This window comes from Argiope bruennichi, chromosome 11 (assembly GCF_947563725.1).
Source record: "Argiope bruennichi chromosome 11, qqArgBrue1.1, whole genome shotgun sequence".
NCBI classification, from domain to species: domain Eukaryota; kingdom Metazoa; phylum Arthropoda; class Arachnida; order Araneae; family Araneidae; genus Argiope; species Argiope bruennichi.
Genome location: NC_079161.1, coordinates 52,234,186 through 52,378,364, shown reverse-complemented (window position 1 = coordinate 52,378,364; position 144,179 = coordinate 52,234,186).

Sequence of the window (144,179 nt, the reverse complement as noted above, 5' to 3'; positions counted from 1 at the left end):
ATGTTCTCTCAGATTTCGTTTTATTCGGTTGAGAAATATGTGTCTAAAAGACAATTCGATTTTCGGATACTATTAAAGCGTTCCTGGGATTCATTTCCAAATAACTCTCCAAGGATGACAGATTTTTTAAAAATAGTAAATTCACGCCAAAGTTAATATTTTGTAAATATTATACACCAATGTTATATAAAATGTTCTCTAGAATGATCAGTTTATTAGAGAGTATGCGAGAAAGTTTTGGGAAGACAACTCCCGCTGGTTCTTGCCCCAAATTCAACATAGTAATCAACATTTGATTAAAAATTTCTAATGCCATTAACAAAGAACAAAAACAATTTATGGTCACCGTAAGACTTTTAGATAATAATAGGAAATTCTGGCCCAATGAAAACCTCATTCCTAGAAGACAATCACAAATGATTGAAAGAGGAAAGACCATAAAGAAATGAGAGCTAAAAAGAACAAGCTATGTTCGATTATTTTTAATCAGTAAAGAAAATATTAAGCATTTTATATTAAATTGGTTTTCCTATGAATTAGTTATGATTAAAGTTTGATGGAACTTTTCACATTTTTAGCAAGGTTTCACGACATTTTTGATTAGTTTCCCTGTCTGAAAGGAAAATGCTATGTGTAGGGCTGAGAAGTGACATTTTGATTTAAGATAAGATTATTTCGGTGGTATTCATGCTGCTGAGCTGGCACGCAACACTGACATATTCTGTGATTTATATGAAGTCTTTTTTTTCTAGTACTGAGAAATTTTGTACCAGATAAAATTCAGGAAATATAATCTCAGAATTAAAGAGCAATCTTTTTAATTATTTTTCATACTTTGATAGCTTATGACAGTTAATCAAAAATCCGCAAAATACTTGAAAGGTACTTTTTGGCTTGCTGGGCGCATAGAGCTGATATATAAATGGAGAGAGCTAGGCGTATGTTTCTTACCGAAACAAGTGTACCCAAAATGAGTCACATGACTTAGGGAGAATCTGAGAGTAAGAATACCTTTTTTGGCGATATATTGCAAATCTTGGCACACTCAAAATCTGTCTCGCAATCTTTTGCTTCCCGGCGTTGAATCTGGTAGATTTTCATTTCCTGAAAAGTTTTTTTTTCTTTTCTTGTTTTGAGATTATCTTTCTAATAAGCAAAAACTAAGCAAACTGGTTTCAAAAATAATTTTTCTTTTCCATAACATCAATAGCTGATTGAAAGTGTCAAGGCGGTTATTGAGGCTTTATATTTTCCTGAATCAACATTTTAAATGTATACTATCATTATACAAATTTTCATCCCGAATTCAATTTTAAACCTCGGGCCTTCCTCTTGTTAATATGTTTTAAATATTTCGCTTCTGATTTATAATTTTGCCAATAACTTTTTTATATACTGTAGTTAAAAGCAAAGTTAATCATTTTTGGAATCTTAAATGTGTTAACTTTAATCCAAAAAAAATAAAGAAATTCAAAATTTTTCTGAAAACGGTGATTTTAGGGTAAATAAATACAGTAAGTTATTAATATATGTTGACATTCAGACAAAATAAGAGAGCATTTCTTTCTTTAATAACATAAAGAGAGCATTTCTTTCTTTAATAGTTTCTTATCTTTAGAATATTCACTAGTTACTTTTTTAGATTTAATTAAAATTTATAAAAACATGCAATTATTACTACCACATTTATGAAATTTTTCTATATAACATTTTCAATAAAACATACGTTTTAGTTTTACGATTTCATTCACAATGATGATTTAATATCGTCAATACGATTCGCATATATATGGTAAAAAAACAAACAACATATTGGAAATAATAAAGAACTTTATTTGCATTAAAATAAATACACAATTATTAATTGATCAATAATGTTTATATATACACTTGTATTGGCGAGAAAAAAATCATGCCAAGCTTGCAACCAAGCGCGTACAGCACATTCGAGATTAAAATAAAGCGAGTTGCAAAATATAATACAGTTATATCAGTTTAAATGAAGCTTAATAACAAGTTAACTATATTAAATACAATAACTAAACCAAACTATGAAATATTATTCAGTTGTCACATCAAAATCACTGAGTGGCCCAAGTTACGAAATTTTAAACTGACTTAAAAGGGATATAAATAGAATATGTTTATTATACATAGCTGTGAAATGATACATGACAATTCTTAGAAGTTTTTTCTTTGCATCCCATTCCACAGCAAGAATTTATCATGGCTTAAATAAGCTTTAAAATTTAATAGTTAAAAGCAAAAAATAATCTGCCATTGAAATATAATGAAGAATGCGGTTACAGCGAATACAAATTATGTCCCGAAGTCACGTGATTTTATCGTGTCCTACACCAAAGTAGGGTTGCCCACCCTCTATCAGTATATCAGCTCTATGGCTGTTCGCAAGTGAAAGATCGCCAAATAATTTACCAAAGAAAATGTCGCCAAGACCTGCGCCAACTTGATTGAAAATCTAATGCTTGTTGGATATTCAAATAGTGCGGTCATAGAGAAGTAACTTTATTGGTTCGATTCTTTTGTAACCGGTAGTAAGGTATACTTCCAAATCAACTGCAATTGGTTGTTGCTTGTTTAACTTGTATATTTATGATATTTATGCTTTTAAATGTGAAGAACTTACACCGACTTGGTGTGTGCTGTATATGCTTCAAGATGCAGAAATTTTAGTTAATTGAAGAATTTATTTTTTAAATCTTCTGCCGGGTGTTTGCACTCTGATGATAAATATATATCTTGTTGTCTTGAAGTACGTCAGTACTGATACTTCTGCTATGGCGTGATTTTATGGTGCAAGTATAAATTATTTGGCGATTATTCGCTTGTGGCTGGCTAATCGAAAATCATCCAATGAAATTTATGGAATATTAAATCAAGGAAATCAAATATAGCTATTTTCATACTTTTTTATTTAAATTTTTTAATTATATGAGAATCGAATTTTGTAATCAATCTTTCATTCACCCATAAATTAATAGAGGTTTTTTAAAAAAAATTACAAATATGTTTTTGATTATACTTTACCTATTTAACATTTGGTTATTAACTTATCTATGAATTAATAAATTGTTAATATTGAATCAATATGAGCAGCGTTTTTTCACAGAGAATTTCAGGGAAACAAGTTGATAAAAAGGTTTCATAATAATCAAACTAATGAATTATAAAATACATTAAAGTACAAAAAGTAGGATTTGATTATTTAAAAAAAAACAATTCTGATTAACGTGTTTTAGCAGCATAAAGAAAATTAGACAATAAGTTTTCTTATACAAATTCTGGACGAGGAAAACTTCATAAAAATACTCAGAAACCAAATGATACGAATTCTTTTTTTTTTCAATAAAAATACTAGCTCTGAAAACAAAACAGTAGGATAACGTACTCTATATCATACGACAACTGTCATTAGGAATTCAGCAATTGTATTAAAATGGTTGTAATTTGCAATCTTTCGGTTTTCGCTTCAAAGAATTCATTTTATTCTTTTTATTTTCTCCTATGCGTAATATGGGGAAAATATAGTAATCGTCAAAAAATTCGAACTCGAGGTTTTAACTAATCCCCACGTTTTAAACCTATCCATGTTTGAAACACACATATTTGGAAAATGTTCGTCTGTCTGTGACAAAGATAACTCAAAAACCTTTTGAGCTAAGGGGCTGAAATTTGGTATACGGTCTTTAGACCACATTTGCAGATTTCTATCAAGTTTTGAGTAAAATATGTTCAGAGGATGTTCACCTGTTAGAAAATAAGCTCACAGGATAATTACAAAACGAAAAGTGTTAGATAGAAAAAATTCGGCACACAAATTTGTATGTGACTACATGTACATTGTACATGTAGTCACCGATCAGATTTAGAGCCAAACCCAACTGCAGGTGGTCTGTCTGTACTAAGAGAAACAAGTAAACTCAATAGCTCAAAGTTACAATGAGTTAAATATATCAAATTTCATATGAAATTTTGTGTTTATAAGTGCAATTTTATGTCAACATTTTTATTTCAATCATTTGGGAACAATGTATCTGAAGCATAAATTCGAATTTCGTTTATTGTTAATGGCATACCAGGGATTAATCGCTAAATAACTGGCCATGGATAACACGACATATTCAGTAAAAATGCTCAAGCCATGCCAAAAGTTAATATTTCGTATCTATTGTGCCCCAATGCCATGTGAGGCGTTCTCTGGTATGACAATTTATTATAGAGTATGCGAGAAAGTATTGGAGAGACCACTCCCACTGGTTACTATTATATTTTCCTCTTTATATTTCAGATTAGTCAAAATAAGAAAAGTCTGCTTCTGAACATAGCATTAGAAACGTCTTTTTAATCTTATATTTGGTTGTACATTTTTTTTGATAAAAATTGATAAGGATAAATTGAATATATTAGTGATACATATCAAGTCTACTGAGACGATTTTGAAATTCAAACTATATTAAAAGAACAAGACAAAATAATGAAATACAAAATAGCATGTTGATAAATAGCATTACAGAGGATCTCAATTATTTGTGATCTCGCGTAGGTCAGTTTGGGGTAAACTTATTATACAATTCAAATATATAATACTCTAAGGACTGTTTTAAAATCAATTAACCAATATATTTTGTAACTTTTCCATAAGAAATATATTAGATTGTAATAATAGTATTTGTCAGTATCAATGAATTATGAAATTTTAAGCTTCAAACTTTCTTTTCGAAACACTTAATATTTTTATCATAAAAAAAATCTAGGTTCCAAAATAATATTTCTCTTTTAATCATCCATTTTCCAAAAGTTGGTAAAAACAGATTAAAGATTAAAACCATAATAAAACAGATAACAATTTAGTTCATTTATATTCAATTGATAAGTATCTTAATAGCATTTTATATCTAAGAAACTAAAATTATTTTAAAAATTCATCTGAAAAATACGGAGAAGTTTTTATGGGTATAGTCACTGAAAAAAAACTTAATTAATCACCATTACGAAATAAAAATAATTGAATTAATGAAGAAATGTTTTAATCATCCCATCTGAGATATTTTTAGTAAAAGAAATTGACGAATATTTTGTGAAATCTATTAGTAAAAATAATTTTGTAACAAACAAACAAAAAATAATCTTAACTTATTTCTGGTAGCGTAGAATAACCCGTTTAAAATTTAGATTTGTCCGCTCATGTCAGCCTAGACGACAACAGGCTTCGTATGTCATATATTAATGAAATATTTTTTTTCCTTTAATTAATTTTTAATATATATACCAATAATTTCAAACATTAATTGCAACTGTCTTCTCAGTATTTTCATTCCTCTTTTAAAAAATCAATATTTACCAAAAAATATTAGATAAATGAAATATTGAAATTTTTTTGGGCAATTATATGTGGCATCGTTCAAAAAAATGGGGAAGTGATATGACATAAAAGTTCCATGATCTTTAGAAAAACTTTAAAAACTAAACAGTTTATCAAAGGTCAAATGTGTGGGTCGCATTTAAATACTCATCATTTAGGTAGGGTGAAACCTGGATGTTACTGCAATTGAATCTGAATTAGAATTCTAGATCAAAAGCATAGGAATGAATTATACTGAATAAATTAATACAATATTCTTTTTTGTTTTCCATCTGATGCAATTTAAAACTAACAAACATTTCGAAAAAAGTAAACATAACTCATTGGCAAAAAAATATTTGGAAAATGAATTGTGGAACATATTTAAATGCGTTTCAATATTTCTATATCAATTTCATTCTAAATTTCTAACAGGTGAGTAAAATGTTTGATTTCAACAGGCAAATTTACACACATCACGAAAAAGAAATGAATGTAACTTTTCCTTTCAGATCTTTTCCTGAGTGGAACTGAAAAATGAGTCGAAACTTGTCCTTTCAAACATACCCTGTTTGTGACTGTAAGCCTTAAGGGAAAAAAATTAATTTTCCGTTCTTTGAAAATCTGTCAGAAGCGGATAAAAGTGAAGGCTCAGATATTATAAAGGTTTTGGAGCTGAAGAAAAGACTTCGTCTTGATATTTTTTAATGCATTTTTTTCTTTTCATTTTTTTTCCTGTAGAATGTTACATGTTTTTGTGATTTTTATACTGAAATTTAATGCCATCTTATTTCTTAAACTTCTAGCCAGAAGAGAGTAGACATTTCAGAAGATAATGATTGAACTGAGCCAATAAATTAAAAATTATGATTAGCTCTCCCAGAAAAAAAAATTATTAATATTGAATTGCCATCATTCATTGAAGTTCATATACCAGCGCATTGGAAGTTCATGTTAACCTTTGGATTAGAAGTTTTTAAAATTTTCATAATACTGCTGATAGCTCAAGAAACAAATTACTCCGGTTCTGAAAAAAAAACATAAGCTGTATTTCTGTCCAATGTTTAAACATTGGGATTCCACTGATAAGTAAACGATAATTGTTCAATATTTTTCTCATTGTGAAAGATTTAAATGACTATAAAAAATTTCTAAATAAACAAATTTCTATTGTCTGATTCAGGAACCTCAGTTGAAGAAATCTTAGAGATTACAAATTCGGATGTATTTTATGAGGAATAAAAAATTCAAAAGCTATCGATTATATTGAGAAATCATTTAAAATTCGAAGCAAGCATTATATTTTAATTTATTAATGCATACTCAGCGTTAAAACGTTGAGAGCAAATAAAACCAGTGGGGGTGGTCTCCTAAGAACTTATTCGCATACTCTGATAATATCTAATTGCAGGAATAAAGTTTATTGAAAAATTTGTTAATAAGTATTGTTACAAATCTGTAATTTTGCTCCCCAGCACAAATATCCTGGAAAAACCGTTAAAACCTTTGTAAGATCTGTCCTGTGCGTGCAGAGCTTGGCAACCATTTGGCGACTTGGTGGCGAATTTGGCGAGTTTGGCGACTAAATGTATCATACTGGAAAGTTCGAGAAGTTTCACGATCCATCCAGTAGGAACCAAGATACACTCAGATATGCCCTGATTGGTCTGGAAGATTCTAGCCCCGCCTCCCGGAACTATAAAAGACGGGCACTCTGAAGCTGCAGTAAAGTCGTATGTATCGTCATAAGTCGTGTATGAGAGCAGTCGGAATCGCCGACAAAATAAGATTTTGGAGAGGATTAGACAGCAAGCAAGCAAGCTGCTGAACTAGCGATTGATTAGCGGTATTTGTAAAAGAAAAATTTTGTAACAGTATTATATCTATTTTTGTTTTGCGAATGTTTAGCATTATGATTTGTTTGGTATTAAAGAGCTTCGAATATCCTATCTTTTCTTGTAATGAAGAGTTCAATCAGGAATCAAAAATAATATCAGTTATCTGAGTTATTCATGACTTTCATCCATAAATATTAATCGAACAACATTTCACTGATTCAGTGATAACATTGGTACAATTATTTTTACATGGTCAGCAAAATTTTAACTATCCGATTATCATCTGTTCCTTAACCTCTTCAATCCTGACTTTTTTTAAACTGGTTTAAAAATTTGATTTCTAGATCTTTTTCCTTTATTACATCTCAATAGTTTGTGGCAAAAAAATATTTGCTGATCAAAAAATTTTAAGTCCCATAATTTTAAGGTACACATATGTGTACCTCGGGTCTTAATTAAGCCAAAGCATCCTCGACAAAAAAAAAAAAAAATATATTTAATTTTTCTGGTTTCTTAATAGCTATACTTTTCTTAATTCTAGGGCCTTATAAATGAAAAAATACAAAATTTATTATATTAATAATCTATTAAACCTTATTTTGAAGGAAATTTCATTTTTTTAAAAATATTACGTAAGCAGATATTGCATTTTGAGCACTTGACACTTCTCCTAGAGTTACATCCTGGATACCTGCATTTTGATACATACTTATCATCCATGTAATGTTGTAGATGGCTTGACATATCTAGCCTTATTTCTTTTTAAATGGGGAGGGACAGTTTTTCTTGCTCTTTTAGAGGTATTTTCACCAGATGGTGGTAATGAAATTTCCAATGGTCTTGTAGTTGCATTTCCATCATTTGATGACCCTTTGAAAGCTTATAAGCCAGTTAACAGCTACGCTACATGGGCAATTGCTTTTGTATTGTGGTCATGTTACTCGGCTGCGAACCACAAGGTCCCAGGTTCTATCCTCGCCAATACCAATTGCATACTGGTAATATGCAGAATACTGACAAGGCACATTTGACTATCGTCTGTGAACCATTTGCCAGGTTTCATTATTTTTGATACATGAGATATTCTATTGCTTCCCCTAAAATCACTTTTTCCTAAAAGTTCAATGACCTCCTTTTGAGTAAAAGCCACTTGAATTGGAAAAAAATATTATTAGCTTATAAAATTCTGTATATTCTATACATGATGTCGGTTTGAAATATCAATTACTGACTACAAGACAGCTATAAAATTAAATTTTTTACTAAAGTTAAAAAATAAATATTTTTAAATTTATATTTTATTACATTACATAACATAAGAATTCTTCATAATATAAAAGATATACAATATAGTCCAGGACAAAAATGACAATTTGAAAACAAGCGCTCAAAAGATAAGCAGCGCAATGGATCGCAAGCAGTCAGGAAACGGGTACGAAAACGCCCGAGGTACACATATGTGTACCTTAGTTAAATTTGTATTTTCACCGAATCTATTATAGATAACAAGATATAATTTGGTAATGACTTTAACCAGATACTTGGTATTTTATAAAAAAATATACAAGCTTTTATTTTAATAATAAATATTAAAAAATGCACTTATATTTGCTGTATTTTCTGTTCATCGCCATTTTCGTTATGTTTCTAATTAATAGCGATGGAAATGAAAAAAAATATCGAACTGTAGCGCTATTTATTGATGCAAAATGGAAGCTACATTCATAAATGTTGAAATGCATGCATTATTTCGTCAAAATTTAGCTTTACCGGATAAGAAAAATGAAAAAAGTTGAAGGTACACATATGTGTACCTCGGGACTGAAGAGGTTCAAAGCTATTACGTTCTCGTGCAATTTGTATAATTTTTAACCGGAAAATTTCGTTATTTTTAATGAAATCTTTTACTCAGTTGAACTCAAATTTATACACAAAGAAATTACATTTATTCTCTAAAAAAAGAATCTCATACTTTTCTATAAATTTATTTTCAAAATTTATCATTTATTCCAATGCCACCCATATCGTCTTTTACTGAGCATAAAGTTCCAATTCCTGAATTCTTATCTGAATAGCTCGCGACTTCATTTCCCATAAGGCCATTGGCCTAATCTCTCATGCTTAGTAACAGAAAATCTCTCTTCTCGGAAGAGATTTTCTTGTCCATAAACCCGACTTATAGTACATTGGAGCATTTGGCATTATGGTTTCCGATTTGATATCCACATCTGTTCTTAACATTTCCCTCGTCCACCTGTTGACTGAGATTCGTAATCGGATTCGCCATTTTCGGAACATTCGATCGTTTAGGTTCTAAATTCTTTTCTTTGAAGAAGGGCTTAAGATTTTTATTTCGAGTATCTTCCACAATTCCTTTTCTGTACTCGATGGAAATTCTGATAGATTTTAAACTTTTCTTACATGGAGAATACAATACTACGCTCTATAATTCTTTTTTTTTCAATCAGATTCTGATCGAACATTGCAACACAAGAAGTAATGTATAAAAAAACGATCATACTGATTCTCATTCTGGTCGAGCATTGCAATTCGTAAAGTAATGTATAATAAACAATCTTACTTGCCACCGTAAGTTCAATTATTTGTGAAATGTGTGCGAATGCTTTTTTTCTGCAACTTTTAATAGTCTATCTTTACCAAGTTTGGAACATGGTCTTGGATTATGTCTTACAGTATGATCATTCTTTCAATCATTTTCATGAGGTCTTCTTTTACACGGAAATTTGACTTAATCTGTTTTTCCTCATTTCATATCATGCATTTGGAAAAATGTGAGAAATATTATTCCCACTAAAGCACTATAATATCCTCTGATGTATGACACTATTCCATAACAGTGACATTTGTAATACAAACAAGTGCCAAATAAGATATTCAGCCCATCTTGATTGTATTATGAAGACACAGTAGATCAACAAAGTAGCCTGACACTTGCGTTTATTTGAAATGTAAAAAATATAAATTCAAAGTAAGAATATTATTAGATTTAGAAGAGTGTTTTTTTAAAAAAATACATGAATTGCATTCGCATAAAGGGCCCATCTATGTATATATCTTTGCATAATCCAATTTTCCAGTTTGAAGCCATAATCATTTGTCTTTTAACTGATTCTGCAAAATAAGAAATTCCGAAATATAAAATGTTAAACAAATTGGCTCAAAATAATCAAAGATGTGTAAGAAAAAATACTTCGGAATTCTTTTAGCACTTGGAAAAAGTAGAAAACAAGTCACTCAATCAATACTTTCCTTTATTCAAGTTTTCACTTCAATCTTCAATACGGTAACTATGCTCTAACAAAAATAAAAATCTTTATGAAAAAAAATGAATAAAAAAGAATTTGAAATCCATGCTTTTATTTGAAGGCTAGTTGCAAATGATTATTACATAAACCATATTTTTGAGGCACATTATTTAAAGAATCAACCTTTGAATAAATTGAATAAGAAACATTCACAAGAAGATCCTATCGGGATAAATGAAATACGGGCGTTTTCCAAACTTCTTCTTTTTGTGAACAGCCGACCAATCCTCCACCATTGAACGTAACAGTATCGACAGGATTTGTTGTGGCCGACTGCTATCTTTAGCATAGTCCGTCCTTAACACTGACCGATTCACCAAATTCACATTCTCTTTGAGGCAGTTGGCCCCTAGCCACAAAGTGATCAATCACTGTCCTTTCACCTCATCTTTCCGTTCATCTATCATCTTATTAAACAAGGAACATACAATCAATGAAAATAAATCTACTCGAAATTCTCGTTTTACAACGCGAGTTCGCAAATTGTACAGACTAAGTCTATGGCAAAGGATACCGACGTGCTCTGATTGGTTTAAGCCTTGGCATCTTTTTGGCAATGTTTTGCCCTCATAATAGTGTAGTTTGCGCTTATTTGGCTCAAACCTTGTTCCTTTCATTAGTTTTATGGAAGATACGAGTGAATATCAACACGATCTAATTTTTATTAATATAATTGTTTTCTCTAAATCTTACTGGTAATACTACTAATACTAATTAATAATAATAAATATTTTTAATAATACTAGTAATACAAGTAACTAATGTTGTTTATGCACAGAAGTATAAAAACTATATGAAAGTAATTACTCAACATATGATGATAAATAATTCTTATTTTTCTATGATTTTCGTGCATTTATTAAATAATTTATGCAGTCATTGAAACTTGTTGCTGAACGTTCGTTACTTTCCCATCAACTACATATGGGGAGATGATTATTTAATGCCCAAAACGTATAAATATGTAAGCATTAACGGAATATGTGATTTCGTAGTTAATTTTTTTAGTTATATCATAATAATATTAAGAAGAAACACACAGAAAAAATATTTTTAATAAATTGTAATTTTTATATTTCCTGAATTTAGGTTTCAGGATTTGATCTTTTCTGCTATATATGTGTTCCAGATTAATATTCCATGGAAACCGTAAAAATTAGGGGGGAGGGGGTTAAATTTACATATTTTATTTATTTTTATACAAATATATTTCGGTATGGCATCTTTTTGGTAAAACATTGCCAAGAGGATGCCAAGGCTTAAACCAATCAGAGCACGTCGGTATCCTTTGTCATAGACTTAGTCTGTACAATTTGCGAACTCGCTTTTACAACAACAGAAATCCAAACATTTTCAAACAGTTAGCAAAAAAATTGGCAATTTTTAAGCTCATGTTCTTCAAAGTTTTAAGATTATCTGGTATCATCAGTACTGTATTTAAGCCCTCATTTTCACCTTTCAGATTCTTTCTGAGTTCCAAGATTTCTATGCATTCTTTTAAATAATGGTAAACAGTACTGATTCCTCCAGAGATGTATTTATTTTCCAGAATTTTTCCAAATCTATGGAAATATCTCATATACTGATATAATTTGGATTGTGTTTTCTGACTTACAGTATCGGCGTATGACTCTGCGTTTTAATGTGCAGATTGTAAACGCTCGATACATAAAATAAACATTTCTTATTTTAGGATATTACGACCAACGATTTAAAGTATTTTAAAGAAATTAAAATAAAAACACAAACTACGTCAAATCCAAGCAACGGCGAGCATCTCACTCGTTCTATTTATTTTTACAATATCAATCTCGTTGCCAGATGCAACAGCAGAAAAATAGTTTCATTTAACACAAAAATAATATATAAAATATTTTTGATGCAATTACTTCAAAAACAAACATGAACAATTATAACAATTAAACAAATACAAAACATTAATAATTATTTATAATATTTAGTTACGTGTGAACCACAATAACTTGCGATGATGAGTTGCGTTACTCACAACCTGTTCCTACAACAGTGACATCGCCAATTTTTCTCACCAATTATTCGCGCCATTTTCAAATATACATATACATTCAGAATGCTCTGTTATTATTGCTAAAATATAATATGAAGTAATATGGTAAAAATAATATGGTACTTTTGTGAAAAGATGTATTCATTAAATTTGTTGTTATGACTAAATCAGTCTTGTTATTATGCGTCGTTGGCGATTATTTTAATGTTATTTACATTATATTGAATAATTTGGATGAAATACCTTTTATTAAAACAGAGGTTGTAGCTATCGGCGATAGGTGTGGACCGAATTCGCAATGTTTGGGTTCGTAGCTGAGTAACAAGACCACAAGACAAAAGTAATTACTCATGTCTTGTAGCTGTTATATGGCTTATAAAGCGTCACCACAAAGTAAAAAGTAAACGCTAGAATGAAAATTAATGCACAATCAACAAAGTGGAATTATTTTTGGAAAATCCTTTGCCAAATGTAATCATGACATTTTTTTGTTTTGCAAACCTAAAAAAACTTTTTTATCTGTTTATAATATCTATCCAAGATGGCGGAAATTTAGCAAGTTTTTGAACGAATGACATGATTTTGTAAAGCTAGTTAGAAATCATATATTAATTTAAATACTACAATCTAATTTTAGAAATAGATTATATAATCTCTAACAATTCATGTAAAATTAATCTTAATTGTTCGTGCACTTCCAAATACTTTAACTTTAATTTGATAATTGAATGTATTAATAATTTCATATTACTATCTTTAAGTCATAATTATATGGCGAGCGAATGAAGCTAGCTGGAATTATACAGCGATACCAAGAAAATCACGTGATTTTTTGGGGGTGGAGATTGGTAAGCAATATGTGCAGGAGTTATAAAGTAATAGGTACTAAGAGGTTACATCTTTCAAGTGATTTCCGTACTTTTTTCTCAAATTAACATGTTCAATATTTAGGCGCCAACTGCAATTGACAGAATTTTTCTCTAATAAGCAAACTCCGATGAAATTTGAATAATATGATATTTATTTCAATCCCTTTAACTTATCTTTGATGAATTATCCAGGTATAAGATATTTCATAGTTTGTTTTTCATTGTTTTAAAACTGAACAAGTTAAAACGGGCTGATAAAAAGGTACTTGTCAGTTGTAACAGTGATCAAAAACGCCAATAGAAAAGAAAATTCACCACTTTGGCGATTTCAATCGTCAAACTATATGACATGTGGTTCGCGACTTGAATATACATTTATAATTTGGAGACATTTTTTCCTTGGCGCTTTTTGGTCGCCGTTACAACCGAATTGCACCGTTAAAATAAAAATTCTGCAAAAATAAATTTGACTTGAAAAATGTTTTCTTTGTCTTAACTTCTATTTCATTTTTCAGAATTAGTAAAAAAAAGGTAAAAGTTTACAATCGGGTGCCCCTTGATTTTTTGGCGATTTTTTTGACACCAAGATCGGTGCCAAGGGGATTTTAGTCTGTAACCCAACAGTAATGTCATTGAAAACAAAACATTATGGAAACCAGAAGTAATGCTTCATCGCTGAAATGTATCGCCAATCGAAGGGGCACCCAACTCTACACTAGAACTAAAAAAGATAACCCATCAGATAATTTTATTGCCATTAAATCAATAATTCATTCTTTGTTCAAAAATAAGAAAAGAATAGAAATATTTCCCAAACAATTTTTGCATCAACAAATTATTTCAAACTATTTCATAAAATTTAAAAATATAAATTTCTGGTGTTTTATATACTTCCGACAGACGTTAGAATGATTACCCTGCGCTGAGATTGGAAAAATCATTAACCTTCCATTCTGAATCCAACGAGACCTAGAAGTTTTAAATCATGAATAGATTTTCTGCCTTCAAAGTCATTTCTAAAACTCTTGCTTAGAGTTATCAGCCACAAACAATCTAACCAGCACTGCCATAACAGATTTACAAATTCTAAGCATAATAATAAAAATAACGCACAAACTAATTTACCCAGCATATTGCCATTGTATTCAGATATCCTGTTTTGTCATAGTTATCAAACATTCACAACAATAGAGAGAAAAAAAAACGGCTGCCTTATTTCGTAGTCAAGATTTGTTTCACTAATTCCGCACCAAATACCGAACAGAGAGAGCTCCATGGAATATTGATGAGAAGATCCTCCTTGATAAAAGTCCCATTTTGTATTGCTGTAAGCGCTATCATTTATTTACAGAGCGACACATTGCCTGGTTAGGAAATGGCGTTGAATAAAACAGTTTGTTTCTGCTTTCTCAGTTTTAACACTCGGAATTCTTCTCCTTCGGGAAATTGTATTTTCAATTTGTTTGAAGATTAGAAAGCATTTGTGTTAGATAAAATTTTATCTTTATTTTTTTTTTTTGAAACTTAAGTTAAGAAACTGTATTTTAACTAGTACAAACTAGTTAAGTATTTAATATTAAACAGTAGTATTTTAACTAGTACTGTATTTTAACTAGTTAACTTGGACAAGCTGTGTTTTCTAAGTGTCTTTTTTTGTGAAATCGAACTTAGCTGTTATTATTATTTCAAAGAAGCACTCATGTGGGTTTAAAACGAAACAACAAACATTGCTAATCTGAAATTGAGTGTCCGATAGATAATTTGTGGTAAGGAATTTTAAATTCTACTCGCAAATTATCTAGTATACCCACGTTTTTTAGATTGCAATATGAGTTTTTTTTTTAATTAATTATATCTTGATGGTTTTTGAACGTCAAGTACGTCAGTTGATGGTTTCAAAACGTTACTTTAATCGTATGACTAGGCCTTAATAATAGCCCTTTTCCGAAGATTACCATATGGATACATCCAGTATGATTATGACAGAAAGCAGTGATTGGTAACTGAAAGTAGGAATTAATTTCTTTTCATTATAACCTACTATAATTATTTATTATAAATCTTTTACTTATTATCGTATTTATTATTTTGATTTTTCATAACTCTTAATTATTTTTTTATCATTTATATATTGAATTGTAAATTTAATTCAGATTCTTTTTTTTTTTTTTTCATTTTGTTATTCTGGTTCGAAGGTTAACAAAAAATGTAATTTTTATAATAATGTAAAAAAAAAAAATTATTTCTAAAATGTACTGATAAATTATTTCAGGATATAATGTTCTATGAAAATTATTTATTTTCCATTAATTTTTAACAATAATTTATTTTAATTATTAATTATTTATTGCTTTACTTATTTGTTATTATAGTCATTTTAATTATTTATCTGCTATTATTTTAATTTTAAAATTTTAATTTTATATTTAAATCAGATCTCCTCTTTTTAAAAAGTTAATTTCCGTAAAAAAATTTCTAAAAAAATCAAAAATGTAATGCGAAATTTATTGATTATTTATTTCAAATTATAATTTCTAATAAAAACATATAAATCGGATATTTAAAAGTTTCTATTTTTACAACTCAATGTATAAGACATTAGTTTATTCCGTTATAAAGTAAAAGGCAATTAAATTTAAACGCATTTCATAACATTATGAATTATTAAAAAATATTTATAAATATATGTAAATAATATTTATAAATATAAAAAAAATATTTATATTATAATAATAAATATATTATAAAAATATATTTATATTATAAAAAAATTATAAATATCAGTAACAGTCTGCAATAAAATCCTTCTATTAAAAATTGATCAATATCGAAAATTGTATTCCAAAACCATAATTCTGCCAATAACTTGAAGGTGCTTTTGGCTTCCTGTTTCTGGGGACCGAAGGCCGCAGGTTCGATACTTTTCTTCACTTAAAATCCACCATATACAGAATACTCCCATGTATCCGGCCTAATATGGCAAGGATTGGCAGAATAACAGAAAAACCTAATAGGCCGGAATTCTATAAATTCATTTCACCAGAATACAAAGTATCTATATAGAAACTCACTGCTATAATAAGTGTTTTCTAACTTCTTATTTAGTAGTAGGCCTTCTATTTATTTGAAGCCACGTTGAATGTGAATACAGCCCTGCGAAACATAGAAGCAGTTGCTGATCACGTGTACGAGTTAACCCTTTCTAGGACCGTGGGAAGTGTCCTTACCACCAAATTTATCAATCTTTGTATGAAATTTTGCAGGTTGGCATAAGTTCTGACAAATTTGTTTAGTAAGTCAGAAATTTAGATGCTTCAGTTTTTTATCTCAGACAAAATGATGTGCCTTGATTTGTTACTTCATTATTAATTAACAAATTAATTAATTAATCAAATTAAATTTATCTAATAAGCTAAATGGATCCCTTTTCTTATTCTAATTTCAAACCTAAAAATATTTTAACATAATATGACTAGAAAAAAAATGGCCCTTTAGAGGGTTAAGATAGAAGGCTCTGTATTGGTAGTTTATATATGTTTATACAGTGCACTGCACGTTTCAAGAATTTATTAGAGAAAAGGTAAGTTAAAAGATATAAACTGTTCGCATTATAACATAAATTCTGTAATTCCGAACTTAAATGCAGGAAACATAAACAAAACATTAACGTAAATCGTAGGCCTAGTTCCTAAGAGAATTGACTCAAACTGATGTTATTTTTCACTAATAAATGGATATCCAGAAATGAAAAGCTAACCCTAAGATAACAGTCAAAACTTAAGTTTTTTAGGCTTTGAAAAAGTCCTTAATAGATGACTTAATAGATGCCTTGCCTTCTTCGTTAAGTTACGATAAAAGAAAACTAGGCCACATAGTACGAAAGCCGGATAGTCACTGTACCGGATATTCAGGAGTGTAGTGTAAATAAGTCTAATACAACTAAAACTCTTCTATTAAAAAATGGTTAGTAACGGAAATTGTGTTCGAAAGCCAAAACTGCACCAATAGCTTAAAAGGGCATTTGGCTTCCTGTTTTCGGGATCGTAGGCCACAAATTCGGCACCCGACTCCAGTAAAAATTCGCCATATATATGGGGCTAATACAACTAAAATTTTTCCAAGTTCACCTTCCGTTTATTTAATGTACCAATCTTCTAAGCGCAATGATTAGTTAAAAATGAAAGGACCAGTCAAAAGTATTTAGTTTATTTATATTAATGTTTTAAAGCAACATTAGGGCTATTTTGTGACGTCGTAATTTTGAATCGCGGTCAAATGAAGAGGACGAAACCTGATCTGGCACCCCCTCTCCACACAACACTACATCAGGTGGAGGACGTTTTGTCCATATGGATTTAATGTACACCAGACCCGCTTAAAAGACGATCCTGCGATGGAATAGGGTCACGAAGCTGAAATTCTTCGGTTCCGTAGTCGAGACCTTACCACCAGGCCACAGCGGGCGAATCAGTCAAAAATAGCCCTATCATAGCTTGGAAAAAAGCTTTAATCTAACTTAACTACACAAAAATGAATAATAATTTTCTTTTAGATAATTAGAATTCTTCCAAACTATTCTTTAAAGTCATTTGATACCATAATCCAGATATACTTTCAACAAAGAACATGACAATGTGACTGAACATATTTTACTACATGCATAACACATATTTGGAGATTACAATCGCTTGAATAATTCTCTCGGCAATAGTTCCAACATTCATTACAATGTATTTATTCATTTGAATGCAGTAATTGATATATTTATTCACTGAAGTAGTCACTTCCTCACGCAAAGCTGGATTACGGCTTTGTGGACATTCTAGAGTTATTCCAAATTCCATTCTGATTGTAACAAATGAGAAATGCAGGAATATAATTGTTCTAGAATTATCTATAAATATGCTGACATGCGATTTCGATAGTGTCGTGAGTTTAAATTGTTGGAATACAACTTCATGTAGTTTAATACATTGAACAGATGGGTCATAGAACAAATATGATGTTATATATGCTTCTAGATTTACTATTTTTTAATAATTAAACGAATTTTGAACGTATTCGACCGTTTTATTTAAATGGCTAAGGTTTTGGATGATATAGTGACAGTTGGATTTCTTAAAAACAGAAACATTTGCATTTAATGAGTTACAATATCAAATACGCTTGCCTCTTATACTTAAAATTTAACTAAAAAACTTTAGATGCCATATTAAGATACCACATAATTTTTTTCCTGCATATATTTAAAAAAAGATTTAAAATTAACCCTTTGCGCTCGGATGGTGCCTTTCACCTACCATTCAAGACTATCAGCATTAATGCCGTTTTGTTTATTTATTTTCAATTTTGGTTGTTAAAAACGCCTACAAAATGGTAAAAAAATGTAGATTAATTTTTCAAAGAAATTTAACTTAAAACAATTACATATATTTATTTTTCAGAGCAATAAAAAAGTCTTTGTATTAGTTGAATAATTATACATTGAATAATTTTTCCGTGTGCAAAGGGTTAATTTAACTAAGCACGTGAAGCGTATCATATGACTTTGGATATCACCTCCTGTTTTCATTTCGTAAAGCTATTACATCAATATCATTTAATTAAAAATAATTACCTTCAATAATATAAGCAGAAACCAATAAAGCACAAACTGTCAAACAGATATGGTTCAAAATCTGATATTAATACCAAATTTTATCTATGTAGCTCTTTAAGCTTTTTTATTATTATGTTCTTTTTTATTTGGATAAATAAGTATCAAAGCTTTCTATGTATAAATCGAGTTAAAAATTTAATAAACTTTCAAATTTGATGTAAAGATAACATACCTCATTACATATGCCCAGCTTTAACCATTTCAGAGGTATCATGTTGAAGAGTAAACCAGTACAGTTCCAAATATATATTTTTTGAACCGGGAGAATTTTGAAATGTAGGGTTTAGTTTAATTCTATTAACGTCCCGTTATAAAGCAGCATTAGAGCTACTTTGAGACAGACCTCGTAATTTTGATCCGCGGACAAATGACGAGGACGACACCAGAGCTGCTCTCCTTTCTCCAAACTTCCGCTCCATACCAACGAGATGGGTCCCAACAGGTTTAATGGGCACCAGACCCTTTTTACATGATGTTTCTTCGTTGAAATCAGATCTCGAACCTGAAGCAATCCGGTTCCGAAGGCGAGACCTTACCAACAGGCATCGCGGCCATATTGAAATGTAGAGATTCTTTAATATTTAGATGTCGAATTTTCTGAAAATTACTATAGATTCCCTTTGTTTATAAAGATTAAATATATATATGAATATAATAAATATGAAGACAATTTTCCCGATAAAACATTGTAAGAATTATTTAATTTTTTAACTGATTGCGCAATTTTTAAATAAAAATCACAATACTTAAAAAAAAAATATTTTGAAACTTGTTCGTTTATATTCGATTTACATAGTATAGATATAATAGAATGATATTTATTCTTTGTTCTTTATTGAATAATATTCGTAGAACTTATTCACAAAAGATGGAATTTAGTAAAAAAATACTGATGTTTATCTTTTGAGGTATACGTTAAATCATCCTATCCAAAATGGAATAAAAGATGAAACCACAATTTCGTAGAAATTCCTTTTTCGAAATATGATATGATCTTAGATGGTATTACGTATTGCGACGTTATTTTGTGGGACATATTTACAATGTCGTCATATTCCTGAAAACAAAAAACTCATTTTTTTCCCAAAAAGAAGTTTTGTTTTATAGTAAAACCAACTAAAAAAAAGTAAGAGAATAAACATTTCGTTTAAAAATGAAATATGTTTTTTTTTTATTTACAATTTCAATAATTATAATTTTTAAATAATTTGTTATTTAGATGAAATATTCTTTTTGAAATGGAAAAAAAAACTTTATAGAAGGATTTTTAAGAAACAAATGAATTTATCGATAAAATATTTTTCAAAAATATAATATTTGTCAAAACTGTGATAAAACTGAAACATTATAATTTCATACCCTAATACATTCTTTGGAATGTTAATACATATTAACGATTAAATTAGATACCCCTTTAAAGTCAAAGGCATTTTTAAAATATGATTTAAATATGAAAATTGTAAAAATATAAAAATGCATACATGCAATAAAAAAAAAAATCGTTTTCACCTTAGTCATGCCATTTTTGATAATAAATGCTTAAATAAAAAAACTTATAAATAATAAAATATAAACCAAAAATGTAATTAAAATTGAATGAAAAAAGAATGTAAAATAAATTAATTTTACATTCTTTCAATAAGTTATGTCGTTTTAATTTACAGAAATGTATTTATTTCCCTATTGTAAATATATATGATATCCACAATAGTAAAATATATCTATGTCTACATTTAGATTTAATTAAAAATATAGACTAAATAACTACATTTTGAAAGTATCAAATTATTCTATTTACAGCAAAACCTAGATTATTTTAATACTCTTTTACAGTAAGAGAAAAAAATATTCACTAATTTACATCTTTAAAGCCAAGTAACATATCAAGTCAAATGAATTTTTTTAAAAAATATAAAAATGTCATTCTTAAGATAAATTATGAGCTTCAAATTTCAGTTGCATGTGTTTCCATGGTTACGGGAGAAAATATATTTCGCAAATATTTGACCGAATGTAACTTCATTATACTTATTAATTTTCAAAATTCTTGGATTTACTTCAAAAAGACTTTATATAAGACTTAGAAAAATTAATTAATTGCCTTAAACTTAATGGCTTATTGAATGAAAACATAATATTTAGATTCATATGAGGACAATGTTGGTTAATGTTAACAACTAAAAAAATGTTATAGCGTAAAGTAAAATTTCATTTCAACAAATATTTACATTAGAACTAATTTGTATATTTTATCGAAACATTTGTTTACAGTTTCTAAAACTTAGCAAATAATAGTGTTTAATTGAAAGATAATAACAGTGAACGATCTGCAAATTAATAGATTCATAGAAATATTTGTTTTGAAAACTAGAGAAACCGCAAACGAAAATATTTCTTGAGAAAACTAAATAATACTGTCATTGAATTCCCTACAAATTAATTAGTTTATTTATTTATTGAAGTCTTCCTTTGTAGTTACTACAGCTTTGAAAATAATCGCATTTAATGGAAGTATTAGATACTGTTAATGTCAAATAACTTGCTAATTAAACGAAGTCAAATGATCAAAGAACATTTAATAATGCTATATTAATTGGAACCTTGACATTTTATAATCTATATTTAATATGGAAACACATAAAAATGAATTTAATGTAAGAGTTATTTGTAAATCCATCATTAGTTTTTGAAGTAAATATAGAAGATACAGCTTTTATTAAGAATAAAATTCGTTTTAAAAACATACGTTTCATTTTATTTGATTACAATTTGCCATTTTTGGGAAGTGAAATTATTCCACAATTCTAGAATATATCTGCTAATGTAGCTGTAACATTCTACAAGAGAACTGAGATTTTATTTTCATTTAGCGAGTTTTATAAAGACGAATATTGTAATTCGAAGGTGTCACATCACTAAACTGTCACTCGCATTATTAAGTGAATAAGAAAGGATATCCTAACCAAGCTTCGATAATTTACACCATGCGACTGAAGAAGCATCTAGTCTCTATGAGTCTGGTGAGATATCACCCTTTTACAATTAGCTCATTCTAAGTGATTCTGGTCAATGTCTTTCCTGAAATTGTGCAATTATCTTCTATATTTAGCCGAACGGATTACTTGATTATGCAGCTGCAGCTGTAATATCAGTGCACATAATCGTCCAACGCCGTCTGCAACGCTGGGAAATCCCTACTGCTGCTTCGCGTCAAATAAGACGATATGCTTTTTTAATGTGAATGAATAAATGTAAGGATGAATAAAAAATTGATTATGGGATCGCCAACTTCACGTTTTATTTAGCTGGATTGTAGTAAAGATCAATTAGCTGAGGTGTGCAGATTTTATCATTTATATTATGATAATTTATCATGTTTGCGCTTCATGAAAAGGTTGTAAATTATTTATATTTTCTTTTCTTTCAGCAATTTAATTTATTTTTTATTTAGTAATGCGTTCTTTTCTGTTGTTAAATCACTGTTTGGCCGATCTGTTTTTGATTATTAGTTTTGATATAATTTTCGTAGGAAATTTTTTGTTCAGGAAATTCCGAGCTTTTATTGTCTACTCTTAATCTTATTATATACTTACAATAAAAGGCGTTACAAACTCCATTCATTTATTTTTCAAGCAATCTGGATTTTGCATGCTTTCTAGAAAACTACCCGTTTTCTTAAGCTTCAAACTATAGCTTACAGACCATATTAAATCCTTAAAACTAAAATAATACTACAAGCGTTTTAGAATTGCATCGGCTTGTTGATTCTTTCAACTTAACAGCGCATCTTAAAACATTGCCAGATTCCAGAAGGTTGACAATTGATCATCAGCTATTATACAAAAAATAAACGAAATAATATTAACAAAATATGTTTATCAAAGAAAATAATCGTTTGCTTTTACCTTTTAATAATATTTTAACAAAATAAAAATAGTAGCAGTTATAAAATATCTGAAAAGGAATCGTCTGCTAAATGTCTGTTAACAGATTTAGATTATATTTACCAAACACTGGGTGTTCTTAGATATTATTAACAGATAACAGCTCCTCCACGCTCAACTGTAATTAAAAAATTAATCTCATTTGCAAAAGCGGTCCAATTCAAAGCTTCTCTTCGTTTGGGGATTATCCAATCATTCAATCTCAAACAAAGAAAAGCGACATCAAATTTTCAGAAATGAGGGCACTTTGTATCTTTTCCGTGAACTATAATATTAACATTAATTGTTGTCAATGCCATTATTTGGTTCATATCAATTTTATATGGACTACAGTAACGTTGCCAATTATCAAGGTAATATACATCCAGTCTGAATTTCATAAATGTTTTGTTCAATTAGAGCTCTAACTCTGCAAACAGGGCATAAAATTTTTGAATCTTGAATAGAATTACAGGATTTCAGGTATTAAAAAAAGCGCCCATTGTTGAAAATGCGCTTTATCCTTCATAAGAAAATTTGAGTTCAGATACTCAGAATATTGAAACATAAAAAATTTATCTTTCAAAGATAAGAAAATTACCCTAACAGCCCCTTCCCCCTTCTCAAAAACCATAATGACAGCAGTATTCTTAAGGGGTTGATAGACATAAGAGGATTCCTCGTAATTCCTACTCAGCAAAAGCATTCTCGAACATTATTTAGGTTTTCACAGAAAACCTGCCTATCTCATAAATTGATCTGGGAGGGATTCTTTTACAAATAAAATGCGCGTCTTCACTGAATTATACTTAAGGAAATGAAAAAGAAATTGTATGATTATTTCCAGGTGTCTCGGGCTCCCTCCGTAGTTTCGTCTAATATATGTTTGGGACTTTCCTGTGTTGCTGAAGTTAACGTTTCTCATTATTATGTTGACAACAAACATAGTCAACAAATATTTCGCTAATGAATAGGCATAGGTATTGGCAAAAACATCTATCAAAATTATATTTAATTTCATAGGCGCGTAACAGCAATTCGACGTCTCTGCAGTTATCTGCAACGTATTGAAATAATTAAAAAAAATTAATTGTAAGAAACGGTTATTATGTGATTATCTGATAATAACAGGATATATTTTAAATCTTAATACTAAAAGATATATAAATTCACCCTCGAAAATCGGGGACGCAGGGGACAATGTAAAACTTGGAAACTGCTGATATAGCTGAAAAGGCACTTGAGAAGTGAATGAATTATAATGACAACTGAGATAGTCAATGAAATACAAGTGTTATGTAAAAAAGAAAGGCATGTATGGTTTAATATTAGCTTCCATAATTGAATTAAATTCCTTGCCCATTACCCATCTAGCAATACCATAGAAGACTTCCGCTTGGTCGCCATTTACACTAGTGCCAGTCTTTCCCATTTTCTTCTAGCACCTCCATTTCGTATTACTGCTCTATCATGCCTACTAGACATTTATATGTAAAACCTAACTATTGAATGATAAAAAATTAGCCGTTACTGTCATGCCTGATATTTTTCTTTCGCAATAGAAATTGATGTTGATCTATTCTACCTAGTTTAGTTTAGTTATATTAACGTCCCATTGTAAAGCAACACTAGGGCTATTTTGGGACGGACCTCGTCATTTTGAACCGCGGTCAGATGGCGAGGACGACACCTGAGCTGGCACCCTCCTCTCCACATCAGCGGGAGGACGTTTGGCATGAAGGATTTAACGTGCAACAGACCCCCTTACACGACGGTTCTTCGGTGGAATCGGGCCTCGAACCAGAAACCCACACACGTCGAGACCTTACCACTAGGCCACCGCGGCCCTGTATTCTACCTAACTGCGCTTGTTAAAGGGTTTCACCTTTGATTCAAAATATTAGAGATAGTCCTTTAAGTAAACTATATTTGACAATTTGTGAGATTTGCTGCTATATATCTTTACTTACAAAGATATATTCCGTTGTTGTTTATAGAGGTATATGAGTTAGCAAAGAAAACAACGGCAGAAAAATAAATTTTTCATTTGCTAACAATACGATGCATAAACAATATAATTGGAGTGATCTCTCCAAAGCGTTATCACATATTTCTTTAATAAAAGTGCTATCCCAGAGAACGCCTTGCATGGTATTGGCGTACAACAGGCACGAAACATTAACCTTTGGCGTGAAGTTCGCATTTTTACTGAATATATCGTGTCAAACTTGGCGGTATTTTTGGCGATTACTCCCTGGCATTCAATTAATAGATCCGAAAATAGAATTTCTGTTTTAAATCAGTGTTTTCCAACAGATTGAAATAAGAATTTCACACAAAACTAGACTTTTAATCACAAAATGCCGTACAACATTTGTTTTTGTTAAGATTTTGCGATTTTGAGCTATTGTGTTTACCTGATTCTGAAAGTACAGACCGACAGACGGTTAACAATTTATTAGATGTGGTTATAGATCCGAGTACCAAATTTTATCCATCTAACTCTCTTCATTCTGTAGTTATCATGTGAGTTTATATTCGAATGACCGCACAGATAGATTTCTTTTGTACAGATTTTGCTTAAAATTTGATAGAAATCAACAAATTTGGTATAATGATCATATACCAGATTTAACCCATCTAGCTCAAAGCGCTTTTGAGTTATCTTTGCCGAGTATAAGACAGACGGATATTTTCCCAAAACGCGTTTTTTGAACACAGGGTGGTCTAAAACGTGGAGACTCATTAGAATCTCGAGTTCGAAATTTCTGACAATTATTAAATTTTCTCTATATTACGTATATGGAATAATATGGGAAAGTAAAAAGGTTTGATAAGGCGTCAACACCACAATTTTCTATTATGGTACTGCCCAATTCCTCATTATGTTCTATGATAAGTATCATAATATAAGGAAAAAAAATGAAACCAAAATGAACGCAAACAACGTCATTTCCTGTAAATAAGTAATAGAAGTATTGTTTTTGAAAAAAAAAATCCCTGAGACTGCCCCAATATCATTTACTCTATATATGATAAATCTTAAAAAAAATTTTTTCCAATGTACAGAGATTTATTTATTTTCAGCAAAAGTGTGGATTCTGAAAAAGTGGGGCTTTAGATACAAAGAAAGCAACAAAGACGAAAATTAGATCTTAGAGAAAAATCTACATCTTAAAAGAAGAATTTTTAGAAGGAAAAAAAGCGAATTTTCTCAACTTATTCTAATTGTTATAGCAGAGAACGATTTTGTGGAAGTTACCGTTTTTTTATGAAACTACAAGATATTCAAGATTTGAATACAAAAAAAAAAAAAAAAAAAAAAAATCTTTCAATGGATTTACTATCGGATGATGGTTGAAGTTTGTGATGAAAGCTATGCCTGAATTATGCAAATCTGTGATCAAAAGATGGCTACTTTGTAACACCTTTAAATTCCAGAATTATAATGCCAAAATGTTTTTAAAATGAAATTAGATTATAATTTTGTTCAAACCAGTAAACTTAAAAAAAAAAAGCTTTTTAAGTGAAATTATAAATATTTTCATAAAATGTTTCATTGTCTAAAAAACTTCATTTATATAATATATTTGTGTTATATTTAAATCATAAAAATAGTAGGATATTAAAATAAATCTGAACAGATTACTTTCTGAAAATTAACGAAAAATATCAATCAATTAAATTTGAGCAATCACAAAATATTCTCAGAAAAATATTTGTTTCCTAATATTGTAGTTGCTTTTGCAAAATTTTTGTATTATATTATTAAAATAATATGGGAGCAAAACCAATAAAAATCGCTATGAAACTAAGAAATTATCTATTTTTGGAATTTTTCAATGTTTTCCTCGATCAGGAGATAATATATTCTTATAGATAGACGATATATCTTCTTAATTATATACTAATGGCAACTTTTTGTAATTGTGAATTTCAAATACAAATTTGAACTTTTTTCATTACTTTATTCAATATTAGAAATAATTCACAACAAAGCAGCATATCTAGTCGAAAAGTAAACAATTATAATATAAATTTATAATTTTTTAATATTAAAATACTTATTGAGACAAATAATCAATAATTCAGACTCCTTTAAAGCTTTTAAAGAAAGCAGACGATAAATTATTTTTAATGGAATAGATAAATATTAATAATTCAGATTTATAAATTATAATTATTTTAGATTAAAAATGTGAAAAAAATGATTTATTTAAAATTTCTTAACGAAATTAGTTACATTACAGTTATATTTCGAGTTATTTTTTTACAGTAACCGAATATCTCTTTTAAAAACCTCTTTGTAAATATTATAATATTTCTTTTTATTTTAAAACATATAATATTTCATATTCGTGAAATATTTACATTACTTACATTTATAAAAAAAATTGAGATTAACTTTTATTATCGTCTGCTACGTTTAAGTTATTTCAGACAGACACCCATTAGAAAGCTAACACCTAAATGTTAAAACATTCTTTAGCTGTAAATTTCTTTTCTAAACTAACTAAATAATCTGTGTCTTTCATAAAATCTTGTCTCATTGTCTTTTAGTAAAGACATTTCAACATTTAAAATGAGAGATTAACGATCAAAACCAGAAACGCTAATTTCTTTTTGATTAAATTTTCTGAAGGAATATAACATCCCATAATAAAAAATGACATAGAAAAAAATATTTCAAAGAAAATTTCTAGTTTTTAATAAAATATGCATTATTTTTCTGATTCAAGCATTCTTTCTTTTATGTAAAATTTCCTAAATATTTCGTAAATCAAAACAAAAGATTAATTAACTTTACACGCATTTCAGACTTAATCAATTATGCTTTTTGTGTCTTAGGTGAGTAGGAGAGATAAAGCATTTTTTGCTATGTTAAGATGTAAGTAGGTGGTAACGAAGAAAAAAATACCAGTAGGAAGTATGTAAATTAAATAACTAGTTCGATTCAGTGGGAAAAAAAATTGAATTATTCAGTGAAGTCTTCATTTAAATTTCAAAAAAGCTTCATTAAAAAATCAGATTTGAATATGATGGAGATATTATTGAATAACATGTGTAGGTGTTATTGAGAAAAATTGAAGAAATTTATGAGGTATTTTCCAAAGGTGCATGTAGTTCTTTTTATTATAATTTTTAATTCTCATCTCATCTGTGTGAAACAAATATAAGAAAAATAATCTATTTAATAAAAAGAAATATTTGATTTTTTGGTATATATATATAGGTGAGACATACTAATAATTATATAGTTAAGTAATCTAATTATTAACACATTCATAGAGAGTTGTGTGGGTATACCAGCAACGGTATTTTTATCTTATGAGCTAAAACGATTTTTCTGCCGCAATATATACAGTGGCTCAAAGAATTGAGAGTACACCTTACGTTTACTTGATAAATGCGAATTTCAATATAAATAACACATTACCGGGAAGTGCAAACTTGTTTTTATTTTTACACATAATAAATGGTTTAATTTAGAGTGAAAATAAAGAAAAATCAACGAAAAATTTCTAAATTGAAAATTTTTAGAAGCATTTTAAATAAACATACGCAGATTTTTGCCTCAAAAAATTGAGAATACACCAAAGAAATTTTTGCAATATCACGCATAGAAACAAAGTATCACTATTAAATTGCATGTCTTTTGGCTCTTATAATGGTCTCTAAACGTCATGGTACCAATTCGACCCATTTTTGGTGGTATCTGAAGATATTTTACCCCATTCTTCTTGCACCACTTGTTTTAAATGGGTTTTGTTTCTAATTTTGTATTTTTGAACCACTTTTTCGAGTATGGCCCACGTATATTCAATGGCATTGATGTCAGGGTACTGTGGTGGTGTGTATAACTGTTGTTTACAGTGAAAAAGACATCATATTTTCACGTTGCGTGCATTCTGTTTGGGGTCGTTGTCTTGCTGGAAAATGGAATTTCCAACTAAACCCAAATTTTTACCACTTTCCTTTAGATTGCTGCTACCATATGGTTCATCCAACTTGTTGCAGAAACTTTTAAAATCATAGGCAGAAGTGTAAGTGCTGAAACTGTGCTAAATGCCATTAGACAAGCTGGATATAAAAGTAGTATTGTTAGAGAGAAACCGTTCATCAGCTTGCAAATTCAGAAAAAGCATTTGAAGTTTGCCAAAACTCATCAATTGAAGACCAACAACCTTTGGTAGAAATCTATATTTAGAAATAAAAGAAACCTCAACATTTTTGGCAGTGACAACCATCTTACTGTGTGGAGAAAACCTAATACTGCTTTGTATCCAAAAAATTTACATCCTACAGTTAAACATGATGGTGACTCCGTGATGATTTGAGGTTACGTAGCTTCAGCCGGGGTAGGAAATTTAATTTTTATAGATGGCATTATAAATGATACGGTTTACTTGGATATACTTCGCAGCAATCTAAAGAAAAGTGCTAAAAATTTGGGTTTAGATGGAAATTTCATTTTCCAGTAAGACAACGACCCCAAACAGAATCCACGTAACTTCAAAATATGGTGTCTTTTTCTTTGTAAACAGCAGTTACACCCACCACCACAGTACCCCGACATCAATGCCATTGAATATTCGTGGGCCATACCCGAAAATGTGGTTCAAAAACACAAAATTAGAAACAAAACCCATTTAAAACTAGTGGTGCAAGAAGAATGGTGTAAAATATCTTCAAATACCACCAAAAATGGGTCAAATCGGTACCATGACGTTTAGAGGCCTTTATAAGAGCCAAACAACATGCAAATTAATAATGATACTTTATTTCTATGCGTGATATTGCAAAAATTTCATTGGTGTATTCTCAATTTTTTGAGGCAAAATTCTGGGTATGTTTATTTAAAATGCTTCTGAAAATTTTCAATTTAGAAATTTTTCGTTGATTTTTCTTTATTTTTACTCTAAATTAAACCATTTGTTATGTGTAAAAATAAAATCATGTTTGCACTTCCCGGTAATGTGTTATTTATATTGAAAGTCGGATTTATGAAGTAAAAGTAAGGTGTACTCTCAATTTTTTGAGCCACTGTATATATTGAACAATATTGTACTCTTCATTTCTGGATTCTAAAACACTCTGAAATTTCGCGCATGCGTCAGGAGAAGTTTATTTCATCAAACTAGCTGAAAGTGGTCCCCCAAAAACTTTTTCTCATACTTTGTAATAAATGTGTCATGCCATTGAACGCCTCCCATGGCATTGGTGCACAATAGTTTCGAAATATAAATTTTTGGAGTGGATTTAGCATTTTTACTGAATTTATTATGTCATCCTTGGCGAATTATTTGGCGATAAATCCTTGGCATGCTATAACTAGTATTCGAAAAAAATATTTCTGCTTTAAACACGTTTTCTTAATAGACTAAAGCAAAGATTTGACACAAAACTACACTTGTAGATCATAAAATCCCATATCAAATTCGACATATTTAAGTCCCGGCGTTTTTGAGTTTATTGCATTTACATGATTCTGAAAATACAGACAGTCAGCTCCTTTCTAGATTTCGCTCAAAATGTGGAAGGATCTATACTAAAGGTATTCACTCTGTGTACTGAATTTTTACTATCTAGCTCTCTTCATTTTGTAGTTATCCTGCTAAATTATATTCGAACAGTCGGACAGACAGACTTACACTGAACGGATTTTGCTCAAATTTGAAAGAAATCTATAAATTTTGGTTTTAAATTGGAATACTAAATTTCATTGGTCTTACTCAATGCGTTTTTGAGTTATCTTTGTCACAGACAGACGGACACTTCCCAAAAATGTATTTTTAGAACTCGGAAAGGTCTGAAACCTGAGGATTAGTCATTTTTTTGCGATTGCATTACTTTCACTACACATTATATATGATAAAGTAAAAATGGGTAAAAGAAGAAAATGAAAGTATAATATGTTTACACTTAGCAATAAGATGTGTTCATAATAGTCATTGAATTCAGATGCGTACCACCCTTAGATAAGTGAAAAAGTCGAAATTGCTTGTCTCGGAAACCTGAAGCGAATAGTATAATGCAAATAAAGAAACTAAAGAAGCAATTGTGGTATGTTTTTTTTTGTTGTTGTTGTTGTTGTTGATGATGATGATGATGATGATGATGTGTATAACAGGTCATTTGTATTTATGGAGCAATTAATTCACATATATGCAAATGCATATATATATTCCAATTATTTCTCAATTCAATGAAATTCTCAGAAGTTTTTGATAAAAAAAGTAGAAAAACTCGTAATGAAAAAATCGTTTTCCATTTATCATACCAATAATGTCATTATTTATTATGGTCATGTTTCTATTCAAAACGTTTTTTTTTTTTCAGGTAAACTAATAGCACATAAATCGTAAACAAGTCGTTTTCTTAATTTAGAAAAAAAAATTACCTCAAAATTCCTTTTATATTTATCTGTTAGGCTCTTTAATATTGAGAATCAAAAGCATTTCATGGGGAAAAAATCTGCGACATTTTAGTAAAGCAAATTTTCCAAGATTAAAAATTGGAAATTAAAATTCTTCTTTTCATAACGTTGTTTTACCAGTTCAATAGAATATTGAGATGCTTCCGATTCAATGTTTTTTTTTTTTTTGTTTGCACGTGTGCACACTAAGAATTCTTTAACATCAAACAAAAAAACTTAATTATTTATAAGTCGTTCAAGGTTAATTAAAGTTGTCCTTTTGTTGTGTTACATAAGGAAATAAAAATTAATGAACGTTTTTTACGACGACCAAAAATAGTAAATTAAAAGACAAAAAATTGATTAAGTGGAAAAAAAATTGAATAATTTGGTCAATCCTTTAAATAAACTTAACCTATTAAAAATCAATATTTTTAATTTTTTTTTTACTGCAAAAGTTACGTAATGCACAAAACGCCGTGTAACAGTATAATTATATCCAAATTATGTTTTATTTTCAAAATATTTGATATATTTTAAAACCAAATGTTATCTTTATAAAAGAATCAATAATACCATTTCAGTACAAATCGAAATACTAAATAAATAGCAAATCGTACTCTAATTTTTGAACTACATATTTATTTTTGATTTATTTCATTATAATATAAAAACCAAAACCAAAAATATAATGTTTGAAATACGACAATTCTGTTCTCTTCAAACTTACAGACAAATTTGAAATTTGTTCTGCTGTTGTAATGAAACAAAATGCAGAATATACACTTTCTGCAACACATAATATGGACTGTTATATATAAAACGAAACAAAACTGTCAGGTGTACCAAAATATTTTTGGCCCCGAGTGGTGAACTTAAAAATTCCACAATCTTGAAATGGGGATAGCCGGAGTTAATGGGTTAATATACAGTAAAAATCGCAATGATTTTTTAAACCAGGATATTCTTGAAAATTCTTATGGCTTGACAAAGTGAGTCGCGTTTATCCAAAATTAATGATTTGAAATGCATGACTTTTTAGAGATCTTCTATTATTTCATTTTTATTTTTGTAAAGAAGATTTTCAATAACTATTAGACTAATTGATTGACTAATTGATCATAACTCTATCAATTGATTTTCGTTATTATCTCAAAGATGATACAATGTAGATATAAATCGTTCATCATTTGGCGGATTTATGATTTAAAAAGTTTATATAATCCTTTCTAGAGCCATGAGAAGTATGCTTTCCACCAAATTCATTAAACTCTTTAGCCATGTAGGTTGGCATGAATACTGACAATTTTTGCGAAAAAACAAATTTAGATGCTTCAGTTCTTTATTTCACATAAATAGTGTATCTTGATGTGTTACTTAATTACTAATTAACCAAATTAACTAATTTAATTAGCTAAATGAATCGCTTTTCTAATGCCACTCTCTATTCTAAAAATATTTTAATGTGTCATGGCCAAAAAAAAGGGTTATAGATCATTACTATTCATTATTTCGTAAGGGGTATTCAATTGATTATTAGAATGTCATAAATAGAAGATTTATTCAATTCTTTTTAAACTACAGAATAAAACTCATTGATATTAATTCATTTTTTTTAAATATGTCATTAAAATCTGTAATCGTTAATTGATTTCATTTTTTTTTTTTAAATCTCATGTGCAAAAATTCTTTTTAAAAATTTAATCTCAACTGGAAATGTCATCAAATGAAGTTATTAATCATTACTAAAAGCGATAAATATAAAGTCTGAGGCATTTTAGTTGCTTCCTTCCACTTCTGAATAACTTATAATAGATTTTAATAAAAGGAAGACATTATAAAACTTTATCATTCAATCCCTTATTTTTAATAGAATATTGCAGCAAATGTATAATTTCTACTTCCTGCTTAGTTAATTTCATCGTAAAGAAGAGAAATTTAGATATATTCCTAATGGATAATGAATGGCTACTAGGTCAATGAACCCTTTCCTTGGCGACTTACTGAAACATTTGGTGACAAAAACGAAGATTCCAGAAAATGCAGCATTTCTTGCAGTAAAACACTAGAGCCGATGTCCAGGAATTATTTAGAAAATTATATACCTTATCTCAAAATTTATATCGGGTGATTATATAAAAATAGTAACCTGATATATAAGATTGTAACATCATAGCATTCAAAATAATGGAATAAAATTTTGGTTTAAAGTATTTTGAGGTATGAGCTCAAGAATAATATAAAAAACAATAGTTAAACTCAATCAGCTACGATAACAGTAAAAAAATTTCAAAATTTTCAAATATCAACACCAACATTTTTTAAAATTTGAATGCGGTCTCTACGGGAAAAGACAATAACTGTTTAACTGTTTTTCGTATGATTCTTGAGCGCATACCTCAAAATACCTGGTGGAACCAAAATTTCATCCTGCTGTTGTGAACGCTATGATATTACGATATCGTTTATCGTGGTAGGGTTTTTTTATAAATTTATAAGCACAAATTTTAGCTAATCTTGGTCTTTGGAGTGCTTATAATAAATTTCTCTAACTGTCTCTGCTTTATTGTTCTGTGTTTAACGATCCACTGCTTGTATATTTGTTATTTATTTCTGTAAATTCTGATGCTGCCAACTGTTATTTGGTTTCTATATTTTCTGGACTTCTTTGTAATAAAGATCATTATTTGCTATCACGCTTGTTCGAATTTCTCACTTATGACCATTTCAGAAGTAATTTGGCACGGAAATTCCGAGGTGACCCTTACATCTCAAGACATGTTTCGAGGTGGTCGTTACGTCTAACGCATAGGTTTCGAGGTGGTCGTTACGTTTAACGTGTAGGTTTCGAGGTGGTCGTTACGTTTAACATGTAGGTTTCGAGATAGTTGTTAGGTTCTAACGGATACATTTCGAGATAGTTGTTAGGTTCTAACGGTTTCGAGATGGTCGTTACCTCTAACGTGTAGGTTTCGAGGTGGTCCTTACGTCAAACGTACCAGTTGCGATATGATCGTTACCTCTAACGTGTAGGTTTCGAGGTGGTCCTTACGTCAAACGTACCAGTTGCGATATGATCGTTATATCTAACGTACCAGTTGCGATATGATCGTTATATCTAACGTACCAGTTGCGATATGATCGTTATATCTAACGTACCAGTTGCGATATGATCGTTATATCTAACGTACCAGTTGCGATAGGATCGTTACTTCTAACGTACCAGTTGCGATATGATCGTTACTTCTGACGTACCAGTTGCGATATGATCGTTATATCTAACGTACCAGTTGCGATATGATCGTTATATCTAACGTACCAGTTGCGATATGATCGTTATATCTAACGTACCAGTTGCGATATGATCGTTATATCTAACGTACCAGTTGCGATATGATCGTTATATCTAACGTACCAGTTGCGATATGATCGTTATTTCTAACGTACCAATTGCGATATGATCGTTATTTCTAACCTACCAGATGCGATATGATCGTTATATCTAACATACTGTCCTCGTTATATGACGATGCAAAATAAAAAAGACCGACTCGAAATACCTTTCATGCATCTACAAAATAATAAAACGATTTAGATTAAAACTCGTTTTGTTACCTTCCATTTCATTTATGTGTTAATGTTATTGTCAGAATGAGATTCATCATTATAAAAAATTATAGCATGTTTTAAATCGGCTTTTTTGTTGTTCTTAATTTTTTTTATCAGTAAATAAGCTTTTTTACTTTTCAGTATACGTATTAAAAAGAAAGCATATTAATCGTCAAAAAGTTTGAACTCAAGATTTAGATGAGTCGCCATGTTTTAGATATATCCGAGCTCGAAAAACACATGTTTGGAAAATGTCTGTCTGTCTGTAACAAGAATAAATAAAAAACGCCTTGATCTAGACATATCGAATTTGGTATGCTGTCTCTACAACAAGTGTGCAATTTTCTATCAAATTTTGAGCAAAATCCTCTCAGAGGAAGTCTGTCAGCCCGACTATTCGAATATAAATTAACTACAAAGTCAAGAGTGTTAGATCATTAAAATTCAGCATACACATTTACCATCAATAATTTAGACACTTATTATATTTTGAGAAAACTCCAATTAGTGATTGACCGTCTGTCTGTCGCTACTTTAAAAACCGTGATAACTCAAAAACGCACTGAGTTAAGTATATTAAATTTGGTATGCACTTTTGTGACTACAAGTGCAGTTTTATATCAAAGTTTTATTTCAATCGCCTGAAAAACAATGTGTCTAAAACACAAATTCCATTTTTGGATAATATTATCGCATGCCAGGGATTAATCGCCAAAAGACTCGCCAAGGATGGCACGATGTTTTCAATAAAATGCTGAATTAAAAATGCTAATTCACACCAAAACTAAAAATTTCGAAATAATTGTACGTCAATGCCATGTACGGCGTTCTCTGGTATAACACTTTTTATATCGAGTGTGTTAGAAAGTTTTCGAAAAACTACTCTTACTGATTTTAAATCCGTAGCTAAACTTTTTTACGAAACAAATTAGTTTTTATATCTATTTCTAAATTAGAATTAATTATGAAAAATGTCAAATTAATTTATCACGTGATTTCATATGAAGTCAGAATTGCATTATTTTTCAAAAAAATAATCGTCTTAGTTAATTATTTAAAATAATCAAAATATTTCACTTTTATGAATTATTAATAGTATTAAAAATCATAAAACTAAAGTTAATATTCAATTTAAATCAATTGTTATTATTCAAATAATTATTAAGAACTGCAGCTGAAGTTCAAAATTATTAATTGTAGGAAACTTGAATGGAACACTAAGTGAAATTCTTTTAAGAATTTATTTTCCTACACATTAAGCAGATATATTCTGATATTTATAAATGTATATTATCAAAAATTTTCTATATCTATTAATTGATATATATTGTTATACTTTTTATATATATTTTTATATATAAAACCACTTTGAGTTATATGAATAAAAGACTTTAAAATAGGTCTCCCGAAGAGTAAGAAATTCAGCATAAAATTCCATGCTGACAGAAATTTGAAATTCCAGAAGCAATCAAATACTTCAAAACTTCTGACGCACGCACACAACCTTTACGTTTCTAAAGTGTTGAAAATGGTAAAGTTCATAAAATTGCTGTCAAGGTACAATCTGAGAATAGCAGTTTGTTTATATTATATATATATATATATATATATATATATATATATATATACCCGTATTTTAAAATCACAACTTCTTTTCAATCAGTAGAAATGTTTGTCTGAAGAATTTTCCAAAGAAATATGAAAACATATTATTACTTTTTTTTTTCATCCAATTTATGAGTATTTTGAGGAATTCAAACTTTTTGCATTCAAATGTATAACATAAATATTAAAGAAATTTGCGTATTCGCATAAATCTTTAAAACAGCAACAAATTATTTTATTTACTACGGATTAATTAGCCTTGTATATTAAACAAAATAAACCTTAAAACCATGAAAGGAAATATTTTATTTTGCAATTTATAACGGAAATTTATGATTTCCTTTGAACTATGCAAGGCACTTCACTATACAAAGCCCGACTGAAAAATGTATACACTCTTGGCAATCCTGTATGAAGATACTGGCAATGACAATTGTTCCAAAATTTAAATATTCTGTAGTGCTGTTTCTGGATCAACGGATGTACTGTCAGCATGGTTAGTGAGATAAGAAAATGGCAGAAGCACGTTTGAATGTTTGAACTGCATAAGTACGTTTTGAAGTGTTATCAAATTTGTGAATGCCTTCGGTGTACACCTTCAGTCGAAACGAGAGTTTGATATTCACTAGCAACCCACCTAACAATCAAACGCATTATTGACAAATTTGAGGCGCAAGGAACGATTCGCGATATACACAAAGGAAGGTTATTTCGTGTTGAAAAAGTATGAAACCTCACCACCATCGGTCTCCATTGATACATTGGCCGCTGTAGCTGCAGTGACCGCTCGTCTTTCTGTTAGATATTTGGCCGCCAACGGCCAACATTTTGAACATATAATGTAAAAATGTGCTTACTTGAAGATTTGTAATGCAGGTTTGAACAATAATTAAATGTAATGAAGAAATATAATATATATAGGGAGATTTTTTTCTTAAACAGTGTAAGCATTTTTTCCGGACTCTGTAGCAGTTGCAAACAACAAGAGAGATTATATCGCTTAAAGATTATTTCAGATAATATACATACGCAGCGTATTTAACATCCTCTTTTGCATTCATCGGAAGAACCCAAAACTGCACAAATACTTAGATAAATGTTTTATGTCACATTGCCGAGGACCTGTTAAAATATTTTTACTTCTTATCTGAATACCTGAGGCAGGAATTTACAAGACTGTACTGCTACAAATCAGTTAACCGCCAACAATTTCCTCAGACTTGACAATCTCTTTGATGAAGTCGGACCCTTCCCTAGACACCAGGGACTCGATGAACTGAAATATTACCATATCTATCATCATCCTTCGTATTCTTCCTTTTCCGAGATGGCTGACACCATTAGAGCTATGATGTCCCGGACTTCTCTCCAGCAGTCACTTCGGCTTCATGAACTCCAACAAGCTGTTTTTTTTTCCCCAATTTTTTCAACTACCATTTCAGTAGACTAATGGGAAATCGATAAAATCTTTACAGTTCTGGAAAATGTCCTTCTTATTTTACCAATGTCGCCAATCAAAAAAACTCTGGGCTATTTCAAAACTAGAAATGATGTCCTATAAATGGGATAGAATACCCATCTATATCTATAAGAATATATTATCTATAATCATCTTTTAAAAGTTCTTATTGTATGTTTCTTTTATTTGATAATTTGTAGAATCGTGTTTTGAATTTTTATATTTTATTATCCCCGTAGTTTTCGAATGTCCGCAAAACGAGCTCGCAGTTCAATAAAAAGAATATCAAGAATTAGATTTTCTTATTTCTGGTGTGTGTGTGTGTGTGTGTGTGTGTGTGTGTGTGTGTGTGTGTGTGTGTGTGTGTGTGTGTGTGTGTGTGTGTGTGTGTGTGTGTGTGTGTGTGTGTGTGTGTGTGTGTGTGTGCGTGCGTGCGTGCGTGCGTGCGTGCGTGCGGATTGAAATAATATCCACGACTTTATCCAAAAGATTGTCAAGTCTGAGAAGATGATTAGTGATCGACTAGTTGGTGCCAAGATAGTCTTTTGCACTCCTACCACCACTGAAGAGGTTTCTACTGAAATGAGTTTGTGAATATTCTCAAATTCACTTTTAGGTTGTATAGATTTTCTTGATGATCTTTCTTTTTGTTCATTTTTTTCTCTAATACAAAATATAAAAAGGCATAGTATTGTAATATTCAAACATTTCGAAGTCCTGATTTTGATGAATCGCCTTATTTTTGGTTTTAAAAAATCATGCCTGTATTTTAGCGAATACGTTAGCTCAAACCTATATGGCGCTTTAATACAATGATGACATAAAGTGACTTATTAAAAATAATGCATATGGTGCTTTAATACAATGATGACATAAAGCGACTTATTAAAATAATACATATGGTGCTTTAATACAATGATGACATAAAGCGACTTATTAAAATTAATACATATGGTGCTTTAATAAAATGATGACATAAAGCGACTTATTAAAAATAACACATATGGTGCTTTAAGCTAGATGAATGAAACTTAGTTATCCTTATACAATATACTATAAGCTAGCTTTCATATTAATGATATTGGCATATAATGCCAATTAATCTTTTAAACACAAAATATACACTTTTATAAATGTGCATTTTATAAAAATCTTGACTTAGCCATTTTTTGTTGGTTTTTTTTTTTTTTTTTCGTTTGTGGATTAGAATCATAATTGTATATTTCATATCTTTTTAATTAAAATATTAGAAGTAATACAAAATTTCAATATTTTTATATTTATTCATTTAATTAATATTTAAATAGATTCCAATGCAGCAGTCGCTATTTCCCTTACACGAATAATAATTTAATCAATTAATTATTTCTCAAAATCATAATGATTACCTGTGGCAGAAGGTTTACATCTTAATTTTGCAGCCTGGATGAAACGTACTGCTTCATCCTGGTTGTAATTACTACTTGTTATTCGAAATATAATATCTATATCTACAGGTGATGCCTTCAGATTCATAACTCGGTCAGTTTTAGTCATTGAGGATTCAGACTGTCTTTTAGTAAACTTTTAGTGTAGCAATTTTTAGTGTTTAATGTGTTATATTATCAACTAAATATGGCTGATTGAACTGGGAAACTCCACAAAAATTAAAACATAACATTTTTTTTTTTATTTAACTCATTGACTTGACAAATACAAAATGCAATTTGTTACACCATATGAAATATTTTGTCAATGGGAAATGCATGTTTACCTGCTGTTCATTTTCAATTTGAACTGAATCCACTTTAGCAATGACTTTCAAGCACCTTTTCGTAATTAAGACAGCATAAATTAGAAACAGTAATTAGACTGATTCGACATTGAATACGAATGCATACTTTATGCAAAGCACTTGGCTGAGAACCTAAGTACCCTTTCTAAGACTTAAGTATTGCCTTTGAAATCAGTAAGTGCACATAAGACTTCCAGCAAGTAAAGAAATATAATAATCAAGAATATATCCAATACAAGACACTGAACGTTCAAAAATACATTATCTCCAATGATTGAGGAATTATTTATTTTGTTACAAATTGAGATGAGTTGAGTGACATTAGAAATTTGTTTTCTAAATAAATAATTGAATGAATCAATGCAAATAAAATAAAAATAAAAAAAAGAACTATAATAGAATTGAAATCTTCTACGGCAAATTTCAAATTATCTGCGAAAATATTTTTTAAATCATTGTTTGTCTTAATTAATTTAAGTCATTAACCAGTTTAAAAGGTTTAAAGAATCACGTGATTACGTTACCATTTTTTTTGTGTGTGTGTGTGAAAATCCGGTTTAAACTGGTTTGGAAGGATAACGTGACTATTGTATTGCGCAATCCTTAATTTTTTTAGAAAAGTGTTTTTCTTTTCATCTCAAAATCTTCGAGCTCCAACATTTACTTTCCTAGTTAGAAAAATAGATAATTTTAAAAAAATTATAAATAACTTTCGATACCTCCCCTCGCTGTTTCGCGCTGATTCCCGTTTTCTTCTTTTTGTTTCTTCGGGCAATAACTTCTTACGACTCGGACTTTTATTGGCTAGACAGGAGAATCGAGTATATGGTCTACATTTACGCCAAATTATATATATATTTGTTCTTGATAAGTCTCCAAAGTATCAATTTTCTTTGCCATGTTCTAATAACCCTAAAAGCGAAAAACTGATGTCTCAAAAAAACGATAAATCACCAATTTTCTGCCCGTACATCTTGTGGTTTCAAAAATATCACACAAAAAAACATGTTCTCACATGATGATATTATTTCTCTTATGAGCAAATCGTATTGAAAAATTCACACTTTTCTTCCTGCTCTAAGAGAGAAAATTTAAACAAAAATTCTCATAGCAGTGTTAATCTTGGAAAAAAATTTAAAACAAGAAAGCGAAAATCAAAGTTAAAATAAAAAGTTAAAATCTGTCACACGGTTTAAAATATGTGACTATATTCCTAATTACCTTTTTGAAAAAATGCTGCAAAATATTATATTTTTATTATCCTTAAATAAAATAAATTGAAATCAATATCTGTGAAAAGTAATATATAAGTTATCGAAGTATTAAAAAAAATTAATAAAATGATGTTTTTTTATTAAAAGAATATATGAAACGAAAGCATTTTTTGTCAGAAGTTTATCAATTGAATCGTTCTTAATCTTGCTGATAATTCAAAAAATATATTGTCTAGTTCCTGACATAAACTGCATTTCTATCCAATTTTTAAATCTTGAAATTTTACTGACAAATAACAAATTTTTAATTTCTTTTTCTCATTTTGAAGAAGTAAAATGACTATAGAATATTTCTAAATAAAAATATTTCGTTTCTCTAATTCAGAAAAATTAATTAACAGGGAATCCAAGTTTGGGAATATTTTGTGACGAAAAGAAAAATTTACTTAACTTTCGAATATATTGAGAAATTATTATGCAAAATTTGGAACTTGTATTGGATTTTAATTTATTAAAGCATATTAAGCGTTCAAACGTAGAGTGCAAATGTAACCAGCGGTAGTGTTCTGTCCAAAACTTTCTCGCATATTTTCTAATAAATTTGTCATGTCAGAGAACGCCTTATATGGCACTGGCGTACAATAGTTACGAAAGAATAGTTACTTCTGTCGTTAATTTAGCATTTTTACTGAATTTATTGTGCTATCTTTATCGAGGTATTTGGCGATTAACCCATGGAATATGTTAATAGTATAGAAAAATGTGTGTTTTAGACACGTTTTTCTTAACCAATTGAAACAAAAAATTGATAAAAGCTGTATTTGTGGCTATAAATTAATATACAAAATTGGATATATTTAAGGCAATTATTATTTTTTTTAATTATCATCTTCACTTGTTTCTGAAAGTACAAACCGACAGACAGGCAACCCATAGTTATATTTGGCACAAAATGTGACAGCTGTCTATACTATAGAAATTAAATCTGTATACTGAATTTTATGTATCCAGCTCTTTTCGTTTCATAATTATCGTTTTAACTTATATACACACATCCGAAGATACGGACTTCCTCTGAACACATTTTACTCAAAGTTTGATGGAAATCTGCTAATTTGGTTTAATCACCGTATGCCAAATTTCAACCGTCTAGCTCAAAGTGTTTCTGAATTGTCTTTGTCAGAGGAAGAGGATATTTTCCAAAAATTTATTTTTTGAACTCCAGAATGTCTGAACGTGGAGAATCGTCAATATCTCGAGTTTGAATTTTTTTATGATTGCTATACTTTCTCTGTACTTTGTATAGGAGAAAGTAAAAATCAATGTAACTTCCCAAAGTGTGAACTCAGAAACATAATTCAAATGATTTTATGACAATCCTATTGAGAAATTAAATATATTGAATTAAATTTCAATACATAATGTTTAATATTTTGGCAAAAAAAAACTGAAATTTCTTAGCGTAAAAGATTTTTTTCAACCATAAAGGAAATTATCCCGAATAAAATTTAATATTTTGTTTATATAAACAAAATATAAAATGCTTTATGTAAACAAAATATGTTTATATAAAGTTTACCCATAATTCTCAGACAGTATCGTATTTCACAAAAATATTTTATTTAATTACCAAACGAGTTATTTCAAGAATTGAAATGTTATTTTACAAACCAGCAAATGAATCACATTTAAGAACAACAAACAATTCAATTAATCCTTTACTGAGAGATTCTCTAATTTCAACGCGAGATATAAAATGCACGAATAAACTTCACTAACATTCTCTCATCAAATACTGACTAGTGACACTGTTACGAAATTCAAACCTTAACAAACATTAAAGGCACGGTATATCTTTCATTACCTAGCCGAGATTCCTTGCATTAAGTAATCGTGAAATCCCGAAATGAGCTTCATTTAATATTAAGGAGAAAATTCCTTTTGGAGCCAAATTCCCTTCTCCATAAATGCGCAAGCAGTCATTTATTTAGAGAGCATACAGTGACTTGTTAGCTGAAATTAGAATGAAAGATCTTGTTTTCGTTTACACAGTTTGGTTCTCAGAATTTTCGTCTTATGGATTAGGTACATGCTAGTTATTTAAGATATTTGCGCTATCTCAGATAGTTAATTAAATCTTAGAGAAAAGTGTAAATGTAACAAAGGCAATCAGTGGAAAAATGTTTTTAAGTCAATAAGTATGTTCGTTTTAAAGCTGTAAAGTGGTTAAACATTTATGCTCATACAATTATAAACCTATACATGAATATAAACATGATTATTTACTTAAAACATGTGATTATTTACTTTAAAATTATTTATTTAAACTACTGATTGTTTACTTTAAACCTGTCACAAGCGTTACTAATAATGCGATATATTCATCTCAAACTAAGTTTGGAAATTGACGTTCCAACAATTTTACTTCTTTGAATAATATATTTTCTCCAAAACTTTGAGAATTTTTTTTGGCAAGAAATCCATCTTTGGCTAAATTGCGCCACATTTATGAAATTAAAATATTTTAATCAATTTATAATAAAATCAATACATGGAATGTTTACAAAATCCAAATGTTTAAAAATTATAAAACTGTGAGTTATGAAAAAGTGCAACAATGATGTAAGGTATCGTACTGTATATTAAAAAGCGAGGATAATTTTTATATATGATTATAAAAACCAATAATTTCAAAAAAAACTAAAAAGGTTATTATGCGGAGTCTTGGAAAGCAACTCTCCCAAATCAGGATGAGATTTCTGAAAGTATGCAAGACGCTGTAAAGAAAACCGTGGACATTCTACAAGCACTTTGAAAAAAAAAATGTTAAAGATTTTTGTGTTTTTTGAAAATAAATCTTAGTACCATATTATTTATTTTGAAATCATTGAAAAGGGAACATCGTCTGCAATTAATAGACAAAAAGCATTGCAAAGAAAATTTTACTTTTCAAAAAAAAATTATTTATTTTGATTTTTCACGATATTGACTTAAATTGTAAGCCTAAAAAATATGAATATGAAAGTAGTAAAATATGCAAATAAATTTTTAAATAATAAAATAGAGAAATAAAATGTGGTTTAATATTGCACGAAATCATTTCCTACATAAAAAGGGATTTATTTGTAATCAATAAGTCAGCTGACTGCTTCGACGCCACCACTTACTAAGAAAATCCTCGTTCACTGAAAAATCTATTTCGGAATCAGTTAATTTATGTTCTTCTACCGCATTCTGAGATTCAGTATCAACTTTTCAGAAGAATTTTTTTCCAGTCAGTAAACTGATGTTTTTTTATTGTTTCAATTTGAGATTCAGTATCAATTTCTTCGAAATCTTTGTTTATAATAGAATCTTTTTCAGTCAGCCAACTGACGTGTTTCTACCTCATTTTGATAATCAGTATCACCTTTTTTGAAATCCTTATTCGCAGTAGAATCTTTTTCAGAGTCAGTCAACTCATGTTCTTCCACTTCATTCTGTGAACCACTATCACGTTCTCCGAAATCCTCATTAACTAAAGTGTCGTTTCCAATCAGTCAGCTGAGGCTCGTCCACTTCATTCTGAACTTCAGCATAAATTTCTCCGAAATCCTCGTTTACTAAAGTGTCTTTTCCAATCAGTCAGCTGAGGCTAGTCCACTTCATTCTGAAATTCAGCATAAACTTCACCGAAATCCTCGTTTACTAAAGTGTCTTTTCCAATCAGTCAGCTGAGGCTCGTCCACTTCATTCTGAACTTCAACATAAACTTCTCCGAAATCCTTGTTCACCAAAGGATTTTTTTCAATCAATCACTTGACGTTCTTCCACTTCATTCTTAGATTCAGTGTTACCTTCTCCAAAATCCTCATTCAACGAGGAATCTTTCTTGTCGATTTATTCAAACAAACTAGAAATTTGGCAATATGACTCAAATTAGAAGGATAGAAGAATTTCTTGGTCGTTTTATCAAAAATCCAGAGAGACAAGGTTTAAAATTTAACAGATTCCAATAAATTTCGTCAAATTCTAGTGCAGGCAGACATGAAATAAGTAAAATGCACGCAATATAATAAAAAAAAAAAAGATTCTAATCCGGCAAGATCAACAAATGAAACATGATATCAATATTTCGGTACTCTTTACTAGAAGTGATCAAATGAACTGGAGGGCTCCGAACATTTAGTAAAAGCTGAAACTATTTAAATGGAAAATTTACCCCCCCCCTCCAATGAAGAAGAAAGTAACACTAAAAAACGAGGAGGCCATGCCTTTCAAGCGCAGAGTTAATCTTATGAAAAAAATATTATTAAAAGCTGTTAATTTGCAATTCTGTATATTTTTATATTAAAGAAATTAACAAATTATACAAGAAATGAAAGTATGCAATCACTGTGCAAGACGCGTTCAATTTTGGTATACATATCTATTTAGTTGGCTTGTGGATTTTTCCGATATTTATGTACTGCGCACACAATTTTTCAGGGAAACATATTTTCCAAAACTATACAGAAATAAATAAAAATCATCTCTGCTTCCATACTAGATAATCGAATCGCTCAGTCTCGCATAACCCGAGATCAATTCTTATAACCATGAAATTGAATTTTACATCGTTTCTTGCGAAACAAGAATATTTTAAAGAATAGAAAAATATATTATTGAACTATTTTCAGCCAATAACTGTTTGATTCAAACCCAAAATCCAAATATTCAACGCTAATATTTATATATATCTTCAAAAACATTTACATACTGACTTAACTTTTCAATATAAATGCATATATTTTTTTAAATACGTATTGTAGTTTTTTCCATTTCTTTTTCTCCTTCAACGTTTTTCTCTATCAAATATTGCCAAGTTGGCGACCCATCTTCCCCGTCCCATTTTAGCTGTTTGCTCTTTCTTAGCCCCTAAAAAAATCGGCATACTCACTTGAATATTTTTAAAACCAAAACATGTCTTTATCTTCCCTCACACCGAAAACTTGCGGGAGGGATTTCTTCAAAACTTTCTCGCATACACTCTAATAAACTTGTCATACCAGAGAACGCCTTTACATGGCATTGGCGTACAATAATTACGACTTATTAACTTTTGTCGTGAATTTAGTCTTTTTACTCATTTAAAAATGTTATCCTTGGCGAGTTATTTGGCGATTAATCCCTGACATGCGTTAATAATATCCAAAATTCGAGATTAGATTAGATAAGATTAGATACGTTTTTCGCAACCCACTGAAACAAAAATTTGACACAAAACTGCAATTTCAGTCCCAAAATCCCATACCAAATTTGATATATTTAAGTCACTGCGTTTTTAAATTATTCCATTTACATGTTTCTGAAGGTACAGAAAGATAGGCATTCAACCCCTTGTTGGATTTACCTCAAAATTTGCCAGACGCATCCACTATAGTTGTTAAATCTGTGAATCGAATATAATCTATATAGCACTCTTCATTCTGTAATTATTGTGTTAACTCGTATTCAAACATCTGGACTTCCCCTGAACAGATTTTGCTCAAAAATGTGATAGAAATCTACAAATCTAGCTTAAATATCATATGCCAAATTTCACCCGTCTAGCTCAAAGTATTTTTGATTTATATTTGACAAAAGCAGACATTTTCTAAAAATGTATTTTGCGATCTCAGGGAAGTGTAAAAACCGTATATCAAATTTAGACCATTTAGCTCATAGCGTTTTTGAGTTAGCTTTGTAACAGACAGGCATTTTTCAGAAATGTGTTTTTCGAATTCAGAGGGGTATAAAACATGGAGATTCGTCAAAATCGCTAAATAGAATATTTTGGCGATTATTATACTTTCTTTTTAATAAGTATACATGAAAGTAAAAATGAGAAATATGATTAAATTCGTAATATCAGACGAAAAGTGTTTTATATTAGAATAATCATACCAGCTTCCTTTGAGCATTAGATCTAACATTCTCAGCATTTTATTCGCAATCTTCTTCCATGTCACATTTTTTATTTCTTTCTAACTTCTCAATTCAACGCATTACACAATTTCGCCCATTTTGCATTGTAAGAGTGATTACGCAATGCTTCACATTTTCACTCATATTGCACATATCCATATTCATTCTGTCACATATTTATATTCTAATATTCAATATTTTATGCACTTATTGATTTCATTTTTTTGCAAATTTATATATACCATATTCTTTCTTATTTGTCTATCTCAATACAATTGATTGCAGTGTAATATATATATATTCTTTCTTAACAAAGCCCTCTGACAATTATACAATCTGGGCAAAACCCGCATGAGCTCTAGAAATGAAATTGTTATAATGTTGTCAAAACATTAAATATTATATATAAGTAAGTGTAGTACATAAAATAGTTAATTTATAGTTTTTAAGAAATTATTAATAGTATAAACTAAAAAAATTAAAATGTTTTTTTTATACACAACTATTTTTATTGAGATTTTCTTCTAATTATGTAGATAATCATAATACAAATTTAATTCTTTTTTTAATCATTCAAGAACATTATAAGAACACATACGTGGGAGCATTTTGACTACAAACTGATAGACAATTTTTTTATATACAGGGTAGTTATAATTAAAGTTACATGTTTAGACCTACGTAATGTCCGCTCTAGAGGAAGGATGTCGAAGAAACTTGATACTTAGGTTGTATGGATCATGGGGAAAAGAAATCTGCAATAAAAAAAATTAGTTCCAATTTTGGCCGATAGATGGCGGTTTTCCTGTACGATAAAGGTCCTTATGCAAATTTAGAGTAGTTTAAAAGTAGTTGTGTTTAAAATCAGTTGTGATTTTCTGCTGATTTCATTCTTGGTCCTTTTTATTTTATTTATTTATTTTGAGGAGAACACTCCTTATTGCCCTCAAAGGTGTTCCGTTACAGCGACCTTCTTCAGCAACAAGTCATTACTGCGTTACAAAAACGAGAAAGTTTAGGGACTACTGTTTTCATGCAAGATGGTGCACCCCCTCACATTGCTCGATCAGCGACTTCATTGCTTCGTGCCCACTTTGAAGATCAACGGGTAATTTCAAGAAGTGCTCCAACTGCCTGGTCGCCACGTTCTCCGGACTTGAATCCCTGTGATTTCTGGTTGTGGGGATTCCTGAAAGATCGTGTCTATGGAGGAAGCATACGGACTCTGCATGAATTGAAAGTAAGTATAACACGTCATGTTGCTGCAATTGATCGAGAAACCCTTCGTTCCACTGTTGAACACGCCATAACATGCTTTGAACATGTGCTTGACGTAAATGGAATGCACATTGAACATATATTGTAATAATAAAGCTGTTAAGTTCCAAATAGTGTTTTTTTTTGTTTTTCATGCGCCGCCTTCTCACCTGGCGGTTGAAATTGGAACTATATTTTTATTGCAAATTTCTTTTCCCCATGATCCATACAACCTAAGTATCAAGTTTCTTCGACATCCTTCCACTAGAGGGGGCACTACCTAGGTCTAAACAGGGTAACTTTAATTATAACCACCCTGTATATATTAGATCTTCTTAGATAAAATGTTTCTTTTATATCAGATTATTTTTTCTTGCACATAAGTTGCATTTTAAATATAAATGGAATCTCAGGGGATTTTAAAATGTTCTTCTCCCCCAAAATTTTTTAGCAATTATTTCTTTCAATTCCTTTATTATAAGCACTATTTTAAATGAAATAATTAGTTTTTGTGAACAAACATTTTTTGACGTATTTCCCATGCATATTTTATCATAGATTCAAAAACATCTATAGCACGAGCACGATGTAAATACGACTTTACCTCTAATAAAAAAATAGAATATTTCAATTTTCGTTTACATGGTATTCAAATCCGTATTTTCTAATAATTCCATGAGAATGCAACAAACAACGGTTTGAGAAATTTCAAGAATTTAACAGAAGAGAATGATCATTCCATAAATGACCTTTACGTGCGCATACAGATGAAAGCAAATGAATAAATAAAACCCACTCCAACTCTATCCATCTTCGTAGAAACGCTGAAAAATGCTGTTCGGTCAATGGCAAGTAACTGTCCCAGTGGGAGAAATGCCGTGTATTGTATCTTACTGCGCATGCGTTTGTAGAATTTAACAAAAGATTTTCCTTTTATTTATTTATTTATTTTGCGAGCACTTATCACTTATCATAGATTAATTCTGATATCTTTTGCTCTTTGGTCTTTCTGATACGAGGTTGGATTATTTTTTGCCATTTTTTTTCTGTAATTTTTTTAAATTTAGGTATGGTGACCATCTTTCTTATTTCATCATGTTTCTTTGTGTAAATATCCATCATTTTAAAACGGTACGCAGTGAAAAAGAAAAATTCAGGGATGCCAAAACGGCAATTTATAGACAAACATGGAATGCCTGAATCTATCTTATGAAATTGTGGCAAACATAAGCCACTCTTTATGCGCATGCGCTGCATTCTGCCCGTCTTATAACTGACCGAGAGTAAACCCGGCATTAGAATAATAGGATGATGTTTTTTTGTTTTTTTTTTAGCATTTTTCAATGTGCTCAAAAATGGGTATTTTACTTTGCAATATTTCGCATTTATTTTACATTATTTTAAAAATCATGGAGTTTCTTAATAATTTTTTTCATGCACTTTTAACAATAAAAAATGTTTTTCTTAAAAAATATATAAAAAATCTTTTAAAAAGTTTTTTTTTAAAATAAAATTTTAAAAACAAAAACAAAAAAATTAAAGCGTGAGTAAACATTTGTTTCAGTAAAATTCAATTCGTTGCTTCAGAATTCTTTTCTACTAAACAATTAAGTCGTCCGATATACAAAATAAAAAAACGACTCAAACGAAAAAAAAAAGCAAAAAACGTCGCCGGTAAATAAATTTTGCACCCAAACGACTTCTTTTCTCGAAAATTTTCAGAAAAAGAAAAGTTCTCCAACAAGTTCGAGAGAACTTTCTTCAGTTAAACAAAATGTTCAGTGATTTTCGACTCGATGCTTTTCTCTTCTGAGTGAAATTCCCAAACTTTTCCTTAAAACTAAAAATTAAATAAGACTTTCCGATCTAATTAAAGATGCTACTTTCCTTGCATTCCTAGCTTGGTAAAGCTGCTAAAATAGTTTAAAAAACCCAGTGAGTGTGGTTTCCACAAAACTTTCCTGCATACTCTCAAATAAATGCACTTTTGAATTATTAACTGTACGCCATTTGCAAACAATAGTCACGGTACAGCCTATTAGCATTCGATGTTTGGCAATTTTGGGGATGCGGTTAATACACAACTACCAGAAAACCGAATATTTTCGAAGCATTCAAAAAAAATTGATATAGATCTATAATTGTTGCTACATAAACAAATGCCAAATGTCATATTTGCCATAGCATTATTGTATTATCATGTTTACAGTCTTGTAAATATACAAACAGACGGTCAACTCTTTAACAAATTTAGTTCCAAATTAAATATATAGACTTTAGATTAAATCTGTGCATCAAAATTTGCCCATCCAATTCTAAGTCTTAGCGAAATAAATCGTGCGCAAAAACGTTTAAGACAAGTACAATCCATAAAATGTATAGACAAATGACTATTAACTTTCTCGTACAAAATAACTGCATTAGCCTTTTGAGCATTTTACACTTTATTATATTATTACAAAGTGGTAAAATGTATCCCTGACATGCCAATCTTGGCGACCAAAGTTGGCGACTTGGCGAGAAATTTGGTGACCTTGGCGACAAAGGGAATTTTTTTAGAAGAATCCAGATGGCCTGAGCGTTATATCAACCGAGACCAGTTTTTCCTTGAAGCTTGGAGAAAGTTCTGGAACTTTCCCAAGATTACATCACTTCTTGTCAGTGACATCACTTCCTGTGGAGAGAGTATAAAAAGCAAGCACTCAAGACCAAGGAGGAGTGGAGTATTAGACAGTAAGCAAGCTGCAGAACTAGTAATTAAATGCGATTGATTGGCGATATTTGTTGATTTTGATATTTCTGTTGCTTTGTGCTACTTAAGAGTTTTCCTGTTAAACTTCGTAAAAATAAAGAGCTTTATTTTTGTAAGATCCTGCTTATTGGATTGCCTCCAAATACACCCACATGGAAAATTTTCTAACAATATAAAGAAACAGTTATTAAACATTAGCAAGTTAAGTATTTAATCGGGAATATACATCTGTTTCTTGGATTTCTCATGTTTTATCAATTTATAGTTTCGAAGCAAAAAGTCTGATGAAGTTTCATTTTAAATTTGTTACAACCATCTAATCTGAAATATTTTGAATTTTTGAAGATAATTAATTACACTCAAAATACCAGCAGTTAAATGAATTTAAAATCCCATTTTAAAGCAACACTGGATTATTTTCGAGTAGACCTAGCAAATTTGAGCTGTAATTGGATGATGGAGCTGCCACTGGAACCAGCACATTCCTGTCCTGTACAGTCTTCTGCACCAAACAAAAGAAAGTGAAATTAGTCCTAAATATATTGTTACGAATCTGTGATGCGGCTTCCCAGCATAGTCGAATCCATAGGAGGTCCCAGAGCTTGGCGACCAACTTGGTGGCCATTTGGCGTCTTGGCGACGAATTTGGCGACTTTGGCGCCAAAATAGATTATACCCGAGTCATCGAGAATTTTCCCAATCCGTCCAGTAGGAACGGAGATACGCCTCGAACTTTCGTGATTGGTTGAGAGGCTTCTAGCCCCGCCTCCTGAGACCTATAAAAGGAGCTGCAGCTGCCGGGGAGTGGTGGTGAATTGAGTAGTCGGAAGCGACAGAGAAGAGTGGAGTCGTGGACCAGTGGAGTCGAAGAGTAGTCGGGATCGACGTTAAAGAACTGGCCTTCCAGAGATAAGCGGAGCAGCGACGGAGGGAAGTTAGTGCTGAACTAAGCTTTGCGCTACTGTCTACAGTAGAGATTTGTTGTATGCTGCTGTGTATGCTGTTGTATGCTGCACGTCTCGGCTGAAGATAATCGTCTTTTGTGTTGTATATAGTTGTCGTCTTTGTGCTGTCCTGTGTGTCTTCGTGTAAATAAACGTCGTTGTTTCATTTTCTACTGCCGCCTGCTGATTGAGTGTTCTCCACACCATATAACTCCCACTATCCAAACGAACCCGGAAATTTCGTAACAATATGTTTCGATCAGCAATCCATTTGCATAAAACGTTTTTTGTAGAATTATATATCAAATCCAAGATCCTAACAGGGCACTACGAAATATCTTGCTTTTCAGTAATATATTGTTTGCTATATATTTATGGAAATCAGTTTTAATAAAAAGGTATATATACTTTTTAAAAAGAATTTTATATAACAATTAAGTACTTTTTGATTTGGATATGTAAAAAATCTAAGAAATACAATTTTCAACTAAAACAAAATATTAAGCAGCACTTATTCTATCATTTTCTTATGATTTAATTTAATTTTAGTAGTATTAAGGATTCTTTTGAAAACAATATTGGCTATTTTTTTATTCATCTCGTAAATTTGAACGCTTCCTATGTACAGCCATCCATCCCGCCACCACTGAACGAAGTAGTAAGGACCGGATTTGTTATGATCGACTGCTGCCTTAAGCACAAACCCATCCATAACACCGGCCTATTCACCAAACTGTCAATTTCCGAGTTGGTTGGGCCTCAACTACAAAATGGCCAAACTCTGACTTTCCTCGTCATCTTTTCTTACACATGCCATCCTATTAGACGAGGAGCGGGCCGCCACATAAAGAAAATTTCTACAAAATTCTCAACATTCCTCCAAATCCTCACTTCATAACTCAAAAAATTCAAACACAAAACTTTTAAATAGTTGGTAAAACCTGACAATCTTCAACATCATATTCTTCAGTGTTTTAAGATTACCTGTTGCTATCAGAACTACACTAAAGTCATCATATTCAAATTGTTACAAATCTGTAATTTTGCTTCCCGGTGCGACTGGTGGCATCGTGAGGGAGACAGGATGTGCGGTCTGTCCTGTGCGTGCTGGGCGGGTGCCGCGTCAGTGGCCTCAGAGCTTGGCGACAAACTTGGCGATCATTTGGCGACTTGGCGATGAATTTGGCGACTTTGGAGAAAAAAGGGATCATACTGGAAAGTTCGAGAAGTTTCACGATCCATCCAGTAAGAACCGAGATACACCCAGAGACGTCCTGATTGGTATGGAAGATTCTAGACCCACCCCCCGCAACTATAAAACACACGCACTCTCAAGCGAAGCTCTCAGGAACCCCTCTCCTGCTGGATTCTGTCTATCCGCTTCGTGTGCTGCTGTCTACTGAAGTGTGCTACTATCGTCTACTGTGTTCGCCTCTGCTGTACATAGTTATCGTCTGTGTACTCGTCGTCTTTGTGCTGTCCTGTCTTCGTGCAAATAAACGCCGTTATTTTTTTTCTACTGCTGATTGAGCGTTCTCCACACCATATCACTTCCACTATCCAAACGAACCCGAAAATTTCGTAACAAAATTTTAGATTCTTTCTTAGTTCCGAGACTTCCATGAATTCCTTTAAATAATGATAAACATTTCCGTTATTCCTTTACAGATGCGTTTATTTTAACGTCTTCTTCCAAATCTTTAGAAGTATGCAAGAAATCTCTTATGTCCTGATATAGTTTGGTTTGTCAGAGGTTGGTATCTTCATATTTTTGTTTTTTTATTTAATTTTGATCATTAATCAGATGACGAGTACAAATGAGCTAGAACTACTTTCTCCAAACTCTATCACCATTACCGAAGGACGTTCAACCAACTACGTCATATTGGGGGGTGCACCAATTCGTATGCAAGACAAACGGTATTAGAAATTAGTTTAAATCCCCCTGAAGGTAACCAGCTTCAAAAACATAGCCCCATTAGACCAACACGATCTTCATTTGTAATTTGTCATCTGCATGATAGAAATGTATTTGAAACTTGCGTATAATTTTAACCTTTTATTTGAATTTTGATTGAAAAATCTTAGTTTGAGTATTGCATACAGCAATGGTACGTTGGATGATTTCTCAGATTTTGGAAAAAGATTCAAACATTCAAGCCCGAAAAGCAGGCAATATATTCTTTTCCGAGGGGGGGGGTGCGTTTAGATATATTCAGATAGGACAAATTCTGCTTTATCAAATTTTAGACAGTAAAAATTGCATAACTAAGGACAAGATCCGCAGATATTGTAAAAAATAGAAAGAAAATTAAAAAAGTAAAAAAAAATGTTAGTATTAAGTGTAGATATAAGAGCATATTATCAAGAAGTCTTTCCTGCTATGAATATATAAAATATGAAATATACGAAAATACATGGTTTCGTTTGATATTTTATTCTTCAAATAAATACTTCAATAAATATTTTTCTCTAACATAAAATTGTTACTATTTTAAAAACAAATAAATCCTATCATCCCATATCTTTTAACATTGGATATTACTGTTATTACTATCAAAACGGTAGTACAAACGTAAAAAATTTATATTCATTTTTTTAATTCTCAAACATTTTCCAGTTTTTCTAATTCTGTTTAATGTATTTCAATACAAAAAATTTCTTCCACCAATTGTATTCCTTAAAATTGCTTTACAGAAATTGGATTTTTTTTCCCTTTCCAGAATCATAATTTTAAATTATTCTCGTAATTCGAACGAAAGTTATTTAAGAAAATGTATCAAATTTTATCAAATGCTCAAGATTTATATTTTATATATATTATATAATTACATTGATATACGCTTGATAAATATCAATATTGTTTTTTATACGCTAAAAGACTTTTCAATCTATGTCACTTTAAATACTTCCTGTTTTAGCACAATCATCAAATAACTGCTTATCGTCTGCTGATATTGTAATTTGTTTCAGCGAAGAACGATTTGTTTTCGTCTGCTTTAATTTAATTAAATTCTTATTATTTGCCATCTTTCAAATAAGTTTATAAAAAATTTCATTGATCAAAAAATTCTGCTTAAAAAAATTCATTAATATTTATTTTATTGGATTTAATTAAAAATTTTTAATATTTATTTTTGCGTGGATTTTTGTTGTGCATGTTTCTTCATCTTTTCCACAACGCCTTATTCTTATTTTTCATCTGATCCATTGTCATTATAAACCAGTAAGAATTTTTTTTTTTTTTTATTACTTTTCTCTTTTGTTAAGAAAATTTTCACAACTTGAAATCTGATGCACATATTTTTTCTTTCACTGTAGAATATTCTTTTAGAGCAAAAATTAATATTCTATTCATTTTAGGCATGAATTTAGATTTTTTTTTTAAATTCTGAGATGATTTCAATTACCTGCTTTCTTCCTAAATTTTATACTTTTATTATCAGAATATGGTTATTTTTTAGGCATTTTAACAAAATTTAATTCTCTTTCAAATGTGCATACTTAATGGACAAATGACTAAGAGAAAAAAGTAATAATGGAAAGAAATGCATTAAAATTAATTTTAAGTGCATTTTGAGAATAAAATATATAATTCATGATATAATATTTATAATTTATAAAAAATTAAATTTCACAATACGGCGAAAATATGAATAAAATAATTTCTTAACAGATTGCAATCATCTTACATAAAATTACCAAAGTCGTTAATTTATTTTTAACTTGTCTCTATTAATAAATTGAAAATATTTTTAATGCAAACTTGTTTACGTTAATTTATAACTTGAACAGTTTTTAATCATTGATTTTTCCCTTCTCTTCAGATATTTAACAAAACAGAGAATATCATATGTGAAATTAATGAGCAAATATTTTAACGCAGAGAAAATATATATTCTGAAAAAATCTTAATCACATATTGCTCTAAATAAATATTTTCTTTGCATTATTTGTACATAAAAGTACATAAGTCGTACAAATATTTGACATGTCTTCCAAGAAAAGATATTCAAGGTAATTTCTCGAGCTAAATATTTCTTCTTTATCACACATTAAATATATTAATGATATTCCTTAAGAATTTCCTTTAAACTAATTATTCATTCGTTAACAATTTAATTACCCCTTTTTATTATCAGATTAAAGAATTTGCAGTTGCAGAATTTCAAATAAACGATGTAGTTTCGAAAATGCTCTTCAATTTAGAAATAAATCGGCAAATATTTATTTTAATTTGTTGATATTTAAATCATTTATGTTTAATTATCTAGAGGATTTATTTTATATTTTTTAAGATTAATTATTAGGTCACGATAAACATTTGCATTCTTATTAATCTCAAGAAGAAATATTAATTAACATCAACAAAAAGTAGCAAATATATAAAAACCGTATAGAGTACCAAATGAAATTTTAATTACTGTCTTATATATTCGAATAGATATCTTTTGATAATGAATTATTACATTGAGTCAATCCATCCGATTTATTGAATGCATTTCTACGAAAAGTGATATTTCGTAGTGGAAATTAAAGTAGAATTCTCTGTTTCAAAATTATTCTACTTTTTCCTCAATTATGTATTCAAACTTTATTGCAAATTTTCTTTATGAACTCGTAAAACTTTCAACTAAAATAGAAGTACAAAAGAATCGAATTTTCCCAAAAATGATATGACCGTTTTGATGCAAAATATTAAATAAATATTTTATATTGGCTATACATATACAGGGTGGTTATAATTAAACTTCTCCTCAAAGCAGCATCCTATAACGCAAACGGGTAAACGGATTGCAAAGAAATTCGTTATATGGACTATATATGAAATGCGTTCACGGAATTTCGAAAAAAAATGTTCTAAAATGTCCACCAGAGGGCTCCTTTTCCGGAAAAACTTGAAGATGTGCACATCTCCAGAGCATGTATATTTCAAGTTTGGTAGCTATAGATCTGTAGATCTCCAAATCACACATTCATCTTTATTATATGTACAAGATTTTTGTGACGTGAAATGATATATATATATATATATATAATCCATTGTCTTTTAGACCATATGTTTGTCATACCCTGTCAGTAGTTACCTTCTGAAAGCCAAGGGAAACCTAAATATTTGTTTTTAATTTAATTTAATTATTTTATTTTATTTTGCATAATATGACATATCATAAACAGCAATACCATACCGAAAAAAAATCAAACTGAATGTTTTAAAATGTCATATTATACATTAGAGTGATTTTACTACGGAAACTATAAATTAAAAAACAGGAAATATAGGACACTTTCCCCTTACACTTTCTAAGCATAATTCAAGTAGTAATAAAATATCAAAAACTTATTCTATATTCAGCAAAGAAAATTATGCAAATGTTATTTCCTACACTTGAAGCAATTCCTTTGAGCCAACTGAAAGGAAATAAAGGTGATATATGTAAAAAGCGGTCTTTTGCGCGTCTCTTCCGCCCAAAACTCGTAAATTTGAAGAATACCTCCGCGTCCCGTAATATTCTTCATGACTTGGGCCTTTCTATTCAATTTCAGTTTACTTACTTTCCACACTTTCTTCTCATTCATTTTTTATGCCTTCTAACTCATAAAAATAATTTTAGTACCGAAGCGCCGGCTTTTTCTCACACTGCATAATACAAAGTTGCCATAGAATGACTTAAGATGTTTTGTGTTCTTGACTATAAAATGCCTTTTTTGCAAAATGCAGCTGAATTTGAACTGAAAATTTTTTCCAGGCACGATTTAATTTATGAGCATTCAAAATCCTTTAAAAATAAATTCGGCTATTAATTAAAATATGATTCTGCGCTAGCAACTGTATAAGTCTGTAGCCAAAATCAGAGGGAATAATCTACCCAAAGTTTTCTCGCGTTGTCTGTAACAAAGGCGTTGTCCCAGAGAGCACCTTGCATAACTTGGTGCACAATAGTTACGAAATATTAATTTTTGAAAGGATTTGAGAATTTTTATTGAATCAATTGTATATCCTTGGCGAGATATTTGGCGATTAATCTCTTGCACGCTGTTAATGGTATTTGAAAATCGAATTTGCGTTTTACATACGTTTTTCACAATTGGTTGAATCTAAAATTTGGCACAAAACGGCAGCTTTAGTCTCTAATCCCATACCATACCATATTTAACCCCTTACCTTCCGAGGAAAATTGCAAGATTCGGTCCCCATTGACAAGGATATATACACATATAGTTGCGAATGAGACGTATATATACGCCAAGGGCAGTTAACACATTGACTTAGGGAGATATATATATACACCCACGGCAGGCAAGGGGTTAATACATTTAAAACATTACGGTTTTGAGTTACCGCGTTTACATGTTTCTGAAAGTACAGACCAAAAGACAGTCAGTTAGATTTGGCTCCAAATTTGTCAAGTGCCTATACTGTAGATGTTAAATCTGTGTACCGAATTTTATTTATCTAGCTCTCTTCGTTTTGTAATTATCGGGTTAACATATATTAGAACATCCGAACTTCTTCCTAACTGATTTTATTCCAAATTTGACAAAATCTTCAAATTTGATGTAAAGGCCATATACCAAATTTCAAACGTTTAGCTCAAAGCGTTTTTGAGTTATGTTTGTCATAGACAGACATTTCCAAAAATGTCTTTCTCGAACTGAGGGAGGTCTAAAAAGTGGAGATTTGACAAAATCTCGCTTGATTTTGTTGACCGTTACTACACTTTCTCTATACTATGCATACGAGAAAAAAAAAGAAATATCTTAATTTTTCTTTAAAAAATTCTTATAATCCTACATGTAGTTTTAAAAGTTTTCACTGCATACCTTCAGAAAAAATGAAGCACAGGTACCTGTAACTTATATTATTACAACAAGGATCATTTCCACAAGTTCAGTAAGTTGTGTGACAAAAGATTATAAACGAACAAAAACTAAGCAATTACTTGCAGACAGACCCGGATCTGACACCCTGGGATTTTTGGTACGGGGTCATCTAAAAATTATGATCACCAAAAAGAATGTCGATAATTCAATCACAGTAAAAAACAGCGTAATGCCTCAAGCCCGTGTCCGTTCAGCAAGCATAGCTACAGACTAAGAGTATAAAACATAAAAGATTTTTTTTGTGTGTGAAAATTCTTGTTTATAAAGAAAATATATTAAGAAACATCCTTGTAAGAATCTCACCAGGCTTAAGAACTACCTCGATAGTCTAGAATCAAAACAAAAGTAAGTATAAACTATGCAATACTTATAACAGTATGGATAGTGCTATAAGTGAAATAAATACAATTAGGTAACATGAAAAAAAAATCTTAATTACTGAAAACGTAGCTCGTAATATTCATTTCCAACTAACTAAAAAATATTAAAATGTTTTTGATACACAAATGAGTTTGTTTCTTATTTCCCTTTATATATATATATATATATTTCCGAATATCAAAATCATAACATATCGCAAATGCTGCTTACTTTGAGAAAAATTTGCGGTGTTAAAAAAATTAGGAAAATAAAATAAAAATCAGCAATCACTTTCCCCCCGTAAATATTCTTTGAAAGAAATCCAAATATTGACGCATGGGAAATCAGCATTGAAGAATCTGCCTAATAATGAAAATTCGTACATTAATACGTTTCTAGTAAAATTGAAGATCGTTATACAAGCCAAATAAAGCATATTTATGAATTTCTTATTAAAAAACATAAAAATAGATACGCTATTTCCAATGTAATTTGATTTATGCATTCCCCCACTCTAGTAGCACACAAATATTGTAAAATATCGTATGGTATTGATCAGTATTCGCAATATTGTATAATATTCTGAATTATATTGTAGTTGTTTCTAATGGCACTTGTCATAGACAAGCCCACTGACTTTAGAGGTCAGTGATTTTAAGCCAAGGGTGCGTCTCTTAGATCTGAATCAGAGAAAGATCACCCCTGATCCAGTACCCCCAGAAGTATTACGCGCGACATGGAGGACTTTGCGACCACGATAGATTTATACGTGCGCCAGTCACCACACACACGAGGAGTCTTCGGCCGGTGGGGTTCGAACTCGCAACGCGAATCCAACGCCCTACCAACCGGGATATCGCGGCATATTCTGAAATATTAATATCATATAATATCACACAGTAATGTACAATAGGCTGTGTTACCAGAGCCTAGTAGCACACAAATAATGTACAATATTGTATGACATTGATAAACATTTGCGATATATATAATATTGTGAAATATTGATTAATATCGTATATTGCACAATACTGTGCATCGGGCTGTGCGACATGGTTATTAATTTTATTTTATCATCACATTTCCATATTTATCAATATCGAAGAAGAATGTTCAGACATTACCAGAGAAAAAAAATAGTTTATGATTTCATAAAAAATTAATTTAGAATTATAATTCTTTATCAATAACAGCGCATTTGCTACAACGGTTCAGTAACGTATTCAAAAATATATACATATTTATTATTAGTTGATTACTAATGGGTTCTTGGACAGCATAAAGTATGTCATCTGAAAGAATTCAACTAATTAATGTCAAATATCTCCTCAATATAATGAGACGGAACACTCTAAAAAACTATAGCCTGAAGCAAATAAAAACTATCTTTCCTCGAAGAAAGTGGAATTCCTTTCCTTTTAAAAATCTTATTCATATAATAATTCTATTAGAATGTATGCATCCTACATTTGAATTAGGGTATGAGAACTTAAAAATAATACATAGCGTTTTCCAAAACACAAACATTGTAACTTTTTCCCGTTTCTCTCACACGATAATTTGCATTCAGGTGAGATGTAACGTCACCTGTTACCCCAAACATTTTTAAGTGCCTCCGGACTGCCATATAGGGATCCTCTACACCAATGGAGTCATTGTGACTGGCCATTTGTTGTACTCAGATAAAAGACAACATATGTGTATCGTCGTTATAAGAGATCCATTATATCTTCCAGGGAGAAGAACGCCAAAACATTCAGATGTTAAGCTTTTTTTTCCAATATGAATGGACTCCTCACATCTTCGAGTAACGATGGCTCACCAGTAACCGTTGTCATTAAGTATCGAAGCCAAGTGGACTTAACCCGGTATTGGCTGTGAATTGAATACAATTTACATGTGTTCGGGAAAGGTCAGATATAAAGATTGATCAGAAACAGACATTCCCGCAATTGACTGGAAACCATTGAGGAAGCATTGCTGAGCAGCTAAAGGGTGATAAGAAACTCAAGTGCATCAATGACTACTAGAGAGACTACTAAAATCAGAGACAGAGATTTGACGGAAATAAAATGAGGGATATTTGTTTTGAGAAGCGAGAAGAGACATTTAAGGAGGAGTCGGAGAGACGTGAGTGTTCGAAGGTGTTCTTGATTTTATTAGAAGTTCTGTGTGATTCAGGGTTCTATGTCAAGATCCACCTATATAGATCGGTGAATTTCTGGAGCTACCCTTGGAACCGTTTGAGCTAACAGCCTGTTATCGTGCGTGCATGCGTGTGTGTGTGTGTGTGTGTGTGTGTGTGTGTGTGTGTGTGTGTGTGTGTGTGTGTGTGTTAACATGTGTCCTCGATCAATTCTCCGAATTGATCGAGGAACTATTTCATGAATAACTTTCAACTGTTGTGTGAACTTTGTAAATATTTACCTAGAAGAGGTCAAGTTGCTCTTGTGTACATATATAAGGCTGTAAATGAAGGAATTGTTTGTTTTTCCACTCTCTTATTTGATTGGTCAGGATCAAGATATTATTATATTAAGTTCTGTTTTTAATGATTGATTTTTCATCAGCATATTTTTAAATACTGATTATGATAAATTATTCGAAATTTGAAGATACTGCAGGATGAATGCTCGAGAAGAAATGAAGAATATTTATAAATATTCAATATATAAGGCAAAATTTCTTTTAGGAAATTGCTCTAACATCTCTTAAAAATTCTATTTACGTTCTTTCCGCCGAACTATTAAACGAACTTTAACAAATAATTCAAAATCTCTAATCGCCATGAAATATTTCCCATTCGATTATCAGAAATTATGAGTTATAAATATATATGAACTACAAATTCGTTAAATATTTTGTTCAAGTTGCAACTCAGTTTTATAAAAGTTAATATTCATCTTATTACAGAAAAGGAAAAAAATGCAAATCATTTAAAATTCTTTAAGTATCAAATAATACAATATTTATCTAATATTTCATTAATACATGACTAAAATATCATTACAATAAATTAAAATAAATAAAAATGATTTACAAATTATCATACTCTACAATTTTCATAAAAATATATACTCTAAATGCTGAATTTTCCCCAACATTATATCCAGATTTCGAAAAATATTATTTTTAAATTTCTATTAATCCTTTATTTACCGAATTGCTTGACCATCAATTTTACAGATTTATTTTTGAACCATTTGTTAAGTTTTAATATAAAATAAATGTAGGAAGAATGAAAAAAACCCTTTTATAAATTAAAATAAATTAATTTAATTTTAAAAGATTTTTAATATTATTTTTAGATATTATCTACTGAGTTTTACTGGACAAATATTCTTCGTGTCAAACAGTTTTTAAAAAAATAGTCATATTAAGTAGATATCAGCTGGATTTAAACGGTACTTATAGTACCGTTAATAAATAAATAAAGGGTTCATGTCTTAAATCTTTAAATCTTAGTAATTTAGAATTTGATCTAAATTTATCCAAGTGTGAAAAAAGGTCGTTTGGATATACTTCTCATTAAAGTCTTAATGTCAACCAATTCACACATATTTTAAGACATTTCATCATTAGCGCATTAGAAAAATGTAAAGTTTTGTTATTGATTTTACTTTAAAACTAGAAGATGTGCCCGTCTCGATGGGTTCTTATCTTGTTTAACAAATCTGAGATCTGATTGGCGCAGATTATAAAACAAAAGTTGTAGTTGAAAACATCATACACATTGGCAAATTGCAAAAGAAATAAAAATATTAAGCTATATAGTACAATTTAAATGTAAATATATAGTAATATTAAAATTTTAGTTTCTTTACAATGGGGCCTTTTCTTTCCATAATTTTCACATACATTTTAATTAAAACTAATCATTAAAATGCGATTGCAAAATTGCTACTTTTGCAAATACCCAAATAATTTCATCTTTTACAAAACCGTGTCCCAAATTCGTTGCCGCAATCCCAATATGCAGTCTACGCCAAAGCTCACAATATGATTGGCTATAATTGTCTACATTTCTTCCTGGAATTTGTTATTTATCACAACATTCATGGTGTTTAATTGGCCGATTTGTTTTCTGAATATAATTCTAGAATATTATAGAGAATATACATTTGCTCAAGCATTTATTTCGTGCATTCAATGCGTTGATAGATGGAAATAATTACCAGATTGAGAAATAATTACCTCCTAATGGATAATCGGTAATCGGTGAATATGAGAGTTAAGATTGGTCACTTTTTTGCAGACTCACTGCTATTCGAGTCAATCGATATATATATTTTTTTATAATAATACGAACAATTTATAAAATGGCATTGTTTTTTCATTGGCATTAATTGTCAAACAGGATTTTGAGAGATTTGTATTAAATTTGAGTAATTCAGATTTTTCACAGACCACTGACTAATTTCATATTCCAGGAACATATTAAGATGGAAACAATTTATAAAGCAAAATTTATTTAAATAGTATTTATTTTATTATCAATAAACTTTCATAATATCTATCTTAAACTGTAGCATTTGTCAACAAAATTTGAATTACTTGTAGTACAAAAAATCTTGGAATTTCCATCAAAGAACTCAGCTGCACGACTATGTGGTGGAAACGTCAAATATGTTTTTAAAAAGTTGTTTGAATAAGCACTCAGTGGAATATTTTTATTTTATGATTAAAATGATATTTTAAGTGTTACCGAATATTTTTTCATTTCGTTACATTTCAAAAAATTAAAATGTAAAGACTAAAATATATTCATATTTTATTTAAAAATTCCCCAAAAGTTAATAATGTTCTATTAATTATTTAAAAAAATATTTAACGTTTTATATGATAAGTAATAAATATTTATTAACATAATTCCTTATATAAAAGAAATTTCCTTAAATAACCTAAAGTGGACAATAAACTTAAAAAAAAAACATGTCTGCTTAATTTAATTTCATAAGCTATATGTGTTTATGATGTAAATTCAATAAATTATTCATTTGGAATATCTTAATTAAATTCTCGATATTAACATCGCGTTTTATCAATTTTTGTTTTCAAATATTAAAATATTTACCAGGATCATTTTTCACCTTCTTGGAGCTCTTAAATTTTTTAAGAACTTTTCTCATAAAATAAGAAATTTAAGTGTGTTACTGAACTGTCCCACTTTTAATCTATTCTTAAGAGAAAGTAGAAAGTTTTATTCATCAACTTTTGCAAAAGTTCGCATAAAAACGTTTAATTTTTTTTCCTTATTTTTATCTTCTAAGTAATAAATCAGCAATTTATTTCTCGCTTACTCTTTCCAGGTAGTGGTCACATGACTTCAGGATAAAAATAGATGACGCAAGATATTTTTATTTTCATTTCTTTGACAAAATATTTATTAAAAAAAATTGTTTACAATAACACTGTTATGGGTAAAAGAATATTGCTGAATAAGCATCATAAAAAAAATGTAAAAATAAAATAGTGTTTGATGGATATTTAGCTTATTTAGAAAAATATTTTTTGGAACTATATATTTAATTATTAATGGATGGTGGCTTAAATATTTGAATAAAATTTTGTTTCAAGTTTCCAGAAAGAGCATTTTAGAATATTTTCAGTTCGTAAAATCAAAAACAAAATGCAAGAAAATGGCAGTTATATGTCTATTTGGCTCGAGACGACATATTTAATATTTTGTCAAAATAATTGTCTTATTAGTCACTTGAATCTATAAAATAAAAAAAGCATTACCCTATAAGAAAATTACTGAAAAATAGCATTCTAACTTTTTAAAATCGTTTGGAGAGTTATGAAATAAGACAAACGATAGTTCGGTAGTATCGATATACTATCGATAGTTCGGAGAAGAATAATGAATTTAGATTAGAAGTCCCAAATTATTGATTAAAGTTAAATTTTTTATCCCTTTTAATATGAAAAATGCTTATCAAAAATTGAATTTAGGAACAATTAACATTAATTGAGCATATATAAATATTATATGGCATTAAACACTATATTAATTTCTATTTAGAGTTTCAGTTTATAATTAAGCAAGTGGAACCAAGCTAACATACATTATCGATTCGTTTTTTATATATGGATTAAATTTATGCATGTCGAATCTTTATTTTATTTATTTATTTTTTGTTTGTTTAATTTATACAACTAGGAAACAAAATGAGTGGTCATAAATACAATAGACTGAATAGAATTTTTTTTCTTGTGAAATTAAAAGATGCCTCAGCAGTTACATTCAACAAAATTATCAAATAAACACTCCCAAATAAAACGTGCAATCTCAGACTTTTTTCTATTTTAAAACTTGGTGAGTCAAGAATATTTCACTGAATGATTGTTTAGAACCAAAGGATCATATAAAATTTTGACTTCTTAATAATTTCGGAAGTACATTTATTGACTGAAAGGAAATAAAAGATTATAATTTATGCCATTTGAATCATTTTAAAAATAAAAATAAATACTGAAGTTTATGATAAATTAGAGAAATTTTCATTCAATAATTCTTCTATATATTGCAAAAATTATTACAAAAAATATTTCGTATTGCACATAAAATTTAAATATACGGTTTCAATTTTTTTTTAAAGTTTGGTTTTAGCAGAAAAAAAAAATTCAAGTTTAATCATTTTCACTTCAATTCAAAATTCAAGTTTTAGGAGAGTTGACAGAAAAAGAAATACATAGTAATGCGAACGGTATGGCGTACAAATTATACGACTATCAAAATTTGAATCTTAGAAATATTTTGCTAAAGCTGTTATTACGAAAATAAAGTTACATAAAATATTTAACTGAAAAGTTTATCGAGCATTCCTTCCTGTGAACCAGATAGTCACGTAAAATTTCGGCTAGTTTATATAAATGCTATAATATTTCCATTTCTAGATTCACTTGGCAATTCTCAGTCAGATTACATCAAGATCATCCAGCTCCATTAAGTAAAAATAAGTACTAAGTAACCTGTATTCTCGTGTTTACTTGGCGATTTTTTGATTACTTCAAGATTGCTAAACTCAATTATACTAATTTCAACATTCCACAAAGATGCTTGGCGACTTCATTTGGCGAACAATTTGCATGTTTGGGCGATTTATCACCATGGCCATAAAATAATCGTTTCTTTTTTCACTTTATTCATTTAAAGCTTGGATTTTATTCTCTCTTTTGAGAAACGCAGAAGTCAATTTAAGTTTAAGCAACAACAAATTTTTCTCTGAGTTACGGAGACAACCCGAGAAGATATAATGGATTGCCTCAATAACTCTACTGTATTGAAGGCAGCGCTGTAATGCGATGATTTATCTTCTTACAAACTGATGTTTTAAACAACAGTTGCGATGAAACATATTTGAAACAAGGCTATGTGGGCGGTAATTTAATCTATTAATCTTTCTAGGTTTAATATATAGTTTTCTGTATTTATTTTCCCTCCATTACATACAATCATATTCTTAATAAAAAAAATCGTCTGCAGAAGAATTTGCAAATTTGTATTAAATTTCATATTATAAGTGACCTGAAAATGTAAAATATGATACTTATATCAAATAATGAAATTTAAAATGATGTGTCTTATCCTTGATAAATTATTTAAGCTCCGTTGTTTTTATATATTTTATTATTTTACTTTAACAGAATTACCTTTACCAATGACTTTTCAAGTTGAACTATATGTTATCTCTGGAACATTTATTGATATATTCATTGTTTAAAAAAACCCAAATGTTTGTCTATTTTAGTTTTCATTAAAAGATTATCGTAGAATATGTCGTTATTTTAAATATTTTGTTGCAGTAATTATTACAGGTTTATTACCTTCTGACAGGGAAATAATGAAATTATTTTCATACAAACGCATGTTTGATAAACAATCGGAAAACTAATTTAAATTTGTTTTACGTTCAATAGTTTTTTTTAATTAGTAAAAATTCAGTTTCTGCATTTTTAATGAACTGCACGATAGATTCAACTTACTTTAGACAAAGATGTCTTTTCTTCAACCATTTATCTGGCTGGTAAAATATCTTGTTCTATTACAAATAAGTCGTTTCTACAATATAACAGTCGAATCAATTTTGAACCATCTTTCAGGTAGACATGAAATTACATGTTTAAATAGGGGACAGAACATGTACAAAACAGTAACAGGAGGCATGTGGTCACATGCCTGCTGTGACTAAGTCGCCATATCGTTCTTGCAACAGGACATTCCAATTAATAATCAACCATCTTTTCAGTTAAGCATGATATAACTGATTTAAAATGGGGATATACCATAGACAAGAAACAGGAGGCATCTAGTCACATGCCTGCTGTGACTAAATCGCTATGATAGTCCACTCAATATTGGACCATCTTTTCAGCTAAGCATAATATAACTTTGGTCTAAAATACGACTCTTCTATAGACAAGAAACAGGAGGCATTTAGTCACATGCCTGCTGTGACCAAATAGCCATGACTTTCTTGCAACAGAACAGACCACTCAATATTGGACTATCCTTTCAGCTAAGCATGAGATAACTGATTTAAAATGCCGATATGCCATAGACAAGAAACAGGAGGCATCTAGTCACATGCCTTCTGTGACTAAATTGCTAAAATGAGAATTATGAGTGTTAAATACAAACTCATCAGTAAATGCTTCTTCATTTATCTTTATCATATCAAGACTGAATTTCAATTAAAACAGGCTTATCGAAGCAATTATGCGAACAGAAGAATTTAAAGTTGCATTTAAATGAATTTGTTAGGATACAATACAATGGAAGATGATATCATATATCAAACAATGGTTACTTCGTTTCAAGACAATTATTTTACAAAAATGCTTACTTTGTAATACTCCTGAATAAAATTGAAACAGATATTTAAGTATCTCCTTGAATAAATATCTAATACTTGTGGAATAATATATTATCTGGAAAATTGTGGATTATTATATAAACAAAATTCTACCACAAATTCTCGTCATTCTACTGAATATTTAGATTTTATTATACGATAATTAATGAATGTAAGAACAATTTTTGTGTGTCATACTTTGCTCAAATTCTTCAAACATTTCATAAAATGCCTAAGTATTCTATAAAGAACAAGCATTTCATACATTTCTGGACACATAATCAATATTTCTATCATAATTTGACTGATGCATTCTGAACATCATCAGAACTTATGCTTTGGTATCATAGAAAAATAGAATAGTGACAGAGAAAATAAGTCAAAATTTCATAATAAATTTTGATAAACAAAATTCCACTGATAATTCAGGACATTTTATTAAACGTTTGAGTATTATATACAATAACTAGGAAATGTATGCAAATATTTCTCGTGCTTCATATTTTGTCAAACTTCTCCAAACATTTTATAACATACCTGGGTATTCCATAAAATGTCTGCATTTCATACATTGCTGGACAAAGATAAATCAATATGTCTATCAAAATTTACACAATGCATTATGAATATCATTAAAGCTCATGTTTTGATACTATAGAAAAATATAATTACGTCAGAGAATAAGAGGTCAAAATTGCATGATAAATTCTAATATAGATTTAAAAGCCTTTATTATAACGAACATATTTATTATAAATGTTTAGGAAAAAGGTATTTGCATATTTATACAAACGAATTTCTACATTATACATATTATATATTTATTACTTACTTATATATATACATTAACTATATATAATTATACATTATTTAGACATATTACATATAAATAATTTGGTTCAATAAGAATAGATGTTATCTATGTTTTCTAAAGAATGCCCTACTTATAAAGGTCAAGTTTTCGTCAAGAAAATGAGCTCAGAAAAGGAACAATTCTAATAAATCTATAATCTGAAACAAAGAATATGATTCTTTTGCAAAATTCAGAACAATACCCATTTCTTTCTAAAGTATCGTATAATACAAATAATGATATTGAATTTCATGCAGCTACTTAGAATATATGAATCTCTCATTTGAAGAAGAACTTCAGAAATAATAAAACCTAAGAATCAAGTATTCCAAATCGCATCTTTAAAAATAAAACCTCGTTCGTTTCTATCCAAGTTTTCTCACCAAGACTCTTCTAAAATGGTCTTATCGATGATGAATTATTCATCAGTTTTGAAGCAGATTTAAGCAGAAATCTGAGGAGCAGGAATCCAAAGTGAAGAATATAAGTTGGGAAATATTCATATATTAGGCAAATAAGCGTTCCAGAAATTGTTCTGAGTTCTGGTCGAAATTCCATTCAACTTTTCCACTATTCGAATTATTAAGTGGAGTAGATTGATGATGATGCATTATTCAGCAATGATCAGATGGCGTGGATAAAATATTTGGTTCTCGATAGTAAGAATATACGGAATATAAATATTTGTGTATAGCAAAACTGTAAGTTGTCCTTATGTATAAGAAGGGCAGTATACGTTACTATTATGTTATTATTATGAGCATATCAAGCCGTTCAAAATTACTTTGATGAACAAATCTTTGGGAATTATTAAGTGGAGTAGATTGATGATGATGCATTATTCAGCAATGTTCAGATGGCGTGGATAAAATATTTGGTTCTCGATAATAAGAATATACGGAATATAAATATTTGTGTATAGCAAAACTGTAAGTTGTCCTTATGTATAAGAAGGGCAGTATACGTTACTATTATGTTATTATTATGAGCATATCAAGCCGTTCAAAATTACTTTGATGAACAAATCTTTGGGAATTATTAAGTGGAGTAGATTGATGATGATACATTATTCAGCAATGTTCAGATGGCGTGGATAAAATATTTGGTTCTCGATAATAAGAATATACGGAATATAAATATTTGTGTATAGCAAAACTGTAAGTTGTCCTTATGTATAAGAAGGGCAGTATACGTTACTATTATGTTATTATTATGAGCATATCAAGCCGTTCAAAATTACTTTGATGAACAAATCTTTGGGAATTATTAAGTGGAGTAGATTGATGATGATGCATTATTCAGCAATGTTCCGATGGCGTGGATAAAATATTTGGTTCTCGATAATAAGAATATACGGAATATAAGTATTTTGCTTACAGTTTTGTGTATAGCAAAACTGTAAGTTGTCCTTATGTATAAGAAGGGCAGTATACGTTACTATTATGTTATTATTATGAGCATATCAAGCCGTTCAAAATTACTTTGATGAACAAATCTTTGGGAATTATTAAGTGGAGTAGATTGATGATGATGCATTATTCAGCAAAGTTCCGATGGCGTGGATAAAATATTTGGTTCTCGATAATAAGAATATACGGAATATAAGTATTTTGCTTACAGTTTTGTGTATAGCAAAACCGTAAGTTGTCCTTATGTATAAGAAGGGCAGTATACGTTACTATTATGTTATTATTATGAGCATATCAAGCCGTTCAAAATTACTTTGATGAACAAATCTTTGGGAATTATTAAGTGGAGTAGATTGATGATGATGCATTATTCAGCAATGTTCCGATGGCGTGGATAAAATATTTGGTTCTCGATAATAAGAATATACGGAATATAAGTATTTTGCTTACAGTTTTGTGTATAGCAAAACTGTAAGTTGTCCTTATGTATAAGAAGGGCAGTATACGTTACTATTATGTTATTATTATGAACATATCAAGCCGTTCAAAATTACTTTGATGAACAAATTTTACACTTAAATATTAGAAATAAAAAAAAATGAAATTTTAGTGAAATGGATAGCTAAAATTTTATTGAAGCGGATAGCGTCATACGTCAAACGGATAAATAAAGCGATCAATGTACAGGATAATTCAAAATGAATATAGCGATTACAACAAACGGCTGTAACTATTTAATGAAAAAGAGTCTATCGATAAGATTAACAAACCGTTTTTAGTTTCTTTAGTTATATTAACACCCCATTGTAAAGCAACACTAGGGATATTTTGGGAAGACCTCATAATTTTGAACCGCGGCACCTGATCTGGCACTATCCTCTCCACACCAGTGGGAGAACGTTTGGCCCGGACGGATTTAACGTCCACCAGACCAGCTTACACGACGGTTCTTCGGTGGAATCGGGTCTCGAACCTGAAACCCTACGACTCACGAGACTACACCTTACCACCAGGCCACCGTGGCCCTTCCTGATGAGTCAGATTTACATCAATACTACGCTGCCAAATTACGTTTGAAAAAAACTAAACATTCTGGTAAAACAATCTTACATTGTTAGGGAAAATTCTCCATAAAATTCTCTAAAATCGACAGGTTTGTTGTAGCCGGAGTATAGTGACTCATTCGACAGGTTCATTAACAAATTCGATGTTTTATTGTCACTACACGGATGACAAAACACACCCGAGACGTACACAAGCAACAAACAGCAACTCTTGCAACAAATAGTAGCCAGCAAGTAGCTAATCGGTACTAAGCAACCAAAAAGACACACATACAGACCAAACAGAACTCAGAAGGAAGAGAGAGTTCACGCAGCTATGAATGTCTTTCCAGACACAAGGTATTATCCACTGTCTCATCGCTTCACGTTGTACTCATCTGCAGATTCACTACTGTACAACTGGCTACTCAGCCACTACGCCACACTCGATGCTACTTCAATTCTTAACTCCAAGACAAAGCGCACGACTCACTCACCGTTTGAACTCCACTCAATGCTTGCGCTTTGCTTAGTTGATCCAATTGACTCAACTCTCATTCAGCAGACTAAATACACTATTTACTACAGCTTAGTCTGCCGGCGTTTTATTGCTTCTGCAGACAGGGTACAGAAAGTTCTTGAAGGATCGATAGAATTAATCTCTCCTATTGGTCATATCGACAAAATTCCTGGAGGTTCTAGAATTTTATATTTTGTCGCCAATTCGCAAAATTTGTTGCCAAGCCTAGGGATAATTGATCCTACATCATCCAACAGAGCTGTCTGCAAAATTGTCTTTCTTACGAGGGAACTAATTGCGCTGGGAAATAACATCCTAGATTCGTAAAAATATATATTAAAAATTTTATGACTAAGTTTATTGCAAGCGTTAGATACGATTAAATATTCCCAATTCCAAGATTTTACTAAAATCTATCGAAAATGCATATAAAATGCATATTTATGTTTTAGCCTATATCGTGAAAATATTTCTACGCATCTAGAAAGTGTATCTTACTCCAAACCCTTTCAGAAATATTTAAATGTGATATAAGGATTGGATTTCATTTATAAAAATAGAAAGATTAGTTTTGTGTCGTAGAAAACCTCAAAAATAACATCAAGTGTTTACTTACTGATGAATTTCAAGTAAAGCTGTTTTCAAGAAAACTTGAAAAAATAGGTCTTGCCTATCTAAAGAAACATTGGGATATGGTGAGAAAAAATATTCCTTAATAATGTATTAAGATACACCAGAATCTTCTATTACATAGTTTAAAAATCGGCTAGCTTTAAAACATTTTAGTAACAATGAAAATTTTGTTAACCCTGTATCTCCTCAAATGCTTCTTATTCGGGGGTTTTTTTTCAAGAAAAGATACAAATCCCTTAGAAACGAGTATCAATTCTTTCTCGAAATATATAACTAATAAAAATACACATTTTTAATGCAAAACTTTAATATATTTTATATATTATAATAATAAAATGAATCGTTTAATTGAAACTTTCCTCTATATTTCAATGAATATTTCATTTATTTACTAATATAAATATTGAAATCAATCAAATGAAATAAAAATACAAAAGTTTTTAAAACATTTCTCATAGCACAATGAAGGATTTTGGGAATTATTTTTAGAATATCAAGTTTATTAAGCATGGATAGATGATTTGATAAATATAATCTAGTTTACTCGTATTTGCGCCAAATCTAAATGCGAAATTTTTACTAAATATATTTTTGAATACAAAGTGATACCTCAAGTCCTACTGTTAAACATATTTTTTCTAATTATTAAGAAAATGTATAAGTAACTTTATTCATCTTCTTTGTTAACAGCAGTCAGAAACCAATCTGTACCCCACCCCTTTTTCAAATGAAAAGTAGATTACTAACGAATACAATCTTTAAGATCCCTTCAATACCAAAATAGAATAATTATATGTAAACCTGCGTTTATTAAAAGTAGTACTATTTAAAACAACTCTAATGACTCATAACCATGCAACGCAGTGCTTATTCTATGATTAAAATTGAATAATATATTTCACCTATTCGTTTATCCCATTCAGTCCCAAAATATAATGTATAAAAGAATTCTCTTGAATAAATACAATTCGTGTAACACCCTAAACCGACAATAAAGTTGGAAACAAAAAGAGGAATATGGTATTTCAATTAATAATGAACAAAAAAATCATTAAAGAATTCATTGTCAAGATATTAATTAAATTTATGAAATCATTGCTTTCTCTATTTTTGCTTTCAAATATTAAAATATTGCACAAGCAACCTTGCAAATATTTTATGTTACCATTTAAACAATTTATTCATTGTTGAGTCTAATAGATTAAGAAATATTTCTACGGATTTTCAGATTATTATTCCATATTTGTTACATAGATATTCCTTTCCAAAAAAATATTCACCAGAGTTTGATATATTCCTGAAATTATCTAAAAATAGCAATTCAAAATAGATACTGGATCTTCCAAACTAATCACCAATCCTCGAAGGAAGAAGTAAAAAAGAAGAAATTTATTCATCCACTTCGAAAATAAATCGCGCGAAAGAATTTTCTGCTTTCTTTTTTTTTTTTTTTTTTTTTTTTTTTTCTTCTGGGTAATCAGCCACTCATTTTTCGACTAAGCATTCCAGATTGCATGCATATTTCTATGAAAGCAATAAATTACCTAAAATATTTTTACTTTCGTTTCTCCTGAAACAATAATAAAAATGTGATCCCCATAAAGCTGTTTGAGGGAAAGTGTAGTTACTTAATGATTACTCATTAAAAAAATAATTTGGAAATAAAATATTAAAGGATAATAATTAAGCTAATTTCGAAAAAAATCTTTAATTGATATTATATATTTAATCTCTGGGGTAAAACTTATTTTGAATATATCTGAATGAAATCTTTGCCAAAGTTTGCAGAAAAGGGCTATTTAAAACGTTTCTGGATTGCAAATATGAAATTAAATCACAAGCAAGTCAAATAGTTTGTATTTTTTGTTTTATTTTTGTTTGAGTTTGATTTTTTTCTCTCGAAATAGTTAAAAATATATTTTATTTATCGCATATCTAGAAATTAAAATATCCTTGTATGTAAATTATTGCAAAAGTACCAATTAAGATTGTTCTTTTTGAACAACTATACGAAAAATTAACTAATTATTTCAATCATCAACTTATTGTGAACGATTTAAAATAAGTAGGATTTATTGTAATTAAAATCCCTTATAATTGCTAAAATTAAAATGATGACTTATAAAATACTAGAAATGATTATTATAAATAATCAGTTTTTATATTTTATAGGCGCATTAATTTACGTTTACTAAATTTTGGTCTACCAGTTGGTAATTACCTGGTAATAATAGAGCTGAAAATTTATATCTGATATCTTTAGGAATAAAAGAAATATAATTACACAGAAAAAAATTAATTTACTATCGAAACGTCTTTCATTGTTTTTTTTTAATTTTATATTTTTAAATAAACATTTCGAAGCTAATAATTTACACAAATATTTTCAAACACATATTTGAAATATCAGATTTCGAGACAAAGGGACTGTTATGCATTTTAGGATTTTATCTTAATGAAAATATTCGGAAGGATAAGATACTTCAAATTTCAGAAATATTTTATCGTGGAGCAGCCACCAGCACATGATGGATTTATGATTGGTGTTCCGAATTTAGACATCCAGCTACAATTTCTTTTCACTAGATCACCGTGACCCTAAAGAAACACTGAAAAGTTTGACGTAAAGATGGGTTGGCATGTATATATAAAAATATGAACAATATATTTAAAATTGAAACAAATTTATAATCTGTATATCCCAAATAAAATATATACATGGGGCAGTCACATTAATATGACCACCTGTCAAAATCCAGAATAACCACCTTTCGCAGAGCGGGCAGTTGCGAGACCTGCAGGAAGAGAGTCAGTTAGGTTCCTGAAGGTGTTCCCTGGGATGTTGAGGTATGCCAACTCCAGTGCTGTGACCAGCTGCGCTAGATTACGCTGGTGAGTATCCATGATGCGAACAACCCGATCGAGGTGGTCCTACAGATTCTCGATTTGGTTCATGTCCGGAGAATTCGCTAGCCAAGGGAGTACGGTAAACTCATCCTGTTGCTCTTCGAACCACGTACGTGCACTGCGAGCATTATAACATTTCGCATTGTCCTGCTGGTAGATGCTATCATTCTGAGGAAAATCAATTCGAATGCAGGGCTAAACGTGGTCGGTAACGATAAATGCATACTCGTGTTGATCCATCGTGCCTTCCACAATGATGAATGTCCACAGGTAATACCACGAAAACATTCCCCAAACTATAATGCTCCCTCCTCCAACTTGGACCCTTCCGGCAATTGTGCAGAGTGTTTGCTTTTCAGACCTTTCCCGCCGTATTCGCCAACGTCCATCTGCCCGATAAGACATAAAACGGGATTCATCGGAAAAAGCCACCTGTCTCCACTCAATGGAAGTCCAGTTCGGTACTGGCATGTTAACTTCCTGCTTTCCTCACCGATGAACAGCAGTCAGCATAGGTGCATTAACCAGGTGTCTGATGTGGAAGCCCATACCGTCGTTGCGGAGACACTGTTGGTAGCCCACTGGTTCATCTGGGCTGTCAGTTGCACAACGGTTGCACTTCTATTCTCCCGAACGCATCTCCGCAGCAGTCGTTCATCTTTGCCATCTATGGCCCTTGGTGTACCACATTTTCCACGTCGCTGATTTTGGATAGTGTCATTTTGCCATGCACGGTATACTTTTACCACGGCGGCCCTCAAACAGTTTACAAAATGAGCCGTTTCAGAAATGCTTCCGCCCTTGCCCCAAAAGCCAATGATCATGCCCTTTTAAACGTCAGATAAATCCCTCCGTTTGACTGCAAGAAATAAATGACTGCAAGAAATAAAATGTTTTCCCATTGCTTACAACATACTTTATATATCCACCAAATTTGCTGATAACATGTGCCTTCTGCGATTGGTTATTTAACGTTGACGTCAAAAGTAGGCGGTGATCACATTAATATGACAGGAATGTGTATGTTTCAAGATATAGATTTCCATTAATTACTAAAAATTAACAATGGGACTTTATCCGAATATCATGATATGCATTTTAAATTCATGTCTCAATTTTTAATCATGATTTAAAAATTTAAATACTAGTTTTCTAAGAGACAATTGGAAATCATTTGCTTTTTGTAAAGTATATAAACGTTTTTGAAAATAATTTAAAGTTACTTGGGAAATAAATTATATTGGTCATTTATATTTTCAAAAATAATGAATACACGAGATAAGAATTGCTGAATTTAAAAGAAATGTCTTATGCTTAAATAAACCACGCAGCAGGAATTCATTAAACTTCTCCTTTAATTGTTTTTATTATTTTTCCTCTTAATCAAACCCAAATCAAATCGAAAATAAAAGTCTGAATTGGCAACTTTTTCAAGGAACAATTTAAAAACTAACCATTCTTAGGAATAAGCTACTCGCAATTTAAATGCAAATGCAGGGACAATTTTGATTGTTTAAAAATATCAACCCCATAATGAACGTGAATTAAAGTATGTTTGATTCTCGTTTGATTACCAATTCAGGCAGATATATTTTTAAGGAAAAAAAAATTATAAGAAGCAATTTTTGATGAATACAATTGCATTCTGATAATGAGAGACAAAGAAAAAGAATATATATATATATATATATATATATATATATATATATATATATATATATATATATATATATATATATATATATATATATATTTCTTATTTTCTGTTTTAGCGATCTGAATATTATAAGATTTATTTTTAGCGCTTTGTTATAATTTTGCCTTTGTGGTGTGAAAAAATGCAGTTAATCATTATTTTTATAAAATTCCTTAAAAATATCACTTCTTCATGTTCAAAGAATTAAGATCTAAGTTTTATTGAAAATCCAATTGCTATTAATAATTTGTTAATAATGATCATTATTAATAATTAGTAGCATTTTTGAAATGAAGGAGCATATACAGAAATAATTTAGAACTTCTTTAATCAAGTGCTGTTAATTATATATTTTACATAAAATATGGCTATACCTTATAATGTTACAAAATACCCTAGAAAGTGACATGAGAATTATATATTTTTTTTATTATTTGTTAATTAATATACCAACTTTTCTCAGTATGAGTTCAACCATTAAAAGTCAGTTACTTGTAACTGCCAATTCTTACAATTTTAATTAATGCCAATAAAATGTTTTCTATATTTTGAAAGAACAACATATTTATAATTTAATGTTTGTGGCTGATAAAAGAGTAAATTATTCGTCTGCTTAAAATTAAAATCAGGATAAGACATATCAGAAATAATTGTTTCTACATCCGTTTGATTTGTCACAGCAAACGATTTTATTCGAAGACAATTACAGATTGCAATAAATAATATATAACAGTTCAACACAAATTTTTTTTTCTATTTCTGGTGAAAAAATGCTAATTTCCATATTTGATGGACGTGAAATCATTTTTTGACTTGAAATTAAGCTCTTTATTAAAAATAATATTATTTGAGTGCAAAATTCTTTCTTTCTTTCTTTGAGTCATTACATTTAATGAAAAACTCGTGTTTCTCTCATATAAAATCCATAAGTAAAAAAATGCGAGAAATCGTTAAATTTCACATCGACTACAGCTTAGGAGTTGACAAAATCTTCTGTGACTAAAATATATGAAGGAAGGATATTCTGAAAGCTGGATTAATACTATACATTTTATGGATCTTCTATAAAAAAAATTTCGCAAAAACTGAACCCAATGCTTAACATATAATTCGACTCTTCTCTGAACTTTGCCTGAAATATTATGCAAAATTCCTTTCTGCCGACGTGCTTTTATGCCCCTTGGCTTAGAAGACAAAGGTTGTCTTTGAATTATTGTTCTAGGATTCTATCTTCTGTTCATCTCTATGATTCTGTTTTCTATTTGCACAATTGGCTTCTTTCTCTCTAGATTGGTGTGTTCTTATATGTATCCTGTAAATTTTTAGAATGATTAGCAAATGTTATAGATAAAACACAATATTCAAAGATCATCTCACTTATTCTTATTATAAAATAATTAAAAGATATTTTTGATTACCTTTTAGATTTCCCAAAGCCTATAAAACCAAAGATCTTCTCCGTTCAGAATTTCATGTCCCAAGAAAATTTAAATTGGCGTTGTAATTTAACGTCTTTGGCTACCGCATAAGACACCTGTGATGTCTTTTTAACCTGTCAAACCTGCCATTGATTAATTATTATCTAATTATATTACACCTGTAATATAATTAAAAGATAGCAAAGAAGTGGTCATCTAATTAAAAAATATTATGAATCTGGGATATTGCTTCTCTGCACTTTTAATTTTATGGTAAAGAAGAGAGTTTTATAGGCATTTTAATAACTGCTGGAAGGATGCCTCTGGAATTGGTGACGAATTCAGCAATTATTTGGCAAACTAACGACGACTTTGGTGAAATGAACACTCATAAAACTACTGAAATTTTGAGAATATCTTGATTGGGAGTGGAAGTATGATATCCTTCTAGAAGCTTCTGTGACCTGTTTTGATGACTATAAAAACTGAAGCAGAGAGCTCAAGTCGGTAAGCGAGGGATCTCACTCTTTTGAAGCTTTAGGATCCAGCGAGTTTTCTTTGAACTCTATGCTCACTTGCGATTGCTTGGCAATGATTCGTTGCTTTTTCGTGTGCCTTTCTTGTTTATTTCTGGTAATATTTACTTTGCATATGCTTCGGCTGTTTTCGTGTTTTCTTGTTATTGTGATCATTATTAAGCTTGCTTGCCGACGTCCTGGCATAGGGGTAGCGCATCTTCCTCGTGATCTAAGCTTCCCGGGTTCGAATCCCGGTTCGGGCATGGTTGTTCTTCACCTGTGTTCTATCTGTGAGGTGTGTGAATGTCCCCCCCCCTGTAAAAAAGGGGTTGTACAAGGGAATGTGTGTGAGTTTGATGAGCTAGAAGTCAGACTTCTGCCCTCGGGTGCTCAGGGGTCTTTATCATCAGAGGCTACTGCAGTCCCTTTCCGTGGTAACGCGGACACGACATCATCATCATCATCATTAAGCTTGATTGAATTCACACACTATATCCCTGGGTGAAATTTCCAAAACAGAATATCGCAATCATTGGCATAAAATACGACAGCAAACTTTTAATACCTTAATCCATTTGAATATTGAATCAATCAAGACATTATGTTAATTAGTTAAAAAAATAATGATTTGAATACGTAAGAAGGTTACACGCCGAAAAATTATAAGTATCAAAATATTTTTTTTTTTTTAAATCAACAGCAAATTTCAGATTTTTTTTGTAACAAATTGATTTAAAATGGACGCGTAATTTATTTCATTAATGTGATGACTACTAAAAACAAATACATACCTGTAATTAATATGTGTTACTTAAATTAGTATGTATTTCAAGTTTATCTGAAATTTTTATATTTATCCTTAAAGAAAATGTTTTTCCTTGAATTTAAATACATCCAATTATTTTAGGATGCTTTCTAAAATTTTTCCTTTATCTTCTTTCTCATTTATTTTCTACTCAAGCAGTTCTCGAATGATGTTATTTAAAACAGAAAACTTATTTTCAAAATATCCAATTAAAGTTTCGCGTTCCAATAATTTTCTCTATGCAAATACGTTTAAGTTTTAAAGTTAATTAAATTCAGGCTCTTTAAAGATCAAGTATGTTCGTACAAGTATTAAGGATAAAAATAATTGATAACGCAAAATAATTTTTCTTTTATAATAAATAATATCATTAGCTTTGTTTGTTCGCACGAAATATCCACCGTTGTTGATCTTTAATTATTTTTTTATATAGTTTCGAATGTTTCTGGAGGAAACAAATATTAATTTTAAGTGGGTAAATTTTAACATGAAACAATTAAATGTGTCACTTATATTATTTAATTAGAAATATTCTTATTTTTTATTCTGTGTCAAATTAGCATTAAGCATTTGCTTTAAAGAATAATTTCTAGAAATATGCAAAAAAAAAAAAAAAATAAGTAAATAAACCTCAAACTAAGTATGTTCCGGAAAATAATTGTTTACATATATGATATGTATTTATAATTCGTTAGAAATGCGTTGTAAATTAATTATGCATAAATAGTTACTACTAAAGTGATATCATTTAAATGATATTTCTATTAATCTTTTGTTTTGCATTATTCATATTATAATACAAAGAAAAATGCAGACATATAACAAAACTATTTTCTTATATAGAACAAACATTTAAGTTAAGAAACAATAAGAAATCCATATGCAATTTTACGTCATATGAATAGATTTTGAATATATACAATACATATACAGTGTACATATATCAACGTACAATACAATGCATATATCAACGTACAATACAATGCATATATACAATGTATATATCAATGTACAATACAATGCATATATACAATGTATATATCAATGTAAAATACAATGCATATATACAATGTATATATCAATGTACAATACAATGCATATATACAATGTATATATCAATGTACAATACAATGCATATATACAATGCATATAGTATCAATGTACAATACAATGCATATATACAATGTATATAGTATCAATGTACAATACAATGCATATATACAATGTATATAGTATCAATGTACAATACAATGCATATAGTATCAATGTACTATACAATGCATATAGTATCAATGTACAATACAATGCATATAGTATCAATGTACAATACAATGCATATAGTATCAATGTACTATACAATGCATATAGTATCAATGTACTATACAATGTATATAGTATCAATGTACAATACAATGCATATATACAATGTATATAGTATCAATGCACAATACAATGCATATATACAATGTATATAGTATCAATGCACAATACAATGCATATATACAATGTATATAGTATCAATGTACAATATAATGCATATAGTATCAATGTACAATACAATGCATATAGTATCAATGTACTATACAATGCATATAGTATCAATGTACTATACAATGCATATAGTATCAATGTACTATACAATGCATATAGTATCAATGTACAATACAATGCATATAGTATCAATGTACTATACAATGCATATAGTATCAATGTACTATACAATGCATATAGTATCAATGTACTATACAATGTATATAGTATCAATGTACAATACAATGCATATATACAATGTATATAGTATCAATGTACAATATAATGCATATAGTATCAATGTACAATACAATGCATATAGTATCAATGTACAATACAATGCATATAGTATCAATGTACTATACAATGCATATAGTATCAATGTACAATACAATGCATATATACAATGTATATAGTATCAATGTACTATACAATGCATATAGTATCAATGTACAATACAATGCATATAGTATCAATGTACTATACAATGCATATAGTATCAATGTACAATACAATGCATATAGTATCAATGTACTATACAATGCATATAGTATCAATGTACTATACAATGTATATAGTATCAATGTACAATACAATGCATATATACAATGTATATAGTATCAATGCACAATACAATGCATATATACAATGTATATAGTATCAATGCACAATACAATGCATATATACAATGTATATAGTATCAATGCACAATACAATGCATATATACAATGTATATAGTATCAATGTACAATACAATGCATATATACAATGTATATAGTATCAATGTACAATATAATGCATATAGTATCAATGTACAATACAATGCATATAGTATCAATGTACTATACAATGCATATAGTATCAATGTACTATACAATGCATATAGTATCAATGTACTATACAATGTATATAGTATCAATGTACAATACAATGCATATAGTATCAATGTACTATACAATGCATATAGTATCAATGTACTATACAATGTATATAGTATCAATGTACAATACAATGCATATATACAATGTATATAGTATCAATGCACAATACAATGCATATATACAATGTATATAGTATCAATGTACAATACAATGCATATATACAATGTATATAGTATCAATGTACAATACAATGTATATAGTATCAATGTACAATATAATGCATATAGTATCAATGTACAATACAATGCATATAGTATCAATGTACTATACAATGCATATAGTATCAATGTACTATACAATGTATATAGTATCAATGTACAATACAATGCATATATACAATGTTTATATTAATGTACAATACAATGTATATATCAGTGTACAATACAATGTATATATCAGTGTACAATACAATGTATATATCAGTGTACAATACAATGTATATATACAATGTTTATATTAATGTACAATACAATGTATATATCAGTGTACAATACAATGTATATATCAGTGTACAATACAATGTATATATCAGTGTACAATACAATGTATATATCAATGTACAATACAATGTATATATACAATGTATATAGTATCAATGTACAATACAATGCATATATACAATGTATATAGTATCAATGTACAATACAATGCATATATACAATGTATATATCAATGTACAATACAATGCATATATACAATGTTTATATTAATGTACAATACAATGTATATATCAGTGTACAATACAATGTATATATACAATGTTTATATTAATGTACAATACAATGTATATATCAGTGTACAATACAATGTATATATCAAGGGAGAACATAAAATAAGTTTCTTTATTATTATTATTTAATAAGATATAGTTAGATGAATGTTAGCTTGTTGTATTTAGTTTGAATTTAGTGTATACGGAAAAGATTTAAAATGTTTGTTAAATGTTTTTCATTAAGATAGGGGACTACGTTGAAACGTCGAATTGTTTACGAAATTATGAATTTTTATTTAATATTCTTAAAGTTTTGACTGGGTTTTTTTTTTCATAAAACCGTTAGAATTTCATTTCTAAGTCTATTTTTTGGGACGTTGTGTGATGACTAAAACGAAACTGAAGAAGTCGTGCTGTCATACATTAGGCGTGTTCTTGTTAGAATAATTCTATCCAAAGTGATACGACATGAAAAATTAATGTCTACATTTAAAACATTTAAATATAATGATAGTAGATTAAGAGAGGTAACGCAAATGCGTATTTAAAATCTCTCGAAGGCACGTAAGTCAATAAAGCAGAGTTGAGTTTTCACACAACTTCTAAGTTCGATAACAAATTGTTTTAAGTTGTGCGTGAGTTTATTTTTGCTTCTTCGTTGCGCCACAGTTGCACTGATTTTTGTATTTGCATTACATATATATTATGCACCATTTGATTGTTTTTTTTATTTCCCATTTCCTCAAATTATAATCGTTGACAGAATTTCCTTATGAAAAATCTCAAATTAAAATCCAATACGCTTTTTTTAATTCAAATTTGGTATAATAAGTCTTGAATATATCCTGCAGTTCCTCAACTAGATAATAAGTAATCTATTCATTTAGAAATATTTTATAGTTGCTTTCGTGCATCATTATGTGAAAAAAATGGGAAATTTTTTGTTATTTATCATTTGAACCTGAATGTTTAAAGAATGGATAGAAATATGGCTTATGTTTAGTTCTTGAACTAAATTATACATTTCTAAACTAAGTGCAAAATTTTAAGTAAAACAATTGATAAAACTCTATACGTGAAGATTTTTGCTTTATACTTACGCCCTTTTTTCCAATTTTTTTTTTAAAAATTCCATTTAACTAGTATATTTTGGTTTTATAGATGTTTTTGCAATCATTTTATGCAAACGAAAAAAAAATATAATAATTTTCAAATGTTTTTGAGAAAATTCATTCCGAATTTATTCACGCGGTTATTTCTTCAGAAATAAAACATACGGATTCAGAGTAAAATGCAATAAATTTGAGTAAATACTCTTTTTATATATCATATGACTTTTGTTTTATTACCGTTTTGTTTGTAAATCTAAATGCTTCATCTAATTACATAAGATACAGTGCCTCTTCCGTGGTCATTTGGGTCAAATTTAGATTGGTTAAGTTATATTAACGTCCAGTTTAAAAGCAACACTAGACTTACTTTGGGAGGAACCTCGTAATTTCAAACCTCGGTCAGATGACGAGAACGACACCTACGCTGGCATCCCTCTCTCTAAAGTTCAACACCACACAAGCGGAAGGACGTTTGTTTGTGGACGTCCCATTTAATAACTGGTAAATATATAATTTGAATCAGTTTATTACATTTCGCATCTATGTCTAACTTAACAACCTCCGAATTTTCTAAACTGGTAAAATTCAACGTTAACTAAACTGTATATTGAACTTGTAAAAAAAAATTTCAAGCATTAATATAATCAAACAATCTCAATTTGATCCAAGAAAGCCCTTATATCTAAATTTATTCATTTGTTACAGTTTGTTCCTGCATTAAGAAAATTATAGCTTTCCAAGAAGAACTATACATCAAGCAACAACAACAATTGCAACAGTCGCAATGCGCAGTAGACGATATCGATTTCAATATGGCAACCCATGAATAAAACAATAGCAAACAAGACAAGCTCATTTGTTCAATCTGTTTCTCAATGTTTTTCTTCATTTCTTCAATTTTAAGCCATTGTTAAGTTTCCAATTGTTTGCTCTGAGATTTTCGGGAATTGGAAGTTTATTTTCTGTTTCAGTCAGTTTATTATCCTCTACCTTTGCGGGTTAATGTGTATTATATGTTACAGATTTAGTTATAGAATTCTATTATAGATTTGTATAATATTACGCTATTATCAGTTAAGATGTATTAATAGTTGACTTCGTTTTAAACTATCCACCTAAAAAATCAATTTTCAGCCAAAATTTGTTGTTGTTTTTTATTTAAAAAAAAGTCATACTTTCTGTTTTTCAAATCTATTTGTACTTTATTTCTACGACACCCAGAAAAAAATTAGCTTTTTTCATGTTAACGTGGAAAACTGAAATCAAAAACCGGAAGTAAAAGCACTCAACGAATTTTCATTTTCAACCATATAAATGAAAATATTCTTTTAATTTATTAAAAATTATGATTATTTATGCCTTTTACATTGCAGAATACGTGCAATTTGAAGTTTAACACGTGTTTGTGATTCAGCTTTTAAAATACATTTTTTACAATACATTTTTTAACTTTAAAAAATGTATTGTTTTTAATAGCTGTTGAAATAAATTAACATTCTTTATTCATATATATATGTTAAAAATCAAAAGCTTTGTTTAGAATTAAACTTAATTTATATATTTATTTCAGAAGATTTCAATATTTGTGGTGCGCATTTTTAACTTTTATAATTATATTCATATATTCTCTAAACCGTTCTTCTTTAAAAATCTTTCTTAATCAAATGAAATATGCTATAAAAGGTTTTGAGAAAAATCGTTTGGTTTTTCATCGTTAATAAAATATTTTTCGCAATTATATCTGAAAGGAAATTAAAAATGAATATTTTTAATCGTTTGGCTCTTTAGAAAAGTAAATTTGGTATAAGCTAAAAGAAGTTATTTTTTAAACCACCAATTTATTAACTGTTGAATTTATATTTAAATACACTTGCAGTGCTTTGTAAAAAATATCATTTCCAAATCTTTCTCGTAAGACTATTTAATAATTATTGAAATAATTATTTAATAATTATCGTAATTATTATTGAAATAATTTACCATTAGAGTTTTTCGGTAATGCAATCAGAAATAGCTTCATCTTTAAATATGCATTTCTGTTATGGATCATTAATGTATAACTGCATCCAATTACTTAAAATGTTTTGAAATAAATTAATGCATCACTAAATTATTCTGAACGATCTGCAATGAAAGTAAAGTGCTTGTGATTTTACTCCCTTGATATATTTAATATAAGCTCTTTAATGGCGACTTTTTCACGTAATAAAAATGAAAATTAATGGAAGTTATTCAAGTCGATTAATTTTTATCATAATTTATGCGAATATAAATGAGAAATAAGGCTTCCATTTTATGCACAAAGGGAATTCAGTATTATAAAAAGAAAGCCAGATTGAATTTGATTTGAAAAAGAAAAAATTAATGCAAAAATCGATATCCTAATCCGCAGAGGCCAATTTATCCTGAAATATTTTAATATCTTTAATGCAAAATTAAAACGAAAAGAAGTAAAGGAAAATAAAATATACTTGCATTTTACCAGATAGAGAAAAAAAGATTCATTTTATCAATCCTTGTTGTGATATGGAAATTTGCCTTCATTTTTTTTTCTGTTTTGTTGTTATTGGTGATGGGAAAAAATTCTTTACTATGGTATAAATAATTTTAATACAATAGTTTAATTTTAGTAAATTTTAATGTAAAATGAACATTGCAGATTATACAAAGTTGTAAGACATTTTAGAATAGAATTTAACGTTTTCGCATACAATGACGAATCTAATTCGCGCATTCAGTTACTGAATTTTTAATTTTATCCCTTTTCACTCGGATGGTGACTCTCAAGACGGTGCATCATTTTGACATTTTATTTATTTACTTTTTAATTTTGATTTTTTTAAAAATACCTAAAGAAGGGTAAGAAGATGTAGATTAATTTTCGCGGTAAAATTCAACTTAAAATTATAAGTATTTTTTTTTCCATAGCTATAAACAAGACCTTGTGTTAACTGAATAATTTTGCAGCGAATTATTTTTCCGGGTTCAAAGGATTAATTAACTCCTTGCACATCAAATCATTACCAATTAAGGGAAATATAAAGTAATTTAAAATGCAAAAATCCCTTAAAAACACTTCAGTATTTCAAAATAACATATTAATATAAGTATCAAAATAATAATAAATATCTGAAATAAAATGTCATCTAATTAGGAAGTTCAGTAAATTCGTAGATCAAGGGATTATTGTTGGATGCGTTGTGTTGAAAGATATTCAGCTCTTTAACTCATTTGTTCGTTCGCTATATATATATATATTCCAAGATTAAATATAAATTTTGAATATTAAAAAATTGTCTAATATCACATATCATTTTTTGTACCTCTGATTAATATATTAAAATATGAAATTTTTCAGCCAACACAGATTATATGATTCTATTTAATTATTATTACTATACAGTCAGCATTTGTTGCTAAATTCTTGACAATAAAATGATAGTTTCTTCATAATAACTCAATTCATCAACATACTAGTATCATCCAGAAAATTAAATTCGCAAGGCCTCTGCACAGAACATTATGGATAAATTCCCAGGACTCTCTATACAGAAGAACATTTATGGAGAAATCCCCCAGGACTCTCTATACAGAAGAACATTTATGGAGAAATCCCCCAGGACTCTCTATACAGAAGAACATTTATGGAGAAATCCCCCAGGACTCCCTTTACAGAAGAACATTTATGGAGAAATCCCCCAGGACTCCCTTTACAGAAGAACATTTATGGAGAAATCCCCCAGGACTCCCTTTACAGAAGAACATTTATGGAGAAATCCTCGAAGACTCTCTATACAGAAGAATATTTATGGAGAAATCCCCCAGGACTCTCTATACAGAAGAATATTTATGGAGAAATCCCCCAGGACTCTCTATACAGAAGAACATTTATGGAGAAATCCCCCAGGACTCTCTATACAGAAGAACATTTATGGAGAAATCCCCCAGGACTCTATACAGAAGAACATTTATGGAGAAATCCCCAAGGACTCTCTATACAGAAGAACATTTATGGAGAAATCCCCAAGGACTCTCTATACAGAAGAACATTTATGGAGAAATCCCCAAGGGCTCTCTATACAGAAGAACATTTATGGAGAAATCCCCAAGGACTCTCTATACAGAAGAACATTTATGGAGAAATCCCCAAGGACTCTCTATACAGAAGAACATTTATGGAGAAATCCCCAAGGACTCTCTATACAGAAGAACATTTATGGAGAAATCCCCCAGGACTCTCTATACAGAAGAACATTTATGGAGAAATCCTCCAGGACTCTATACAGAAGAACATTTATGGAGAAATCCTCCAGGACTCTATACAGAAGAACATTTATGGAGAAATCCTCCAGGACTCTATACAGAAGAACATTTATGGAGAAATCCCCCAGGACTCTATACAGAAGAACATTTATGGATAAATTCCCAGGACTCTCTATACAGAAGAACATTTATGGAGAAATCCCCAAGGACTCTCTATACAGAAGAACATTTATGGAGAAATCCCCCAGGACTCTCTATACAGAAGAACATTTATGGAGAAATCCTCCAGGACTCTATACAGAAGAACATTTATGGAGAAATCCTCCAGGACTCTATACAGAAGAACATTTATGGAGAAATCCTCCAGGACTCTATACAGAAGAACATTTATGGAGAAATCCCCCAGGACTCTCTATACAGAAGAACATTTATGGAGAAATCCCCCAGGACTCTCTATACAGAAGAACATTTATGGAGAAATCCCCCAGGACTCTCTATACAGAAGAACATTTATGGAGAAATCCCCCAGGACTCTCTATACAGAAGAACATTTATGGAGAAATCCCCCAGGACACTCTATACAGAAGAACATTTATGGAGAAATCCCCCAGGACTCTCTATACAGAAGAACATTTATGGAGAAATCCCCCAGGACTCTCTATACAGAAGAACATTTATGGAGAAATCCTCCAGGACTCTATACAGAAGAACATTTATGGAGAAATCCCCAAGGACTCTCTATACAGAAGAACATTTATGGAGAAATCCCCAAGGACTCTCTATACAGAAGAACATTTATGGAGAAATCCCCAAGGACACTCTATACAGAAGAACATTTATGGAGAAATCCTCCAGGACTCTATACAGAAGAACATTTATGGAGAAATCCCCCAGGACTCTCTATACAGAAGAACATTTATGGAGAAATCCCCAAGGACTCTCTATACAGAAGAACATTTATGGAGAAATCCCCAAGGACTCTCTATACAGAAGAACATTTATGGAGAAATCCCCCAGGACTCTCTATACAGAAGAACATTTATGGAGAAATCCTCCAGGACTCTATACAGAAGAACATTTATGGAGAAATCCTCCAGGACTCTATACAGAAGAACATTTATGGAGAAATCCTCCAGGACTCTATACAGAAGAACATTTATGGAGAAATCCCCCAGGACTCTATACAGAAGAACATTTATGGATAAATTCCCAGGACTCTCTATACAGAAGAACATTTATGGAGAAATCCCCAAGGACTCTCTATACAGAAGAACATTTATGGAGAAATCCCCCAGGACTCTCTATAAAGAAGAACATTTATGGAGAAATCCTCCAGGACTCTATACAGAAGAACATTTATGGAGAAATCCTCCAGGACTCTATACAGAAGAACATTTATGGAGAAATCCTCCAGGACTCTATACAGAAGAACATTTATGGAGAAATCCTCCAGGACTCTATACAGAAGAACATTTATGGAGAAATCCCCCAGGACTCTCTATACAGAAGAACATTTATGGAGAAATCCCCCAGGACTCTCTATACAGAAGAACATTTATGGAGAAATCCCCCAGGACTCTCTATACAGAAGAACATTTATGGAGAAATCCCCCAGGACTCTCTATACAGAAGAACATTTATGGAGAAATCCCCCAGGACTCTCTATACAGAAGAACATTTATGGAGAAATCCCCCAGGACTCTCTATACAGAAGAACATTTATGGAGAAATCCCCCAGTACTCTCTATACAGAAGAACATTTATGGAGAAATCCCCCAGGACTCTCTATACAGAAGAACATTTATGGAGAAATCCCCCAGGACACTCTATACAGAAGAACATTTATGGAGAAATCCCCCAGGACTCTCTATACAGAAGAACATTTATGGAGAAATCCCCCAGTACTCTCTATACAGAAGAACATTTATGGAGAAATCCCCAAGGACTCTCTATACAGAAGAACATTTATGGAGAAATCCCCCAGGACTCTCTATACAGAAGAACATTTATGGAGAAATCCCCCAGGACTCTATACAGAAGAACATTTATGGAGAAATCCTCCAGGACTCTATACAGAAGAACATTTATGGAGAAATCCTCCAGGACTCTATACAGAAGAACATTTATGGAGAAATCCCCCAGGACTCTATACAGAAGAACATTTATGGATAAATTCCCAGGACTCTCTATACAGAAGAACATTTATGGAGAAATCCCCAAGGACTCTCTATACAGAAGAACATTTATGGAGAAATCCCCCAGGACTCTCTATACAGAAGAACATTTATGGAGAAATCCTCCAGGACTCTATACAGAAGAACATTTATGGAGAAATCCTCCAGGACTCTATACAGAAGAACATTTATGGAGAAATCCTCCAGGACTCTATACAGAAGAACATTTATGGAGAAATCCTCCAGGACTCTATACAGAAGAACATTTATGGAGAAATCCTCCAGGACTCTATACAGAAGAACATTTATGGAGAAATCCTCCAGGACTCTATACAGAAGAACATTTATGGAGAAATCCCCCAGGACTCTCTATACAGAAGAACATTTATGGAGAAATCCCCCAGGACTCTCTATACAGAAGAACATTTATGGAGAAATCCCCCAGGACTCTCTATACAGAAGAACATTTATGGAGAAATCCCCCAGTACTCTCTATACAGAAGAACATTTATGGAGAAATCCCCCAGTACTCTCTATACAGAAGAACATTTATGGAGAAATCCCCCAGGACTCTCTATACAGAAGAACATTTATGGAGAAATCCCCCAGGACACTCTATACAGAAGAACATTTATGGAGAAATCCCCCAGGACTCTCTATACAGAAGAACATTTATGGAGAAATCCCCCAGGACTCTCTATACAGAAGAACATTTATGGAGAAATCCTCCAGGACTCTATACAGAAGAACATTTATGGAGAAATCCCCAAGGACTCTCTATACAGAAGAACATTTATGGAGAAATCCCCAAGGACTCTCTATACAGAAGAACATTTATGGAGAAATCCTCCAGGACTCTATACAGAAGAACATTTATGGAGAAATCCTCCAGGACTCTATACAGAAGAACATTTATGGAGAAATCCCCCAGGACTCTCTATACAGAAGAACATTTATGGAGAAATCCCCAAGGACTCTCTATACAGAAGAACATTTATGGAGAAATCCCCAAGGACTCTCTATACAGAAGAACATTTATGGAGAAATCCCCAAGGACTCTCTATACAGAAGAACATTTATGGAGAAATGCCCCAGGACTCTCTATACAGAAGAACATTTATGGAGAAATCCTCCAGGACTCTATACAGAAGAACATTTATGGAGAAATCCTCCAGGACTCTATACAGAAGAACATTTATGGAGAAATCCTCCAGGACTCTATACAGAAGAACATTTATGGAGAAATCCTCCAGGACTCTATACAGAAGAACATTTATGGAGAAATCCTCCAGGACTCTATACAGAAGAACATTTATGGAGAAATCCCCCAGGACTCTCTATACAGAAGAACATTTATGGAGAAATCCCCCAGGACTCTCTATACAGAAGAACATTTATGGAGAAATCCCCCAGGACTCTCTATACAGAAGAACATTTATGGAGAAATCCCCCAGGACTCTCTATACAGAAGAACATTTATGGAGAAATCCCCCAGGACTCTCTATACAGAAGAACATTTATGGAGAAATCCCCCAGGGCTCTCTATACAGAAGAACATTTATGGAGAAATCCCCCAGGACTCTCTATACAGAAGAACATTTATGGAGAAATCCCCCAGGACTCACTTTACAGAAGAACATTTATGGAGAAATCCCCCAGGACTCCCTTTACAGAAGAACATTTATGGAGAAATCCCCGAAGACTCTCTTTACAGAAGAACATTTATGGAGAAATCCCCGAAGACTCTCTATACAGAAGAATATTTATGGAGAAATCCCCGAGGACTCTCTATACAGAAGAACATTTATGGAGAAATCCCCAAGGACTCTCTATACAGAAGAACATTTATGGAGAAATCCCCGAGGACTCTCTATACAGAAGAACATTTATGGAGAAATCTCCGAGGACTCTCTATACAGAAGAACATTTATGGAGAAATCCCCAAGTACTCTCTATACAGAAGAACATTTATGGAGAAATCTCCAAAGACTCTCTATACAGAAGAGCATTTATGGATAAATCCCCAAGGACTCTATACAGAAAATTTATGGTACTTATTGGAACTCAAGATTCACACCATAATATAACCTAGAGAAACACGTTCAAAGAAATCAATTTTATTGAATCGAACAATATGTTTTTCTGAAAAATATTCCAATCTGGTCTAATATGTGAACAAACGTTTCATAGACGTAAGAGCTATCCAACTAGCTAATAGAATTCAAGTTAGAGTCCGTAGTAATGAAGTTTTGCCATTTATTTAGTTTAAAGTTTAATTTTTTTAAAAAAACTAACTAAAGTTGGTTATATTTCAGAAATTGCTATTAAAAACTAACAAACTAAGCAATATAACAAAAGCAAATTCGGTATCATCATTATATTTTTAATTCCTGAATATATACTATATGTTTGTATGCAGACTTTTTCTGACAAATAGACAGCATGATTCGATATAAAATAATATTTTTATACTGAAAACAACAACTGGAAAAAAATGCATTAGAATACCATATAGCATGATTGAAGTAGTGTATAAATTATTTCAATCGGCTTTAGCGGCAACTTTAATAGAATAATTAATAATTCGATGACTTCCAAAAACTGATAAATACTGCATTTCTATTAATGTATATAAACTAAAAAACGTATTTATGTAATATTAACCATTTATGCAATAATTATTCGCTTATATGCAATTTCTGTAGTACCATACACAACAGTGATACTTCATACTTTATGAAGGGAAAATATATATATCTGAGAATATAAAAGCAAAACTAATATAATAATCATAAGCATTTGATAAATAATCTTAATTTATTCAATTCATCAAATAATTCACCGTATTATATAAACAATTTAATCTTTTAACAGTTTTTCAAAAATATCGAATTAATAAAAGAACAGCATTGCTGTGATTATAATATCAAAAAGACATGTTATAATTATTAAATATTTCCACATAAAAAAATGAAATACATGTTACTGAAGTCGATTTATATTCAAATACAACGTCAGAAAAATTGCATCAATTTGATACTGAAATCGGATGCCTAATCTGATAGCGATATTATATGTTTAATTTGTGAAAGGTTTAATATCTTCTTTCTGATGAGTTATGGAAATTTAGAAAAAGAAAGTGCTTTAATGTGTCTTCAACATCTGATTGCAATTTATAATTACCATTAAATTCAAAACATTTACAGCGTAACTCATACATAGAATATTAATTGACCTAAGATCAGTTAAATTCATGAAAATACAAAACACATTTAATTATATCATTAATCTTCATTCAAAAATCTGCCAAATTAAAAAGAGAAAATAATAAAATTTATCCATTTCATTGTTCCCAATGTTCTAAACATCCTTAAAAATAACTATTTCACAAAAGTTTAGAAAAAAATGCAGTATTTTAAACAATAAAAACAAAAGATTGAAATCCAAAATCTTCTCTTAAGTTAAGCCTTTTATTATTTTTTTAGAATTCCTCAGGGGGGAAAAAACACAAGAAAAATAAACTTTTATTGTTTCATTATTACCTACTTAGTTAATTCCTACTTAGATAAAACCTTCAAACATATAAAAAAAATATTAAAACACGCGACATAATTAATAACTTCTGAGTAATCCTAGATTTAATAAAAATATCTTTTTGTTCAATATTTTAAAACGTCCTTTTTTATAGAATTAATTATTTCAAAGTTCTGCAAGTTTTATTTCCTTTGAAGAATATTGTTTTTTTTATTATTAAAATGGATGTAACAATGAAAATAATAAATTAAATTTTGAAAACAGTTCCTGGTTTTGTTTCAATATTATTAAATATTTATTATATCGTGAATGTGTTTATATTAAGATTTTTCTGTAATTGGAATGATAAATTCGACCAGTTTTTATCATTTTCTTATGAAATCATTACTTTAATTTGCAAAACAACCAAATTTATATTTGAAATTCTATCAATTTCAAATTCATATTTTTCACATATAAAAGTATATGATAATAATTTATTTTCAGCGTTATTTGATTACTTTTAGATTGAAAATTTAATAAAGACTGGTTAACGACAAGCATTTACAATAATCAATAAAATGTTTCATATATCCTGGAAAAACTACTCTAATAAATTTGATTAAAATTCTTGAATTAAATATAATATGGATGCAAAATGAAAAAAATTATTTAACTTACCAAAAGAACATCGGAGGATAGAAACTTGCCGGAATCAGAGGAACAGGAGTTAAATTTTAATAACATGAGCTGCTTCGAAACACAAGGCGTTGCCAGTGATCCTTCAAGGAGAAGAAAATGAGGCAGAGTGAAACCAAATATCAAAAATAATTACAACTTCACTTCCATTCATTTCTGGATATCCATAAATATTTCTGAGATAGTAAATAATCACATTCTTTCCCCAATTACAATTCAAACTTATTAGACTGCTCTTTAACATATATCAGAAAAAAATTGTCTGTAATTAAAAAACACATTTCATTGCATTGTCTGTAATTAAAAAACACATTGTCCAAAGAAGAGGTTCTATTTAATCACAGCCAATTGATTTAGACACCAGCTATCAAGTATTATGACATTCTCTGACTTCGTCCTTGAATTTCATTGAAACAACATGGTTTACATACATAATATTGGTTTATTCACAGCTATTAATTTTGTAACCATTGATTTTAAAGTTAAAAAACTTGCAAGGCATTTTAATACGTTCATGTAAGAAGTAGAATATGCCTCCCTATTTGCTAATACAAAACATGATATAACGTTCCACTTCGAAACAAGCTAAAGCACAAAGCGGCATATATAGTTCGTACATATACAAGACATACATATTTGTTCACAAAATGCTATTCAAGCAGCTTAGATATTCCAATAAATAATTTAAAATTTTAAAAAAAATTGCTAGAATTTAACAAAATGGTTTTTACAATACCCTTTGGCAATTTAGGTATCGGCAAAGGTGTAGAAATGTAGCTACAAGAGACAACTTACGAAAATTATCACAAGATGGCGTATCAGTGGTAATTACAACAAATTGATAAATTTACATTGTTCAATAAATTCATGAAAAAAAGTCGTAATCAATGTTTCGAGCTTTTATGTTCTGATTTAAAAAAAAAATTCTCAAACTTCAAGCTCCGAAAATTCCAGCAAATGTTGCGGACGTGTCCTTGGGTTCTAACAAGGATTTTGATTCATCTCGGTTAATGCCAAAAAGTAAAATTAACAAATAATATGGCTTTAAATTCATTTGCCCTTAATTTGCAATTAATTTAAGTTTTACTTATCCTATTTTGCCATTTTTTCAACGTCCAGAGCAATATAAATACTTACAGTGACGAAACGATAATTTTCATTAATTATTTCATACAATGCTGGCAAAACAAACCTAAAATATCCTGAATCGGGTGACTCGCTATCTACCAATCAGAAAGCGAATAAAATATAATGTTTACATAAAAAATTTTTATGTAATAGATAAAAAACCAAGTTAAAAGAAAAAAAAAAATGGAATCAAAATTAAACGAAATAAAATAAGAATCCGACCTGAAGACTTTCACAAGGGTCACCGCAGGCAGGGATTCAAAATAAGGGATTTTTTCTGTGCAGAGTCTGACCTTAGTCCAATAGTATTGACCCGAATTCAAGGGATTTTCGGGTCATTTCGGGTTTAGTAGTAGCTGCCTTTGCGCTCTCTAAATACAATGATGCTTTTTCTACTATTTTTTAGTTCTTAATTTTTTAGTTTGATTCAGAAATAATTTTTTAGTTTCGTTTCCGAAATAATTTAGATTGTTTCAGAAATAGGTTTTAATTTCATATTGCTTATATGTTTGATTACTTATGTAATAGATATATATATATGACAAAGGAGTATATTTATTCCAGGTTGTAACTTATCATGATGTACAAAATAAAATTCATTTTTTTTTTTTATCTTACTGAAGTAATTCATAGTTTTAAAAGATACTTTTTCGTTTCATTTAGTTCAAGAATTAAGTTATTATTTCTAAGTGATAGATTTAAATAAAAATAAAATTTTGTTAATTTCAACATTTGTGTGTGTGTGTGTGTGTGTGTGTGTGTGTGTGTGTGTGTGTATGTGTGTCATTGCTTACTTTCTAAATCTGTCAGGTTTTATTTTTTTTTAATTACTGAATTAAAAATTCTTGGAGATATAAATATTCCAATCAATTTATGTTTCCAAATTTAACTATTATATGAAATAAATATTCACAAAACAATGCAAAATTGCAGTTTTTTTTTGTTTTTTTTTTTCAATGTCGTAAGATACCGAAAATCATTAAGTCAAACTTACAACTTTTTTTTTTCATTTTTTTCTTAATTACCATAATATCAAACGTTAAAAAAAATTCAGAATGGAAAAGTTTTCGGTAACAAAAAAAAAAAAATCAAATTGCTTCTAACGAATTAACTACTTGCTCCATAAATTAAAACCAAAACTTCGCTCACTCGGAAAACACATGTCATTTGGTAACTTATCCAAGCAGATTCTTTTCTTTTTCGTACAAAAAATGAAAACTCGATTAATGTTAAATATAATTACTTCTTGAGACTGAGGAAATATGGTAGCAGGAGAGTAAAAATCATTTGTTTGTTCATATTTTTAGCAACAGTAAAGATATAAGAGGTTGTTTTAATGGTCTTATCAAAATTTTGACCTTTTTCTGAACTAAAAGGAGTTAGGGTTGCTCATTATTTTAATATGATTCTCGAAAGAAATAATTACCATACAGCTCAAAGGCTTACGACTATACGAACGAAGACTAACTTAAAGAAAACAGGTGCATTATTTGCAGTTTTGGCAAACATCATTTTTTTTCCCCACACCATTACGCTAGTAATGGTTTGTTTCATCATTAGTTAAAATTTGTAAAATACGGGGTAAGCATAATAAGTGAGCATTTCCCGAAAATCGAATTTTTGTTTTAAACGCATATTTCTCAACCATTTGAAACTAAAATTTGACACAGAACAACGCATACCAAATTTGATATATTTATGTCAATGAATTTTTGATTTAAGCATAATAAGTAAGCATTTCTAAAAGTGTCCGAAAATCGAATTTTTGTTTTAAACGCATATTTCTCAACCATTTGAAACTAAAATTTGACACAGAACAACGCATACCAAATTTGATATATTTATGTCAATGAATTTTTGATTTAAGCATAATAAGTAAGCATTTCTAAAAGTGTCCGAAAATCGAATTTTTGTTTTAAACGCATATTTCTCAACCATTTGAAACTAAAATTTGACACAGAACAACGCATACCAAATTTGATATATTTATGTCAATGAATTTTTGATTTAAGCATAATAAGTAAGCATTTCTAAAAGTGTCCGAAAATCGAATTTTTGTTTTAAACGCATATTTCTCAACCATTTGAAACTAAAATTTGACACAGAACAACGCATACCAAATTTGATATATTTATGTCAATGAATTTTTGATTTAAGCATAATAAGTAAGCATTTCTAAAAGTGTCCGAAAATCGAATTTTTGTTTTAAACGCATATTTCTCAACCATTTGAAACTAAAATTTGACACAGAACAACGCATACCAAATTTGACATATTTATGTCAATGAATTTTTGATTTAAGCATAATAAGTAAGCATTTCTAAAAGTGTCCGAAAATCGAATTTTTGTTTTAAACGCATATTTCTCAACCAATTGAAACTAAAATTTGACACAGAACAACGCATACCAAATTTGATATATTTATGTCAATGCATTTTTGATTTATTTTGTTTACATATTTCTGAAAATACAGGCCTATAAGCAGTCAATCCCTTGTTGTATTTCGCTCAAAATTTGGTAATGTCTATGATAAAGATGTTACATCTGTGTACCGAATTTCATTTATCTAGCTCTCTCCGTTTTGTAATGTTTGAGAACGGATTCTAAATCTTTGCGCATGCATTAGGACAGATTTAATACGTCAAAATAGGAGTGAGATTAAAGAGGAAAGGAGGAGAGGTTTACTTTCAACAATAAAGTAAACTCGGATTTCCCGCAGATTTATGAGACATGTAGATAATTATTAATGCTGAAGGAAAAAGATACTAATAAACCGTAAGATATTTCAGATCAATTTTTATTTAATATAAGGGGCATAAACATTAAATTATTTATATTACTATTATAAATGTGACAGTTTGGATGGATGTTTGTTAGTCAATCACGCCAGAACGGCTGAACAGAATTGAATGAAATTTAGCTGAGAGATAGATTATAGTTTGGAATAGGACATAGGCTACTATTTATTCCGTTTAATTGAATGATTAATTGTTTATTAATTAAAAACTAACTTTCCCGCCAAAAATCGCCAAATGAGTAAAGCTTAAGGGGTTTTTTTTTCCCACGCCAATGAGATTAGGCTTAACATGATTTTGACTATTATTTCAAACGATTCTGTTTATTTTCTTAGTGTTCGATTAATTTAAAATTAAACATTGTTAATGAATCGATCTTTCTGATTCATTCTGAAGTACTTTTGAATTAAAATAAAACAGAATAAAAGAAATTAAAAATTTATAATCTATATTGCGTTACCCCAACTAGCGTAGAAAATTCATTCATTTGTGTTGCCCCAATTGGCGTTGAAAATTCACGCCTGCGCAGGAGTAACAGAAGATAAAGCCATTTATGCTATAAATTCCAATCTATTTCCACGCGTACGAAGTCGCGGGTAAAGCTAGTGAAGAATAAATGAAAAAAAAATTATATTATTTTACTTCTTTTTTAGTATGTTATTGAATTTTTTTGACAATATTTTGAAATTAACAATAATGGATAATCGAGAGTTTATTCCATCTAAAATATTTTATTTTCATTTCAGAAACTACTGCAAATATGGAACGTTTTAGAAATATTATAAATATTATTTTTAAAATATATGATATTTTATACATGTTGATATTTGAAGAAACATTATTATTATTAATGATTTTTATACTTAAGAATATTATTATTTTTAAATATATTACATGAAATAAGTAGCAAAATTTTCTTCATACAATTAATGAAAGTTTTTTTTTTTTTTTTCATTTGAACTAGCCATATCAATACGCAATTTTTGAGCTATAATAAATCTCAGGTGTCGTCCTCATCATCTGACCAGGTTCAAAATTAGAAGGTACGTCCCAAAATAGCCTTAGTGTTGCTTTTAAACGGGATATTAATATAAATAAACTAAACTGAACCGAAGTCAGAAAATATTTTCTATTTTAAGAAAATACCTGATCTAGTAATTAAATTTTTTACCAAATTTATCATATTAGATAATATTAATTAATAAATTTTATTTGAATATGGACCGATAAAAAACCTTGATAGAACGAGGTCATTGATCCCTGAAAAGAATCATTACACGAGATAGACATTCAACACTTCCTCAAATTGTTGAGGATTTGAATGCAGGGCCGTCAAAAAGTGTCAGCCTACGAGCTGTGCAACGTACCCTAATTGATATGAGCTTTCGCAACTGCAGACCAACTCTTTTACTGTTGTTTACTCAGCGGCAGAAAACTCTGCGCCTCACCTGGGCACGCCATCAACACCATTGGACTCTTAATGTCTGGAAAAACGTTGTCTCGTCTGACGAGTCACGTTTCTAATTGTATCGGGTGGATGTCCGTACACAGGTGTGGAGAAAACCCCATGAATCCATGGATCCTTCATGGCCACAAGGAAATATACAATCTAGTGGAGGTTCTGTGATGGTGTGGAGCGTGTGGAGTTGTCATCAAATAGTACCGTGGATACTTCCACGCACAACTATGAATGCGTTAACATTCTTTCTGACTACCTGCGTCCATTATTGTCCCGTGTGCATTCCGACCGGTGTGGACAATTCCAGCAAGATAATGCGCCACCCCACAGGTCTGCAGTAGTTCCCGAGTGGTTTGAGGAGCACTCTTCTGAATTTCGTTTCCTCTCTTGGCCTCCTAATTTCCCAGACATAAACATTAATGAGCATATATGGGATGATTTCAAACGTGCTGTTCTTGGGAGATCTCCAGCATCTTGCACTCCCATGGCTTTGTGGACAGCCCTACAGGAACTATGATGTGAACTGTTTCTGCAATATCTTCATAAATTAGTTGAATCCATGTCACGCCTTGATGCGGTACTTCTGCCAGCAGGTGTGCTCTACAGGATATTAGATAGATGTCTAATATCGTGATAGACCTATTTACTAAAACGCAACCAAATGGCCAAATTTAAAATGAGTAGTTTCAAGTAAGAGTTCATACACTCAGTATGATTTAAATGTAATCAAATCCTTCCCTACATGGAGGACCCAAAAATAAAAGCTTATTTTCTCTTCCTTCTTTAATTCTCGCCATTCGCCTTTTTGTATTTTTCGATAAATTGAAATTTATGTCTTTATTTAAATCAAGATAATTTTTAAATATGATTTTAAATCTTCCATTTCATCATAATTTCACTACACTTTTATATTTATATTTATATATTTTTTTTTATTTCTTTATTGACGCAAGATATGTTTCTTTAGCCATAAGCGACACAATGAAATCAGAATTATTTTAATTCTCAAATGGGGAAAAGACATTATGTGATATCGGTATATTGTTATAAGCTATCTTGAATCAAATATACTTTAAGAATTGGTTCAAAATCCCTTTTCAGAAATTTATCTTTAGGAAATAATTAAAATTCAAAAAATTTTTATAAAAAGAATTATTTTTATGCTTTTCTCAAATAAATTTTCTCATATTCAAAAGGAAAAAAAATGGAAAATATTGCAGTTTTTAAAATGCATTACATTTTTAATGTGGAAAAGTGAAGGAATTCAGGTCAAAATAATTAATTTAATTATTAATTCTTAAATAATTGATCTAATAGTTTACAAATAGTTAAATCTTATAAAATTGTAAAATAAAACTGACTGAAAAATTGTAAATTTGCAATTAATTAAATATGTTTCATGCACTTTTTTTTATTTTTCATCAAATATTATGTAAGAATTCATCAAAATTACCCATGCATTACTTATACAAAAATATGTTTAAGGAAACGATATAAAATAAACAACCACTCCAGCGTCGTTATGTAAAATATTTTGATAGGACTTAATGGATTTATGAAAAAGGAAAAGCAAACGATATTTAAAAACCGTGTTTAAATAAACGTGAGAAGATTATGAAAAGTTTTTTTTAAAGAAAAATAACTAATGCTTTAAACAAAAATGATTTTGGATCTACTAAAAAAAGATGAAAAAGCACCTTTTAGTAGTTCCAGTAGCTTGAAAATATGAAATATATTTCAATAAAATAAAAACAAATGCATTTCAATGTGTTCAGAGTCATTTGCTTATACGAAAACTTTTCTTTCCAAAATACTGTGTAAAATGGAAACCTGCATCATTTAATACAAGGATTTTTGCCATTTAAGGAAATCTGTATTTTTTGTCTATATAGTATATTTGGTTTTATTCTCTTGACTACTTTGGAACACATAGAATCTCACGTCAATTTTTTCCTTGCATTTAATCAATACAATAAACACTGTCACAAATGTAATGCCATAGTGGCTCCCAAAAGTGTTCGTACACTAAAGAAATTGTGTTCTATATTTCTTAATAAAGCATTTTATTAGTTGGGTTTTTTTTAATTAGCATCTTTAAATAGTTCTTAATAAAACTGAACAAATATTTTTATAAAAAATCAAGTAGTATTGTTCTAAAAAATAAATTTAAAAAAATGTCACAAAATTAGAACACAAAAGTCTTTGTACATCCAAAAATTATTTATTTAAATTCATCATAAAAATATCTTTTGCGGCTTATTTTTCTTCTAATTGAAAAATACACTAAAATCGTTTGATTTCAGTATTTAATATCACAATTATTTATTCTATTTACTTTATTCTTAAATATGACGCGCATTCGTAAAGAAACGAGTTTAGACGTACGAAAATTAATTATATTTCATTTTAAAGCTGGAAAATCAATTAGAGGCATTGCAACTATAACTAATCTACCTCATTCAACGGTGCAAAGCATAATAAAACGTTACAGAGAGGGAAAAAGGATTGCAAACAAGCCTCGTAATGGTCGCCCTCAAATTCTGTCAACTAGAAGTCAAAGAAATATTGTGAGTAAATTTCTAAAAAATCCACGTCTGAGTGCTATAAAGTTTACTGCACAATATAATGAATCAAATGGAACCTATTTCCTGTGAAACTATTCGTAGAATTCTTCGGAATGCTGGTATATATGGCCGCTCTGCACGAAGAAAATTCTTTGTAAGTCAGAAGAACAGAATTGCTAGGCTTAAATTTGCCAAATCTGTGATACACCAGCCAGAGAGCTATTGGAATCGTGTCTTCTTTGCAGATGAAAGTAAGTTTAACATCTTTGGGTCGGATGGGAGAATCATTGTATGGAGAGAAAAAAAACGAAGAACTTAATCCAAAGAATTTAGTTGGAACAGTAAAACATGGCGGTGGAGGTGTCATGGTTTGGGGGTGTATGTCAGCGGCTGGAGTAGGCAATTTAGTATTCATTGATGGTATAATGGATCATAGAGTTTATATAAATATTCTCAATAACAATTTAAAAATATCAGCACAAAAATTGGGCATTTAAACAACTTTGTGTATTATCAAGACAACGATCCTAAGCACACGGCCATGAATGTTCGTCCTTTTTGCCTCTATCATTGCCCTCAAATCCTTAAAACACCAGCTCAATCACCGGATTTAAACCCTATAGAACATATTTGGAAAGAATTAGAGGTGCGAATAAGAAGTCACGACATTAAATCGAAAATTCAACTGAAAGCAGTAATGATCAAAGAATGGAACAAGATCGGTGCAGAAGTAACCGACCGTTTAGTTAAATCTATGCCCAAACGTTTAAAAGCTGTTATAAAGAATAAAGGATATCCTATTAAATACTAAACATTTATAAAAATTTAGAAAATTTCATATTTAGTGATGTTTTTTTAAAGTGTATGATCACTTTTGTGTCCTATTTTTGTGCAATTTAATTTATTGTCATTTTTAAAAAAATAATTTGCATCGTAATTAAAATTTATTCTTCACTGCTTTATTAAGAATTGTAAAAATATGCTATGAAAAAATTTTCATGTAAAAATAAGAATATATAATGGTAAATAATGAGGTTTTTAATTGATTCTTGTTGGTGTACGAACACTTTTGGGAGCCACTGTAAGCCACTTAAATTGGTATATTAGAAGAATTTATGTGTATTTGAAAAAAATTTAATAATATAGTTACCTTTCAAAAATGAATCCTTTTATCCATTTTCGGAACAAAATATGGAATTTTTTTCCGCCTACATTGCCCTTGCAGTTATATTTAATTGAAATACCAAATTTATTAAATCAATAACTTGGCTGAAAAATATTCTATAAGTATTCTAAATATTCTATTATTCTAAGAAATTAATTGATAAACGGATCTAAGAAATGAATCGTAAAAATAAATAGGCCAAATTTTGCAAAACTTTTACAAATTTTTACAAACTTTCTATAATAAAATGAGCAGTGATTTCGTATGATATTTAAAAAATTAATGAAAAATATCCTCAAACAAAAACAGTTATAATTTTACGAAAGGGCTGAAAACGTTTTCCAATCTCTGTGGACTTTTTCCAAGAAATATTTGTTTGAAAACACAATTGACGAAAAAAAAAACTTTCTTAAGTTTTCTTTTAAGTATTATTTATCTATAGACAGTAAAAAGAAATATTTCTATTTATTTTCAACTGATTTATATAACCAGTGCAGATAGAGATTAAAATCGTTCCATGAATAATATATTGAACATAAAATTTTCTTTGATATAAACTATTATAAACTGTAAACCTCTTTTAACTATTACCGTTGGAATGATAAAACTTTTAACTTTAAGAAAATGTTTTTTTTTTTTTGAGAATAATTTTCTCTTAAATTTCTTTAGAAAAAAAGGGGGAAATTTTGGATGCTTTCTTACAACTTTCTGTCGTTGCACATCTGTTTTATTTGCTCTCAAGATCTCTACTTTTTACTTTACTGGATACAAAATATAGGCTGGATATTGTAATAGTTTTAAAAAAAATTCGAACTCGAAATTTTGAAAAATATCCACGTTTTAAACTTCCCGGAGTTCGCAAAATACATTTTTTAGAAAATATCTGTCTGTGTGGAATATAACTCAAAAATGCTTTGAGCTAGAGAGGTGAAATTTGGTATGTGATATTTAAGTTAAATTTGTAGATTTCTATCAAATTTTCAGCAAACTCTATTCAGAGGAAGTCTGTATGTCTGTATGTTCGAATATATGATAACACGATAACTACAATACGAAGAAAGCTAGATGGATAAAATTCGGAATAGAGATTTAACATCTACAATGTAAACACCTATCGAATTTGATCCTATCGAATTAAGGGCTGATTGTCTATCGGTTTGTACTGTCAGAAATAAGTAAACGCTATAATTCAAAAATGCTGTCTTTAATATACCGAATTTGGTATGAAATCTTCTGATTAAAAGTGCAATTTGGTGTCAAATCTTTGTTGCCCGTTTGCACTTTCAGAAGCATATAAATGCGGTAACTCAAAAACGTAATGTCTTACACACTATATCGCATTTGCTATATTATTTTATTACTGCAATTAGCAGTTTTGTGTCAGATCTTGGCTTCAATCGAGCCTAACAAATACATTCACCTTAAAATTCAAATTAATTTTACTGACTTTTATTTTTTAATAGATTCACAAAAATTGAACAAAATGTTGCACATAAATTCAATTAATATCAGGTAAATGTAAAAAATATTGAATTTTCAAATAGTTTTGAAAATATTTCTTTAGGACTTATTTTCACTAATGGGAGAGTGCAAAAAAATGTAAAATTGTGGTTAATTTTCAATTAACATATTTAATTCATTTTTGGACTTTCAAAAGCTAACAGTGTTCTTATTCTTGTCTTAAATAATAAGTGTCCAAAATGGAACTAAATTCGTCCGGATATTTGGGAGGAGATGTAGAACATTATATATATATATATATATATATATATATATATATATAGATAGATAGATAGATAGATAGATAGATAGATAGATAGATAGATAGATAGAGAGAGAGAGAGAGAGAGAGAGAGACAGACAGAGAGAGAGAGAGAGAGACATTGTAACGTTGGGTCGCTCTGACAGTGAAGAATGAATTTGATCACAGCTGCTTTGGTCACAATGAAGCTTTTAGGACCAACTTCGAAACTAACGCCTTAAAAGAGCAAGCACCAAGATTCTAGAATATTATGGATCCTCTATTTTTATCACCAACTTTATCATTAAAACATAGTCATTGAGTCGGTTTCCATTCAACTGGTATTGCAACATATGTAAAATTTACTTTCTTACAAAGAAACTTTTTGCACAGAAACGGAATACTTCAAATTCCAAATGTTATAAATAATGGTTTAGACAACATCTTTAATACTGAAGAATGCCCACAGATTTTTTACTTTATTCCTGGCGTGGCTCGAAACATTTTTGTAGCTTAAACACATTAGTACATACAATTTATTTTAGAATCGCAATTATCGATAGTTTACAAGCGCAAACAGTAATAGCAAACAAAAAAAAACTTTCACATATTTGAACAATATATAAAATTTGCACCATGATTCCTCTTCAAATTATTTTGAAGAATACAAATGATGAGATAAAAAAGAATGTATTCTCTTTCTTCGTATTCGTCCACATGGAAAGTTTTATTACTTTATGCAGTTCGACGATTCCTTTTAAATTCAAAACATTCCAAACTTCAGCAAAAAAGAAGTATACATTTGAAAAGAGGCACATTTTTTTTCCGTTAATGGACTCTTGAATTCTGTACCTGTTTAAATGAAAAAGAAATCTTTTGAATCAATGTTTGAAGCGAATCAAAAGAAAATTTGAAACAAAAATCATTTCTGTTTGCTTGGGATTCAAATAATTGAAGCGGACAAAAGCAATTGAAAAGAGTCTTGGAGGAAGGAGGAAACTGAACGCATTTGTGTCTTACTCTTCAATAATTAATAGCGGATAAGTAATTGAAAATAATTGTCTCTCAATTTTAAACAATAAGTACATTGGAGATGAACTTGGAAACCTTTAATGCAGAAGTAATGGACATTTAATTTGCTTAAAAGCAGAAGAATTCTTTACGTGGAATTCTGAGGCTAATTAAGAGGAGTTTTTTTTATATAAAAATTCTCCTTGTTTAGAAATCAAATAAGGGAAATGGACTATAAAAAATAAGCTAAGAATCTTAAGAGAGAAATCTGAATGCACTGAAATATAATAATCATTAAGTATTTCGAAACAACTGAAGCTCTTAAAATAATAAAGTCAGACTCTAAACTAGAAATCCTTTTGAGAAAAATTATTTTATTGGATTCTTAGACTATTTTGAATATAATACATATAGTTATAATAGTATATATAATTATAATTATAGTGCATATAGTAATAGCATCTATATATAGTATAAAATGAAGTCTCCTGAAAGCGCTTGTATGTTTGAAAGAGGAAAAACTCGAGAAATACTTAACTAATATTGGAGATAATTGTCCTATTTTATAGGAAATTTATTGGGGAAGGTTTCAGTATATTGAAGTCATATCAAAATTAAAAAAAGGAGTTTTATAATTGAGATTGTAATTATTTTCCTACTACTAATTATTTTCCTGGATCAGCTTGCTTTAAATTGTCATTCATTATTAAAAATGAAGAGTAAAAGTTTTTTTTACCGTTTATATTTGAATTCAGCGATTTCGAAAGCCAGCAATGATAGGTTTTCCATTATAATAGAACAACGAGCCTCAGAGGGCTTATTGTATAATTGTTATTAACTAACTCTCAATTTAAAAATACAAAGTGATCAAAATTAAAACACCCTTACTCTGAGCTCTCTATACAGCGAACAGCTCAGTGTAAAGGCTCTAAAATTGTTGAGCATACTATTCAAGAAAATTAGTTTCAAAAACACCGATAGATGACGCTGTATAACAGACAATATGCTGAAAAGACACAAATAACCATAAAAAAACAAACGCATGCAATATGAATTTTTCCTTTTTAATTTCTATGGCTGATATGAAAAAAGAAGATGAAAAAGTGAAGAAACTATCATTGTAACCGATTGCGCACTGTAAGCAAAAATTAGCAAAAACCCTTTGTTTGCAGATACTGCTCTAGGCATAAAAGAGGGGGAAATGCAATTCTTATAAGAGATGGCTTTCACGCTGCCAGAACATGCTTTGCTAGTGAAATTGTTTCATGAAAACAAAGGAAATTCTGCAGCTGCACATCGAGAGTTTCGTCGACTTGAGAATTTGCAAAGGACCATTACTTCCACAAGCTCACAGGAGGAGGATCTCTCGATTCCAGAAAACTGGAGATCTTAGAGTTCAGCCGGGTCGAGGACGCAAATCAGATGTTGCCACCGCTATTATTGAACAATCAATGCATAACGTCATAGACTTAGAAGCCCCGTCAAGGCACTTGGGTATTCCCTACACTACAGTGTGAAACGTTTTGCGAAAAATAATGCCTTTTTCCCGTACAAAATTCGTTACATTCCGCAGCTGCTGCTCGTCAAAAAGAAGATGCGACTGATCTTTGCATTGACATTTTTGGCTAGAGTTAAAATGGATGTATCGTAGCCATGACAATTTCTATGGACATTTCCATTTAAGTGGGACAGTCAACACCCATAACTGTCCCATTTGGGACATGGAAAACCCTCGTACCTTCCAAGAGATTCCACTTCACTCCCTGCAAGTCACAGTTTGGTGTGGATTCATAACTATATTTATTCTTGGGCCTTTCTTTTTCGAAGATGCTATACGCAATGGCCTTGTGACATGCACCGTGAGTGCCAGGATGTATCGAAATATGCTAAAATTTTTGTTGTACTCCAAATGCAATAGCACCAACGTTTTAATTCAGTTACTTTCATTCAAGATGGAGCGTGGGGGCCACGGTGGCCTGGTGGTAAGGTCCCGGCGTCGGAACCGGAGGGTTTCAGGTTCGAGACCCGATTCCACAGAAGAACCGTCCTGTAAGGAGGTCTGTTGCACGTTAAATCCGTCCTGACCAAACGTCCTCCCGCTGGTGTGGAGAGGGGAGTGCCAGCTCAGGTATCGTCCTCGTCCTCTGACCGCGGTTCAAAATTACGAGGTCCGTCCCAAAATAGCCCTAGTGTTGCTTCAAACGGGACGTTAATATAACTGAAACTGAAACTCAAGATGGAGCGCTCCCATACATTGGACTCGGAGCACAACAGTTTCTTCAGAAACTTTTTACTAATGATAGAGTAATTAGTCATGCGTCTCCGAGAACTTGGCCATTTCGTTCTCCAGATCTTAATCCCTGTGCTTTTTGGCTATGGGGATACTAAAAAAAAATCTGGTTTATCTAGGACATCTGGTGACCTGGACAGATTTGAAAGACAGTATCACTCTGCATGTGAGAAGCATCTCAATCGACCCATTACGGTCCGCAGTTGAACAAGCTGTACATGGAATGCGGATTTTACATTTTGAAGAAGGGAACCCTCTTGAGTAGTTTCCCCTGCATCGATAAAGTCCTTAGGATTCAGTGTTTCATGCGTTCGAATAAAATGTGCTACAAATGTGTATTTTGTGTCTTTTTAGCATACTTTCTATTGTACAGAGCCATCTACCTGTGTTTTTGGAACTTATTTTTTTCGCGTAATCCATTACCCCCTGTCTTCAATAGTATGCGCAACAATTTTGCAGCCTTTACACTGAGTAGTTCGCTGTATAGGGAGCTCAGAGTAAGGGTGTTTTTATTTTTATGTTTTTAATTACTAAAATATACTTCTTTATCATGAAAAGTAAAGCTAATTCTGTCTCACTATTCATCAAGTAGTAACTGAAATAAAAAAAAATTGGTACTTACTTTTTTCATAATGCTGTCAAAAATAGCTTTACCTTTAGATATACATAATTCGAACAGTACTTTTTTGCATAACTGAGTTCCTTTGCCTAAAGCATTTTATTTTAAAGCAAGTTAATGCATCACGAAATCATATTGAAGGATTTACAATGAAGAGAAACTGCCTGTGATATTAATTTCCGTTGGTCCATTAATATAAGCTCTTTATTGATGGATTTTCTCAATAACAAAACTTATCTTTTGTGAATACGTTTCGGAATTAATGAGAACTTATTCAAGTCGATTGATTTTTATAATAATAATCTATGCGCTTAAGAATAAGAATTAGGATTTCAATTTTGCGCTCCAAAAGAATTCGATAGTTTGAGGAGTAATCCAGATTTAAATTGATTGAAAGTAAGAAAGAACTTTTAATACGAAAATCGATAGCATAATCTATTGAAACCTATCTATCACGTGACTTCCTGGAATACCTTTTTCCGGGGAAGAAAATTGAGAAGCAGAGAAAATAACTTTTACCTGCGTTTTACCAGATTTAGGAAAAAAGATATATTTTACAAAAAGGCTATCAATCCTTTTTGTGGTTTGGAAAAATCCTTTATCATTTTTTTTTCGATAAGAAAAGTTATTTTTTTTTTCTTTCTGGTTTAGATTGTTTCCGTTCTATCGTTACTTTTTTGTAACTTTTAATGTGGTGCAAGACATTGCGAATTAATAAAAGAAATAAATAATAAAGAAGTTATCACTCGTTTCAGAATAAAAGATGATATGTTTTAAGATGGTATATTGATAGATATTCATTTCTACAAGTGTCTGAAAAATGTAAATAAATTAATTCTTTATATCTCTAGAGTTTCATTTCCGTTTGTTGTTGAAATTTTCCAACAATTGCATTCAGAAAATGTTCTGAAAACCAAACTTAGTTATTTTTCACAATTATAGTTTGAATAATAAAAAGAAGCATGTTCCTTACTGGCTCAGTTTTTTAACTTATCACTTTCATTCCGAAGATAAATTTTATCAGAACTGCGCACAAAATGAGCAAAAACGTTCATTTCCCTTTGTTGTTGAAATTTGCAAGCTACAATTGCAATCAGAATATGTTCCTAAGACCAAATTTATTTAATGTTTACACTTATAGTTTAAATAGTAAAATGATGTCTTTTCCTGAGTGGCAAACCCCCGGGGGGCACCTCGAAATGAGGATGAGATGCTTCCGGCATGGTGGTTGGATCTCGCCACCCTGAAGGGTGCACTAATAGGCGGGGGATCTGACTCCTCCCATCGATGACGGGACGTACTTCCTTCGGGGAGAGTTGTAACGTGGCCGGTGATGGCACTTAGGACTCAACCACAGTTCCCGCCAGTGTTGCTGTTGCGGCGGCCCGGTCATTCAGTTTTTATGGTTTAAATCCGTGTGCCTTCGTGGCGGGTCGGAGAGTTAGATGGCTGACTTTCCTTACTGGCTGATAATGCATTTTCCTTACCAGTGGGGCACCTCGAAATGAGGATGAGATGCTTCCAGCATGGTGGTTGGATCTCTCCACCCTGGAGGGTACACTAATAGGTGGGGGATCTGACTCCTCCCATCGATGATGGGACGTACTTCCTTCGGGGAGGGTTGTACCATGGCCGGTGATGGCCCTTAAGACTCAACCACAGTTCCCGCCAATGTTGCTGTTGCGGCGGTCCGGTCATTCAGTTTTTATGGTTTAAAATGGCTAACTTTCCTTACTGTCTCAATTTTTTTAACTTGTCAGTGTCATCCAGAAGGTACATTTTGTCACAACTACGCACAGAATGTGCAAAAACTTTCATTTTCCTTTGTTGTTGAAATTTGCAACCTACAATTGCAATCAGAATATGTTTCTAAGACCAAATTTATTTAATGTTTACACTTATAGCTTGAATAGTAAAATGATGCCTTTTCCTGAGTGGCACAATCCTTCAAGATATTGGGTTCATCCAGAAGACAAATTCTGCTAAGGCTGCACACAGAAAAATAAATATATAATTGCTGAGAATTATGAATTCGGAATAGATCGATCAGTCGACAAAATGCATATCTGAAAATTCCGCGTTTGTATTCGAATGATTCCTACGATATTGTGGTATCAATTTTCATTTTCTTTTACCGTTGAAATCTTTAACGTAAAGTTGCAATCAGTATTTGTTCTTAAGATCAAACTTATTCATTGTTTACACTCATAGTTTGAATAATATAACAATGCATTTTCCTTACTGGCTCAATACTTCAACGTATAAGTTTTATCCAGAAGTAAAATTTTATTAGGATTGTATATTGAAAAAAAAATTCATATAACTGCTTCAGAACTAAGAATTCGAATAGATCTATCAATCGAAAAGATATATTTCATCAAATTCCGCACATGAATCCGGATGCTCACAACGAGGGGCATCTCAGAAATCTTGATGAGGAGCTTCCAGTATGGTGGTTGATACTCGCCATCCGGATAGGAACAGAAATGATGGGGTCGGCTACCTAATATCGATGACAGAACATACTTCCAACGGGAAGGGTTGTACCATGGTCGGTGTTGTCCCTTAGGACTCAAACGTAGTCCCCATCAGTGTTGCTGTCACGATGGTCCGGTCAATCAGATTTATCCCAGTGGTGTTTTTTTTTTTGGGGGGGGGGGTCGGAGTAGTCATTTAAGGTTAAGGTTACATGAATTCGGACGACTATTATGATACTAGGGCATCAAATTTCATTTTTCTTTGGCATTGAAAGCTGACATCTATAACTGCAATCAGAATATGTTCTTCTCTGTTCTTTTAGCGGCGGGCAATCTAACCAAAACAGCGACTAGTTCGAAATTTAATGAAGCTTCCAAGATGTCATCTGAAGAACATCTTTCAGACCGATATGATGGCAAAATGGCAAAATGAATAGGAAGAAGGCAAAACAGGCCGTTCCACATTCAGTATAACACCCAAAGCTTCTCTCCATGATGCTCACTGGAACAGAGCAGATGTCTTGTTCTTCACTCGACACGGCCCATTCCTGACATACTTGCACAAATACCATTTGGCCAACACTCTTTGCTGTAGATGTGGAGAGATAGGATCCTTAATTCATTATGCCACCAACTGCCTGATAATTCTATCATGGCACTTGAGAAAGTCAGAAGCAAATCTCGAGAAAAAATGAGATAAGAAAGTAACAACGCACACGATTTTCTCGTAGCAAGACCCACTCCTAATCTGAATCATATTCACAAATATCAAGACCACTTAGTAGCTTGGATCAAAATGTCACTCATCAAAATCAATTTATAATCTTTCCTCCCAAATGTAATACCCTGCAGAACCAATAAACCAGGCTGTCACAAAGGAAAACAGAAATCAAAATCTCAAGACCCAAACAATAGCTGCAGATTTCTAATTATATATATTGTTTTTTTTATGTTTATATATGTCATGTTTGCAACATTAATTATCAATTTTTATTATTATTCAGGTTTTATTTATTTATTTATTTCTCTTCAATTAGTAATCTCTATTTAGATTACCCACAGCTATCTGCCTCAAAACTGTAGAGAGTTTACTTCTGAAAATGTCGACGTTTCGCTGTAAGTTCAAGCCATTGTCGTCATTTATTTTCGGGTAGCTTTGTCCCCTTTATTTAAACATTACTTTGCTGAAACATTAAATATATATGTCCAAGTTATGACTCCAATGGGATTCAACGTGGAGATTCCGTAGATAGTTTTATAGCGATATGTAATGCGCGAGGTATGTCGCTACATTGGTGACCTCAGACGATGAACCATCAACCTTCGTACAGCTGTTGTGGCGCCATCTATCCACAGCAAACCAAATTCGTCAGACTCACCTGACGCAGAAATACAAAAAAAAAAAGGCCGCAGCAACCCAAAGCCGTGAAACTCACTTGGCACTATTCAACTGGGTACAGGCCCATTAGACAACAGCTAAAAATACATAACCAATCAACAGTAATAACGTTCGTCTCACCTCCGATTCACTGGAGGGAGAGTCTGTGGTGATTAACATATAAGCCAGTTAACAGCCCTGCTAACCGAGCAATTGTTACTGGACTGCAAACCACAAGGTCCCTGGTTCTGTCCTCGCGCATCTCATACGACCAAAGTTTGTTTTATCTTTCTTTTCTTCTTTCCTCTTAGTTTCCTTTCACATTGTGCTCATCCAACTGGTTAGAAAATTCAGTACTACAGGCCCAGACGGTTCAGGAAGGCGTTATGTTATGCTATGTCTGTTCCTTTATCAACCATTAGGCGTACAATCTGCAGCTCAGCAAAACTTTTTTAAAGATTTCGTGCAACAAGAGCTGAAATTTCTGATAGAAATGAATGCTAAACTCCGTAACTGTCAAGTGAATCCTACTAAAACTACACTTAATCGTCTTTTATAAGATTTGATTACCTGATATTTTTCTGAACGTAGATACAGAGGGATTATAATTAAAGTTGTGCTTTAAAAGGGTTGTTAAAAAGAAACCACTGGTCAGAAGAATCTGATATCTCAACTGAATATGCAAGAAATAATGGGAATTTGTTTCGCGAAAGGAAAAAAAAAAAGTTCAAACGTTGACCGGCAGATGGTGCTGTACAGATCATAAGATGCTAAACAACGATTGTTTTAAAAGACATGTTAACTTTAAGATGCTAAATAAAAGATATGATGTGCGCACAATATATTACATTTGTGATAAAAATATGCTGGGAACATGTAGTTTCTTTTAATCTGCACCTGGAAAAGTAGTCATGATTATACCGTTAAATAGTCTGTTATTGCTTATGACGTTTTTATTACAAGAACAATGACAAAGAGACTTACATTAAATAAATTCCGTACATTAAAAGGTTTAAGACGTAGTTGTGACGTTTTTATTACAAGAACAATGACAAAACGGCAATTAAATCGAATAAATTCCGTACATTAAAAGGTTTAAGACGTAGTTGTGACGTCTTTATTACAAGAACAATGACAAAACGGTAATTAAATCGAATAAATTCCGTACATTCAAAGGTTTAAGACGTAGTTGTGACGTTTTTATTACAAGAACAATGATGCTAAAATATTCGGTGATTGAACAATTGGACAAATTGACTCCCCCTGAACAATTTTTACTTAAAATTTGATAGATATTTGAAAATTTGATCTAAAGGCTGTATACCAAATTTCAACTATCTAGCTCAAAGCGTTTTTGAGTAATCTTTGTCACAGACCAACAGATAAACATTGTCCATTTTTTTTTTTTTTTTTAACTTAGAGAGATCTAAAACATGGAGCTTTGTCAATATCTCGAGTTCCAATTTTTTTGACAAATACTATACTTAATTTTTATATTGCGTATGCAAAAAAAGGAATGTTTTTAAAATAAATAAAAAGCAAACGAATCAGCCTACTGTAAAAGCCTATCAGATCGCTTTTTTTTCCTTCGTGATAAAAGCAGTAGGAAGTTGCGTTTAAAGTTGAACTCTATAGGTTACTTGAGTTTAAAATGCGACTGAAAAGGTAAAGCTTCCTTTTTTTTTAACTGCAAATAACATAATGTTTCCTTAAATACACAATAAAATTTTATATCCATGCTTTCTGATCTAAAAATAACCACGAAAATATGTCAAAATCTCCACCGATCCACATGAAATTGAAAATAACCTTCAATTGGAACATCCGTGCTTGATTCTGAAAGTGTTTTGTTATCTTCATGTATGTTAACTTTAAACCATGAATGGTTTGAATTGAGGATTACATTTCAGAATTTCCATGTAACAAATACATAATACTTAGTCAGTGATTAAAAATACTTAATCACTAAAAATACTTTATGAAATAATAGCTTTATTTATTTTTTATGGTCTTTTTAAATGACTTGGTTTAGAAAAAATAATAGTTTTTACATTGATGTAAACGTTTTTACAGATGTTACATTGAATTCTTGATGCGCTACAGTTCTGAAGTTCATTGCAATTTTGAGTTCTCGATGACTAATTAATTAGCACTTGAAAAATATATAAATCGATTAATATTAATTGAATTTAAATCAATATTAGAATCGCAACCTAAGAACGAATTTGTCTAAATCTTATTTTAAGACTCCGCAGTATTTTTAATTTTGATTCTTGACTTTAAAAAAAAATTATATTAATCGAAACAGGTTTTTTTAAGATTTATTTTTGTTAAAATCATTTTTTTCTATTTAAACAATAAATTAGCGATATCATATTTTTGACAGAATTTTGGAATTAAAAGGACAGAAAGAAGAAATAATGCCTGCGTTTTATCACAATGTTTACAGAGGAAAATTAAACATGTCTCAGTGAAAAATATGTAACGAAAGATAAAAAAAAAATAACCTAACAGACAGTAATGAAAATCTTAAAAAGCGATATTTCTTTTCATTAATATTGAATGATTTAATGAATGAATATATTGATAAGAAATAAACGAATATTCTCGAAGGAATAAAATATATTAACAAAATTCCAAGGAAAGCAGAACTTTCATTTGAGACTTAATTGGTTTTCGAATTCAACATATCTACTGAAAATGCCAAAATCAAATTAAAAGCAAACAGATACCGACATCATTACACTTTCGATTTTCATCTATTAATGAAATATTGTGTTTACTGTCTTGTCAAAACAGAGCACATATATCCTCTGTTTCTTCTAGAATTCTTTTAAAGTGTCAGGTATGTTTCCTGTGACAATTTAATGAACTTTTTCCTAATGAATTTATAAAAGTAACAATATATTCAACTGATAATTTAGTAACAAACATTTTTCATTTGCTATAAATTAATGAATATTATTTCCTAGTCTTACCTTAATGGGAAAATTTGATAATTATTAATGATATTTGGCCATGGTTATTTTGTTTAGGATCATTTCCAGAACGCTCAGTTTGAGTTGTACATGTAAATTATTCTAGAAATAATTCTGTAGTTGAATTTTTTTCATAATAGATACTGATTATTTTAGGAGCATTTGAAATCGTCTACATTCGTGTACTTGTAGATAGTTTCCTTTTATCTAACAGTGTCCAGCAAAAAAGCTTTTTTTTTTCCTTATGTAGATGACCACTCATTAAATGGCATTTGATTATTGAGAAGTTGTTAACTATTACTGTAACTCATCATTTAACATTTTTTTTTCATTATTATAGCATCTATGAGTTTTATCTATGTTTGTAAATTTGATTCTAAATATGAACAAACAAGTAGAGGACTAGAAATTATAATAATGGGCAAAATTAAGTCATGAAAAAATGTGTCTTTTAAGTTGATACTTTCAAGAAAAAGTCAATAGAAGACAAATGTTTGCAATGAATATTGTTGCACAGTTCTAAGAAATCTAGGCTTGGTATCTAGATATTTTGGAAATACGAGGAAATTTCGGCCGTCTTTATATTTGTAATTGTTAAAAAGAGTTGATTGAATGCATTGCATTTTTATGAAAAATCAATCAAGTAACTGTATGTTGAAAATTCTAACAAACTTAATACGGACAAATGAACCCCATTTTATAAGAAACACATGTAACAAATCACAGACGAAGCTTACATAAAACAGCATTTACAAAAATTAATAAAACATACGAAACAAATCATTATCAAACAATCATAACCGCACAAAGAGCGCAAAGAAAAGTCGCTGCAGATCAGAGTTGATCCGAAGACAGAATTCATGCAACTATTAATTTCAATTTTGTCTCTTGTTTTTTCCCCACCTTTATTTATGCTCCTCGTTACAGAAGAGTCTAGACGGATATCGTAACTTCGCTCCTATTCGAGATATTATCAAAGTGATTTTTAATTAATTATATATAAATGTGCCAAATTTGGTTGCTCTAAGTAAAATGATTGAGCCTGTAGGGTCACAATACTCACACGGGCACACACCCATTCATCTTTCTTATATATAAAGATTTTTTTGCAGAAGTTTCAAAGTTATACTTTTCAAAATCCATCAATGGACATTTTCTTTTAACTTTGCATTTTCTAACTACAGATTTTGACCTCTTTTTGAATAAATAGTACCGAGATTTCAGGAATTTTTTTTCTAGTTAATTATTGCTCCTATAGCATCAAGGCTCAAAACTCCCTTATTAGATTTAAAATATTTTATGAAATATTAATGAAATTCTGAATATCAGTGTTCCTAAAAAAGCTTGAATGTGAATGTATATCACAAAATCTGAACCAAACTAAGAGTATTTATAAAAAAAAAGGTAATAATGAAACTAGAATTTTTTTAAATGTTTACTTCTATACGCGTTGACATTCTTTCGGGTTTATGTCGTATCGTATTCCATCAATATTATTTATCCGAGTTTTTATGATTGTGCATAACGCACTCGGTCTTGCAGTCAACTCCGAATTTAACTAAATCTGACCATTCTCTATGCATTATATGCAAATGGTCTGGCATCAACTCTAACTTTCAAACTTATTATTTGGGATGCACACATCAATCCATGCAAAAGCTCTTTATCGAAATGTGTAGAGATTCCGAAATGACTGTAGTATCATGAGAAGAGTTACCATCCTATTATAGGATGAATTTCGTTAAATTTTATCAGTTATTTTAAAGAACAGCAAGGCAATTAAATCGAATAAATTCCGTACTTCCGACGTAGTTGCGACGTTTTTATTACAAGAACAATGACAAAACGGCAATTAAATCGAATAAATTCCGTACATTCAAAGGTTTAAGACGTAGTTGCGACGTTTTTATTACAAGAACAATGACAAAACGGCAATTAAATCGAATAAATTCCGTACATTAAAAGGTTTAAGACGTAGTTGTGGCGTTTTTATTACAAGAACAATGACAAAACGGCAATTAAATCGAATAAATTCCGTACATTAAAAGGTTTAAGACGTAGTTGTGACGTTTTTATTACAAGAACAATGACAAAACGGCAATTAAATCGAATAAATTCCGTACATTAAAAGGTTTAAGACGTAGTTGTGACGTTTTTATTACAAGAACAATGACAAAACGGCAATTAAATCGAATAAATTCCGTACATTAAAAGGTTTAAGACGTAGTTGTGGTTCTTTGCCTGTATTTGATCTGTAGAAGATTACTGTTAAGTTCGAAGAGACGGCTTCATTTTCCGAGAAATGTTCAGAATAAGGAGAGCAATTGCAATGATGTCAATAGAGGATGTGCCAATAGCATTTGAAAGAAGCAGTGTTTGGGAAACATCCAGCGAACGATAAATTTTCCGAACTTTAAACATGCATATATCAGTTAGGCTTTTAAAATTTTACAAAACATCATGCAATGCTATGCATTCAAATTTACGCCTATTCAGGAGTTGCTTCGTATTTGGCCTGCTAAAACGAGATACTTTCCTTATGGAATTTCTTGCTCGAATCGAAGTTCTCAATACGTGGAAGTGAAACATTTTGTGAACATATGAGGCCCATTTTCATCTTCAAGGTTCTGTAAATACTAAAAATGGCAGAATATATGTAAGACCCAGAAAGGGAATACCAGTATAGAATCTTCATTCTCAACAGATCATTGTGTGGTGCGGGTTCATGAAGGCATTTATCAGTTCCTCTTTATTTTTCGAGCAGATTTATCCTTCGAATTCTGTAACCTGTATAGTCAATGGGACATGGAGGAGTTATGACTCTCCTTTGCGCAACCAACTCATTCAAGCACAGTGACAGTGCGGATGTGTGGATAGGTCAATATTTGTGCAATCCACCTTTCGTAACTCCTCCGCACTTTGCAATGCCAATGAAGCATATGTTGAATCTGCACTCTGGATATTACAGAATTTCCAATCACAATTTCCCAATAATCTGGCCATCACGATAATTGGACTTGGAACTTCTGGTTGAGGTTTAACAAATAGGGGTACGAAGATCCGATTCCAAGATCAGGGGAATCGGCAGAACATATTAAGCAACACATTCACAATATCAACACCAAAACATTCCGATCTGATTTAGAATATGCAGTTTTGTTTTCAGCTCATGGGAGAAATCAAGGACAGTATATTGAACATTCCTTGAACATGCCGTCGCCGACACCCTTTTCTTAGTGGTTTTTATCAGATTCTGGTTTTTCTACAATTTTGGCATTTGGACAGTGAAAAACCGATTTTCTTTTCCTATCCGCTGTGGCACCAACTTGTCCTTATAGATGGGTTTGAACAAAGAGTGCCATGAAACCATGCATCTTAATTAGTATCTTATGACGAATACATCTGCCTATCAGTCAGCATATTGTTACGGAATTTCCGGGGTTCGTTTGGATAGTGAGAGTTATATGGTGTGGAGAACACTCAATCAGCAGGAGGCAGTAGAAAATAAAACAACGACGTTTATTTACACGAAGACACACAGGGCAGCACAGAGACGACAACTATATACAGCACAGAAGACGATTATCTTCAGCCGAGACGTACAGCAACAACAGCATACAACAAAACTCTACTGCAGACAGTAGCGCACAGCTTAGTTCAGCACTAGCTTCACTCCGTCGCTTCTCCGCTTCTCTCTGGAAGGCCAGTTCTTTACCGTCACTTCCGACTACTCTTCGACTATTCTCTGGTTCACCACTACTCCCCGGCAGCTGCAGCTCCTTTTATAGGTCTCAGAAGGCGGGGTTAGAAGCCTCTCAACCAATCAGGAACGTTCGAGGCGTAACTCAGTTCCTACTGGACGGATCGGGAAAATTCTCGATATTTCGGGTATAATCTATTTTGGTGCAAAAGTCGCCAAGTCACCAAATGGCCTCCAAGTTTGTTGCCAAGCTCTGGGATCTCCTATGGAACCCACTATTCTAGGAAGCCGCATCGCAGATTCGTAACAATATGAACTTTTCCTGTTGCATCATGTATACTCAAATAAAATATCGAGCCATTCTGATCGGTGGTTCCTTTATTACATCCTTCGGAATGTGCAACTTTAATTATAATTACCTTGTATTTGGAATCTTTAAAAAGTAATTTAATTAATTGCTTACTTAAGGTCATAAGTAGGGAAAAGTGTTTTGAAGACATAGTAATGGCTGTTTAACGGATGCAAAGTAAATGACCCGCTCCCCAGCTTTTGAGACAAACTTACCGATTACTTGACAATTTGGTAGCAAAGGATTTACTCAAAATATTCGAGAATCTTGGTGATGAATTCGTTAGGACTCGAGTTCAGAAGTTTTTTCTAGAAAGTTCGATGATTTATCATGAGAACTAAAAGAATCGGAGTCACTTAAAGAAGAGTGAGTACGAGTTGAGTTCAAGAAAGTTACTGGGCAACTCTCCCTTCGGAATGCTCATATCCAACAAGTTTTCTCTGAGTGTTTTCTTTGTTCAATTGTTTATAATAATTTGCTGCTTGTTGTCTGCAGATTACTGCAAATGCCTTTCCGTGTTTGTCATCTGAGTTTTCTAACATGCGCTTCATGTTTCTATAGAATAAAAACTCATTACCTCTAACAGCTGATATTAAATTTTTCAACCGTACACCCACGGAATTTGATTTTTTTGCAAGAATATTGATCTCTTTATTATCAAATCTAGGAGAATAAATTTAGAGAATTTATATATTTAGAATTAGATTATAAATTATATACTTATAATTAATATATAATATATTTCTTATTATTATTATATATAATATATTAATATAGAATATATTTAGAATTAGATTATAAATTTTTGTTAATAGGCATACTCCAAGTTAGAATAAATAGGTTTGAGAAAACTTCTGAAGCGTTGCATTAACCATTTTTTTATGGTTAAACATTTTGTAAATAGAATCTTATAACACCCCATAATGTATAATATCAGTACGTCCTTAATAATGAGGAATGAAAACATATATGTGAAAACGGATGTAAAAAAATTGCAAATCCAAATATTTGAAGTCTCAATTTACGGTATTGGATGCACAGTTAAATTTTTTATGAAACTTAAAAGAAAGCAATATAAAGTCGAAACATAACCCAAAGTATATCATAAACATATAAAATATGAAGTAAATTCTTAGGCATCTAAGCACTGAAATAAATTTCGATGAAGTTAATTCTTGCTTATTTGGAGCATCAAAAGTCATTTCGATTTTGAAACTGGATGATCTACTTCATTCAAATCAAACAGCGCTGCTACGTATTTGACACTTTGAGGATCTTGCAGCGTGGTGATATTGTGGTATGGATGAGAAATGTATATTAATTCATCTTTGTCGTCTGATCTTAATTTATAATAAGAAATTCAGTCAAAAAACTAGCCAGATAGATAATTTAGTGGAACACAATTTAAGATGAATTAAATAAATATACATATCAAATTTTTTTGTAATTTAAAATTAATTATTCATAAATTTCATTCGAAAAATTCAGTCATTTTGAAAATGAGATATAAAATAGCAATAATAAAAAAATGACGTATTATTTTCATTTTGTTGATCACAGGATTTTAAACTTTCTTAAAAATGGCAACATTATTTTTAATTTAGAAAAAGAATCTAACTATTATAGTAAAAAAAAAAAATGAGATACATTTTTCCATCGAAAGCATTCAAAGTATTTCCTTAATCTATTCTTCTTAATTTTAAAGTTCGGCAGAGGAAAAAAACACGAGAAAAATAAGCTTTCATCCTTTCATTATATCCGTGTAAATCCCATTAAAAAATTTTAATAATTAATTGCTACTTACATAAAAAGTTCCAAACACATTGGACGAAAATTAATACCTGTAAGACACGTGAAGTAATTAATAGCTTTTCAGTAACCACAGAGCAAATTTAATACGATTTTTTTTCTATCTTCTTAAAGTCTGTTTTTTAAAGTGGTAATTACATAAAGTTTTCGCAATTTTGCTTTCCATTCAAAGGTTTAGTTTTTACTTTTATTGAAGCAAAAGTAAATAGGAAATAAAAAATTACTTTTTTTTATTTATATTAAAACTAGGGACGCTTCCATTTTAGGATTGCTAAGTCATAACAAATATTTAATGATGTATCATTTTATCATACATGTGAGTTTTGCATTTAATCCATAGAGGAAATCAAATTTCTTTTAAATATTTTCTGAGTTCTTTAACATTTTTCTATGAAGTCGAAAATAAAATTTGCTGAGACGAAAATCTAGATTAAATTTTGTCAATTAAAATTTTATAATTTTAGCACATAAAAGTATGGTTCTAGTATAGATTTGGGTGCCCCTTCGATTGGCGACACATTTCAAAGATGAGGTATTACTTCTGGTTTCCATAATGTTTTGTTTCATTGACGTTACTGTTGGGTTACCGATCGAAAATCCCCTTGGCGCCGATCTTGGTGTCAAAAAAAATCGCCAAAAAATCAAGGGGCACCTAGTTGTAAACTTTTACCAAAGTTATATGATAATTTGTCTGAAGTGCATATTGATATATTTTAAATGTAAATTTATTCAAGAATGCCTTCTATTGATTGTTTGTTTGCTTGATTTAGGGATCCAGGGGGATTAAGGGATCCAGTATCAACATTGCCATCCCAGTGTTCAACAATATCGCAATTAATAAATGTAAAAAAATTTCATGCCTTCTATCTAGTAGATAAGAATTTTTTTCGTAAACATTGCACTTTATTCGCTTCATGATTGGTAGATAGTGAGTCACGTGACCCCTAACATTTGAGGTTTGTTTTGCCAGTATTGTATGAAATATTTAATGAAAATTACTACATAAATATAGTAATATAACTATTTATTACTATATTACTATATAAATCATATGTAAGGAAAAAAAATCTCATGAAAATTATACATATCTATTGATAAATAATGTACTTCAACATGAAACATGTTGAAACATGTACATGAAATCATACAAATTAAATAAATAAGAATAAATATTTCATGGTTCATTACTGCAATAGAAATTCAAGTTAGAATTTGTTTACGAGTAGGAAAGAAATTGCTGCTGGGAGTTATTTATAGTCATAAAACGCTGACATATGTGGCCCAGAAATGGTGTTTATTACATATTTCCAAATGGCAACGGTCAAATGTAAACAAACTATTATACGAATCTAAGGCTCCTTAATTGAGTGTTTTTACAGCGATCTGAACCCACCGTTTCACTTAGCTACTTAATGAAACTTCAAAATATTATTAAAAAATTTCTGAAATTCATTCCCCATGTCATCAAAAAGTATATTGAGTCAAAATAAGGAAGATATGAAAGAAATCAATAAATCAGCTTCAAACAAAAAGTTAATTCCAGCGTATAGATTTAACCGTCAATAAAGGAGTTGCCGTTCAAATATGCTTACAGAAATGGATGTCCATATCTTCCAAAAACAGCCATTATCTTGTATTGAAATTCAAACAATTATCTTTATAATGAAGATATGGATGTTCATATCTTCCAAAAACAGCCATTATCTTGTATTGAAATTCAAACAATTATCTTTATAATGAAGAAATGGATGTTCATATCTTCCAAAAACAGCCATTATCTTGTATTGAAATTCAAACAATTATCTTTATAATGAAGAAATGGATGTTCATATCTTCCAAAAACAGCCATTATCTTGTATTGAAATTCAAACAATTATCTTTATAATGAAGAAATGGATGTTCATATCTTCCAAAAACAGCCATTATCTTGTATTGAAATTCACACAATTATCTTTATAATGAAGAAATGGATGTTCTTCATTATAAAGTAATGATTATCTTGTATTGAAATTCAAACAATTATCTTTATAATGATATCAATTTTATTTCCATACAAATTTTTACTTAATTTTAGTAGTATTTAATTCAATTTGGTACACTATCTGTTACAACGCTTTTAAATTTTTATGTAGGAATATAAACTCATATGTCAAAACATTCAATCGCATGTTTGACAAGGCATTTACTCCATTGTAGAATTTTCATTTTCGCTTTTATTTCTTTTCGCATATACTCTTTTTCATTTGCAGTAAACTGATCAGTTAAATTCTGTATCAAATAACAAGGTGTACGTATCAAATAACAAGGTGAAATATCTTCAATGCATTAAGCGTAACTCATTTAGCAACCAAAAAAAATCCATAATCTGAGCAAACAAACTAATCGCCAAATGCGGCTAGTATGTAGTTAATATGCTAGCTTCAACAACATATTATACTTATAATATGCATTATAATACTTTCGATGTAAAGACATTTTTACTTTCTAGTATACGTAGTACAGTAAAAGTATAGTAACCGTCAAAAACTTCGAAATTCGAGATTTGGAAGCATCTACATGTTTTAGACCTCCTTAAGTTGTAAAAACGCATTTTTGGAGAATGTCCGTCTGTCTGTTGTATGTCTGAGACAAAGATAACTCAAAAGATTTTTGAGCTGGACAGTTGAAATTTGGTAAATGGTCTTCACACCAAATATACAGATATCTATCAAATTTGGAGTAAAATCTCTTCTGAGGAAGTGCGTCTGTCCATCCGTTTCAATATAAATTAATATGATAATTATAAAGCGATGAGATCCAGATAAATAAGATTCTCTAAAATGTTGAGTCAAATCCACAAACGATTGACTGTCTGTCTGTCTGCACTTTCAATGTACATGTAAACGTGATTATTCCAAAAAGCAAGGATTTAAATATATTATATTTTGTATCTGATTTTGTCACTACAAGTGAAATTTTGAGCCAAACTTTTGTTTCTTTTGGTTTTGAAAAATGTGTCTAAAACACCAATTCGATTTCTGGAAACTACTAATACATGCCACGATTAATCGCCAGATAATTCGCCAAAGATAACACTATAGATTTAGTAAAAATGCCAAATTCTAGTCAAAAGTTAATATTTCTTAGATATTGTACACCAATGCCATGTAAGGTAGTCTCTGGCGTGACAAGTTTACTGGAAAGTAGGCGATTAAGTTTTTAGAAAACCACTCCCGATGATTTTTTTCATGACGAAAAGACCTTTATTTCATATTCAATTTAATTACGAGATTCAGAAATTTACCTCTAAGCAAAAATGTTTAAACATGAAAAAGCTGTTCAGTTTCATTTCACTTTAAATTATATTCATTTATCGTCATTTAAATTAAAATGTGTAAATAATTTACTTCAAATAGCAAAACAAAGTCTGCAAATTCATTTAACCATTCATAAGCAATACAAATGATCGGAATGGATTCCAATTCTGACGTTTTAACCACTCGATTTCGGTATGTGCTTTATTTCAGAGCAATCAACCCACTGTATTTCTCATTCGCTTCAATCAACATAGGGATCAAAAGGAGCTGAGTCGTCATAACCCTAAAACGCCCACAGACCCATAATCCCGCTTTAGATGAAGCGATGACCACCTCTCTGTCTGGATCCGTCTATCACTGTATTTGGGTGCGTGAATATATTGTAATGAATGTTGGAACAAATGGAGCGAGAAGTTATGTCACTGAATGGTTTAACCAAATGGATGTCGTAGATGTAATGATAAGTTATAAATCACCTGGAAAGTAATGTATTCAAATATATTCAGGTACATTGTCAGGTTAGACGTGGATTGTATGATGTTGGGATTATGGTTTCGAATGACTTGTGGCTATAATTTCATAGCTTATGTAAAAATTTGCAAAAATGATGGTACTTTAAAATATTTTTGAAATATAAGTAAGGCATAGTTTGAACCCTCATAATCGCTAATTGGTATTATAAATTTAATTGTCAGATTGTAAAATCTACAAAAGTGATGGTACTTTAAAAGATTTTTGAAATGTGGGTAAAGACATAATTTGAATCATCATAATCACTAGATTGTATTATCAAATTCATTGTCAGATTGCAAAATGTTTAAAAGTAATATAAATGGAATTCTGAACCTGTAATATTTTTTCTCTGTTTAGTTAACGAATTGCTTAGTAAGAAACAGAATTTTGCAATATATCTAATTGATAACTAAATGAATACTAGTTTAAGGAGTTCCTTCTTTGGCGACAAACGTGATGACCATTTAGAGACTTGGCGACTAAATGAGTTTCTCGAAAACATAGATTCTTTATTAGGAACCGAAATTTGCAGATCCTTCTAGAGTCATTAAAACAGAGTCTCCAAAAAAAAAACCGAAAGAACTAAATCAAGTAAATGAAGTGACTTCTCTTTTTATACTGTTGATCGCAGAGTGAACTCTCCAGCTACTTTACTCCTAGCACTTTGTGCTATGCTGCTATTAATTAGTGATTTGATGTCTGCTAGGGTGTTTTTGATTTCTGCTAGTAACTTCATTGCATATACTTCGATTATATTTCACTATTTGTGCTTCGTGTAGACTTTTTATCGAATAAAAAAATTGTTATTACTTACACATATACCCGTACAAACTTTCAGGGATTTCATTCACGCTGACTTTTTTAATGCCATTTTAGTCTTTCTGTATGTATTTGATATTATAAGGAAAATGTATTTGATATTATAAGGAAGTATTTTTTATTCCTATTTTCTCTTCTTTTCAGTACCCGAAGACTGACACTTTTCGACTATACTACTTTGCTAAGGGGTGAGATGTGGAAGAATGGGTGTATTTCGAAGTTCTTCTTCATTCTTTGACCTTGATTTTTATCACATCTGGTTCCCCTTTTTTCGTTCTGTTTTTTACTACTTATATGTGAATATATTGTCGTTAATAAACGTACTATTTCATTGTAATTCAAAATTGTGAATTGATTGCTTATTTGGTTAGTTCAAGTGGCAAAAAAAAAATTTTAGGAGTGACAAGAAAAATATTCTATACAATATCATTAAATATAACTAAGATTATCCCCACGTTATTAATTGCTAAATTTTATCAAAAAAGTTCAATATTAAATAAATGTTTTAAAATAAAAGATTATTATTTTTTAAAAAAAAAAAGTGTATTATCAAATTTTATGAGAAAAAATCTTTAATTTATTCACCTTAATTTAATGTTTAAGCCCCTTACCGTGTATTTTATTATGAATTAGTCATTCGCGGTTTATTTACTTCCTAAATCCGCATGAAACGAAAGTTCACTTTATAGTTAAATGCAAACATCTCCTCGTTTTATATTTCCTCTCATCCCTACTTCTACTAAATGGACACAACCTGACGCATGCGCAGAAGTCCGGAAGGCTTTAGAATCGAAGAATGAAACAGTACGTTAATATGTTACTGTACCTTCGCGTAATGCAGCAATTGAAAGTGAGAATTCTATTAAGAGTGTCAATTATCCATGGACCTGTTTTCATGTTTTGGTGTAAGTTTAAAGTAATGAATGAAGAATAAAAGTGGCGATATTGCGTCTTTGATTGTTACGAAGAAGTTAGGAAGTTCACAACAATGCAGTTGATTTGCATTTGAAGTGAGATTGTTAGTGAAATTCGTTTGCGTATTTTATATCTGGTGTTGAAGTTTACAGCTGTATCACAAAATAGCGCATTAGGTCTTTTGTTGTTGCTAAAAATACTTATTCATTGACTCGTTTCAAGAAATAATTTCAATATATTTTTGATATTATTTTTAAAACGTAAAGTAGAAATTCTGGTTGTGTTTATATCCACTATAAGTTCAGTTTTGAAGATGAGTCATAATAAAAGAACAAGACACATGGAAATACAATAAATTTCCGAATTTATTTCTTATTCATATAGTATTTTATCACTTTCTCGATTTATTCGTAGCCATTGATGATCGCGAACTTAGTATATACGATACAAAAGACAGAACGCATTTATTATATTTCATTATTAGTGTTAAGAAAGGCTGAATACTCCTAAAATCAGATATTATTTTTGAAGATTAATTGAATCGTGATACCGATATCATGACTTAGGAATTAATCAAAATTTGATAAATTAAAAAGAGATAAATTGTGTGATGTGAAATTAAGCATTAATGAAGATATAACCTATTTCCTTAACCAAACAATAGAATCTACTGAAAAAAATCAATCCTAAAGTAGATGACAACTTTAAAAAGTTGATTTTATACGAAATTATGATGTTTTTTAAATTTAATATTCTTAAAGTTTGAACATGTTTCTTTTGTTATCTAATTTTGTTCCTAAATCAATTTTTTGGGGCAGTTTATATTTGCATTTTCATGCTGTTTCATATCTTTATATGCTGCTGTCTAATTTTTGATAGCATTTTCTTACGGAAAACCTCATAAAATAAAATCAAATGCATATTGTTTGTTCCAATTTGGTTTAATAATTTCACAATACATTTTGCAGTTTTTGAACTAGAGAATAAGTAATCGATTCTATTAGAAATATTTTATAGTTTTTTAAGTGTTTCACATAACGAAAAAAATTGAAAGTATAGCGTTATTTACCAGTTTAGCCTCAATATTTAAATAATGGATAGAAATACCGCTTATATTTTAGTGCAGGATCTAGAAGATATAGTTCTTAACTTCCCCGTAAAGTTTTAAGGAAATAATTTGATAAATTTCTAAACTAGCAGATTTTATACCTCTTTTTAGCCAAAAAAAAGAAAAACACTTTTTTTCCAAATTTTTAAAAAATACTTTGGCTACTTAACTGGTATATTTTAGTTTCATACATTTGTTTACAATTTTTTCTATGTAAATATTCAAAAATTTAACTATTTTCGAACTTTTATCAAAAATTTCTTCCCGAACGTAGGCACACGCCTTCATTTGTTCATCAGAATAGTAGTTCAAAAATATCCAATGAACTTACTATGGTTCATAATGTGTACTAAATACTCAGAAACATAGATTAAATACTCAGAAACATAGATTAAATACTCAGAAACATAGATTAAATACTCAGAAACATAGATTAAATACTCAGAAACATAGATTAAATACTCATAGACGGATGTTAAAGTTTTATTTGATTAAACGTTTACATGCATACAAGTATACCGCATAAGATAAGAATTGAAATAATTTGTGTCCTGAATATATAATAAATGTATGATATTCCTCCTCTTCAAATAAATTTTTAATTTTAAAATGTAAGTATTGTGTTCAATATCGTACTGTAACATATTAGTTAAATATTAACTTAATTGTCTCTAAATGAATTTGTATTAGCAGTCTATACTTATAAAAAAGCTCAATGTGTGTGTGTATTGGCGCTCTACAGGCCAGGTCATTTGACATACAGCTATCAAATTTGGTACATGTACACCTTAGAGGTCGGGAATGTGCACCTGGGGTCCCTTTTTTTGAAATTTTAATTATTAATTAAAAACTAACTTTCCCGCCAAAAAAAATCTTCCATTTTCCCCACCGCAAAATTTTCCGCCAAAATAATCTTCCATTTTCCCCACCGCCAAATGAGTAAGGCTTTAGATTTTTTTTCCCAACAGTAATGAGTCTAGGGTTAACATTTTCCGGCGGATTAAATCAAACGATTCTGTTTATTTTCTTAATGTTTTATGCATTTAAAATGAAACATTGTTAATTAATCCATGTTTCAGATTCAATCTGTAGTACTTTTGAATTAAAATAACACAGAATAAAGGAAATTAAAAATGTCTAATCTGCATAGCGTTACCCCAACTGGCGTAGAAAAATTCACGCATTTGCGTTACCGTAAGTGGCGAAGAAAATTCACGCATGCGCATTCTGATTGTTGCCATGACAACCGTTATCAACGGATGATTTAAATTATTTTTAGGTTAGTTGCATGCTTTTGTAAGTAAATTGTATTTATGTTAGTTATATATTTCTTAAATATGCTTATAGTTTTAAGTACATCGTTTTTAAGTAGTTTTCTTTAACCTGTTTTCAATGATTCAAATTATTTTTAGGTTAGTTGCATGCTTTTGTAATTAAATTGTATTTATGTAAGTTATATATATATTTTGTATATGCTTATAGTTTTAAGTACATCGTTTTTTAAGTAGTTTTTTTAAACCTGTTTTCGACCGATTATTTTAAACGATTCATTTTATTTTCTTAGTGTTTGATGCATTTAAAATGAAACATTGTTAATTAATAGATCTGTTCATGATGAATCTGAGAAAATTTTGTTGACAAATTCTTGAGATATTACATAAATTAAGAAAGATATTCTTTAGTGCCCATAAAGTTTAAACGCTCAGTGACTCTATTATCAGTAATTATATTATTAAAAAAATGCTTTGTTTCAGTAAAAAAATATTATTATATTAACTGCAGATTAATCATTTACACTTTAATTTAAAGCATAAATTCTACGAGGGGTAACAGAAAATTATAGAGATACATATCACGTTATGACTGAATGCCTTTATAATATTATGAGTGAATTATATGACTATCAAAATTTGAAGTTTTAAAATATTTTGCTGAAGAATCTATTAAAGTTGGAATTGCGTAAAATATTTAATGGTATGACAGGAGTTTAACACCCTGCTTAGCAAAATGTTCAAAAGCAAAGGAGCAGATGTTCAATCATAGTGCATAATAAAGATTGCCAGCTTTGGCGCGTTATCGCAATTTGGCGAAGAAGGGGGTTAAACTCCGGTTCAAGCTATTTAATTATTAAAATTTAAACGAACATTAAGATTGGCGAACCGGCTGGTCGCCAAAGGCGGCTAGTATTAAATAAGTAATAATAAAAATTCTTAATTGAAATTTCAATTATAAATCTTTTTAATCACACATCATTTCATATAAGTTTCAACAAAAACATAGAAACAATTATTCACTGGGTTGTTATTGGCTTATTGTTGCAGGTGTTACTTACTTATCTATGCATAAAATGCTCATTAGCAAAGTGTTTTGATAAAAGCAGACACAATGTTTAACAATGGCAATTTTCTGAAACAGTTACGTAATCAACAGTTTGAAAGTAAACAATTCTTCGAACGAATTTACTTTATTTTTTTATGTGTCGATAAATAAAAGGAAAATTATTTAAGCATATAAATGCTTCGGCGAAATGGTTTATTTCATTTTAAAAATATAAAATATTATCGAGTGATTTATATTTCAAAAAAATTGTGTGGTTTTTTTCACATTTAATGCATTTACATTTTTATTAATTGATACACATTAGAAAAATTTCAGTAAGAACCAATTTACGATTGACTGTATCATATTGTCAAATAAAAAATTTTCGGGAAAGTTCTTGGGATTTAATGAAATTTCCAAATCTATATATTTTGTAGCAGGTAATTTTCACTTCATTGAAAAGTATAATTATATATATATATATATATATGTGTGTGTGTGTGTATAATTTTGCTTACTCTGGGGTTTAATGAAATTTCTCAAACAATATATTTTATATCAGGTTATTTTCATTTCACTGAAAAGTGTGGTTAAAAAAATATCTATATATCTTTGCTCAGTTTGAGATATAGTGAAATTTGTAAATCATTATATTTTATAGTAAGTTATTTTCATTTCTTTAATATACAGTGGCTCAAAAAATTGAGAGTACACCTTACTTTTACTTGATAAAACCGACTTTCAATATAAATAACACATTAACGGGAAGTGCAAACATGTTTTTATTTTTACACATAACAAATGGTTGAATTTAGAGTGAAAATAAAGAAAAATCAACGAAAAATTTCTAAATTGAAAATTTTCAGAAGCATTTTAAATAAACATACGCAGAATTTTGCCTCAAAAAATTGAGAATACACCAATGAAATTTTTGCAATATCACGCATAGAAAGAACGTGTCACTATTAAATGGCATGTCTTTTGGTTCTTAAAATGGCCCCTAAACGTCATGGTACCGATTCGACCCATTTTTGGTGGTATCTGAAGATATTTTACCCCATTCTTCTTGCACCACTTGTTTTAAATGGGTTTTGTTTCTAATTTTGTGTTTTTGGACCCTGCTTCGAGTGTGGTCCACAGATATTCAATGGTATTGATATCGGGGTACTGTGGTGGTGTGTGTAACTGCTATTTACAAAGAAAAAGACACCATATTTTGAAGTTACGTGGATTCTGTTTGGGGTCGTTGTCTTACTGGAAAATGAAATTTCCATCTAAAACCAAATTTTTAGCACTTTCCTTTAGATTGCTGCGAAGTATATCCAAGTAAACCGTATCATTTATAATTCCCTCTATAAAAATTAAATTTAGTACCCCGGATGAAGCCATGTAACCTCAAATCATCACGGAGTCACCATCATGTTTAACTGTAGGACGTAAATTTTTTGGATCCAAAGCAGTATTAGGCTTTCTCCATACAGTAAGATGGTTCTCACTGCCAAAAATGTTGAGGTTTCTTTCATTACTAAAGATAGATTTCTTCCAAAGGTTATTGGTCTTCAATGGATGAGTTTTGCAAACTTCAAATGCTTTTTCTGAATTTGCAAGCTGGTGAACGGTTTCTCGCTAACAATGCTACTTTTATATCCAGCTTGTCTAATGGCATTTCGCGCAGTTTCACCACCTACACTTCTGCCTGTGATTTGAAAAGTTTCTGCAACAAGTTGGATGAACCATATGGTAGCAGCAATCTAAAGGAAAATGTTAAAAATTTGAGTTTAGATGGAAATTCCATTTTCCAGCAGGACAACGACTCCAAACAGAAAGTACGTAACGTCAAAATATGATGTCTTTTTCATTGTAAACAACAGTTACACACACCACCACAGTACCCTGACATCAATCCATTGAATATTCGTGGGGGATACTCGAAAAAGTGGTTAAAAAAATACAAAATTAGAAACAAAACCCATTTAAAACAAGTGGTGCAAGAAGAATGGGATAAAATATCTTCAGATACCGCCAAAAATGGATCGAATCGGTACCATGACGTTTAGAGACCATTATAAGAGCCAAAAGACATGCAACTTAATAGTGACACTTTGTTTCTATGCGTGATATTACAGAAATTTCATTGGTGTATTCTCAATGTTTTGAGGCAAAATTCTGCGTATGTTTATTTAAAATGCTTCTGAAAATTTTCAATTTAGAAATTTTTCGTTGATTTTTCTTTATTTTTACTCTAAATTAAACCATTTGTTATGTGTGAAAATAAAAACAAGTCTGCACTTCCCGTTAATGTGTTATTTAAATTGAAAGTCGCATTTTATATATATATATATATATATATATATATATAATTTTGTTTAGTTTGGGATTTAGTGAAATTTCTAAATCAATACATTATAGTGCAGGCTATTTCCATTTCATTTCAAAATGCAGTAAAAATATATGGTGCCATTAAAAAATTTCCTTTGATTTTTTCCCCAAGAGTTTTGAAAGAAAAACATTAAACTTTCAACCATATAAGCTTCATAACATTTAAGATATTTATGAAATATCGACAGGTATTAGAATATCTTTGAAGCAAAATTTTAAGAGCTGTTTGTGATTTCTTATTTCATTTATGATCATTTAAAATGCATTGAATAAAAGTATTTTTGGTAATGAAACTCCGATGCCATTTTTCCTCGAATATAAATCTGTAATTAATACCTCTAGATCACTTGAAATGTTAAATGCGTGACTTCAAATTATTTCAATGACATGCGATTATCAAATATGTTAGGTTCTCAATAGGCGATTTCATTTCTACACTGCCTGTTTAAAATAACAAATTTTATTTTATTTTCTATGATGTATCACATCTAATAAAAAAACATGAATGAATGGATTTTAATCAAAATTAAAAAAGTACTCCTGTCTTATAGCTTCAAACTAATCGTTTGGTAAACATGCAGGCTCTTTTCTAACAATCATATTTAATGTATTTTCAAATGTTAAATATTTAGACTAATAAAATTTCAAATCTTAATACTTCAGATTCACACAAAATTACAATAAATGCCAGGATTGCTCCTGAATCACTGACAAATTCTTATATTTCTACAAAGTAAATGGACCGTAGTGACCAAATCGCTTAGTGCGATAAAGAAAAACAAGTAATATAAAAAGAATTTTTTTAAAATTCAATTCCTACTTAGGTCAACAAAGAAAAATTTTATTTTAGTCACTTTTTATTAAATAATTACTAAAACAATCATTATCAAAAAATTATTGATTTTCGGAAGAATTGAACTAGCATTCTTCACCCTATCGTGAAAAATACTGAAATCCTTGCATTTTCCCGATTGAGCTACTGCCTGTTGTTTTCGATATTCATTACAAACTGCTAAAACTCTATTCAAAGCATTAAAATTAATTAAATTTAATTAATGAGTTAATATTTGAAAAAACTGTATTAACATCAAGTGACATCCTCTACAAGTTTTAAAAAATGTATTTGAACTTGAGTGGATGAATAAAAAGTATTTTATTAACGCTTCAAAATTTGAACAAGATGTATAAATATACAGGGTGTTTATAAAGTCCTGGACCCATTTTGATGTTTAATAACTCATAAAATAATAAAGATAGATTTAAATTAATAACATAAATGGTTAAATAGACTCAAAAAGTTTCATGACCCTTGTCAATGAACTTCCACGTGTGCCCACTTCGTCGCACGGAGAATATCAAGTCGATAGTCAATTTCAGGCCAGGTAGCGACAAGCATGTCGGCATCCACAGAGCCATTTGCGCACATTATGGCGATTAACAATGCCAGAAACATGAAAGGATGCTTCATCGGAGAACATTATGCTCTTCAGAAAATCAGCAGCATCTTCTATCCTTCTTAGCATATCTGTTGCAAAGGCCATCCTACTAGGCCTATCGTTCGGTTCCAAAACTTGAACAATTTGAACTTTGTATGCATGCAGTCTTAATTTTTTCTTAATAACCTTGTACACCGTCGAAATTGTCATATCCAATTCTGTTGCCGCTGATCTCACAGATATTCTAGAATTGTGTAAAAATGTCCCTCTGACACGCTGAACATCAAAATCACTTGTGCAAGGACGTCTGGAACGTTTCTGATCTTCGATACTTCCAATTTCTAGAAAATTCTTTTTCCACCGCAAGATGCTGTTTTTGGATGGAGGATCTTTTTGGTAAATTCTTCTGAAATTTCTCTGTGCTTGCACTATCGATTTCATTTCTATGAACCACCATAAAATCTGTGCTTTCTCTTGTGGTGTATGCATTCTCCTTAATATCCGCTCGAATAAAACATCACACACAAAAGTACTACATAGAACAAACACATCAAAAGTAAACATAACATTGCAATAGTTGCCAAAAACAAAAGAGAGAAAAATGCAATTAATAAGCAGACAATATTTAGAAAAGTACAGATATTTAGACTGGAAAATGAAATTATCTGAAATTAACCGCACGCGCAGACGATATTTACAAAAGTAAAAATATTCAAACCTGAAAAGGAAAATATATGAGTTATTCCATCAATAAATGCCATATGTTTGTTTATATCTTTATTATTTTACGAGTTATTAAACATCAAAATGGGTCCGGGACTTTATAAACACCCTGTATATAAAAAGGGCGAGAACTAATAGTAGGAATTGAAAAAAAAGTCTTACTCTGAAGCACCTCATTTTATTAAAAGGTTAAATAATTGCATACGAATAGGGAATAATTTAAATTAACAAAATATTTGCGAAAGTGACGGTCATTGGAAAATAATTCAATTTTAATAATTGAAATAAAATGTTAACTTGAAATTCAATTTACACTTTTCTTTGGAAATCAATTATTATTATTATAATGTTTGAAATATTAAAACTTATTTTTAGATCAGAATTTTATTTTCTGGCCGCGAATTTCGACTCATATAACTGTACTGATAGGCACTATTCAATGGTCATGTTTTTTTGTTTTTTCTTAGCAAAATTGAAATTTCCAAAAAATTATATCCATCTAAATATTTAACAGTCATTCTCTTAAGCACACCACATACTTAAGTGGAATTTCAAAATTTAAATATCAATTGCTTTTTAAAAAATCTGCACCTAACCGAATACATTATCAACACGTTTTTCAGCTCATTGTATAGATCTTTTTAACAAATACAACTTTTAATTCTAAGATTTTCCTCTGAGTTATAATTTTTTTTTATTTAAACATGAAAAATCAGTTTTGAAACTTCCACATTCTCTCCCCCCCCCCAATCCATTAACTTATCGGGGTGAAAACTTAGAAAAAAAACTTATAACAACAAAGTTGCTGTTACATTTTTTTACACATTTTAATGCTATTTTGATAATTTAAGTGAATTATAATTAAAATGGGGATAATTCTGGGCAAACTAATGAAATCTCGAAAGAACAATAATGAAAACCAAGCAAAATTTTGAAAAATAATTCTGAATAAATTCAAACTCAGATTAAAAGCGTCAAAATAGATCCACAATAACAAGTTAAGAAATTATAAATTAAAAGTCTTTTTAGATTCATTCTTTTGTCTTCACAAAATCTGATTTATATATATATATGTCTCTTTGTGTGGAAAATGAAACTCTAATTTTCGATGGAAAAAATGTAATGTAGGGTTTTTTTTTTCATAATAATTTCGTTTTTATTAAATGGCAATTATTCAGCCATTAGTTTCTCTTGACAATCATTTAAATATTTTTACTATATAAATATTTTTGATGCCTTTTTCTATAACTTTCTTCCCTGCTGATATCAGATTTTTACTTCCATTTTGTGTTTTTAATCATAAGATTTTTTATTTTTATTTCAGTGACATAAAGTTCGCTACTTTTACATTTAAGGTACATTTGCTTTTTATAGCATTGCCAATTAAATGAGTCATTCTGCTTCACTACAGCTGGTGTTCCATGTTCAAGTCGTCTTTTTCCCTTTCCAGCTGTGGTTGCCATGGAAACCAGCGCATGCGCAGTTTTTCTAGAATTTTGATTCGGGTTTTTTTATGCTTAGTTATTTAGATGTGGAATGTCTAATTAGAGATGTAACCGTTAATATTTTTTTTTGTTTTTGTCTGTTTTCGAGTGCGCCAATAAATGACATTCTGTGTTTAATGATGTACTTGATTATTGACAATTAGAAAATAGATTTTAGGTATTAGATTGATAATTCAAACCACTGAACCATATAATAGATTTAGAATGACGCGATTGCACCTAGAATTAATTGTTGAAAGCTTTGGGGCCATAAGCTGGCTTGTAATTTAAATTAAATCTGATGATCAAAGTTGTCAGCATTTAAAATTAATCTTTTAAACATAGAAAAAGATAAAAAACATATAAAATATTTCAAAACTAAATCGTTTTTCTTAATATTATCTAACTTTTCAACACAATATACATAAAGTCAATTTAACATTACATTTTTCTTAATATATGTGACATTTTTCTTTAATGATATTTTGTTTCTTACAATTGTTATAATTCTGCATTTCTCTAATTTAGGAATTGTATCTTATATCAAGGAAGGAACTGCAGTATTTAAAACTGAGCTCATATTAAAAACGTTTTTTTCGATTGCTTGATTGGAAAAACCAAGCCTTAAATTAAATTAAACAAAATTCCAAGAATTTTTATTAAAAGATGTCTTGTACTAAAACTTCCTCGACATGGAAAGAAACATGAATATTTGGACCCTCAACAATAGAAGAAACAAACGGTGAAATCAGAATGAGTTTTAATAACGAAATACATTTCCGCAAGATACACTTTAAAAATGTGAGAAAAATTAATTAAAAACACAAAAAAACTGATGTAATTGAATTTTTTTAAGATGTGAAAAAATTACTGTAATATTTAAGAGAGTTATCTCAGAAAAACGCCGCATTTTTTCTTCATTTCTAATTAAAATTTCAAAAAACAGACTCTGAGCTGTATATTTTCAGTCTCCGTATATTTATACAAAATTTGATTCCTCTGAGTCACATAATCTCACTTATACACATACCCACACACACATTTTTATTATTAATAGAGATTATAAGTTCATTTTTATTTAGAAATAAATTGAAATAAATAATTATAGAAGTGTTTTCCAAATTTAGAATCATCTTTTACTTGCATAATAATTTATGTCCAGTTTTGGCAAATATCAAGTGCAATATTTCCAAAATATTAACAAGGAATATTATTACATTCAGGATTCTGTATCATTTCCCATACATATTGGAAACATGAGACTCTTTAACACCATCGCAGAAATGTAATATCCAATCTTACATCAGCATATCACGTTTGATTGCCTTGGCAAGTTTATACAAACTATTTTATCTCAAAACGATAATAGATTTCTCGCAACATTATAACGGAATTTATAGGAGGATGTATATCGGAACCAAAATCGAGTTTGATGCGTATTAGGTAATGAGAACTGTTCGGATTTAAATCTACATCATTAATACGTATTTGCGATTTACCCTATATATATATACTTGTGATCTTATACTAAGCAGCTTTATGAGTTGTAAGGATTAACGAAAGCTATTTAGTGATGGGAGAGAATTTATTTCGATTTGAAAGGACTTTGCGAAATATTATATATAAAGCCAGAAGTCATGGTAAATTATATTACATGTAATACAAGTTGATTTAATATTTCTGCGACATAAATTCGTAAGGATATCAGTTCAGCATTTCTGACTACCGAGTAAAATACAATTATGGTTAGAAATCTATAATACAGTTTCATAATCAATCTCCTAATAAAGAGAGGTTGCAGATATTTTTAATATAGTTGATTGTATTCAAAGTGAATGATCTCCGATCTTAGTGAAAACATGATGACTATTTGGCAATAATAATGAAGGTTCTAGAAATACAAAATGTATGACAATTTCGCTATTGGGACTCGAGATTCAAAAATCCTTATAAAAGATTCGATACCTTCTCCTGGAGATCATTTAACTATAATCCTTGGATTTAAGGAGAGTTGCAGGAATGATCGCAGAGCAAGCTCTCTAGTTGCACTCTAAATTATTGCTGTTGCAATTCTATAATACTAATTAGCTGCTTGTTTATGTGTTTTTGAAGTTTGTAAGTGCTGTCTATATATAGATTTCGAATGTGTTTTACTATCACTATTTTCTATTTTTTTTTTCATGGAACAATGCGTCGTTGTCGGTTATCGAGCCGAACAAAATCTCACGATGCATTAAATGTCTGATATTGGTAATGCTGTTTTGTGCGATGTGAGAAATATTTATAATAATACAAGCGTAACATTCTTTAGATAAAAACTGAAAGAAATTTCTGATTCTTTAACAATGTGATTTTGTAGAATAACGGAAAGATATTTTTTGCAGTCATTGGAAGATATATGGTAATTTTAGTCTACCGGTGAATCTGCCTACACTTTTTTCCAAGATAAGCGAAATACATATCCTTCGCACATATAGATCACACATGCCTATCATTATAAAAGATATAACGCAATACCACTTACAGGATTTATAGACATGGTATCGAATTCTCTAGGAAGAATCTCAAACCTCATCTTCTATTAGAGACAGTCCAAAAATTCTTTGAATTTCTAAAATTTTAATTTTTATCGCCAAAAGGATGCCAAGTGTGTCCTCAAGATCAGGGATTCCTGACCGAGGAATCCTTTCAGCATCTATTAATGATATTTTCAAAACTCTTTTTTTTTCAGATATAGGAATAGAATTCAAGAAAACAATATTGCAGTTTCGTAACAATAATTATAATATTATCAGATACAATAAATTTTTAGCACCAAAATCGCCAAACGGTTACCAAGTTTCTCCTCAAGACCAGGGATTCCTGACCAGGCACATATTTAGCATATGTTAATGATATTTTTCAAACTGTCTTTTCAGGAATAGGTTTAGTTTAGTTATATAAACGCCCCGTTTTAATGCAATTCTAGAACTATTTTGGGACTGACCTAGTAATTTTGAGAAGTGATCAGATGACGAGGACGATACCTGCGCTGACACCTCGATCTACAAACTTCCACACCAACCAGCGGTAGGACTTCAGGAATAGGATTAACATGCAGGAAAGTATTATTGCAGATTCATAACAATAATTACAGTTTTATCAGGAACAAAAACAAACAAAAAATAAGAATTAGAATTATAATTAGATTTTAGAAATGATTACAATTGCAGCATTTTATAAAAAGCTTCCTTTATCAGAAAATTGGAAAATTTTGAAGCCGGAGTTTTTATATTTATTTATTTAAATGAAAAAATTAACCATTGCAAGGGCTATATGACAAAAAAAAAACATTAGTTTCTCGTTTCATCGTAGCAATTTCGTACATCAGAAATAAATAAGTTTTATCGTCAATAATGGAAACTAAGACAGAATATATACAGATTAACATTAGATAGAGTAATAAATTAAAAGCTGATTAGAGGACTAAATCTGATCAGATCACCATCTGACTCATTATAGCTTGTTTATCAGAACCTTCTATCTGTATCTCTGCTCGATTGGGGCTAAATATGTTAGCAAAAGCGATCTATAATATAGGAACAAAGCAATTAAATGTGAAACTCCATAAAATAATATGATACATAATGAGGAAGCCAGGGGCGTGGTCTCCTCAACGTAGTTATATACAATATTATACAGCATCATATGAATAAAAAATTACATTAAATACGCGATAATACTAAAAATGAAAGGAGTAAAACGCGTACACTGTTTCGACTTGAATTCAAATCTATGATGTCACAAATATATTATATACCTCTCAAATAACCGAGATAGAAAAATTCTCAACCAACTAGGTGCTTATCCATATATGTTAACACTTTTAAGGGGGTTGTTTAGAGTGGCTATGCGTGATCAGATGTATTATATATCCTTCAAAATTCCAGTGAGTGTTCCGTATGTTAAAATATTAAAGAATAGGGCATGATGTGCCCAACAGGCATCACACCCATTATTTGGAGAGAGCAAATTCAAGATAGTCGGCGTCCTGGCATAGGGGTAGCGCGTCTTCCCCGTGTTCTGCGCGTCCCGGGTCCGATTCCTGGTTTGGGCATGGTTGTTCTTCTTTTGTTCTATCTGTTAGATGTGTGAATGTGCCCTCCTGTAAAAAGGGGTTGTGCAAGCGAATGAGTGATGCGTGAGTAGAAAAGTCGTGCTCTTGGCCCTAGTTGGCGCTACTGTAAAAACACGAGACGCTCCCCCTGAGGTTTAAATCACTCTCTTCGTAACAGCGGGCTTGTCCGTGGCAAGTGCCATAAGAAACGACAACAACAAATTCAAGATACACTGTCGAAATTCGACATTAAGTACACTGGTCAATTAATAATTGATGAGAAACTATAAATTTCAAATTCACACTGTATTTTAACCCTTATTCTTGTTTAAGTTCACTCTTTATAGAGATAGATAAATGATAAATGAGTCAAATGAAAGGTAAATACTCGGTTTATCTGTTTTTCATGTGGGTTTCAATTCAAGCATAAGCGCTCTTTATGGCAATAAAAATGGTAAATGAGTCTAATGGATGGTTAGTACTCGATTTTTCCGCTTTTTATATGGATACAGATTTCGATATAGAGATTGATCAGAGACACGTTTTGTGCTTTCTAATCTAACTGCTCACGTGACGTCGTAATTTGGCAATAATGTCATACCGTTTATGGGATAAAAAAACAATAATTTTGGATTTTCTTTCTAGATGAAGAACAATGGTTAGTGGATAGTTGTTTTACTATAGCAAAGACACAACTTTTTATTTTCTCGTATAAGTAGTAATGAGAAAGTATAATAATCATTCAAAAATTCGAACTCGAGATTTTGACGAATGTCACGTTTTAGACCTCCCTCAGTTCGAAAAATATACTTTTTGGAAAATGTCCGTCTATCTGTCTGTGACAAGGATATCTCAAAACGGCTGTAATCTCGACGATTGAAATTTCGTATACGGTCTTTACACCAAATCTGCAGATTTTCAATAAATTTTGTGTCAAATCAGTTCAAAGGAAATCCGTCTGTCCAATTCTTCGAATATAAGATAACACGGTAATTACAAAAGGAAGACAACTGGACAGATAAAATTTGGTACACAGATTTAAAATCCTCAGTACAGACATCTGCCGAATTTTGACCCGAATCCATTGAAGAGTGGACTTCTGTCTGTCTGTACCTTCTGACTTTTAACTACAGACTTTTTAAGTACAAGTGCAGTTTTGTGAACTAAATTTTAGTTTCAGTTGGTTGGGGAAAACGTGTCTAAAACTTAAATTTGATTATTAGATACTATTAACGCATGCCAGGGATTGATCGCCAAATACTTCGGCAAGGATAACTTGATAGATTAAGTAAAAAGCCAAAAGTCAATATTTCGTAGCTATTGTACGCCAATGATGTGTAAGGTGTTCTCTGTCATGACAAATTTATTAGAGTGAATATGAGAAAATAATTGGGAGAACACTCCGTTTATTTAAACTAAAGCTGCCGCCATTTTAAAGTTAAAATATCCTTCGACTTTAAGTATATATATCTCTTTGTGCACATGCACATCATATCTTTTGGACTCTGAATTGCATCTCTCTCTCTTTCTCTCTCTCTCTCTCTCTTTGTGTGTGTGTGGGGGTGGGTGGGTGCGCGCGCGCGAGATTCGATCATTCTTTGATTTTAAGGAACAACAGTCGTGGATTTCTTTAACAATATATTTTATCCAATAATAAGAAAATAACTCGAATTTTTCCCTTCAAAATTCCTTCTTAATAATCATGATGAGCTGGATACGCAGAAAGAAGAAAGCGAAAAGCCAAAAAGAAAAAAGAAAGAAAGATAAAGTGCCCGTGGAAATATGCTTTGAGTTTATATAGCTTAGAAAGAAATTTTGCAGATAAAGCACTTTTGGTTTTCAGAACAAATATGTACCATCTATAGAGAAGTGAAAACCCACGCAACTCATAAGTTAAAGAAAAACCTGAGGTTGCGCGATTAAAAAATAATAACTTAAATTAATTAATAATCTATCTTGTCTAATAAACAAATATTAATGAGAAGAATATCTAATTTGTTTATCAAATCACATATTTAATTAAAATTCTGAGAATCCATTTTAGCACTTTTTCTTGTATAAAACTTATCAATACAACAACAATAAAAAGTTTGTTGTTTGTTTGTTTCTTATGGCACTTGCCACTGACAAGCCCGCTGTTACGAAGACAGCGATTTAAGCCTGAGGGGAACGTCTCTTATTTTTTATAGCAGCGCCAACTAGGGCCAAGAGTACGACTTTGCTACTCACGCATCACTCATTCGCTTGCACAACCCCTTTTTACAGGAGGGCACATTCACACATCTCACAGATAGAACAACAGAAGAACAACCATGCCCAAACCGGGACTCGAACCGGGACGCCCAGATCACGGGGAAGACGCGCTACCCCTATGCCAGGACGCCGGCACAATAAAAAGTAGCTATCACAAAATATGTCGAAAATAATCATCGTAATTGTTTGAATGTAGCTATGAGAAAGTTATTCAAAATAATATTTCTCAATCTCATAAGATATTTTTTATAAATTTCATTTATTATGATTTAATATCAAAACTCATTAAAAATATCTTTCAACTTTAGTAGAAATGTGAATATTTAATCAAATTTTAAATACTATTAATCCACGGAAAAATTTCATTTAACATAGAAAATTTAACATCGTCAGTTAGATAATTGACAATAAAAACTTTCAACTACCAAGCCGTTTCATCCTTCACTTTCTTGGCCTTTTTTTTTTTTTTGCAATCATTTGTGATTAATGATTGCTAAGATTGCTAAGAATGCATTCATTTAGCTAGAATTTCCTATTATCGCATGCATGTCTTCAAGTGGACAGAAAC